General features: G+C 42.8%; 4 protein-coding genes across 4 annotated transcripts; all 4 read right to left on the bottom strand.

The window, feature by feature from the left end:
* Positions 1–40,924: 40,924 nt before the first annotated feature.
* Positions 40,925–48,874, bottom strand: LOC308164599 (ankyrin repeat and SOCS box protein 6-like). Its single transcript, XM_080538674.1, has 6 exons — positions 48,762–48,874; positions 48,363–48,538; positions 42,828–42,934; positions 42,586–42,694; positions 42,392–42,478; positions 40,925–42,072 (listed from the first exon to the last, which is right to left on the bottom strand). The coding sequence occupies exons 1-6, from the start codon at positions 48,860–48,862 to the stop codon at positions 41,336–41,338; spliced, it is 1,317 nt and encodes a 438-aa protein (XP_080394800.1). The 5' UTR covers positions 48,863–48,874; the 3' UTR covers positions 40,925–41,335.
* A 2,394-nt stretch (positions 48,875–51,268) lies between these two features.
* Positions 51,269–62,331, bottom strand: LOC308163876 (sphingomyelin phosphodiesterase 4-like; the record flags this gene model as incomplete). The annotated part of the gene is made up of 10 exons (XM_080538056.1): positions 51,269–51,574; positions 57,913–58,041; positions 58,133–58,264; positions 58,355–58,443; positions 59,151–59,298; positions 60,204–60,295; positions 60,508–60,622; positions 61,190–61,265; positions 61,614–61,750; positions 62,299–62,331. The coding sequence occupies 10 exons, from the start codon at positions 62,329–62,331 to the stop codon at positions 51,269–51,271; spliced, it is 1,257 nt and encodes a 418-aa protein (XP_080394182.1).
* A 13,954-nt stretch (positions 62,332–76,285) lies between these two features.
* Positions 76,286–77,782, bottom strand: LOC308164577 (piggyBac transposable element-derived protein 4-like). Its single transcript, XM_080538645.1, has 3 exons — positions 77,775–77,782; positions 77,038–77,258; positions 76,286–76,877 (listed from the first exon to the last, which is right to left on the bottom strand). The coding sequence occupies exons 2-3, from the start codon at positions 77,191–77,193 to the stop codon at positions 76,608–76,610; spliced, it is 426 nt and encodes a 141-aa protein (XP_080394771.1). The 5' UTR covers positions 77,194–77,258; positions 77,775–77,782; the 3' UTR covers positions 76,286–76,607.
* An 11,298-nt stretch (positions 77,783–89,080) lies between these two features.
* LOC308163875 (transcriptional repressor protein YY1-like) lies at positions 89,081–141,608 on the bottom strand (the record flags this gene model as incomplete). Its single annotated transcript, XM_080538055.1, has 5 exons — positions 89,081–89,388; positions 89,805–89,963; positions 91,472–91,532; positions 92,394–92,556; positions 141,416–141,608. 5 exons carry the CDS (start codon positions 141,606–141,608, stop codon positions 89,206–89,208), a joined length of 759 nt encoding a protein of 252 aa, XP_080394181.1. The 3' UTR covers positions 89,081–89,205.
* Positions 141,609–144,179: the final 2,571 nt, after the last annotated feature.

The raw sequence follows: 144,179 nt of genomic DNA, 5'->3' as shown, positions 1-144,179 counted from the left end.
GCGCACACACACACACACACACACACACACACACACACACACACACACACAAACAGTCAAACGGTCAAACCAGGATCAACACACACATTTGATGGCTCCATAGTTGTCGTTAAGAGTGGTTACTTTTACCATTCCTCAGTTTATTATTTTAAAAACATTGAGGGCCTTGCATTGTATCTGTCCCTAACAGCACTGTCAGTGAATGAGTGACATCCATTGAGAATGGAAGCTGTAAATTTCAGTTGGTGTTCAGAGAAGTGCATAAAGCAGGTGGATGAGATCAACCATCTCTCTATCCCTACGTGCTCTTTTGATGCACGGGTTTTCATCTCATAAAACAAAACAACAACTCCAATTGTAAAAGCCTGAATTTTAAAACTGCAAAAGTACTGGACCTCACAAACAAAGGTCTTTATTTAAACCATAATAGTATACATCCCCGCTGGCCATAGGATAGACGTCAGCTATTCCCGCGAGACCAGGGAACGGGATGTGAAACGGGACGTGAAACTAAAATGGTGGATCAATAAACGCACACAGTGCTGAGACTGAAGACAACACGAGTGATTTATTAAGTTTATAACTGTGCCAGAGGGCAAACATTACAACATGTTCACTTATTACACAAAGACTGGGAAAGCGACACTAGCTTGAACAACAACGGAGGCGCCGACCTGACGGTAGGAGTTGGAGTGATTGATGAATGAAGCAGAGAGCTGCTAGATACAATGGTCAGTTGAGAGCTGCGTTAGTGATACACGATCATTATTACATACTTATTCATTACAATCAAATACAATCATGTTCATAGATGTGGCTTTGTTTGGCTAGTTAACCAGCCAACTCTGTAACATTACCCTAGTGAATTACTCATGACATGACGTAGGCCTACTAGTTCCCTCTCGTCCGCATTTCAGACAGCAAATGTTACCAGCCCTTTATAAACAAGCACAAACACTTTCCACCACTTATCCATGGCACTTTTTGTTCAGTAAAAGATTGCATTTCATGTTCGAAAGGCGCTATGTAAATAAAGCTTTACTTACTTACTTTTACACTGCTGTACTGAAAAGGTACTGAACCGTGACTTCAAAACCACAAACTGAAATGTGTCTGTACCGTTACACCCCTATATATTTTAAATGTAACAATACAAACTTGATCTATTCAAATCTGTAATCTCTTACCTTTCATTCGCTATTTTCATTTCGTCTGCACTCTTATCCTGTGGCCTGTAAATGGTATTTGAAAATCATGGCATGATCAGCCTATTTGCTGTGTTGTCAACACAGAAAAAGCTAAACTTTTGGTTTTCCCTTGAAAAAGAGGGGGCCACATATTAAGGAGCTGTAATTCCTAGACCCTTCCTCCAATCTGGATAGGAATACCCTCAAATTAAAGAGGGTATTTAGTCTGCACTTTAAGGCCATATTCATTCTATAACTGTAACTTGAATATGTTTTGGTAAACAGCTAAAATGTCCAAAATGCATATATATATATATATATATATATATATATATATATATATGTGTATATGGACCTACATATAGCTTGGCTACTGTTTTCCACTTCTGCTAAAAAAATAACATAAAATATGTTTTGATTACATTTCTTCACTCTTGTTTTAATATTTTGATCATCTTTATTCATAGGATTCCCTGCCCTGTGAACTCCCTATCTGGGCAATGATGGATGCTTCTGCTTGTTCTGGTCATGACGACATGCGCCAGTGCTACGTCCAGTGTGGGAAGAAACTAAACATGGCGGATATTGTGAAAATACGGCAGCGAATCAGAAAAGGAGGACAACACCATTGTGGTACAACTGATCAGTAAGTCATACACATGCTGTGAATCCTGTCCACAAGTAGCCTATTGTGTTCACAGGGTTCGACAGTAACGCTTGTCCGGAGCAAGTAAAAAAATCGCCGGGTTTGTTGCTGGTCCTGGATATTTTTAACTGTGTGCAGGAAGAACAACAGACGGCATAATAATAATATCTTCATTCCACGATCATCTAGTCTGGTCTGGCGCCTGCGCCGTCTGTTGTTCTTCCTGCACACAGGTAAAAATATCCAGGATCCAGCAGCGTTGTCTGGCTCGCGCAAACAAATCCGGTGAATTTTGTATTTACTCCGGGCAAGCGTTACTGTCGAACCCTGGTTCAATAATTCACCATAGGGTGCCAGGTGTACAGTATGCTAATGGTGTAGGGCTGTCCCAAACGACTATTTTTCTAACGATTAATCTAGCGATTATTTTTCCAATTAAATTTAGCGATTAGTCTAACGATTTTTTTTTTTTACTCTTCGATTAATGTATCACTTAATTTTCCCCAAAATAATGGCTGTATTGTCTCTCTCTGTTTAACAGTGTCTTTATAAAGCACTCTGGGTAATAGCTGCTGCTCTTATAAAACAAAGCAGCGTGTGACATGCACATTACTCAGACGGCCGCCCCTTTAAATGATCAGCTGATGTATGGGGGCTGTCTGTGGGCCCGCAATTAAACACAGACACCTTTAATTCGGCGACCTGCTACTACTACTACTACTACTACTACTACTACTACTACTACTACTACTACTACTACTACTACTACTACTACTACTACTACTACTACTACTACTACTACTGTAACTGCCTCTGTCAAACAGCCCCAGACACAGGGCAGACTCACTGCTATGTTTAGCCAACTTGAATGCCAACATGGCCATCATGGTTTTTCCTGGCTCAAAATGAGGCGGAGGTGGTACCAGTGGTGTTTGACATCAGGGGGGACCCATGAAGCAGGGCTGTCTGGGGGTCCTTAAACATCAAACACTTCTTGCATTCTGGTGAATTGATATGCACCAATTTGTGCCCTTTCTGCATCAATTTATGGTGGAAATGTCATTATTTATGTAAAGGAAAACACAATATTCAGGCACCAGATGACCATTCAAAATATAATGTAATATAATGCAATATAAGGCTCTCAGGCATTCTGTACTTTCAAATATGTATTCTCCTTGAGCAGTCAACATACTATCAGCTATTTCGCTAGCAAAAACGAAAGCTAACTTATTTGCGAAACAGCGCCCCCGCCACCACGTTGGCGCAGTGCCGCAATTGCAGCTAGATTTAAAAAATATATATATTTGCGACGCACATTACGCAAGTCGACGTATTGACGTAGTCGATTACGTCGACTACGTCGACGCGTCGTCCCAGCCCTATAATGGTGGTCATTGAATTTATATGATGAATTATACTGCCAGGTGCATAACTATAATCTTAGCCAAGTCATTGTATTAGCTCAGTACATTTCAGCAGCAGCTAAACAGTTGGTAATTAAAGGGCAGAACTATAAGCACATCTAATAGATGAATGTCATGTATGATAACGCAGCAAGCTTGCTTGAAAGGGAGCTGCCAGTCAAGCGTGCAAAGTCCACGCCCATACAGGCCTCTGTCTGACCAGGAAGTTGAGCCTAACTAGAAGATTATTGTCATTTTTTCTTGGACACAAAATACAATTGGAACCGTTTAATGTCTATTTTCCAGACCCTTTAATTACAAAGAAATGCAATCAGTAATCCATAGATTATTGCATTTGCAGGACATGTCCTGTCAGTCTAGGTGGGCTTTCAGTGAACTGGTTGGCTGTCATTTATAATTGACTCTGCACTGTTTGTGCCTCCATTGTTTCTAGCTGCAGGTCCTCTTCAGCTCATGTAACCATGTATGAACCAGAGTCCACAGAGTCCCCCGGATCTGGCTGTGGTTCTCCAGCCCTGAAAATCACACAGTGGGGTCCAGAGATGGTGGCAGTGAAGCTGGAGGAAGAAGATGTAGAGGGGAATGGTGTGATGGTGAAAGAAGAAGTGGAGGAGAAGAGAGTGATGGTGAAAGAAGAAGTGGAGGAGAAGAGAGTGATGGTGAAAGAAGAAGTGGAGGAGAAGAGAGTGATGGTGAAAGAAGAAGATGGAGGTGCAGCTGTAATGCAGAAGGGTGTGATGGTGAAAGAAGAAGATGGAGGAGAAGAAATGAGGGAGGAGGGAGGGATGGTGAAAGAAGAGGACAGAGGAGAAGAAATGAGGGAGGAGGGAGTGATGGTGAAACAAGAGGTCGAAGTAGAAGTGGAGATTGAAGACACGGATGGTAAGTCTTTTGTTGTATAGTGGTGAGGGTCATTGCACTGCTGTAAAATCAATGCTGCCAGTGGCAAGGCAAGTTTATTTGTATGGCACATTTCATACAACGGGCAATTCAAAGTGCTTTACATCCATTATTTAAAAATACAGCAAGAGGAGCATAGCAAGAAAATAAAAACGACTGAATAAAAGCAAATATAAGAGGTAAATAGATAAAACATTTAATAAGACAATAGTTCATGGATAAAAGACATTGATAGAAGTCTTTAATCATAACTGCTGCAAAACATGAAGGTTTTCAGCTTAGATTTAAATATGTTTAGGGATTGGGCCTGTTGATGTCTTCAGGGAGTTTGTTCCAGGAGCATGCAGCAGCGTGACTGAAAGCTGCTGCACCGTGTTTTGTTTTTACTCTTGGAATTATTAGCTGATTAGTCTCACCTGACCTTAGGGGCCTTGCGGGAATATAGGGTGGGAGGAGATCTGATGTATTTTGGTCCAAGACCATTTTCTGTGAGAGACTGGTAGCCAGTGTAGGGATTTTAGGATTTGTGTAATGTGTTCAAACTTATTTTTTGTTAGGACCCTAGCAGTTGCATTTTGGATGAGCTGCAGCTTACGAACAGCCCCTTTAGATAGGCCTATTAGTAGACCATTACAATAATCAAGTCTACTCGAAACAAATGCATGGATGAGTTTTTTTTCAAGGTCTTATTTGGACATGAAACCTCTCATTCTTGTTATGTTTTTCAGGTGATAGTAGGCTGATTTAGTTATCGAGTTCAGTGTTTCCTCCAGGAATTTTTACATTAGTGGCGGAGAGCCCTGTCCGCGCGCATAGCGCATGAAACGCGCACGCGCGCTCAAAACAACGACCTAATTTCAACCAAAACTAGAGGGAGGATGGCAAAAAAAATAAATATATATACAGAATATAAACTTGTGATACCGGTTTCCATCCATCAGCTCTGAAGGTTTACGTTACTCACGGATCCAATGTCCTTCCAAACGAGCAGTCTGGCTCCGTCTCAAACACAACAGGAAAAGTATGTCCAACTTGGCGAAAGTTTCCGAGTATTTCCAACTTGCGCGAGTTCTTCAACTTGCGACAGTTTTTCAACTAGATGTGATGGCTATCATGTCTATCATGTCTGTCAAAATTATCAAATTAGCCATCGTCCTGGCATGCTTGGGTGTTGGTTTCAACGCACCTGTTGTTTGTCCTTCCTCCGTTTGCAACAAGAAACTCTGGACCTTTTCATGAATTAAAGTGGTCTTAAAATCCAAAGTCCAAATAAACGTAACAAACGAAAGTAATACATGTTGGTGTACATACCACAGCGCACAGTAGCTGCTGCTTGTTCTCCCGCTGTAGTTGTAGCTGGTGGTGGTGGTACCCCGCCATAAACGTTGTTAGCTGATCCACCAACTAGCTCCTTTGCTCCTGCCAGCCATGCAGTTTCGGATCGCTCATAGCCACTGCTAGCTTCAGCAATGTTTGAAGTGTCTGGGACATCTTTTTTCTTGAAAAATCCATCCATCTGTCGCTGTTTTCGTTTAATTTTTCGAAGTTATTTAACGTGATATCTTATTTGTGCACCTAGCTAGCTAGATCAGCTTTTTGTATCTTTTAGATCAGGGGTGGGGAACCTTTTTCCTGTCAAGGGCCATTTACATTTTTAGAACATCCTTCAAGGGCCATTGTTACGGCCTGGCTCTGGACCATAACAAAAAGGGACACACACACACACCATGTATAATCAGAATAACAAGAATTTAATAGAACTAAGGTATGCCAAACTGAACAATAATCCAATGGGGTATGAGAATCAGTGTATCAGTAGTGTAATTGAGTGAATGCAGGAAAGTATGGCGAGGAGGGTGTTGTACGGTGTAATATAGAATAATGGTGCTGGAGGAGAGAGAGAGAGCTTGTGGACTGGAACGCCTTTTAAGCTGTAACCAGGACACCCAGTCAGCTGTCCCGAGTCCTCCTGATTAGGCTCCAGCCACGGCCACCGGGTAGCCTACCTGCTTGGTTAGGAAACAAACAGACAGTCTTGGTTACCACAGATTTATTATTAATTAAATAATTAAAACAAATTATTGAACACATATCGGACTCACCTAATGCGATGGCTGGAACTGTTTCTCTTCGGCGAGGCGTTTGGTGTCAGCTGGTAATGATGATGATGCTACTCGCAGCTGGTTTTGCAGGTTTGGGTCAGTCAGTCTTGAGCGGAACCGAGTCTTTGCAAGAGTCAGTTTTGAAAAGAACTGCTCACAGCAGTAGGTGGTGCCAAACACTGACGCAAACCTCAGTGCATGTCTCCTCAGAATGGGAAAATCCTCAGCACGTACATGTACAGTTTGTAGAACTCCAGCAGAGGGATGTTGTTGTACCTAGCTTTGAGCTCGTCATTGCTTTGCAGCTCAATGATTTCGAGTTGTAGGTTGTCAGGCACATCAGCTGGTTCCACATTAAATGGCGTGGCAAATATGTTCAGTTCCCTTTGCTTACTTTTCACGTCCTGGAACCTCTCTCCAAATGCCTGGAGACTTTAAGACTGCCCATAAATTCTCCAAACTTGAAGAGTATATTTATATTATATATTACATTTTATGAAGAGTACACCTTTGCGACGCTGCAACCCTTCACAAATTCTCCTTCTGAATGCGGCCTCAGCTTCTTAGCGATTAGCTCACTCAACACAAAACTAGCATGCGTAACGTTGTCTCGGTCAGATTGTGGTCTTGTGAAGACTGCTTGTTGAGCACCCAAACTCCGACCGAGCGTTAACTTTATCCAAGCGTATTTGTCCTTTCAAGTTGTCCAGGTTAGCATGTTTTGAGTTGTAATGACGTTCAAGGTTCGCCTTTTTCATAACCGCGAGCGCCTCCTGACACACAAGGCATACTGGCTTGCCTTTTACCTCAACAAATAAATAATTGTTTGTCCATTTGTCTTGGAAAGCGCGACATTCTGCATCTACCTTTCTTTTCTTGACAGCCATGTTTGCATTCTGATTACTTTCTGAATTAAGCGATGACAGGAGATTATCACGCAATGACACATTACGTTACGCACGTGACCATGAACGTGACACAGACAGATAGACAGCTGTCCGTCACTGACCCTGAACGTCACGGGTATTTTATTTCATACATTTTTATTTTTTATTATAAAAACGTGTTTTATAGGAAAAATAATCGCTCGCTGGAGAATTTTTTTTGTGTTGTATTTCTAATGTTGCTTTTGTTTATTTTTATTAATTGCCTCGTAGGCCGGATCAAACGGTCTCGCGGGCCTTATACGGCCCGGAGGCCGGAGGTTCCCCACCCCTGTTTTAGATGGTTCACATTTAGACCAATCAGGAGTAGCCCTTGTGTCACGTCGTCAACTGAATGTTTAATGTCATTAATCTGATTTTGGATCAGCGGTTAGAGAGAGATGGGCGTGGATTTAGGTGCACTTTTAGTCAACATCCATTATAGCGCTGATCTAGGATCAGATATATTTTAATCAGCTAAAATGTTCAGAGGTGGATTTTTTTTATTTTTTTTATTTTTTAGTGGACTGAATCAATTAGTGGCGGAGGAAATTCATTCGTGGCGGCCCGCCACCAATACATGCATATAGAGGAAACACTGGAGTTCATGTGGCTGTTGAAGTTTAGAGTCTAGAATTACACTAATATTTCTGACCTGTTTTTTAGTTTAGAGAGAGAATCAAGTTTTGCACTGACTTTCAATCATTTGTCAGGTGCACCGAATACAATTATCTCTGTTTTGTCCTAATGAAGCGATGTAAACACTGCTATTTGAGACAAACAAAACACGCATATTCCTACACTAGTAGCAATAGCAGTGTTTCCATCTCATGGCTCTATGGTAGATACCATGTTTACATCTCAAGGCTCTATGGTAGATACCATGTTTACATCTCAAGGCTCTATGGTAGATACCATGTTTCCATCTCATGGCTCTATGGTAGAAACCATTTTTACATCTCATGGCTCTATGGTAGATACCATGTCTACATCTCATGGCTCTATGGTAGATACCATGTTTCCATCTCATGGCTCTATGGTAGAAACCATGTTTACATCTCATGGCTCTATGGTAGATCCCATGTTTCCATCTCATGGCTCTATGGTAGATACCATGTTTCCATCTCCTGACTCTATGGTAGATCACATGTCTACATCTCAAGGCTCTATGGTAGATCCCATGTTTCCATCTCATGGCTCTATGGTAGATACCATGTTTCCATCTCATGACTCTATGGTAGATCACATGTCTACATCTCAAGGCTCTATGGTAGATACCATGTTTCCATCTCATGGCTCTATGGTAGATCACATGTCTACATCTCATGGCTCTATGGTAGATACCATGTTTACATCTCCTGACTCTATGGTAGATCACATGTCTACATCTCATGGCTCTATGGTAGATACCATGTCTACATCTCATGGCTCTATGGTAGATACCATGTTTACATCTCATGGCTCTATGGTAGATACCATGTCTACATCTCATGGCTCTATGGTAGATAGCATGTTTACATCTCATGGCTCTATGAATGAATGAATGAATGGACTTTATTGTCATTGCTACAGTACAGGTACCAAACAACGAAATTTAGGAGGGGTGGCTCCCCTGGTGTTAGGAAAGGGGGGAAAAAAAATCACTTTTTAAAAAATCACAAGAAGGGAAGGAGCTGGTTTACATAAATAAAGGCTATGTACACTATCCACTGTACTATACTGTACAGATAGACGACTAGGGTTGTCATATTGCACAATAGTATTATTTCACATTTGTTTAAAGTGTCACAGTTTGCAGGCTTGAAATGTACATGTTTGTGCCTCAGCACTACACGTGATTTTTTCAGGCCAGCAGCTGCCATCAATCCGTCCAGACTGTCCAGGGCCCAGAACTTAGGTCTTTGCTGTGTTCAGGGCCTGGACGGCCCTGTGGTAGAAGCTGTTCTTCAGTCTGTTTGTCTTAGCGGCCAGGGTCCTGAACCGCCTTTTCGAGGGCAGCCTGGTAAAGTGTACGTACCCAGGGTGGGTCGGGTCCCTGGAGATCTTGGAGGCCTTCCTGAGACAGCGTGTGTTGTACAGCTCTTCCAGAGAGGGGAGGGGGGCGCCGGTGATCTTCTGTGCTGTTCTCACGACTCTCTGTAGCGCATTTCTCTCCGCTGTTGTGCAGCTGGAGAACCAGTTGCAGATGCCGTAGGTGAGGATGCTCTCCACTGCGCCGCGGTAGAAGGTCACCAGTATCTCCTGCTTGCTGTGTTCCTTCCTGAGGACTCTCAGGGTGTATAGCCGCTGTTGTGCCCTCTTGATGGTGTCTTTTGTGTTGTCCTTCCAGGTCAGGTCATCCCGCATGTGCATCCCCAGGAATCGGAGGGTTAGGGTAGTTACCATGTTTACATCTCATGGCTCTATGGTAGATACCATGTTTACATCTCCTAGCTCTATGGTAGACAGTGTTTCCCCTAGGTTTGCTGCCTTGGGGGGGTGGCATGGACCGTGGCATCGACCCCCCCCCACCCAGGGGGTAAGACCCTGCGACATACCAGCGTCATGTCCAGGGGTTGTACTAACTTGTACATTAAGTCGCCTCACGCTACGGAAACAGACCTATACTTACTTATGTGGTCTTGACTACCTGTCAACTTTCTCACCTTGTTCTTGCTCGCTCTCTCTCTCTGGTGCACCATCCTGCTCTCTCTCCTTTTCTCCCTCCCTCTCTATCCTCCTCTCTCCCTCTTTTACTGTCAACCAAAAGGCAAACATAACAACCAGAGTATTTATAATCTAATAAGAGGTATAAATTGATCCATATCAATTTATAACATAATTATAATTGAATATTGGATTGCTGTGGGTAAGGCAGTCAGATAATGTCATTTTGACTTTACTCTCTCACCTGAAAAAAATTTGTATGTCCAACTATAAAAAAACAGACATTTCCAATGCTTCAATCCACTGTCCATGTACTGTAAATATGCCAATATGGTATTACCATGAAGCCCAATTCTAGCAGAATAAGAAAGATAGTACTGTATATCTACTTTAAGTAAAATAATAAAGGGCATCCAGTTAGCTCTTTAGCTGGCATGTGTGCAGCAGACTAGCTCATCTAATCACCTCTGAGTAAGCTAGTTAGCTTGCTAGTTCTTTGACACTATTTTACATACCATGGAACTTTAATCAGACACTTTCTAGTCACAATAATAACGACCAATTTGAACCAACTTGCTCTGTTAGAACACTCAGCAATTATATTTGCTAACGTTTCAACTTGCTTACTTTCCATCTGCAGACATCTCACCCTGCAAAAACTCTCTCGCGTCGCGCGCACACTCGCGCACAATCTTGTGTGGAGATAGGTTTGGCTATGCGAGACTACTGCCGGACTAACGTTACCAACGAGCCCATGGGCTTGCTACTCGCCAGATTCGGGTTGGGTGCATTTAAAAAAAGCTGATATTTTAGCCTACTTGTCAGATGTTTGGTGTCTACGTCCGTAATAATTCCTCTTTCTTGGGGGGGCGGGGGTTCCGTTGGGGGGGCGGCCCGCCCCCCCAAGGCAATGGTAGGGGAAACACTGGTAGATACCATGTTTACATCTCATGGCTCTATGGTAGATCACATGTCTACATCTCATGGCTCTATGGTAGATCCCATGTTTACATCTCATGGCTCTATGGTAGATACCATGTCTACATCTCATGGCTCTATGGTAGATACCATGTCTACATCTCATGGCTATAGGGGTAGTGGTGGTCTAGTGGATAGTGAGTTGGACTTGGGATCGGAAGGTTGTGAGTTCAAATCCCGCCTGAAGCCACACCACTACTAGTGTGCCCTTGGGTAAGGCACTTAGCCCTCAGTTACTCCAGGGGGAATGTCCCTGTAATTCGTAATTGTAAGTCGCTTTGGATAAAAGCGTCTGCTAAATGACAAAATTAATTTTAAAATTAATTAATGGCTCTATGGTAAATACCATGTTTACATTTCATGGCTCTATGGTAGATACCATGTCTACATCTCATGGCTCTATGGTAGATACCATGTTTACATCTCATGGCTCTATGGTAGATACCATGCTGAAAGTGCGAAAGGTGAAAGGCTATTAAGAGACGTCAAAACGTAAAGTTGAAGTGAAACAGCGATGGGATCTAACGCTGGCAGGCAGTGATTCTCAGGTTTTGATGTGAGTAAAAACATTTAATTGGTTGCTGTTTTCCGAGAGTCTGCGTCTGGACAGCTTTAATAGTCCAAAATGCATCTAATGCAAGCGTCGGTATTAGCAGCATTTTTATGTTCTGCAATATTGTTATGTTACCCTCATTTAAGTATTCAGAGGGTTTAGAGAACGAATGGCACAAAGAGAGTTTTGATAAATGGAACTGTGTACTCCATCACCTCATCAACGCAATCTAGACATTATAATGTTCCAGACCTTTGCTTGAGGACATTTTCTCTAACTGGACCTTGTTGAATTTTTGCTGAATACCCCTGCTATAGTCGTTCGGTGACAGGGCTATGTATGTCATCTGCATAGTTGTGGTAGGCAATTTTGTTCTTTTTTATGATGCGTCCCAATGGAAGCATGTAGAGATTGAATAGGAGGGGGCCAAGGATTGACTTGATTGATATCATTTTAATTTGGTCGGACACAAAGTTGCCAATGGAGACATAATAGCTTCTGTCCTGTAGGTAGGATCTAAACCAGTCTAGTAGTACTAAAACAGATTTTTCTGGAGTCAGTGTTCACACGAATGTCATTAAGGACCTTCATTTGGGGTTGAGTGGACTGCACGTGTGTAGATACTCCCACGTGTATATGTTGATGCATTCCATTGGCCAAGAGACCAGAAGAATGTGGAAAAAATACACATACTACAAAATGACGTATCCGCTTTCCCGGCTTGAAAGGTAGAACAACGTAACAGCGCCCCCGGTTTAAATGGGTTAACCATTGTGTTACTCCCTCAATCCACTTGGTCATACAATTTGACCTTTTGACCCTTGTATTATGTTGGGACAAACTCACACGTATATGACGTACAGGCATCATGTTTTGCAGTATAAACTATAGTTATATATCTATTGAAAATAATATTCTTCTTTTTGACAACTTTGCTCAATGTTTTGCACAAAATGTGTTTGTAACCCTGTATATGTTCATATTCTTACAGATGAGCAGAGCTCCAACCCAGGTTCAGACAGCGAGCCCAGCTCCACCACATCAGGAAACCATAAACAACACAGGAGACACACAGGAGAGAAAACACACAACTGCTCCCAGTGTGGCAAGAGTTTCAAGCATGCAGGAGACCTGAAGAGGCACCAGAGAATACACACTGGAGAGAAACCTTACCAATGCTCCCAGTGTGAGAAATGTTTTACTCAACCAGGACACCTAACTATACACCAGAGAATACACACAGGAGAGAAACCATACCAGTGCACACAGTGTGGCAAGAGTTTCAATCAGGAACAAAACCTAAAGAGCCACCTGAGAATTCACACAGCAGAGAAGCCATACCAGTGCACACAGTGTGGGAAGAGTTTCAATCATGCAGGACACCTAAAGAGACACCAGAGAATACACACAGGAGAGAAACCATACCAGTGCACACAGTGTGGCAAGAGTTTCACTCTGGAACAAACCCTAAAGAGCCACCTGAGAATTCACACAGGAGAAAAACCATACCAGTGCACACAGTGTGGCAAGAGTTTCAATCGGGAACAAACCCTAAAGAGCCACCTGAGAATTCACACAGGAGAGAAATCATACCAGTGCACACAGTGTGGGAAGAGTTTCAAGCATGCAGGAGACCTGAAGAGGCACCAGAGAATACACACTGGAGAGACACCTTACCAATGCTCCCAGTGTGAGAAATGTTTTACTCAACCAGGACACCTAACTATACACCAGAGAATACACACAGGAGAGAAACCATACCAGTGCACACAGTGTGGCAAGAGTTTCAATCAGGAACAAAACCTAAAGAGCCACCTGAGAATTCACACAGCAGAGAAGCCATACCAGTGCACACAGTGTGGGAAGAGTTTCAATCATGCAGGACACCTAAAGACACACCAGAGAATACACACAGGAGAGAAACCATACCAGTGCACACAGTGTGGCAAGAGTTTCAATCGAGCAGGAGACCTAAAGAGACACCAGAGAATACACACAGGAGAGAAACCATACCAGTGCACACAGTGTGGCAAGAGTTTCACTCTGGAACAAACCCTAAAGAGCCACCTGAGAATTCACACAGGAGAAAAACCATACCAGTGCACACAGTGTGGCAAGAGTTTCAATCGGGAACAAAACCTAAAGAGCCACCTGAGAATTCACACAGGAGAGAAACCATACCAGTGCACACAGTGTGGGAAGAGTTTCAATCATGCAGGACACCTAAAAGTACACCAAAGAATACACAAAGGATAAAAACCATACCAGTGCTCCGAGTGTGGGAAGAGTTTCAGTCGGGCAGATACCCTAAGGACGCATCAGAGAGGAAGAATCTGCAGGAGTGTGTGATGTTCACCACACCGGATAAGTGGTTGTTGAATATTACTCCATGGTTCTTGCCACCAGAGGTAGGCATCGAGCAGTCCACCCTGCCACAGGTCATCATGGGAATTTTTGAATTTTTGTTGTTTTTTGTTTGGTTATTGGGGGGGACTATTGGGTTTTTGAGGGGGGGGATGTGGCAGCCCTCTCACTATGTGCTGTCTGCTCATACCATATATATATTGGTTGCTGCAGGTCCTGGCTGGGCATAGGCTTGATTGGGTGATCTGAGGCACCTGGTGAGTTGCCTACTTAAGCTGGCTGCTCACTCTGATTCTCCCTCTTCTCCTCCTTCCACCGGTTTGGTTGGTTTGAGCTTAGGCTCTCCTTACTTTAACACACCTTACAACATTTACACTACACCTTCCACTCATCCATACACTGCATTCACTACTGATGATACTGATTGACATATCTATTGTTATTTTGAATACTTCCAGTTAGTTTATAAATAAATACTTTTGTTCATGATTTAAAGCATGTGTGGTCTCCCCTTATTTTGTGTCAGTGTTTCCTCCAGGATTTGCGATTTTTTTTCTTCGCGTGCACGCGCATAAAACGCGCACTGGCGCTCAAAACAAAGACGTGGTTTAACCAAAAACTAGTATAGAGGGTTTGCACCCCCGGTATTTCTTCCGTAGTTCCTTCGGTAATGAGTGTTTGAAACCCTCATGTTTTGCAGTCTCTCTTAGTGCAAAGAGGGCACTTCTGGTATAAACAACTCTGGCTGAGGTTGTAACATTAGACATTATACAACAAAAAACCGACAAACATTAAAAACAGAGCAGCGAGACCTGCTGCCGCTCAGAACGGCGCAAAGGTGCCGACGTCAGCTACCACCGCATTTAATTGACCATGAACATCAGAGACATACATTACGAATGTTCATTTAAAATACTCTATACTGAGCACTGGTATAAGAACATGAACCAGAGAACAGCAGTAAATGCAATAACCCACAGACGTCGCTGATGATGTTCCGTTTTCGATTAGGATACGGGATTAAAGGCACCGGCGACGGGCTAAGAGAGAGAGAGGAGAGGGATTTCCTGAAATCCAAATGTCCCACTAAATTCGGACCAATCACAAAACTGTTTTGAAAGCGCGTCGCCTCGCGCCGCGCACCTGTTGAGAGTCTCGATTGCAGTGCGAACACAAACGACAAGGTTAATTGCAACATTGTAACATATTGTAAATAACTACCGCTAAATCGTAACGAAATGTTGGTCTGGAAGCGGCCTAAATCTAGCTTCAATCTGCTTTTTTTCTGTTCTCCGGTCATAATAACTCGCTGCCTTTCTGCGCAGCCTGAATCAAAGTGGACTGTCTGAATCATTTGGTGGCGGAGGAAATTCTTTGGTGGCGGCCCGCCATGAATAAATGCATATAGAGGAAACACTGTTGTGTGCAGTCCATTGAGCCTAGGCTGTTACAATGATTAACCTGGGTTTACCACCAATGACTCTGCAATGATTAATGTTTCTGCCATGATCTGCCAGACTGATTTGCTATGAAATGTAGACCTGCTTGCATAGGAATAGAATCAGGAAGTGAAACGTTGAACACATATAATCAACATATCCAAGATACCCACTAGAATGGGTATTGTGTTGCAAGATGTATAAGAAATGTGAAATTTAATTAATTAATTAATTTTGCCATTTAGCAGACGCTTTTAATCCAAAGCGACTTACAATTACGAATTACAGGGACATTCCCCCTGGAGTAACTGAGGGCTAAGTGCCTTACTCAAGGACACACTAGTAGTGGTGTGGTTTCAGGCTAGATTTGAACTCACAACCTTCCGATCACAAGTCCAACTCACTATCCACTAGACCACCACTACCCCTTGTCTTTTGTCATTTCACAGTTGGATTTAATCATCCACATTACCAGAGTGATTCATTGACACCGAATAGGAAATACTCCTACATTTACTGCTCACAGCCACCAGAGGGCGCTACCACTACACCATTGTGTGTCTATAAACATAATTATTTCATGTGTTTCTACCAACATGTTTTAGTAGGAGATGGCAATTAGAACGTATTAAGGCCTACATGTCTTAATAACCAGGGTTCCCTTTAAGCACACATTCAAACAGTGATGTTAGTTAGGACTATGGAGCAATTCTTTAAGGTAGTTGGGTAAACCAATAGGAGCATAGCTCCCCTATGGGGCGGAGCTCCATGAAATAGAACAGCGTAAATCACAATGTTAGAGGTCTTTTATGCTATTATGAGAAAGTAAAAGTATTTTTGGTTCGGTATGAAACTGTGGCGGAACAATAGGTAATTGATGGGAAACACTGAAAGTAGCAGTCTGGACATAAATGAGTAGTCGACTGTTCCTGAGATCTCCTTCAGCTGGCTCAGTTGTCCTCCATCTTGTTTTTCAGAAGTAGGAGGGGACAACTCCCTGTGAACTGAATCTCCTACAGGCGCTAATAGGGGGAAATAACTAAATATTAAATAAATATGAAAAGGTGTTCCTGTGGAAAGGCTATCATATATATATATATATTAAGTTACTTATATTGACCCTATAAACAATTTAGTATAGGTAAGGTTTTGCCCTCTCTGATGGTACCCATATCTGGTCTGTCCCATAGACCAGTGGTCTTCAACCAGGGGTCCGCGACCCCTAGGGGGTCCGCAGAGTTACTGCAGGGGGTCCGCCAATGTTTGTCATAATAATTGACAATTATTCACCAAATTGACAATTGTTCACCAAAATAATTTGTGAGAATAAAAAAATATAACAAAAATTATATTGAGTAAAGTACAAGCATTAATAGGCAATAATACACTACTTTTGACAAAAACAATTTACAAAATAAATGATTCCTTCCCATGATGCAGAGTCTAACATAACGTTAGCTAAAAAAACACACACACCTGTCTAGCAAGCTAGGTGTTGGCTAAAATGGTGCAGTTCGGTCTTCGTTGTGAAATTAACGTTAATCAATAACGGTAAATTATATATTTTTTATCAATCATAAACACATATAGGCTAATAACCCAGCATATAAATAATAAGGTGAATTAAGTAAATATAAACGTTATTATAGGCCTTAAAATGTGACACGTAAAAAAATAAAAAAATACATATGGGGGTCCCTGTTCTGTTTGTCTCGCGTCCAAGGGGTCCTTCGGCTGAAAAAGGTTGAAGACCCCTGCCATAGACTATCAAAGAAAACCCCCATTTCAAAGATACAGGGCCTGAACATGTTGTAATCTATGTATCTGTAATCTGTTGGTTTTCATCTCTAGCTTTTGCCCTAATCAGCAAACCTAGAGGTTACAAATGTATGGTTCTCTGAAGGAGATAAGGGAGACCCTCACAATGGGACACGCATTCTGTATCCGCTTGTTAAGTCGTGACGTATTTCCGGGGCCAACGTTGGCTGAGGCGCTGTCTTCGAGATGCCGAAATAATAATAATTAATTATATTTATATAGCGCTTTTCCGAGGCTCAAATACCCTGACAATATGGAGAAAACGGTAAAGTGCTGTGTCCCTTGTTGTATGAATATATCCGAGTCTAAAAAACGATTAAACTGTCATTCTACCGCTGTAGTTCACAGGTACTCCGGTGCGGAGAATTTCTGATTTGGACTCGGAAATGGCTAAACGTCACTTTTGACGTCAGACTTAACAAGCTGATACCTATTCACTGAAACCCTCAGAAACCCTCTTCACTCACACCTGGACAAGCTGAGGAAGCCTGCAGGCACGTAGCCCCACCTAGTGGCCAGCCTATAAAGGCTTATGCATAACTCATTTAGATAGATAGATAGATATAGCCTTTATTTATGTAAACCAGCTCTTTTCCCTTCTTGTTTTTAGTTTTTTTTTTTTTCTCCAAGCACCAGGGGAGCCCCCCCTCCCAAATTTCGTTGTATGGTACCTGTACTGTATTAATGACAATAAAGACCATTCATTCAATTACCTCGGATAGAGTCAGCTTCTTTACTGGTGAGTTCTGGGTGACCATGGCGATCATTGCGAGGTACGAGTACGGTGGTTTGGGGTAGCGCTGATAGTTCTTTTTCCTGCCACCGGTGGCATGTTTGTCGTGGTCCCAGGAGGAGTCCCGGGGGGCAGCAGATTCCTCCTTCACCGGCGCGTCTTTGTTGAGACGGGCCGGCGGGTTGGATGACCCGGGTGGTCCGTGGTGGTCTCGCTGCATCGCTGTAAGATCCGTGGGCGCCGTCGCCCTGGTGAACTGGGCCGGGGCAGCAGACCTTTCCTGCCGTGGGGGCTGTTGTTGGACTGGCACCTGGGCTGAATAGTAAGGCCAGCGTTGGGCTGGAGAGCTCCGCGTTATGCTGCTCTGGGGATGGCTCTGGGTCTGGTAGACTTTGCCGGCTAAGTCAAGTTGATGGTCGTGGTGGTGGGTTCCCAGGCTGGGAGAGTACAGGTAGGAGAGGTCGGGCGGTGCCAACAACAGGCTCTGTCCCCCCCCAGTGCTTTGTCATGCTGATCACCCAGGGGGGCAGATCGGCCAGGGGGACGGAGAGGGGGAGGGAGGGGGGGAGTCGGTCCTTAACCTCTGGCAGACTGCTGGCTCCAGGCCGACTATTTGAAGAGCAAACAATTAACAGTCTCATGTAAATCCCGCTGCGTAATCGAGGCGAGAATGGAGCGCTATCTGCGGGCAGAATGACTGATCGCCCCGGGGGGGTTGGGGAGGGTCTCTGTGTGTGAGAAAGACAGTAAATCTGTAAATAACCCCTCTCTGACATAATCCACACTTTCGGGTACACCACCTGGCTTTGGAAACGGTGCGCCATAAACTTTACGCATCTGCTGCGCATAAGAGTGCATGGGTTCCTTAAATGGACACACGTGTGTCCAACCGTTGCTATAGGCTGTGTGTTATCACGAATATCATTTGTGAGGCTTGCTTGAGTCATTTGCACTTATTTGCATTTACACCCACACAACTGCATTGTTGGAACTTGCTTACAGTAAGTACAGGTCGTTTTGTGATTTTCCAATGGCACTGTAGAATCGTCGCCAATGTCACAAGGGGGGGGGGGGGGGAGATAATCGCAGAGGAAAGTAAAAATGTTACGGTGGGGGAGGGAGGGAAATTAACAAGATGAGAGGGGGGGAAATAAACCGAGAGGGATTTTGGGTGAGGCTTTCATTCAATCAACAACTTATGGATAGCAATATACAAACAGCTAATAAACAAACGGAAGAAGATTAACACTTTTGGCCAAATGCATAGGTCACTTTCAGTGGATATTGAGATGGGCCTAATATCAATTAAATATAGGTACCCCTATATAGTTCTGATGATCAATTGTTGCTGTTGTTGATAAAGCCAAATAGTACATTGGGTGGGGTCAACTATAGCCTGATAGTTATTGCCTTGCATGGAAAAAAAAAAAAAATTATAAAAGTGTATGGACGTGCATAGATAGATACCGGTAGATAGATAGATAGATAGATAGATAGATAGATAGATAGATAGGTAGGTAGGTAGGTAGGTAGATAGATACACAAATGGACAAAAGTATGTGGACACAATTATCATCTGGGGCTGTTTTCATGGTTTGGGCTAGGCCCCTTAGTTCCAGAGAAGGGAAATCTTAATGCTACAGCATACAATGCGATTCTACAGAATTGTATGCTTCCAACTTTGTGGCAACTGTTTGGGGAAGACCCTTTCCAGTTTCAGCATGACAATGCCCCCATACACAAAGTGAGGTCCATAATGACATGGTTTGCCGAGTTTGGTCTGGGAGAACTTGACTGGCCTGCACACAGAGCTCTGACCTCAACCCCATCAAACACCTTTGGGATGAATTGGAACGTTGACTGCAAACTAGTCCTTCTCGCCCAACATCAGTGCCCGACTTTATTAATGCTCTTGTGGCTGAATGGGAGCAAATCCCCGCAACCATATTCTAAAATCTAATAGAAAGTCTTCCCAGAAGAGTGGAAGCTACAGTACAAGGGGGGGAGGGGGGGGGGGGGGAGTAGACTCTTAGGAGACACAGTATAGGCTAGATCCTCACAAGAATCAGATAATAACACACAAAATGTGATACGACGTAGCCTACGTCACGTATAGGGTCTATACTTCCTCAACATGTCTAAATGGTTTACTGCTGCTTTATTGACTGTGCGTCATTGTGCCTTGACTGTGTAGAATGACCTTGGAATATGAAATATGAAGACAAAAGCTCTAGTGTCGTATTGATTGGATCCTCTAATGAGCTCCTCAGTCTGGATGTGTTTTACCTGGAGTTGTAATTAACTAAACTATGGAGCTATTTTAGTGCCAGCAGAAATTGAATTGTATTTGACAGATTGAATTGAATATGAGCACAAATTGAATTGTATTTCACAGATCTGAATTGTATTTGACAGATTGAATTGAATCTGAGCACAAACTGAATTGTATTCGACAGATTGAATTGTATTCAATTCAGTTTTCATTATTTTCATTCAGTATTCAAATTCAGTTTCTCTAAATACAATTCAGTTTTACTCAAAATACAATTCAGTTCTCAAAATACGAGTTCAGTTTTTCTCAAAATACGAGTTCAGTTTTTCTCAAAATACGAGTTCCGTTTTAGAGGCACTCATCCGGGAACTCTGGGCTAGGTAGACTAATAGAGCACCGATTCGAACTCCCATCCCTCCCACCCGAATGACCTTTGCCCCCATTCCCGCCAATACTTCAGTTGAGACGACATTTTTGACCCCACAACATTTGTATTCACAATTTTCAAGAATTACTTCCTAACTCCTTTGCTTTGCAGCAATACATCTGACACGAATTTTACATATATCATGGCTGATATACCTTCGGATATACAAAAACTACAAAATACGCTTATTTGCACCTCTTCATTGCCAACAAAATAAGGAGTTATTATACTGTATTGTTTGTTTTTGTTGGCATATGGGATGTGTTCAGCTAGGCTCAAATCATATTTTCCAAAAGTATTGCTGCTGATATGTAGTTCCTATCTATATCCATATCTATTTGCATGTTCAAATGCATTGCCATAGTTGACATTTTGATGATGACCCTGCATGCATGCAGAATCACTTCAACTGCATTCCCAATGTCAATGTAGCTAGCTAGTTTAGCTGTACACTTACAATAACACACCAACACAGCACCGACAATGCACACTTCAACAACAGTATTGCAAGACGAGTGCATCGAGCTACAACGTTATTCCACCACCGTTCCCCACGTTGGTTTGTTTGTTGATATACGTCGACCCATGATTCATCCAGATTATTGAGAGTACATTCTCTGTCACGACACAACATGTCTACAGTGCATGTGTCGATGAGTGTCCTCTGTACACAGGTCACACGAGAGCTGAGGGAGTCAGGACGAGCCCCCTCTGAAACCTCAGGTCAGACACCAGGGGATCTATCTCAAGTTTCAAGTTTATTGTTACATCACATTACACAAGTGTAAGAGAGTAACATTCTTAGGCTTCGGTTCCTGACATTATGTTGCAGCACAAGACATAAGGCAATAGACATAATTCAAGAAAGTAACAGTAGTACAGGACATACATGGAGAAAAAAAATGGGCATAATACCAGATGAAGGTGACAATAGTACAGATAAGACAGAATACACTAGTGGTGCAACTAGTGATAATAGATAGTTCAGTAGTAAAGTGGCTAGGAGCTTAATGTTTCTGTAGTCCGTTTACATGGGGTGTGCTTGGGGAAGATAGTCAATTGTCTACTACAGTGGGCTTGATCATGAGCCTGATCGATCACATGTTTCTTTCAGCTGTCTCAGAGCTCCAGGAAGTGTCCAAAGAACACACTCCGGCCAGCAGACGGTGAGAGATGAGAAAAATAATTCAGTGAACATTATCTCTCTCTAGAAAGAGGATGAGAGCGACTGAAATATAAATTGAATATTAAATATAGATTTATTTTATTTTTTAAAGGGGGGGTTAGTAGGAGTGGCTTGACATCTATGGCCCTGTCCATAATCCCAGGTGCCATTTTTTACATTTTGTCAGGGTGTAGAGGGCAAGTAGCAACGTGTACTAACATTTTCATGTCAAAAGTCAATTCTTAGAATTGTAACTGATGGCTAATGGGTGAAGATACTCTACCTAATAATGGTGTGTGTGTGTGTGTGTGTGTGTGTGTGTGTGTGTGTGTTTATGTGTGGGGGGGCAGGTCTCCCATAGAAGAGGAGGTGGTGGTGGCTATGGAGGACATAGTGGAGGAGTGTGTCGACCTCCCTGAGAGAGAACCAGAGCTCACCCCTGAGAGCCTGCTGAGGTAAATGTCGATGGGTCCGACTGCATTTTTCACAATCAGTTAGTTGATGGATGCTAAATGTCATTTATCGATCGTGCATGCTATATTTATGCTGACTTAAATTATCTTGTTTATTCAAACTCGTATCTATGTCCACGATGTAAAATAAATAACCATTTCATAGGTCTGTGTTTGAACTGTGAAGTTAGTCATGTCAGTTTGCCTGTGTCTCAGCATCACTGGAGATCGCTGGGTGTTTTGTTTTGAAGTATTGAAGCATTACAGTTGCCAAATGGTGGTATGTGAATTTACTATTGCAAAGTTTACATTGAACAACATTATCGTGAGCAGTGGCAATAGCCCATGGCAACAACTGAGAGGGGATGAATGAACTCAGCGAGGTTGTTAAATGAATGAAAAAACACGGCCACATGCATTTTTTAATCTCACAAATACTGAGTACTTGTAATGGGTTTTTTCGATTTGTCGATGAGATATCTTTGTATTGATGCGGAAGTCCGTGATTGACTGATAGATAAATGGATCAACCTAACCCGTCCCTACCGAGCACCCTTCATCAGAGAACCACAGGTAAACCACTATCAATGCTACAATAAACACTCCTCTCTCCTCTTCTTCATCTCCCTCTCCAGAAAGGTGTCATTGGAAGAGGACTTCCACTCTCTGCTGCCCCCTGATGCAGACCGCAGTACTGCAGCTCAAATGTTCTTCCAACTGTTAGGTGAGGAGTTGAATGACTGAATTGATGATAGAGTGCCATATAATGGCGTGTTAAATTGGATTTAAATCTGAAGATTGCTCCCCATTGCTGTCAGGATTGCAGAGTCTCTCCCTATCTTCTGCCATAGACTTCATCTTTTCAGGCTACACCTTAACTGTCCCTCCTTAAACCTCTGAATCCCCCTGTTCAGTTTCTCAACTGTATATTACCAAAAAAGGTGTCCACTAAATTCCAAAAATGTAAATGGAAAGACTGACTTTACTTTCCACTTCACTTTTGGCCCTGAAAAGTGGGCTGACCTTATTTATTTTAGAATAGAACTTTGTTGTCCAACCAAAGATGGACCACTGTTTGGGGCTCAGCTCAGGCATTAGACACTTGTAGGACTACATGGGGTCGGTCTTCTGGTTCTGGTGTGTTCTGACCTGTATGCCACTGTGTTTGTCCAGAGCGGGTGACTGGCAGAGAGCTGGGTGTGTGTCAGGGGCATCCCTACGGCCCCATCACTGTCATCCCCTCCCACTCCCCCCGGACAGCCTGAGGTACAGAGTGGGACCTGGAACCCTCTCACTGACGCTACTGCTTATGTTAAGGTCACCATGGTTACGCGTCGTTGGCTTTGAATGTTTCTAACAACCGGAATTAGTTGTTTGATGATCACGTGTTTCTTTGTGTTGTTATTCTGCCAGTTGTGTATGTCTGCTGTGTGTTTCAGGCACAATTTTACCAAAACTGTTGTGAATACATAAATAATAAAATTGTATTAATTTAAAGCTATGAGAGGTTAGTAGTAGTAATTCTGTTATCTTAAATACAAGATAAAAAAGAATACAAGATACTTTCATTTTCACACAAACCAGTTGGTGGATTTAGTTTTCATGGGAGCGCCACATTCACATTCACCTTCACCTCACCATGAGAGCAGACAGTCCAGCTGAGCTGGAGGGGTGGGAGGTCAGTGTGTGTGTGTGGCTCTGGAGATGAGTGGTTGAGGGGGTCAGTGACAGTGTGTGTGTGTGTGTGTGTGTGTGTGTGTGTGTGTGTGTGTGTGTGTGTGTGTGTGTGTGTGTGTGTGTGTGAGTGTGTGTGTGGCTCTGGAGATGAGGAGTGGTTGAGGGGGTCAGTGTGTGTGTGTGTGTGTGTGTGTGTGACTGGAGATGAGGAGTGGTTGAGGAGGTCAAGAAGAGTCAGAGGGAGGATAGCCCGGCCCCAGAGGGAGAATGAATGAATTAATTAATTAATGGTCTTTATTGTCATTAATACAGTACAGGTACCATACAACGAAATTTAGGAGGGGGGGCTCCCCTGGTGCTTGGAAAAAGACTAAAAACAAGAGAGCCACGGGTAAAATAAAAAAGGGAAAAGAGCTGGTTGACATAAATAAAGGCTATGTAGTATGTACACTATCTACTATACTATACTACTATACTATACAATAAAACACTGTGCTGTACTCTATGCTATGCTATAAATATCCAAACTTTTCCTATATCTGAACCTTATGTACACAAGGGTTGTCATATTGCACATAGTATTGTTGCACATTCATTTAAAGTGTCGCAGTTAGCAGGTTTGAAATGTTCACAGTTGTATTTCAATATTGCACTTATGTTTACAATCTAGTAGCTGCCATCAAGTTGTCTAGATTGTCCAGGGCCTAGAACCTAGGTCTTTGCTGTGTTCAGGGCCTGAATGGCCCTAGGGTAGAAGCTGAGCTTCAGTCTGTTTGTCCGTGCGAAGAGGGAGAAGAGGAAGAAGAGGAAGAGGAGGAAGAGGAAGAAGAGGAAGAGGAGGAGCCCAAGGCTGGATGCTGCTTCGGTGAGTCTGCTGACGGGAGAAGGCTGTAGGGTTGATACTGCACGAACTAGCTAATCCTCAACATTACTACAAGCATCAATACACTAGGAGACACAATGTAATCCTTGAAAAACCATGAAGTCTGTGTTAAGTTAATGTCTCTCTCCCTCCCTCCCTCCCTCTCCCTCTCCTCCTCTCTCCCTCTCTCCCTCCCCTCCTCTCTCCCTCCCTCTCTCCCCCCCTCTCTCCTCCTCTCTCCCTCTCTCCTCCTCTCTCTCACTCCTCCTCTGTCTCTCTCTCCCTCTCCTCCGCTCTCTCCCTCCCTCTCCTCCTCTCTCCCCCTCTCCCTCTCCTCCTCTCTCCTCCCCTCCCTCTCTCCTCCTCTCTCTCTCTCTCCCTCTCCTCTCTCCTCCTCTTTCCCTCCCTCCCTCTCCTCATCTCCCTCCCTCTCTCCTCCTCACTCCTCCTCTCTCCCTCTCTCTCCCTCTCCTCTCTCCTCCTCTCTCCCTCTCCTCCTCCGTCTCTAGCGGCTGTCTTCAGGAGCATGGCGTCGGCAGTCGGCAAGGGGCTGTGTAAGGGGCTGTGTGAGGGGCTGTGTAAGGGGCTGTGTGAGCCCTTCAAGAAGGCCTCAAAGACCCAGAAGACACCTGAATGTCTGATTCACTAAATGTGTTTAAATTTTTTTTTTGAATTCTGTGCATTCAACCTTATGTATTCCTTGTAATTTTAATTAATTTAATTTTGCCATTTAGCAGACGCTTTTAATCCAAAGCGATTTACAATTACGAATTACAGGGACATTACAGGGACATTCCCCCTGGACACTTAGCCCTGGAGTAACTGAGGGCTAAGTGCCTTACTCAAGGACACACTAGTAGTGGTGTGGTTTTAGGCTAGATTTGAACTCACAACCTTCCGATCACAAGTCCAACTCACTATCCACTAGACCACCACTACCCCTTGTCTTTTGTCATTTCACAGTTGGATTTAATCATCCACATTACCAGAGTGATTCATTGACACCGAATAGGAAATACTCCTACATTTACTGCTCACAGCCACCAGAGGGCGCTACCACTACACCATTGTGTGTCTATAAACATAATTATTTCATGTGTTTCTACCAACATGTTTTAGTAGGAGATGGCAATTAGAACGTATTAAGGCCTACATGTCTTAATAACCAGGGTTCCCTTTAAGCACACATTCAAACAGTGATGTTAGTTATAGTCAATGGCGGGCGGTGCATTTCACACCTAGGCCTTCAGTGATGTCCTACCTGAATTATTCCACCTCTTAATACCATCATTATGACGCCATGGCTCTAGAAACTATACATTTAGACAGAAACGCAGTATAACCGGGCGTTGCCATTGTTATTATAGCGGCACCTTGTCTGGGTGTATTCAATTCATTGCATGAAAACGAAAGCGTCAGTTATTTCCCGAACTTTGCGGTCTATCGATCTCGATAGGAGAACCGTTTCGAGGTTCCATTTAAGGATGGTTATCTTCCTCGTGTTCATACGGTCACGGGGGTGTGTCGTTTTCCATGGTAGCAGCCCGGGAAGTGGTTAGAAGATCGCATTGAAGCCCCACTTACTCACACAACTGAGCCAGGCAACACAACACACATATCTATGGACCCCAGGGTCGCTCCGTATGTCTACATCTCTTGCAGAAAACATTAAATGCTTTGTACTCACCAAAACAACTGATTATTTGAACACAAAATCCATCCTCCTTTCTTTCCTCAAGAAGACTTCAATGTCTCTGTTGTACAGTTGATCAGTTCCACCAATAAGTCATTTTCTACATGGATAGCGTCGCTAACGTCGCGGTTGGTTTGTTGTTATAATATCTGCCACCAAATCTACCTCTTCTCCTCCTTCAGCCATTGTGGCTGCTTGTAGGCTCCGCCTCCCAATAGTTTGTATCCAATCAAAAGATGTGCAGGTGCTGATCAGGTGCTCCGCCATCCAGCAGGCCCCTTCGTCGGATTTGCTTGGATTTGCTCGCCAACTCGAGATCTGACTACGGCACGCCACAGTTCTTCTCTCGTTCACTTTAAATTACAATCTGTACTCGCGCCACTGTTGAATCTGCAGGCGGGCAGATGTCTTGGTACCCTGGCAACACAGGCTGAAATTATATGATTGGATAAAAGCTAAAGGCCAGCCCTCCAAATGTCTGGAAGCAGCGCAACCAAGAGGAAAGCTATGAAATGAAGAGAATAGACTACGGGAATAATGTAATACATATTTGTAGAAAAAATATATCAAAATTAAATGTATATTCTGATTATGTTTAGGCCATGCTGGCCCTGACGGCACACCACTGGTTATAGTCAGGTTCACTCAGTGGCGGCTGGTGCACAATTTTTTGGGTGGGGCACAGCAGTGTGGCGGGGGGCTCCCCTTCGGCGCGCGCAGCGCGCGCGATTTTTTTCGCGTGCACGATTTATTTTCGCGTGCACGCGCATAAAACACGCACTGGCGTTACAACCATTGTATAATTTCAACTTTCACCCTTAAAATGACCGTGTGGGCCATGGAGAAGTTACCCTGTCAACTACAGACACTGAGGTGGAAGAGTGACCAGTCTATGGACGTCGGTACGGTCCAATACCCAGTGTCAGACAAGGAGGAAGTCTAGTCCACAAGGCTAGTACAGGCCTCACAGGTCACAGCTACACTCAGGTTAATAAAGGTAGCAGATTAATATGTGTACTATGTGTCTGTGTGACATGGCTACATCAATGAGCAGAGATGAATGCTGCAGTCAGTAGTACAGTACTATCTATTTCATAGACACATGATGGATGATGATGGAGAGTGATGGTGGTCAACACATCACAGCAGGTCAACACATTCAATGATGTATCACAACCAGACCATGTCAGAAAGTTAACACAACCAGACCATGTCAGAAACACAACCAGACCATGTCTGTAACACAACCAGACCATGTCTGTAACACAACCAGACCATGTCAGAAACACAACCAGACCATGTCAGAAACACAACCAGACCATGTCAGAAACACAACCAGACCATGTCAGAAACACAACCAGACCATGTCTGTAACACAACCAGACCATGTCAGAAACACAACCAGACCATGTCAGAAACACAACCAGACCATGTCAGAAACACAACCAGACCATGTCAGAAACACAACCAGACCATGTCAGAAACACAACCAGACCATGTCTGTAACACAACCAGACCATGTCTGTAACACAACCAGACCATGTCAGAAACACAACCAGACCATGTCAGAAACACAACCAGACCATGTCAGAAACACAACCAGACCATGTCTGTAACACAACCAGCTGAGTTAAAGAAAACCAACTCTTACCTTTGATGACAGAACATGAGCCGTGTTTACCCGTACCTCCGCCTTGCCCCGCGCATATTGCTATGAATAGTTCGAAGATAGGTGCTTGCACGTTAGGTGCGAGGCTGCTTGGTTAACCCATTAGCGGGAACATTATTAGTTACACAAAATAGGCTGATTTAATTGACCATGAACATCAGAGACAGACATTACGAATGTTCATTTAAAATACTCCGGAAGCCCGAAGTCCGGAAAACCGGAAGTCGGGAGTCCTCAGCATAATGCATTGTCTGCAATACAACCGGAGATTCAGGGACGCACATTTGTGCGCCCTGGCCAAGAAATAGAGACAGCCAATTGGAGCGCTGCTACAGCTCACGTGTAAGCGAAAAGTATTCGTCCTGGCATAGACTTGCAATGACCGGCGTCCCGACTCCTCCCCCTATGTATTTTAACAGTGAGTTTTACACACACACACACAGATAAAAATGTTTATTGTATTGGAGGATTTTTAATGAATGCTGATAGGCGCCGACAGAATATCAGCCGCATTTTGTGAATAAACAATGTTTATTTAAAAAAAAAACTTTTACAAATCGCAACTAGGAAGTGAAGGTGGGGGCGGCGCCCCAGCGCCCTCTATCGGCCAGCCGCCACTGGGTTCACTATGTTTCAATTTAAACTTTCGTGGGAATTTTTTGGGGATTTGCTAATCTATACATTTTTGGAAAGGGCATTGTATGAGGAATCAGAAAATATATGTTTCCATTTGCACAGATGTCTGAAAGGCGGCCATCTTGGCATTTACAAAGAGGCCGCCATAATACACACGTTTTGTAATATCTTGGCTTCTAAATAAGCTAGAACATTGATTTTAACTGCTAAACCTACATTTTCAGGGTCAATGAATCCAATGGTTGGAGTTACAAAGCAATTTTTTGTATTCTTCTTCTTAAAAAAAAAAAGTATATGGGCACAGGCAGCCATTGCTCTGCAGGATCCATAGGCTAATTGGATCCCCTGCAAAATTGGTACTCCAAACATGAGGATGGCATGCTTAAACCAACAACCACAGACGTCCTCCCAGCCCCAAAGTCCATCATTGAGATGGTACAATGCAAATGCAAAACTGACTGTTCTTCTGGCAGATGTTCATGCAGAGCTAAGAACTTAGCCTGTACCGACATGTGCAGCAGCCAGTGCCAGAACGATGACGATTCCCAAGCTGTGACGCACGAAAGTGATGATGATGAACTAATCTAACAGCCCAGCTCACATTGGCACGCATTGGACTCGCCATTCACATATCACATCACACATAGCATAAACGCGTATACATAGTCAAGAGACACAACCCGCCTGTCATTACACATAGAGTAAATACACATGCCACAAACAGAACAACCAGCACACCATACACTCCCCACATTCCTCCCATTCATTTATTTAGTTTCATTCCCTATTTTTATCATTAAATATGATATACAGAGCTTATTCTCCATGCCGCACCCGCCTTGAAGTCCTGCCTGAGAGCGTTCCTCACTTCCTGTTTGCGCCAACTCAAGATCCCCAAAATCTGGCGAAGAGCCCTAGTTGTTGCGATCCCTAAACCGAATAAGCCTGAAGGGGACCCTAAGAGTTACCGTCCCATCTCTCTGTTATGCATCCCCTTCAAGATCCTCGAGACGGGGCCGTCTTTATAGACCTGACGGCTGCCTACGATACCGTATGGCATCGCGGCCTCACCTGCAAGCTGCTCCGCCTGCTGCCGGACAGGCACATGGTCAGAATGATCATGGAGCTCATCCGTAACCGCAGCTTTACCCTTACCACCGGTTGCGGACAGCTAAGCAGGCTTCGACGCCTTAAGAACGGCGTCCCTCAGGGATCGGTCCTGGCCCCCCTCCTCTATAATATCTACACCTATGACCTGCCCAACACACTCTCGCGGAAGTACGCCTACGCAGACGACCTCGCAGTGGTGTACTCTGCTGGAAATTGGCAGTCTGTGGAGGGGATTCTGAGCCAGGACATGCAGACACTAGTGGCATACTTCCGGAAATTTAGATTGAAGCTTAGCGAGGCAAAGACGGTGTCGGCTGCCTTCCACCTTAACAACAGGGAGGCTAAATGTGAGCTTAGAGTATACCTAGATGGAACTCCCCTGCCATGTTCCGCTGAGCCAATCTATCTCGGCGTGACATTGGACAGGACGCTCACGTTTCGCCGGCACCTCGAGTCACTGCGCAAGAAGTTAACAGCTCGTGTGGCGTTGATGAGGCGACTGGTTGGCTCAGGCTGGGGCGCCGGCGCAAAGACCTTGCACACGGCAGCCCTAGCCCTCCTTTATTCAACTAGTGAATACTGCGCCCCAGTATGGTGTCGCAGTGCCCACACCCGCCTCATCGACTCGCCTATAAACGAAGCCTTGCGGTTTGTGACAGGATGCCTGCGTCCTACCCCCGTGGACAACCTTCCCACCCTAGCAGGCATCCAGCCCGCAGGCCTCCGCCGCATGGGAGCCACAGCACGTCTCGCCTGCCGGGCCGTGGAGCTTAATAACCATCTGCTCCACGATAGGCTCACTATAACAGCGGAGCCCTCCCGGCGTCTCAAGTCGAGACACCCATTTGTGCCTGCCGCACAGGATCTCAGGCAGCAATGCAGAGATCTTAACATCAGTGCGGCAGGATGGGCGGATTATATGTGGCGCGCGGAGTGGGAGGCAAACACCTCCAAACTCCGCGACCATATCCCAGTCGCCGGCCCTGAGCCCCTCGGGATGGACTTGCCAAGGCTATCCTGGGTGAGGCTCAATCGTCGCCGGACCGGCATCGGGCGTTTCCGCTCATCAATGCACAGATGGGGCTTGGCCCCAAATGCGTCGTGCGAGTGTGGCGCAGAGGACCAAACCGCAGACCATGTTATCCTGGATTGCCTGGTGTACCACCCACCCAACGGGATGCATGTTCTGTCGGTACTAGATGACGAGACGATGACGTGGCTTCTGGAGGGGTGTCCAGAAATATAGCCCGGGTGAGCCCCTCAACCAGGTCTCGGGGTGGTAAAAGGGTAGCCCCTCGGCCCCGAGCATGGTGGAGTGGAGAGGAAAACAACTACCCATACGCCGAAAGAAGATCATTAAATATGCCATTAGGCTAAAGATTTACCTGCCTCTGTATTGCCTTACTGGTGCTGGCTGTTGCCATAACATCCAAAAATGTATAGATTAGCAAATCCCCCCCAAAAGCCAACAAAAGTTTAAATCATAACATCGAGACTATCTAATGCAGGAGGTTGTCGTGATCATACTGTGGTCTGTGGACTCACGTATGGAAGTAATAGAAAAACGACAATTTCAAAAGTATAAGTTACACATTTTTATGTGATGATATAAAAAAAAAAGAATACAAAAAATAGCTTTGTAACTACAACCATTGGATTCCTTGACCCTGAAAATGTAGGTTTAGCAGTTAAAATGTTCTAGCTTATTTAGAAGCCAAGATATTACAAAACGTGTGTATTATGGCGGCCATTTCTTAAATGCCAAGATGGCCGCCTTTCAGACATCTGTGCAAATGGAAACATATATTTTCTGATTCCTCATACAATGCCCTTTCCAAAAATGTATAGATTAGCAAATCCCCAAAAAATTCCCACGAAATTATATAACAAACCTGACTACAGGGTTGGGGTGCAACCTGGCCTCTTCATGACCCCTATTCCCTCCGACACTAACAAAGCGGGCTCCGGGGTAACCAGGCATGAAGAACCCAGCAGAAATGTAGAGAGGAGAGGCTAAAAATGCCAAGAACTCCTCAGCAGACATCCCACTTGCCCTTCAGCGTGATCATGTGCCAGATTATGACTCCAAATAAGCTGCTCAGTCAACAAATCATTTATCTCCTTCAAGAAAAGCAGGCTAAAGTGAATAAGAGAATAAAGGTTGAAGAGCAATAAATCTAGTGAAGGAGATATTTAAGCTATGAGATATATACTATACAAGAGGCAATGTAATGTGATGGCAACGAAACATCTGTTCAAAAGTGTAGGAAACAAAATAAGGTAATATTGGAAGGCAGGATACGTTCCCCTTACATTATTATGTGAGCAGTACAAAGTATTTTTCCAATGTTGAAAAATTGCATCGCCTATTCCACAAGGGAGGACATTTTGACACATGCACAACAGCGGAAGGAGCTGATGAACTTCTCATTTAGTCACATTTAAAGGAAAATCTATCAATTAACTACATGACTATGTGTCATGTCATAGAACTAGATAAAAGAGGAACTCCTAGATTAAATGTTTAATGTTTCAATCCCACCACAATCCCAGACACGGAGAGAACCAGTGACAGTAGAGGCTGAGACTCTATCAGAGAGAAACATGACTGCTCCCTCCTCTGGACCCAAGGCCTATCTGCAGGGAGATAGCATTAGCTAGGCTAACTCTTCTCTTCTCTGCGTGAGCCCCATTTACTGAATAATCACCTCCCTCATGTAGGGGCCAGTTTGTTTATAAGCCTATTCTGTTATAATAATAGATATAAATAAGTGAAAGTGTGTAATGGGTCGCATTAAACAGGCAGGCATATTGAGGCAGGATTTAATTTGCATGCCAGATTAGCTTGCTATTGGTGGGGGCAGTGCCTTAGGGCACCCTATTCATTAATAGGATCTAGTCCTCCTTAAATCCATTAAGTCAATTGAACCCATACATAATCTGATTTTGAATACACCATGAAAATGGTGAACTGGTAGCCCCTGTTCTCGGGAGGTCCTGATCATTGACCCGAGCGATATAAAAAATAATTTATCCCGGCTGCACTAAGACTGTTCAATGGCAACTAAAGTAGTAGTCGGGGTCAAGGCTCCTGAATTTGTATTTATTATTTATTTTAATCATCATCATCACTTTTTAGTATTTTAGTATTTTTTAGTATTTTAATATAATAACTATCATGATCTCACTGTTTTTTATATACTATACATGGCTGGCCCAGTATTATTGTCTGTCCTTTATGTTGTGTTGTTATGTGTTGTTTTTAGTGGAGTGGCGTGGCAAAATGAATTTCCCCACGGGGATAAATAAAGTATCATTGAATTGAATTGAATTGCCTGCGGAAAGTTGGTGAGACTGCTCATGGAGGAAGCATCCAGCCTCTCAAATAACCAGGGGAAGGGAGATTACTAGGTCAAACAAACGAAAATATAGGTTATATTCAAAATGGACGGACAATCATAACATACTATGCTGAATGAATTTAGCACTTAAGTAAAAAAAAAAAAAAATGCAACATGCAACATGCTACTGCATCATTTGGCGGGATTCAAATCCTTCAGGGTTCAAAAGAATTTCATGAACTTGGAGCACTTTTAAAAAGTGCAATTCTCTGAAGAAAAAACAACTCCACAAGGCATACACCAGTGGACTGTTAGAACCAGTGAATCAAATTCATGTTAACAAACTAACAGGGAGATGTGGGGCGTCAAGTTGACCTAAATCCTTGTTTGTGAGCTGAGCTGGCCAAGGCTGAGAGGGGAACACTGCTGGAGGCGCTCTGCGCTGTGCTCTCTCAACACAAGGCCTGACATGGCCAGGGTCATGCCTGAGTAACCCGGCTAGCCCCAGATTTATACACTGTACACACACTCACAGCTGGGCCAACTGGGGGCCAGACTACCAGAGAGAGACTCACACATACATTACACACACACACACACACACACACACACACACACTCACACACACACACACACACACACACACACACACACACACACGCACACACACACACCACCCAACTGTAGATTTGAAGAGAGGACAGGGACTCACTGTGGGGAAATCCATGCAGTTTATAATTGGGAGAGACTACAGAGAGAAGAAAAGAACCATAACAAATCTACACAAGGGTGCACTGGGCTAAACTGACTTGAATTCCTAAAAGCAGTGTAAGTGGGGAGATTTCAGTTTGAGGAGGGAATCAAAATAGCATTGTTTTGAGATTCTGTATAGTACTTTCCACATAAAACTAGGCAATTAATGAATGTTTATATCAAATGATAATCTTATGCAATATAAATATAAACGTAATCTAAAAAATATGTTACGATTTTTCATCTGATCAATTGAACATAGTTGACCCTTACGTACTGTACAGTAAATAGGCCATCTCTCCATACTATTCCAATAAAAACAAATTCAAAAGTAGGTGGTGGGCCCAATGAACACACAAATAAAACATCCATCTCCATCTGCTGCCTTCCTCCTCAATGGTGCATCATAAAAGTGCTGAGGTTGCCATACATTACTATTGTTATATATTTCTGCATATCATTAGCACTGAAAGCAGACTACAAGGAGTAGACATGTGTAAACACATTATGCAAGCAAGAACACACAGTGTTGTTCATTCATGTCATATTACAAATCTATAGTCTAGTACAACGCTGCGTCGTCTAAGTTTTGTTTTGTATGTTTCCCGGAGGATCCCTCTGTGATGCTCTAACATGCCCATCAGTAATTAATGTTTGGTCTCCGACTCCGAGACAGTTTAAAGCGGATCCATCCACCTGCCACGGCTGTCAACTGAACCACCGGCGTACACGTTCATCATCACAGCACACCGATAAGAACCAATACCTCCGCTGTTCTACGCAGCTGTAATTTAATTTGTAAAACACCTTGCACAAAAACTTCACAGTGGGAGGCAATTAGCCGGATTTCTTCTTGAGAACTTCAAGACTTCACTTATTCCTAACCTAACCAGAATGGTTCTGTCAAAGGATTTGTCCCCATCTGCTGTGAGGTCTTCCCGGCTTTTCAAAATACACAATAGGGGAAAAAAATTAAATCCTCCTCTGAAGATTTAGGCACTTATATAACTCCCAATTATTTAAAAAAAAAAAAAAAAACGTTTTTTTAGAAGCCTCACAGCCCTCGGTTCTGTTTATATGACTCACAAATATCTAATACTGAACTGTGTATAATGCCAGTATGCCCACATGACTACAGAAAAAGCTATTTTGCTTTCTGCCCCACTGAGTCAGACATAATGGGAGGCTTGAAAGGCTGCAAGCTTAAACCAGAGCAGTGTTAACAAAGCCTGGGTGGCTAGCATCCTTGGAAGTTGCCAGAAACTAATTTTCAAGAGCACTCAGCATGGTCTTTAAAACGATCTGATGGCACCGCAACAAAACCATACTTTTAAGACACTACTTCTGGGTAATTTGCTGACAATGAGGGTGGAAATGGCTGCCTGGACCAAAGTAATTGCTCTTAGTAAAATGGTCATATTTATATTTTAGATATAAAATGTGAGCCTATTCCAAAATTTGAGGGGGATACTACCATGAACCATATCTCCTTTCTGTTTCATTTTGATGATTATCATAACTACACAATATTAGAATATCTCACTAACTTGATCTTTCATCAGGATTCTGAAACTGGTGTAGTCTCTGAGCATGTGTTTCCAATTTATCAAGACAAATATTCCTGTGGAAACAAAACTGCTTGAGGGAATAGCTTATCTTTTTCATTTGGCTTACCAAACAGTTAATTAAACCAAAATGCTTAATCATGTTCTGAATTCATTCCTAATTTCTATACACACAACCCTCCGATTGAAAATATACTCTCACCGAAACCTTGGCTATAACAACAGTTCCTCATACAGGTCAGGTAAAAAGAAAAACAAATCTGATACACCTGAAGTAGCCTGTCAGGAATTTCTGTCATTTACTCAAACCTAAAGCCTTGTCCTCTTAAAAGACCAGTATAGGACAGATTTCATAATAAGCCACAGCAACAGTGAGTCATTGAGAGATCCCTAGCCCTAGCCTCTACCCCCTACCTGGCCTGGGCCCTGGCTCTGGCCCTGGCCCTCCCACTCCCCTCCTCAGGTTTCAACCCACCTTGATGTACCTGTTTAGGGGATACTGGGTGGTCTCAGAGTCGGCCATGGCTAAAACAAAACCCCTTTCCTCTCTGGAGATCCAAGTGTAGAGTAGCTGTTAATCCGATTTCAGGAAACAGCCAAAAGCTGCCCTCTAGTTTCGCGGTTTGTCTCTGCACTATATGGTATATATACGTAGGGGGTGGAAAAAGTTCGAGGGTGGGCATATGAAGGGGGGCAAGGGGCCTCAGGACCACCTAACCTGTGGCTTCCATTGCCGACCCCACAATGAGGGGGTGAGGGGAGTGGGGGGGGGGGGGAATATTACCTTTTCACCGACTGTGCTTCCCCATATACTCTGACCCCACAGAGACATTACAGTGGGCAAATATAAAGCAGGGTTTCATGAAGCCTGAGCTTATCTGGCCTCTGAAAGTATGTGAGACATGCCTGGGAACAAAAGGCCGTCTCTCAGCCCGGGAGCAGGCCGAGGGGATCTCTTTCAGCGGCCACAGATTCCCCTGTGTTTTCTTAATTGACAGGCCCTGGCCAGGCTTGATAGAAATGACATGCAGCTGGCGTGGGGCCGCGGCCTTCCAGGTAGACCACCTTTCAGCAGGAAAATTGTCCTCAATCCACTTCATAAAAAAGCCTCATGGAGGTCTCTCTCTCTCTCTACCCCTCCCCCCCTTTCAATACTTGTTGGCCGGTGGAAGGTTGATATAGTATGGTAGCTTAGGCTACATCTGCGTGGGAAAAGTTTCGTTTTTCGGCTGATGGGAATGACATTGTAACAGGTAGGCTAATGCTTTTAAAAAAAACATATACTTTAAAGATTAAAATTGGGAGATATATTGTGATAATTTGGCATTAGCATTAAGATATTTTTCAATACAAATTGAAAAAATATTTGTTTTACAAAGCAATTGTAGGGGCGCTTAGGTGGCGTAGTGGATTAAGCACTGACCATGTACCGCAGGGTTCCCGGTTCGATTCTAGCCGCGGACATATCCTGCATGTCATCCCTTCTCTCTCTCTCACCCATCCTTCCTGTCATAATCTCTACTATTATCTGTCATTAAAAATAAAAATATGAGTGGGACTGCCCCACTCAGAAAAAATAACTTAAAAACTAAAAAAATAAGCTATTGTAGATTATATACTTTTACCAAACATTTCCAACATTAATAATTCTGCATTCCGATTTTTAGCTTTGTTTTCTAAAAAGGTGTACAAAACCACAGATTTCCAATTAGTGTATTTACTCATATCACTATAATACAGTGGTATTGGGGATCTGCCAGGTCTGAGGAAAGCATGTCCTCAACTGGACAGTTACAGTAGTGCAGTAGTGCTTCTTTTTTAACTGTTTCATCCCGAGCAGGAATCATACCAGCCGTGTTAAAGAAATGCAGTATCTTTGTTTACAAACTACTGCCTTCTGCAAGTCTTTATCTGAAAACATCTTGCAGTGCACGAGTACAAAAAATATTCTCCGATTATATTTCACCCAAGGAAAAAAAACATGTTTTGCATGATGCATTGGGCCCTAAAAGTAATCCAAACCCGAAAGATTCAACATATCTTGGACGAAATGTTTTAATATTTTCCAATCAAAAGCGCTCAAGCACTGATTTTCAAGAAATTGATCAACTGTGATAGTAGCTGCAGCTGTAAAGATATAGTACCCAAACAAATTATTTTTGATCATTAAAAATGATTGTGAATGCAGAAAATGCAAATAAAGATTATTTCTCACAGATGCTCCCATCCGGTATAAAAAATATATATATACTGTCCTCAAATGCCTTTGTCACAGCCTTCATTGTCCAAAATCTCTGGTGTACATTTAGATACTTGGCATCCCAGAGGCTCCAACTCCAGTGGGAATAAAGCGGGCCATATGGCATTCATCTCTAGAGCTCCTATCGTGCGCGGTGGCCGCTCCGCTTCCTCATCCGGCCTATGAAGAAGGATGAGGAGGGGGCCACGCGGCCCAGGTCCCCTACGGACGTTAGTGGGCCAGGGCAGATAAGAGACTGGCTGGCCCATCTCAGTCAGTCAAGCAGCTCCACTCCCAGATAACAGTCAATAACAGGACCCTCACTGCTCCATCTGATGGCTCATCATCACTCTTGTACTGGCCACTGACGACCTTGATCCAACACTGTCACCCAAAGGGAATCGGGATGGCCAGTAGTGGAGAGCACAGCTCATTTGCCCTTTGGATTTGTTGATATTGGTTGATATTCAATCAACATTTGCAACATTGAAGATGTATTCATAAAAAATGTAAAGACATTTAAAAATATCTATATTTATTTCCACAGTTCCCATTTATTCTCTGAATATACATGGAAGTCGTAAAAAAATTAAAAGACAGGAATGTCATGAGCCAATTGCAAATCACTGATTACATTTTTTGTATCCAAGACAGGAAATGTGAGAAAGACTATTACAAACTGTCTTGTTTGTAATACCACCATATATGCTCAAGTCTGGAAAAGTGTCTATTGTCTCACAACATAAAACACTCAGCCAAAAAGGGCCAACAACAATAACACTCACAATTTAAGAGGTCATTTTCTCCCAAAGTCCTTAGCGCAAGAGCAGGCAGCAAACAACAAAACAATTGTGTATAATAAATAAAATACATTTAAAAAGCATATCTTCTCTCAACTGCAGAATAAATATACTAGTAACCACATCAGTTGTTTAATGGTTATTGGTTATTGGTTTAATCTTGAATATGTCACCATCAACACCAACTGATGGTTCACACGGAGTAGTACATCAGTGTTTTCTTTAAGCGATGCTTTCGCTCATTTAATATCATGCCCTCATTTCTGGCACAAAGTCAAAAACAAATCCTGTTTTACTCAGCAGTGTCTAAATCACAGATCCTAATCAAATAAGTTGTATAATTGACATAGCGTCATTCGTAAAATTACCATTTCAGTTGTTTTCACTCGGTATGATTAACAAAGAGCAGGCAATGTGACACGGTTCTCATAAGCAACAATGACGTTTATGATACACACTGTGATACACACTGTGTTCATGCCACAGTGTGTATCAAGTAATGTAAGCTAACATAAAGAGCTCCTAAAGCTAGCTCCTAACACTACCTCACTTCTTGGGATTCTGGTATGTTGGTATGTTCTGACACATCACACTCTTTACGCAGACATTTTATTTGTATTTTCTACTTAAGATTCTCATTTATTTCTAATGTTACTGTCCAATGAAAAGTGGCTTCTGTAGTATGACTTTATTGACTCTAAAGCATGACTTTATTTGGTTCCTGAGGTTGAAGTTGGCTCTTACTGTAGGTCTATACTACTGTATTTGCTGGTGACTGAGTATAGAGTGCAGGAGTAACCCTGCGTGTGTGGGGCAAAAACACAATAGCTCAGGTTCTGGGGTCTGAAACTGTACACTTTAACCCTTGTGTGATGTTCACTTTTTGGACCCTTTCGTACTGTTCGGGTCCAGTTGACCCGGGACATCATTGGGGTTTTAAAAGCACTTGTCCTGACACGGTGCTCCTAGTCCCAAGGGTGACCCGTACAAGGGGGTATACTCAGGGCGCAAGAAAGCCCCAAAATAGCCCATAATATTAAAGGGCGCCTCCTGTGGGCACAAACAGGTACTGTACCCAATAATGCACAATAGGTACTGTGTACACATTCAAAAGTGCATATCTTTTGTTCTGGTGGATCTAGGGGGCTGCCCTTTGGAGAGGCTGGAGCAGAGGATGCTAGTAACAACCCACAAAGTGTCAGACCCCTGGGAATAGGTGTACGACAGCATGATGAGTAGAAGCGTTTTTACGCACATGATGCCCCTAACTTTGAAAATGCAAAATCCACTATAATAAAGACCTGGGTGTCATAAATCATACTTATCTAGGAAAAAATGTAATGCACACACATACACAGTGTCCACACAGCAGTAGGAGGGAAATACTCTGCGTGCTTTCATTCACTGCGTGCGTATGGGACAGAGAATCCTAACACATCAGAGTTGTCTTAGCATAAACTCTCAGTAACCTTTCCACACCAGAAGCAATCAGAGCTCGTCATGTCACCCAGTCTACTAAACCAATATGTCTGCTTTCATTGGCATTGTGATCCAGTCTGGCGGGATGCAGAAGAGGTTAGAAAGTGCTGTAATGTTCTGCATACGTTTTAGCTGTGGTATAGGTTTAGGGCCTCATACAGAACAATACTCTTTAATCTCTATTTCATTGAAACTATTGTCTGCATGTTTCATTAGCACACTTTGTCCTCGGTAGGACAGACGGTCTAACCCCGCACCCAACAATTTATTATTGCATTTTGGCCATGTCATAATGCTATGTGTAGTGAGTGGGACAATTTAAATGGCTGAAACAGAAAGTGAGTTTGAAGGATTTATTAACAAAAATATAGCCAAATAAAGGTAGTAGATTTGGTATTCTTGTTGTTCTGAGTACAGTGGAATCAAACACTGATTTGTCTCATCATTGTGTTGCACTGCCATCCATTGGCCACTTGGTCACAGCACACCAGTGTAATCCCCTTTTGATTAGCTCATCATGTATACAGTACACAGAGAGAATACAGCAGGGGGTAGAAATCGGAGGCTGGTGAAGGTAGAAATCGGAGGAAGGGCTCCATATACTGCATGAAATGATATCAAACACGTTTGATACCCTTCCTCATTCCATTCCATGCATTACAATGAACCCGTCTCACGGTTTCTACCTCAACCAGCATCCCCTGAAATACAGAATATTTGAGAGTATACTGTAGTTAGTAAAGCAAAAAGCTTCATATGCACAGTGACGACTGACTGAGGCCATCAATGTCAAGAACAGATGTCAAGTGAAATATGAAATGGACCCTTTGATCTGCCTACTAAGTTTGTGTGTGATCTTTAATAGCAGCACTGCCATCTTGTGGTATTTTATTACATTTCAACACCAATCCCTCATTAAACACAGAGGAAAAACAAGTTTATTAAGACAACATCGAGGTCAGATGGCACAACCTTTTCTATGAATATTACAATAATTGAATCAGCTACACACATCCAGCGGTACAAATCATGTATGGCAGTTTTTTCTTTTTTTATCGATATCACCAAGCTTTTCATCAAGTTCAAAGATTAATAGTAAACATATTCATGACTGTATATCTCATAGGAAACATATCAACAACTCTTTTTTTTCTGTAATTTGGCACACAGACCAAAACATAATATAGCACTTCAACAACAAAAAGGCCTCTATGGCATGTTCTTGATTTAATTTACAGATTGTTGTTCTAATGTCTAGCGTCCTACTCAGGGGTGCATACTTGTACATCAAGCTGCCTCACGCTACAGAAACAGTAATAGGCCTTCTGCCCTATAGGGCTGTTCTGGTTCTGTTCCGGCACACAAGACTACTTACTTTAACTTACTGTGCTAATGTCTAAACCTCAGCATTACAAGTTACAACAGTAAACTTAATCTTCATCTAATGGTCATTTGCGGTGATGCATCGCAACATGGTCCTCAGCGTAGGGTACGCAGGGACCTGAAGCAGTCCCACCCAGGCTTGGTGCCCAGTGTGTGTTCGGGGAGCAGATAGTCTTTCAGTCTGTCAGGTAGGGGCAGGGCCTTCACCCTGTCGTCTAGGGGCCAGGGCTGCAGACGGCCTCTGATGAAGGTCCTGCAGAAGCAGCGTAGAGATGGAGGGCTGGCCACCTGCTCCACCACACGCCCATGGAGCTCCAGCAGTGCCTGGAAGTAGGGGTGAGCATCCTGGTTCGGCACAAGCAGCTCCAGTCTTGGAGGTAGGATTAGTCTGGGGGAGGACACCCGGGCAAAGTCTAGGAGCACCTCGGCCTGTTCCAGGAGCTCAGTAGCCCGCTCTGGATCAGAACACTGCCGTAGGGCTGTCTGAAGCCTCTGGAACACCAGCCTGTAACCTGTCCAGCAGGAGGCGCCGTGGCTGGGGCAGAGGAAGGAGGCGCCGCTCTGGAGTAGCAGTACTGCCAGAGGGAAGAGCAGGTCAAAGTTCTCCAGGCTGGTCTGAGTCAGAGAGGCCTCTGCGTCCTCCTCCCCCTCGCTATAGTCCAGGCAGGAGCTGGGGTCAAACCCGTGGGTCAGCAGCAGACGGGTAGCCCTAAGACAGAAGCGGCCAATCTCGGCTGCATCCTCCGCAGTGCCCCCCAGAGCCTCCTTCACCAGGAATACCAGCGAGGACACAGCCGTTTCTCCATCCAGGGTGGCAGCATGCACATCAGCACCTTAGCACCGAGGGAACAAAGATATGGACTATTAAAGCACAGCTATGTTCTTGGTGACTCTGTTTACATCTAGAATTCAATTAGAAAATCTAGCTGGTTGGCCTGAATTAATTCAGAATCTCTGCTGTGCATAAGCTGTTTGTCTGCATAAATGAATATTCCATAGATAGTTGTCATTTAAATGAGACCCTTTCCCTGAATATAAGAATGTCTAGAGATGCACTGTTTAGGCCCTTTCTGAAACCCTTCCTCTCAGCTGCAGGGTCCTATACTTAAGCACGAGAGCACCCTATATCAAGCCAATGTCACAGTCCAACACCTCTCTGAAGTAGGAGCCGGATGTTCTCTGTGTTGTGCACGGTGAGTCCATCACTGCTCGCCAAAGCGTGGAGCAAGGGTGTTTTTCCTTTGGGCATAAAAAACAAACAATCAGTCGCGACAGACTAGTCTGACAAAAATACATCAGTAACCCTTTTACTTTGTTGGGTTTTACAACAAACCAATTCAACTCACCGTTCTTATCCCTTGCATTCACGTCAGCTCCCATGTCCAGCAGGGTGTGCATGCAGGGAAGTCTCTCTGACTCTTCACTAGCCAGGTCCAAGGGGCTACTTTCATGAATCTGCATAAAATATACTATGTTACAAAGCGTATATCAGAAATGTCAAACAAGCAAAGACAGCGAGGGAAAAACTCGAGGACTCAAAACAGTACTTAATTTCTATAGCTTGCTAAGTACAACCAGTTGAGCTCACCCTGTCTCGCTTGTCAACATCAGCTCCATGTCCAACCAGCATTCTCACCATGCTAGGTCTGTTCCTCAGCACTGCGATGTGCAGTGGGTTATAGTAGGATACAGGGTCTGAAGGAGAAGAAGCGATTAAGTCAATCTGCATACAGAAATATGATCACATTGGGGCTCTTAGGTGGCGTAACGGGTTAAGCGTCGACCATGTAACCGCTGGGTTCCCGGTTCGACTCCGTCCGCGGACATCTCCTCACCTCCGCAGACTCAGGTGCCCTCAACATCCTAGTTCTACTAGACCTGAGCGCAGCCTTCGACACAGTGTCCCACTCCATCCTCCTTCAAAGGCTGCGCCAACTGGGTGTTGAGGGCACCGCCCTGGACTGGCTCACCTCCTACCTCACCAACAGACAACAGTTCATTTCCCTCTCCGGTCACACCTCCTCCTCCTCCTCTGTCACACAGGGGGTCCCACAAGGCTCAGTCCTCGGCCCCCTGCTCTTCCTCTGCTACACACTCCCCCTCGGTCACATCATCCGCCAATTCAACCTGGACTTCCACTGCTACGCCGATGACACCCAGATTTACATCACCACAGAACCCAGAACCCACCCCTCAGTCACATCGAAAACTGCATTTCAGCAATAAAAACCTGGCTCACACACAACTTCCTCAAACTCAACAGTGAAAAGACCGAAGTCATCCTCATCGGCACCAAATCCACTCTCAATAAAACCGGACCCATCACACTCACCATTGACGACACTACCATCACCCCCTCCCCCCTGGATCGCAACCTCGGCTTCATTCTGGACCCCACCCTCTCATTCGATCCCCACGTCAGTTCTATTGTCAAGACATCCTACTTCCACCTCCGAAACATTGCAAAAATCAGACACTGCCTCTCCCCGCCCGCTGCTGAATCCCTCATCCACGCCTTCATCTCCTCCCGCCTTGACTACTGCAACTCCCTACTCACCGGCATCACCTCCCGCTCCCTCCATAGACTCCAGATGGTCCAAAACTCTGCTGCACACCTCCTCTCAAACACCCGCTCCTGTGACCACATCACTCCTGTCCTCCACTCTCTCCACTGGCTCCCCATCAAAGAACGTATCCAATTCAAAGTCCTCATCCTCACATACAAAGCCCTCCATAGCCTGGCCCCCCCTTAGCTGACTGACCTTCTTCTCCCCCACCGCCCTACCCGTACCCTCCGATCTACCCGTACCCTCCGAGGCTCTCAGGCATTCTGTACTTTCAAATATGTATTCTCCTTGACCAGTCAACATCAACCATCAGCTATTTCGCTAGCAAAAACTAAAGCTAACTTATTTGCAAAACAGCGCCCCCGCCACCACGTCGGCGCAGTGCCGCAATTGCAGTTAGAAATGACAGAAATCCACCGAGTGCAACGCTTGTAGAAAACGACCGTCAGAGTTTTGTTGAGAGCTGGAGGCGGCTAGAAATATGACGGAGGCGGCCGCCTCATAATTCTCTATGCAGGAAAACCCCTGTTAAGTGTTAAATTATATTATATAATAGGTTAAAAATACGTGACATTTACGGGAAAATATACTCGTCGGGAGTGTACTGTAAGTTAACTTTACTTGAAGTTAATGTTAATTAGCTAGTGAGCTAGCTAACTAGATCATCTACACAGTAGGGATGGACGGTTTTTCGGTTATACCGAAAACCGGGGTTTATAAAAATAGAAACGTTTTTTTATCAAAACCGTCTGAAACCGGATTTTTTTTTTTTTTTTGTACAGGCCGCGTCTGGTAACTGTTTGTGGTGATGGAGAGCAGGCTACCGAGGTTTACCCAGAAGTGCTTTGTAAATGAATACATCCTAATGTAGCTGTCCGCATGTGTAAGGCGAGGTCAAGTCCACCATACTCAAGGTGTAATGGTGGGTGAGTGACTTGGCATTTGTAACAAAGTGCAAGGATGCATGAAAACTCCATGAGTCCAATATCTGTAACACAGAAGACTGCTTGTATGAATGCTTGTACAATAAGTAACCATAATAATTGACTAGGGATGTAATTAGAGATGCTCCGATCAGGGTTTTTGGTGCCGATCACTGGAATCAGTGATCTGCCGATCCGATATCATATCACCGATCACCGATCACAGCGTCGAAAATGGCAATTGAAGCATTCTATTTATTGTGTAGCATTATTTATGTTTTTAATTATTCTTAACACCATTGACATTGTATATTAAGTATTCAAATGAAATTAGGAGATGAGAAAGTATCATGAATTGACGACCATCTGTTTTATTGAATTCACAACCACCTGTAGCTTACTTCAGGAAAAACTAATAAAATGTGAAAATAAAAATCATAATAAATAAAATGTACACTGTCACATCAAATGTGCAACATTCCACTCGAATGAGAGGAACTACTAGGCTCTTAGAGAACTTGCTTATACTGTAGCTTTCCTGAGGAACAATAAACATACCCAAACTAAACTGCAACATAAACAGGCTATAGCCAAATATAAAATACTGTTTCAAGTCAGTCAGTTTCAAGTCATATTTAGGAGGAGATAAGTCAGCAATAATCAATAAAACAAAAAAACAAAACATTGCACCTAAGGAGATTTCAGACTCAAACCTTACTTCTGATTAAGCAGAATCACTGGCAGATTAGCCTTGAGAAATACAAGCATCTCAGCGTTTTTGGCACTCAGCCTGTTCCTCTTATCATCTAAAATATGTCCTGCTATGCTGAAAAGTCGCTCGCTATCTACACTTGTGCAAGGTGCACAGAGGAAGACCTAAAACTCACGCGCTAATAGTTGTTGCTATGGGCCAAGTGACTTCCTGCTCGCGGGGTCACATGACGTCGCTGAACACTACCTACACTACGCTCGTGAAGTCGCGCTGGAACTCTGACCAGCACTAGTGGAACGCCTCTCGTCCAATCAAAGCACTCGGTCCCTTTATGACGTCGAGCCCAGTGTGCGCTTCGGCGCTCTCTGAGCGAATCGACGAACCACTACCTACACTACGCTCGTGAAGTCGCGCTGGAACTCTGACCAGCACTCGTGGAACGCCTCTCGTCCAATCAAAGCACTCGGTCCCTTTATGACGTCGAGCCCAGTGTGCGCTTCGGCGCTCTCTGAGCGAATCGACGAACCACTACCTACACTACGCTCGTGAAGTCGCGCTGGAACTCTGACCAGCACTCGTGGAACGCCTCTCGTCCAATCAAAGCACTCGGTCCCTTTATGACGTCGAGCCCAGTGTGCGCTTCGGCGCTCTCTGAGCGAATCGACGAACGCAGCAAATGCCGTATGATATTCGTGGTATTGAAAGACCTTGCGTGCGTCCCTCCGCGAGGTATTTCTTTTGAGCAGACATTACAAACGGCATATTTGTTGTCTCTTTCCGACACTGTGTAATATTTCCAGACTGGCGACGCCATTTTGTAAACTGATCGGTCGTGTTTGATCGGCCGTTTTGAGAACTCCGATCAAAACCGATCAAGGCCATATCGGCCGATACCGATAGGCGCCGATCAGATCGGAGCATCACTAGATGTAATGATGTGTCGCAAGACAGTTAATACAGTCTGAATCTGCCGCGCAATGAGTGAGAGGTTTGGTCAGTTGTGAAGAATAACTGAGGATTAATATCTAATTGGGATTATATTTAAGGTAACGAATCACTCTATGGGAAAGATAGTTGCCTTCAGTTATTGGTAGATAGGAAAGTTTTTTTTACAATTACTCGCTTACATTTAATAAGATCATTTTTGCTGCTCTCTGTAAAGCGCATTGGGTCACTTTTGTGAGAAATGCGCTATAGAAATAAAATGTGATTTGATTTGATATCAATCAATCAATCAAACTTTATTTATGTTCTATAGCACAAATCATGCATTGAATGTAACTCCAAGTGCAGTATTTACTAAACCACAATATAATAAAACAAGAGCTATACGGATCAAGAGTGTTTGTGCACAGCGCCACTGTGTGTGAAGGCGCTACTGAAAGTGATGACAGAACGCATGTCTCAGAAGATACGCGGTCACTTAGTGACGCAAAGGTAGTTCTGTATTTATCTCTATCTGTATTAGTACATTTATTTTGAAAGCTCTATTTTGACAGCTCTACCATGGGCACTTTTATTTTGATGGGGCATTCTTTGTTGATTGACTTACGACAGTTCAGGACGAGTCAGTCTCGCGGCATGTGGTTTTTATGAAAAGCTTTAAGTATGTTCACTGCATAATTCTAAGTCTAATATTTCAGTGATTATTGAGCAGTATTCAAATATTTAAATACATTGAGCAGCAGCTGAAACTTTGTCTAAGAACCAAGATATTGAGAAAGCAGTTCATTCAATGAAGACGCTGTTCCAAGAGATGATCTTCCGTGCAGGCGTGCACCCTGGATCAGCGGAGCTGGTGTGTTAAGTGTTCATGTGTTTTCATGTATGGTGTAGCTTACAAAAGTCTGCCTTTCCACTTATATTTGTGAAACTAAGTAGCCTAAATGTGTTGCGACTGTGCTTACGGTGTTTTAATGGTGTTCGACATGAGTGTATTGTAGCAGTAGGGCTCAATTATTTGAAATTGGCGCTCTTTTTTTTTTTGCGGAAAACCCCGGTTTTAGTCTTTGACGGTTTTTCGGTTTCAATAATTGGAAACCGTCCATCCCTACTACACAGTGATTAGCTAGTGCTAAACCACACAACGTTGACTAAGTGACATGTTATGGGCCCCAAAAGAAGGTCTGTGAATAAATACCTTTCTTTTTAAAAAACTAGTTGTCGTCCTTTTTCTCACTCTCCTCGTTCTTTATTTTTTCTTTTCTCTTTTGAGACCCTGACTTTGCCGACATCGTCTCTCTCCTTGTCAGAATAGCGGTAACGTTCCTCTAGGCGGCCTGGTGGACTGAACCATGCAATGAAGAGGGGGGTAAATAATAAGGCTTAATTTTGTCAAACAAAGAAACAAAACTCCAGTTTGTTTCTTTTGTGACTTTTTTTAATACACACAGTCGGCTACATTAACTTCCTTATGATAATATTAATTCCAAAATTCCAAAAAAGATTCTCTTGGGCCCCTGTCAGTGCTGGGCCCTTAGAATCGTCCTAACTTACCACCCCCTAGCGGCGCCCCTGCCTACCCCTACCCATCTCCCCTAACCCTGCCACCCCCCTGATATGCATACAGCCTCCCCTACCCCTAACCACCTCCCCTGTTCCTACCACCCCCTCCCCGTTCGCTGACTCTGTTCCATGTTACTTGTTGTTTTTGTGTTTTCCGTATCTCCTATATTGTCAGCGTCTTTGAGCCTCGGAAAAGCGCTATATACATTTAATGAATTATTATTATTATTATTATTATTATTATGTCTTCCTTTCTATCTCTCTCTCCCATCCTTTCTGTCAAAATCTCTACTGTGTCTATCAATAAAAAAAGAAAAAAAGATGAGTGGGACTGCCCCACTCAGAAAAAATAACTTAAAAAAATAAAAATATGATCACACTCAAACTTTTCACAGACGACACATTAATCCCTTTACCCTCAAAGTTGAGATCAGCTCCGTAGCGCAGTAGGATTTCTGCTGGACAGACCAGTCCCCGCTCAGCCACCTTAAATAGAGAATAGCTTATACCCTCTTCAAACACAGCTGACTGGGACTCTCTCTCCAGTAGCTCCGCTAAAGACCCACACACGCCGTCCTCATCCTCAGGGAGACTGCTCTTGGCAACACAAATCCATGGAGAGGAAGAAAGAGAAAACACACACAACAATGTTTAAAACACGGCCTATGTACGTAGGCCAACTGTTGAAAGTGAAGCTTGAACCATATTGAGCTTTGTCGAAAGTCTGTGCGCTTTCACAGATTTCGGCTTTCAAATCGCATGATTATAATAGCAGACCTCAGTTCTACACATCATAAGTGAATATACGTTCTTACCTGTCGGTGCACCTTTCTTCCAGTCCAACAACATCCAGCACTGCGTCCACCAGTGGCTGATACTCATAGACGATCCTACGAAAGCCATGGAGGAAAGGCATGATGCTCCTGGCCGATGTGCTGCCACCTTCTCCTCGCTCTCGAAGAATACTGGACAAACACCCAAATGAAGAGCTTAACAAGCTGGCAAGCTGCATTCACTTACACAGCCACAGGACGTTCCGACAGTTACTATTATCAGACCGTCCTTATCAGGAGGCTTCAGGCTGTCCAGAGAATGAAGTTCTAGCTACGTTATCTAGCAAGGTTGTTGGCAGACGCCCTCAAGCAAAGAACAGACGCATGCATTAGCCTACTAGATGATCATTCTGCACAGTTATGTTAGCGTGGACGTTCACGTTTGAAATGTGGGCTATGCTAACTGGCTAGTCAACTTTAGCTAACCAGCTAGTTCATCGTTGTTGGTTGGAGCCGTGTTATTTAGCAACGCAGATTACCTCATAAGGCACTGGATTTGATATAAAGTCATCGCAACTAGCTAATAACAATATATATATAACGGCGTTGTGTACAATAGAGAGAAAAAAAAACTGATAAAGGATTTAAAAATCCTGCTGCGAAAGCACCACCCTACCTTTAGCACCGGAAACGACCACGCCCACAATGGTCCTTCGGTTTAGTTTCTCCCCCAGTAGAACGTGTACTGGTACTTTAGGTTCTCAGTTTACCACGAGTTAACCCCGTCTAAAGAGATCAGCAGCAGTATTGTTCATGTTCAGTCTAACACAATAGTCAATATTAGCGTCACCTCAATGATATGATGCCTTCGTTTGGTAGCGTTTTGGATAATAATAATAATAATAACAATAATAATAATAACGTTATTTATATAGCACTTTACGTCAAAGTGCTTTACAAGTACAATAGGTAAAAAAAACAACACATTTTAAACAATATAAAAACAGCTATTTCAATTTAAAAAACACACAATTTCGCACCACAAATATAATAGGTAAAAACAACAATTTTAAACAAATTTAAAAACAACGATTTCAATTTAACAAAAACACATAAATTACAACAGCACAAAAACAGCCTATGACATGTAGACAACGCAAAACAGGTGGGTCTTTAGCTTATTTTTAAACACTTCTACTGATTCTGCCTGTCTGATATCAAGCTGGTAGCTTGCGCTAAATCGACGGCAAAAGCGTGGCCCCCTCTAGCCATACCTGTCAACATTGGGATTTGAAAATAAGGGATATTTTCCCGAAAATAAGGGATATCCCTCCCCACCGTCCACAAACCATAGCCCTTACATTTAGACAAGGGTACACACAGTCAATCCTAACATCACCACTAGACAACCATAGGATACCCCTTACATTTAGACAAGGGGACACAGTCAATCCTAACATCACCACTAGACAACCATAGGATACCTCTTACATTTAGACAAGGGGACACACAGTCAATCCTAACATCACCACTAGACAACTATAGGATACCCCTTACATTTAGACAAGGGGACACACAGTCAATCCTAACATCACCACTAGACAACCATAGGATACCCCTTACATTTAGACAAGGGGACACACAGTCAATCCTAACATCACCACTAGACAACTATAGGATACCCCTTACATTTAGACAAGGGGACACACAATCAATCCTAACATCACCACTAGACAACCACAGGATACCCCTTACATTTAGACAAGGGGACACAGTCAATCAACCACCTGCTTCAGTGCAACAAGAATTGGGTTAACTAGTTCCTATGATTAAGTAAAAAGTGACTACAGGTGATCAGAATCAGATACCTGGTTGAAAGTCAAATACTTTGAACATCCCTGCATATATACATGAAAACACAAAAGGGCATATCAATTCAGCACATTTATTTATACATTACTTGACACCATGATGTCAATGGGAAAAGAGCGGCGCAAAGCTACCAGCGATCATTTCAAAACGGAGATAACCTAGGCTGCGTTCGTAAATACGCTCTGAGAATCTGATCACCACTCATGGAATGCCTCTTGTCCAATCAAATTACTTGGTCCCTTTATGACGTTGCACCTAGTGTGCGTTCCGGCGCTCTCAGAGCAAGATTACGAACGCAGCCCAAGAAACGAGAGGAAACAAGTAAACTCCGACATGGATATAACGATTGTGCGCATGCGACAACGTCTAACAATGAAGTGTTAAATTATATTATATTATAGGTTAAAAATACGGGAGATTTACGGGAAAATATTTAAACGGGAGCACATCGGGAAAGAAAGGTAAAATACGGGAGAATCCCGGGAAAAACGGGAGGGTTGACAGGTATGCCTCTAGCGGTTGTGGTTAAACAACCCCATCTGTTTATGTCAGCGGCCTGCTCTGTGGGCACGCACACACAGTCACACACAGTAGCCTAGTACACAGGATTTGGTCTAAAGATAGATTGAAACAGACATTTGACATATCCAGAGGAATAAGATAACATTTTAGGTTTTTTAATTGGCCATATAGACAATCATGAATAGTCCATGTAAAAAGCTTGCCAGTATGATGAGGCATGTGCTGAACAGTGGGCAAATAGAAAACAGAGACCCCAACATGAACAGCAAGAACACAATAAGTAATGTGCGATAACTGGCAAGTATGCGCATGCTAAGGCGTGGTTGCTGGTGGTGGTCCAGTCTTTGTCTTGCCACTGCACTCTTTGGAAACCTTCCTGTTGTGGAGGTGATGAGATAGTGCTGTCCCAACCTTCCTAGGATGTCCTGCCGTGAGCACAGATTGTTCATATGTCCTGCCAACTGCAGGACAATATTCTAGTCAATACATTGCTTGCCATTATGATTATTAAAATCCCATTATACTGTAGGCCATGGGTCACCAACAGGCGGCCCGCGGGCCAGATGCGGCCCACCAAAGCTTTCCATTGGGCCCGCCGAATATTCATGTTTTTACGGGGGGGTTTTACGATTGTTATTATTTATTTATTTTTCGAAAATGAGGGAAATACCGTTTAGAACATATATCATAGATTCATATAGTTCTTACAATGCAGGAGGAGTCAGACCTACCTCATTCACAAAGCTGCAGCCTTGCTTCTGGTTGGGCACTGAATAGCAGTAGCGAAGCTGAAACTAATTCCCCTCTTTTATTAAATGGAATGCGGCAGACGTAGCGCTATTCTCATGCAAGAATGAGGACAAATTCATAGCTCTCATTTAACATTTCGTTGTATTTCATTTTTTCACATAGCCTACTCATAGGCCTATTTAACATTTCGTTTTATTTTATTTTTCACTCTTTGTTGCTCTTGTTTAACATTTCGTAACATTAACAGTGACTTAAATAACTAACTTCTCGACCGTTAAATAACTAACTTCTCGACCGTAGATCAAGTCACCCTTATGACTCAAGACATCGAGGATTGCTTTTCGGCAAAAAAGAAGGCCGGGGCCGTCTTTATAGACCTGACGGCTGCCTACGATACCGTATGGCATCGCGGCCTCTCCTGCAAGCTGCTCCGCCTGCTGCCGGACAGGCACATGGTCAGAATGATCATGGAGCTCATCCGTAACCGCAGCTTTACCCTCACCACCGGTCGCGGACAGCTAAGCAGGCTTCGACGCCTTAAGAACGGCGTCCCTCAGGGATCGGTCCTGGCCCCCCTCCTCTATAATATCCACACCTATGACCTGCCCAACACACTCTCGCGGAAGTACGCCTACGCAGACGACCTCGCAGTGGTGTACTCTGCTGGAAATTGGCAGTCTGTGGAGGGGATTCTGAGCCAGGACATGCAGACACTAGTGGCATACTTCCGGAAATGGAGATTGAAGCTTAGCGAGGCAAAGACGGTGTCGGCTGCCTTCCACCTTAACAACAGGGAGGCTAAACGTGAGCTTAGAGTACACCTAGATGGAACTCCCCTGCCATGTTCCGCTGAGCCAATCTATCTCGGCGTGACATTGGACAGGACGCTCACGTTTCGCCGACACCTCGAGTCACTGCGCAAGAAGTTAACAGCTCGTGTGGCGTTGATGAGGCGACTGGTTGGCTCGGGCTGGGGCGCCGGCGCAAGGACCTTGCGCACGGCAGCCCTAGCCCTCGTTTATTCAACTAGTGAATACTGCGCCCCAGTATGGTGTCGCAGTGCCCACACCCGCCTCATCGACTCGCCTATAAACGAAGCCTTGCGCATTGTGACAGGATGCCTGCGTCCTACCCCCGTGGACAACCTTCCCATCCTAGCAGGCATCCAGCCCGCAGGCCTCCGCCGCATGGGAGCCACAGCACGTCTCGCCTGCCGGGCCGTGGAGCTTAATAACCATCTGCTCCATGATAGGCTCACTATAACAGCGGAGCCCTCCCGGCGTCTCAAGTCGAGACACCCATTTGTGCCTGCCGCACAGGATCTCAGGCAGCAATGCAGAGATCTCAACATCAGTGCGGCAGGATGGGCGGATTATATGTGGCGCGCGGAGTGGGAGGCTAACACCTCCAAACTCCGCGACCACATCCCAGTCGCCGGCGCTGAGCCCCTCGGGATGGACTTGCCAAGGCTATCCTGGGTGAGGCTCAATCGTCTCCGGACCGGCGTCGGGCGTTTCCGCTCATCAATGCACAGATGGGGCTTGGCCCCAAATGCGTCGTGCGAGTGTGGCGCAGAGGACCAAACCGCAGACCATATTATCCTGGATTGCCCGGTGTACCACCCACCCAACGGGATGCATGGTCTGTCGGTATTAGATGACGAGACGATGACGTGGCTTCTGGAGGGGTGTCCAGAAATATAGCCCGGGTGAGCCCCTCAACCAGGTCTCGGGGTGGTAAAAGGGTAGCCCCTCGGCCCCGAGCCTGGTGGAGTGGAGAGGAAAAACAACTACCCATACGCCGAAGAAGAACTAACTTCTCAGTCAGAAAATGAAAAAGATTAACATCACCTAAATAAATAAAAATATCATGGCAAATGATAGGCCTTCGTTGCCAGAAATGTTGTTTTCAAGTCGGTCAGTCAAACGTTCACCGCGGCATCCTGGTATCGCCTGGCATCTGTAGCCTATATCAAATAAAACGGTAATAACCAGGTCCTTAAATTACACTTTAACAATGAATAAACCATGCCATTTAACATAGCAACAATAAAATCATATGTCTGCAATACTCACATTTTGTTAATGAGAGAACTGACATCTCCCCTCTGACGCCAACTTCTTAAAATCAGGCTGGACAGTTGTTAGGCTTATGCGCAAGCAGTCCTCCAAATACTCGTTTGACAGGCTGTTCCTCTCATGCGTCTTGATAGCGTTCATCTTTGAGAACGCAGATTCGCACGTATAAGTTGACCCGAACATGGTGAGCACATCGTGTAGCCAACGTCTTCAGTGTGCCATAGTCTTGGGGACAAACCACCCAAAAAGTGCTCACGCTTTCAGCACTACGGAGAGCAGCTTTCATTTCGCTGGAGGCCTGGATGTCAACTAGTTCACTTTGAATTGCGGCTTCGTCCAGCAGCATCACCTCTTTCGCATTAGCTGGGCTGATCGTGAATGGGTCACGCACAAACTTGACGATATCCCTGGAAATGCCAAAGTCATCAAATCTGTGAGAGAAATTCTCCCGCAGCTGTGTGATGAAGTCCTTCATACTCTCTGTGACGTTGCTCACACCCACTGACTTCAGTGTTTTGAAGTGCAGCAACTTCCCTGATAACAAATCCGCGCGGAATAGATGCAGTTTGTTCCCAAAGGCATCAAGCCTTTCCACCATATCCAGCACGGATTTTCCTTTCCCCTGTCGTTGCAGATTTAGTGCATTTAAATGTGAAAATAATTATGTCTGCTAAAAATGCAATGTTGCCCATGTATTCTTTGTCTTGAATGATGTGCAGGTGGCCAGCTGCTCCTTGTGATTTGCTCTGCTTCAGAAAATCCACAACCTGATCCCTGAATAGAATTGAATAGAATAGAATAGAACGTTTATTTCGCCATATAGAACCAGTAGTAGGCTACGGGATTCTTGTTATCGCTTGTCCTTGGCTTATCACTTATAATTAATTCCTAATTTCAGTTCCTAGGTTCACATCTAAACAGCATAAAGTTCACAGTCTGGTAGTTTACTATACCTGAGTTCAATGAAGCGTTCCAAGGCTTTGCCCTTACTCAGCCAGCGCACGTCACTGTGGAGTAAGAGGTCCTCGTGAATGGCTTCAGATTCCAGCACAAACTTGCGGAACAGGCGATGCTGCGTACTGGAAGTTCCTCTGATGAAGTTAATTTTCATTGTTTTGTCCATAACCTCGTTCAGATCCCCACTTACTTTGGCACACAGCACGCTTTGGTGAATGAGACAGTGAAGTGCATTAATTTTGGGAGCGACATTCTTAATTCTGCTAACCAGACCCCTGTTTCTGCCGACCATGGCAGGAGCACCATCTGTGACGATTAGGTTGACTTTTTCGAATGACAAGCCATGCTTCTTAAATAGCTCCTCCAATTTTCCAAAAACTATCTCACCAGTGGTATTACCTTCCAGCGGAATCAAAGCCAAAAGTTCTTCTTTGAAATCTTTCCCATCAAAATATCTGACAAAAACGCACAACTGGGAAATGTCAGTGTTGTCAGTGGACTCGTCAATAGCCAGGGATATGTGTTGCGCTTCCTTGACCCCATCAAGTACACATCGTTCGACGTCCTCTGCCAAGACGTGGACACGGCGGGCGGTAGTTGGGGAAGACAGAGGTATTTGCTTAACAGAGGCGATTATCCTGTCCATCGATTTGTCGGTGGCAAGTTCCTCCAAAACAGTGACCATGCACTCCTTAAAAACCTCAGCATCAGTAAATGGCTTGTTATGCTTGGAGAGAACCCAGACAGCCCGGAGAGATGCACTAGTTGTCCTCTCTTGTTCAGTTGACGTTCTGCTAATAATTCCACTAGCATGTCCATATGCAGCTTTTAAGCTCGCAATCTTTCTGTGACGGGCCTCTGACTTTTCAGGGTATGACTCTCTGAAGGCTGCATGCCTTGTGTAATTGTGACGGCGAATATTGTATTCTTTTTCTACAGCTACCGTTTCATTGCAGATGAGGCATACAGGTTTTGCGTTATAAAAAGTGGGCAAGATGGATGCATACTTTTCAGTCCATTCCTCATTACGTTTCAGCTTCTTTGAGAGTGACATTTTGTCTGTCCTCACAATTGTGTTCGGAGCCGTTGGTTAGACAGATAGTTAACAGAATGAGATAGCTAACAGATAACAGAATGAAGCTCCAATTACCAAAGGCAATGAATAAGAACTGCAGGTGGAACACTAGAGTCAGAACAATCATTGAAAATTAGGTATGAAGTGAAGCCAAAATATCTCGATTGCCCCCTGGTGGCTGGTTGGATAATAGGTGTCAGGAGTCTGTTCACACTGATAATAGGCTAATAGGGGTGTAACGGATCACGGATAATCTGTGATCCGTACGGATCGCCCCCCACGGTTCGGCACGCATGTGTACCGCGGATCAATTGCAAAATGTAACCAAGTAATAATATTACTTAATATTAGTTAATATCCCTTGTAAATCACAATGTAGAGTTGCCATGAAAAGATAGACGCGACAGTTGCGTGCTTTCTTTTACTCTAAAGCGCAATGATAGGTTGATAATGGGGGAAAAAAATCCAGAACAACAAGGCTGCGTTCGTAAATTCGCTCTGGAATCTGATCAGCATTCATGGAACGCCTCTTGTCCAATCAAATTACTTGGTCCCTTTATGACGTCGGACCCAGTGTGCTCTCCGGCGCTCTCAGAGCAAATTTACGAACGCAGCCCAAGTGTTTCATGGCGAGTGCTGCTAATGTTGGCGACAGAGAAGAACTCGAAATGCCTCCCTCGTCATTTAAATCCCATGTATGGGAACACTTTGGCTTCTCTGTCAATTATAACAATGACGGACAGTGTCATTGGAAGTGTGGTTGATAAAAAAGTTACGGTGTTTAAGCGTTGTGCAACGAGAAAGTCGTACGAGCATGGCCACACATTTGACGGGAGTGTTGACGGGAGGCACGAAAAAGGCAGCTTGATAACTTCTGATAATGTAGCCAATTTTTTCATACCATGTTTAAAGTAAGGTTTCACTTTATTATATAGTTAAAAGTGGCAGAACACATGTTTATTTGTCTGCTTTAAAGAGCCCAGTGATTCACTGCTGCAACCAGGTGCCTCCTCCCTCTCTCCTACTGCATCATTTAAGTTGAATGAATGAATTAATTAATGAATGAATGGTCTTTATTGTCATTGATATAGTACAGGTACCATACAATGAAATTTGTGAGGGGGGGCTCCCCTGGTGCTAGGAAAAAAATACTAAAAACAAGAAGGGAAAAGAGCTGGTTTACATAAATAAAGGCTATATACACTATCCACTATACTATACTATACAAATAAAACACTGTGCTGTACTCTATGCTATGCTATAAATATCCTAACATTTCCTATCTCTGAACCTTATGTGCACGAGGGTTGTCATATTGCACATAGTATTATTGCACATTCACACATTGAATGTGTGTTTCTGTTTAATATGTAGCCTAATGTTTGAGTGTAGAATATGTTATGTATGTATATATACACACACATATATATATATATATATATATATATATATATATATATACCAGTTTTGACATCTTGAATGTTGTTGGGTTTTACACAGTAAAAGTGGTGTTTTTACAGAATTCGAGGAAAAAGCTTTTTATTTGTATTTGTATGTTTTGTGTTGATCCGAAAAATGATCCGATCCGTGACTCAAAAACCGTGACACGATCCGATCCGTGACTTAGGTGATCCGTTACACCCCTATAGGCTAATAATCATTAATAACATTAATTTAGTAAGAAAATGAAAATATTAAACAGTAATATGCTAATAGTACTATATACAATAGTATGCCTAAATAAAATAATTATATATATATATATATATATATATATATTAAAGTCCGGCCCCCACAGTGTATGCTTTGAAACATTCTGGCACTTGGACAAATATAGTTGGTGACCCCTGCTGTAGGCCATTGCAAAAAAGTTAATTAATCAAACTGTAAAAAGTGCAATATTGAATTGCAGGCAGAGATCGACTCCCTCCCTACTTACCCTATTATTGATTAGTTTTGCAATCCAAAACGTGAAGCGGACTAAGGCTGCATTCTCATAGCTTCTCACAGGCTGCAGCTGTGGGTCCCCTTGATACTCAATATCAAACCTGCGAAGCCCATTGATCATCTGCAATAAGAACATAATAATGTCTTGCTATCTTCTGAGATGGGGGAATTGCAAATGGTTACATTGTTGCTATTACACATGTTGTTCTCACTTGCATTCTGCCAAGATCTGTGAGGACCAGCCCATTGTCACTCTGAATGCAGTCAGGGAGCTGTCTGGATTCTTCATTGTACTCCACTGATCTCATGTTCAGTCTCATATGAGATAGATCACCTGTGTTTAGCTACACATATAACAGAATCTATGTTAGACCAAGCTCTTCAACATTTCGCAGGCTACTTCATGAACATATCATACTGTACATTAATCTCACTTTGAAAATCTGACTGAAGTAGTCTATAGCTTTATCCAGGAGCTCCACGGTCTTCCTGTCAGATGTTCTCTTGTTTTTCACCCCCTCCTCTGTGGTAGTTTTGATTAGAGTAGGTCTAATGCTGAACCAGGAACAAAGGGACTGGAGCACTGCTGCGTTGGCTTGCTGATGCAGCATACCTTTAGCTGTCTGTTGGGCTTGCATTAGCCTCTGGACCAGTTTCAGCATCTACAAAGTTTGTTTATGAAGACGTCAGTGATCACTTTTAATGTGGTCTGTGTGTGGTGTGTACTGTGACACTTTCACTTCAGAAGGTTTGTCAGTCAGTCAATCAGTCGAAAGTATCATTCTATTGATCTTGCTGAACTTACCTCATCACGTATTTCTATTCCAAACATCTGTGTGTATTGACAGGTATGCAGTTCCTGATTACCCATGTTAGGCTGAGCCTTGGAGAGGGAACCTATCTCCATGGGAGATGTCAAACTCATCAGAGTGGAAGGGAGGAGGGAACGCTGCTGACGCTGATATAATTGTTTTTTCTCTACTGAAAACAGCAACAACAACAACAACAACAAAAACGTTAAGACTTAAAACTCCACACTTTGTTGACATGGTCACTGTTCATGGGGAGCAAAAATTACTTCCTGTTTGTGAATTTTAATTTGACAGACCCATTAACTGCACAGTTCCTACATTACGGTGATGCACTTTACAATGTAATTACACTGTAATTGCACATTGTTGCACATGTCATTGTGATAACTGTGACCACCACAAGAATAATTGCGGTTACCTCTTTGAATCAACTCCGGAAGGTTGGATTGGGCAAAGACTTTTGCTATCCTGAAAACCATGGTTGCGTTGTCGCTGCTGACCAGGTCCACATGTGCAACTCTCTTCAGGAAGCAGTGAAAGATTGTGGTGTACATAAGAATGTTCTCCTGCACAAAGGAAGCCCTGATAGACAGACAGAAAGAGTATTCATCTCACTGATGTTGGTAGATAGTGACAATATTGTACATAGTAAATATCTTACCATTTCTCTGATACACTCTTGTTTTCACTGTGCTTTTGGTATCTCCATGGCTGAATATAACTAAGCCACATGTCAAACACCTGCAGTGGGGAAACACCACATAACTCACAGTTGCGTCCCATGTCATTTCCTAAACATGTCTAAATATGTAAACCAAGCCAACCGTAAATGGGTGAGATGTATAAATAGACCAAGGATGGCACTCACTCCTCTGAAGGAAGTCTCCATAGGCCAGTGGTTGAAGCAGTGCAGAAGGAGAGGGTACAGTCTCTGTTCATACTGTGGTGTGACCACTCTGGGTTCAAAAATCAAGACCAGGAGGTTATTATCATCGTTTCATCAACATCATCATCATTACCCAGCTATGGCTATAATGACGTTGTTGGAATGCTGCTGTGTAAGGACGGTGCTTACCTCTTGAAATCATCTGAGTGAAGTGTTTGTGAGTGGCCAGAGGTTAAGGGAGATGTCTGGTCTTCTCTGTGATGGTTACAGAGGCCTGCACGTTTACAGAGAAGTGTTTGTATATTTAACACAGCATCATAATGCTTGCCAAGCAACAAAAGTGAATGTTGTCTATGAAGAATCAGTCTTTGAAAGCAAGCAGCAAAGAACCCATGATGTTACCATTACCAAGGAAGAGTGAAGTTTATGGTATGTTTCCAAGGTATAATGTGGCAACCATATCTCCAAAAAGATCTGGGTGGGGAATATTGACACAATAACTATTTTGCACCTTGGTCAATGCCATTTCACATCAAACCATCCACAGTAGACACTATTGCAACCATGCTCAGTTATTCAACTCACCTGCAGCATAGTCTCTGGTCTCCAGATCTTCTGGTGTGCCATCTCAGAGCTAATGGAACACTGGTGCTTCAGCAGGCCTTTGCTAGACCCAGCTGCAGGCACACAAGAGGACCTGGGGAGCAATGCCAGATCATAACAGGCTACATCATCATCATCATCATCATCATCATCATCTCATCATCATCATCATCATCATCATCTTTCCCTTACATTTGTACTAAACAATGGGTTGCCCTTGTGCTGATCTGATTATACTGTACACTGTGTAAAATTGTATACCGGGGAAATGATGAGGATAAGGTGCCTTTGATATTTGAGGGCGAGGAACCCTCTGTTGGCAAGAAGTGCTTGAGATATGCATCCACTAAGGCAAAGTAGGCACTGTCAGAGATGTGGTTGTGCTTCCCTGAAGAGTGATTCTAAGACAAAACAAAGGGTCACAAGGTCGTACATAATAGCACTCAGGAAATGGATTATAGCATGGATGACTTGACATTAAATAAGAATGGAAGTGGTGAATACTACATACCTGTGTAATGAGGCTTGTGGCAAAGTAAATCAAGTAATATTCAAAAGCGTCTTGTGACAGTTAAGGGCAACGCATATCTTTGAAATAGAGAAACAATGTAATAACTGTAATTATTGCACTGAAACAAAAGCATATTGTGACAGACTTTCATTAATGCTGATAAATCGTAAACTAAGCATAAAGAAACAGTAAAACGTTGCAAAAGATACTGAGTGACAGTCTCTGACTCTGAGACTGTAATTTACTGTAGAAAATCCGACAATCTGCGAGATCATCCTGCATAGATACCTTCACAGGATCCTGTGAGTAATGAAAGACAAAGACATCTCAACAATCACATAATGACCACATTTACTTTCATTGTGTCAAACAAACTAAACCAATGGCCAATGCATTGCTGATATTGGAATAATGTTTACTAATGTAATAACTTGTGACATACGTATTGAATCCTTACAGGCAAAGAGGTGATTGGGATCTCAAACTTGTAGTCTTCCACTTGAAGTTTATAAACAAGTTCCATCATTGGACCACTGCAAAACATTGTATAATGTTCTATTCAAAGCCACTCAACGCAGGGTGTCATATGAGACTACAAATGGATAAATATTGAAAACGACAGTATATATAGTGGATAGTGTACATAGCCTTTATTTATGTAAACCAGCTCCTTCCCTTCTTGTGTTTTTTTTAAAGTGTTTTTAAAAAGTTTTTTTTTCTTTCCTAACACCAGGGGAGCCACCCCTCCTAAATTTCGTTGTTTGGTACCTGTACTGTAGCAATGACAATAAAGACCATTCATTCATTCATTCATTCATTCATTCATTCATATATGAATGATACTATAGTCTATGCTGATGGTTGTTTACAGACAGGTCCACCTTGGTTGAAGGAACTCCAGTGCAGTGTTGTAGTCACTGCTGTGTGCATGGAGGGAGGAAAGACTCCAGCCAACAATGATGCCATCCAAGCTGCCAACAACCTTCTCCACAAACCAGGGGAAGATTACATACAGCTCCTGTATGGAAACCCAACAGCAGGATTAATACACATTTCCCATAGTTTAGTCTGTACCGGACATTTACAGAGAATCTACACTGTCTTCCTTGTCAATATGAACTCTGACTAACCAATAGGGGGTTCTCTCTGCCTAAGAGGATCAGTTATGGTAGTTTGGAAGCATCTGCACAGGTCTAGCAGCTGTCCTTATGGCTGTCTGTCCAGACGCTCACAGTAACACATTGTCTGAAACAGCAACAGGCTGATCCTCTCTGACATCTATACTACACATGGGCACAGCTGCATCTGGTTAGGAACAGACGGCTGTGTTTCTGTTTCCTGACAGACACGCCTCTCCACTGTGTTCTTTAATATTCAATTTGACTGGTGATTTGTTGGATTGTATGTCACAACACTTTCTTTTACCATAATCTGTAGACAAGCAATATATTTCTACTCTAATGCTATATTCACATAGACAATAATGTCTTAAATAACCATTTTCTTTAGTACAGCAATATTGTGACAAAATCAATGAGAGAAAATATCAGCTGACAGTACTGCTACCTTGACAGGCATTTCATTAATTCCTGCTGTCATCTCTGCACATTGCTGAGTGAGAGACTTAATCGTCCAATCCACTTTAACCTGGAAGAACACTCAATTATCAATCCGCACATCAGCTAAGAGCCTCTTCAGAAAATCAAGATTTGACATTTAAGATGTATCTACTGTTTACTCACCAAATATGATGACATGACTGCAAATTCAATTGTTAGAATGTTTTTCTTTCTTCTGCAAAATGAATGTTGGATATAAACATCAAACAGGCATTCAGTCAAGACTGATCCAAGAACATATCCATTGCCCTTTTAGTAGAATGAATGAATGAATGAATGAATGGTCTTTATTGTTCAGAACATTTTGTCCATGTTTTGTCATTAGGCAAATCTTTAGATGCCATGGATGTACAGGCTGCAGTATGATAGCTGACTTCAGCAACAGTTGCAAGTGTACTCGTCACTCTTCCCCGTAGGTCACCCAACCCATGTCTAACTGGAGGCAACAATGACACTAGTCAAGTCAATGGCCCCCTTTTTTCTTTTTGCTCTTTGCTAGCCTATCAGGACATGACATTGACCTAATGCCTCATTAGGTGGCAGCACAGACCTACTTGTAGCAAGAACTCCTATAGCATTATCTTAATAAACTGTATGTAGATAGCCACACACACACACACACACACACACACACACACAGACACACAAAACACATAGCTCTTGCACTTTGCCTCCATGACTTTTATGTTTTTATGTGTATTCATCCATCATAAATACCCAGTGGACGTACAAGCTCTTTCCTGCAAGGGAAGGAAGAACACAGCAGTTCAATCAATGGCTGATTAATAATTCTAATTTCATCACTTTCAGGCCAAGCTTTATTTAATCACATCCCACCCAGGCATTCAATAAAGCATTGTTCACTGCAGGGTTGGCAGACTGCTCTAAATCCCACTGATGTGGCTGCAGTCTCCTGAGATTTCCCACCACAGTCAATTTACTCCCCATTTTCATGCCACGTGGTCATGAATTAGCAGCTTTGCCTCACATTTTTGCCAATTTGCCAGAGATTAGTTTCTCAGTCTTTGTGCGCACACCTGTTTAGGAGGCTGGTCTGGAATCTCTGGTGCAACAACTGATCTCACTTCCCTGTTTTCAATTAACTTATATCCTAAGCTCCATGGTGGGCCGGAACACATTGTTGCTTGTCAGACAAATATAACAGTGGGTGGTGTGACAAAAACAGTGCTTGATATCTGAGAAAAGTGTTCTGTACATCGTATTTGTGGGCCCCCTCCTGTGTCTCAGCATCAATGCAGGCGTGATAAACTGCAAATCTGTCAACATCAGCACATCATATTCACATATCAATGTCTTTCCCAAAACATTGCTGTGCCAGTAAATGGGGTCACAATAGTGCTTCCAGAAAATAGAAATCATCCTTTTATTTAATGTGAGTTGCCACAGTACATGTCTGTGGAGAATACATATCAAAACTAAAGTCTACTAAAGTATTTTTGAAGTCGATATAAACTATCTGCAAAGGTAGCGGTCATGTCACAGCCATTTAAAATTAACCTTTCTTTGGTGGTGATTGTTTCTTTTTCTCTCACCTAATTTTGGGCTGGATTGCGAGCAAAGAGCAGAGTAAGTGAAGATAACGTCAATTCCATTCCTATACCACCTACTGGTAAATTGGCCCCTTATCCCATCAATACAGAGACTGGTATCGAAATTACTTTGTTGGCCACAAATGCTTGGCAATAGATACGATTTCTCTTTAAAACAAGGCCGTCGTTTATCTGGTTCACATTTCCTCCCAGGGTGAGAGGAAACAGGACGTATTAAGACTTTTATTTGTTCCCTCAGTGATAGATGTGCCCTCCTTCAACCTCTGATTACCAGATTATCACAAGTAAACCAGGAACCCATTAGACAACCATTTAATGCTGTTGGGCCTCTTTAGGATTCTCCCTCTTTCATCAAACAAGGCTAGAGACTGGACTAGAGGCTGGAGACTTGGGAAACGAATGCATACCCAGCAAACCAACGACAGACGTTCCCAGGACATTGGGTAACAATCAGTGGCGGGCGGTGCATTTCACACCTAGGCCTTCAGTGATGTCCGACACATTCCTACCTGAATTATTGATATGATGTGTTTTTGACATTGTGCTTAGGTAAACCCTAAATACTTTAATCATTGGTGATTATCAGCAAGTTGTAATATCTAAAGTGCTGACACAGGCTGCAAACTCTCTGTCTGTAACTGGACCTGAGCCAAATATAGAGACCACAGCTAGTGGGGACCAGCATAGGACCTGGGTCAATAGGTCAGTATATTTAGAACCAGCCAGTCAGCTGACCAGGGTCAGGTAGCTGGGTTGTCAGGACAATCAGCCACTTTTGGGAGATGGGGACTTCTCGTCAACAACCCTACCTAGACTCAACGGAGCCCTGTCTTTGGGGATGATTTGCATGACAAACAGCTGGCTGCTTGATCAGCAACTTTTGCCTATATCAAGCCACTGTAAGATGTCATTCAGGGCGTGCCTCTCCTCGTTGCTTGCCGTGTGTTGAGAGGCTGCCCAGCGCTGTAATGGAATAAATCTATCTTAATTGTCTACTTGAGCAAATCTATTAATTAATTGCATCTCGGCCTGCCGCCCTTCATCTGACATTCACCTACTATCAATTGGCGTTTAACGAACAGGATCCTAGATTCAGCGAGACAGGTAAGGCAGATAAACACAGTGTGGTTGTGTGCTTAACCTGAATTGTTGTTCTAGAGGGAAAAACCTGTAATTTTTTTCCTTGAATAAAGGAAAGGGGATGAATTTGATGATGGGGGGGCCAATGATTAAATTTGACTAAATATTAAAGCTTGAGTATTGCTGTGTACATGAAGATCATTGATCCACATATAGGATAATACGTTATAAAGGACAGAGATGCTAGGTGTCACTCTGGAGGTGAGATACTGATACTGGATATTGATTAATTCATAGAAGAATTGATTAAACGGAATTGGGCATTCCGTGGGTTTTTATTTGTTTATCTGTAAGGTACAGACATATTGAGGTATTTGACAGGAAATAAGGTGAACTGCAGAAGCACGCTTGAGTCAATTGAAACTATGAAGTAGAATGTTGATTAAGATGGTTAAATGAATAAGGTATTGACACGAAAGTGGTTATGGTATGTAATTTGAAGTATGATTTAAAGAAAGTGTTTATAAGTGGTCTAGTAATGTGGATATATTATGTAGAGAAACAGGATAATGAAAGATATAGGTCAGCGGTAAAAAGACAGTTGTAGGACGATAAGAAGTTGAACGGATACGGTATTTGTGTTAATGTTAAAGCGCAACAGATTTGAGTGACAAGATTGATTTATTGAGACAGGAGAGAACAGATGAGACGTGGATTTAAATGACCTTGATGAAACGCAATACAACAGACTGAATTAAAGTATATAGTAATAAAGTAATCAACACGAATTGGGTAACTATAAAGCTCTAACGAGACAATTTAGATAAAAGAATTCCTTTTTACTAACATTGTGTGCAGTGTAATTAATCAAACATGGGGAATCAAATGTCTAGGACGGCAAATTGTGAGAAACGGATTATTAAGTACAAGTCGGTTAGGGACTTGCCACGAGGGGAAAAGAAAGCTATTAAGAAACTATTGGAAATTGATCCACACATAATTGATATTCCGATAAAATACACTGATACAGTGACACCAAAAGGATGGATTTTACTTAAATTAGGACCATTCTATGCAGAACCATTTCTAACAAAGATTGCGGAATGGAGGTGATATCTCACAGATTCTGAACTGTAAACGTAAGCCTAATGAAACAATGTCTGACTTTGTAATCAGATTCCAAAATACCTGGAGAGAAAAGGCGAATTTGGAATTAGAAGACAAACCTAACGCGTTCTTTACAAATATGATTCTAGATGGTATTGGAGACGATGCAAAGAACTTCAAATTATCAACACCAGACATTTTCTCAATGACACCAGCATTGATTGAAAAACGAATAAGGGAATTAGAAGCTTTGGGATTGTTTAATAAGCGACACCAACCACAAGTCTTGGAGCTTGCGCAATACACGGACCTAGAGGGTTGGAATGAATACTAAGCATTATGGGTAATGAAGTCTTACGTGAAGCATGTCGAGTGATAGAGTTATAGGGAAATCATTGAGTTAAGTAATAATAATCCTTGTATTGATTAACATATTGTAAACAAATGATAAAGAGTGAAATGAATAACTATTGTATTTTCAGGACAAGCTAAATAGCTTAGCACGAACAGCGAAAAGGTGGTAAGAGACACGAGTGCACTTGTGCTCCACAACGCTGCACCAGAGACGACATTCGGAACCTACACTATTAATAGAACTGCCCTTGCAAACAAGACGCAGCTCGGTGACACAGAGACACAGACACGCAGAGAACACATAGAAGTGTTAGAGATGAAAATGTAGTTGTCTCTTATTGTAATTATCATACAATTCTGCATTGACTCAGTAAACGTAACATTTGAATTTACTTAGTAAACAGAGACATGCATTGATGACTGTTGATGTTCACACAAGCAAAGAGGAAAATGTGACATTTTGATTGATGAATAATCCCGAACGGACAACACAACTCTTGCCAATTCTATCTCCTGACAGAACCAAGAAAATGGAAAGAAACTGAGCGACGGACTAAAAAAAAAAAAACGGGGGCGTTGCTGAGGGCCAATCTAACAGAAGTGGGGGCTGAAATGACAGTGAACGATTGACGGATGAGAGAAAGGGGAAACCACAAATAATTCTCTGTGTAACTGTAAATGAAAATGTTGTTTTTCTGTTTGAGAGCGGAAACATGATAATGACATGACAGACTACAGACTTTGATAAAGCAATTACACATACGAATATGACAGTACTTCACAATCAACAGTGTTAATCGGCCAACAGCTGAATGCACGAGCATTACACATTGATGCAACATTTATGATAAAGAACCATTCACACTGACTCAAGAGTGTCTCTGATAAATCTACTAAAACCAACGGGTGATTGACTGAGAAATATTTGATTATAAGAAAGGGATAGAACATTTAAATGTTCACAGCAAATTTAAATCTTAATGCAAAATAAGCTTATAGTGTACATAGACCAACGGGGAAGTATTCAAGCCATCAGTTATGATTATGATCAGAATTTTTTAACATACGGGTAGAATAGAACCTATCTACCTCATTAAAAGTATGCTTATGGGAATTGACTCAGATTGCACATTGACAGTAAATAAACTAAGTATTGAAGAACTGATTTGGATATTAAAGGGACGGTTCACGGTTTTTCACAACACAAGTCCTAGTTTGAATACCCATGGCATGAACGTCAAATGACAAATCCTTTTGTTTCCTCTAGGAGCATTGATGAAGGACGAGTTAACCATTTTGAGAGAAACTAAATGTCTGTCTACCTGTACTTAACGATTGTGCAATCCCTGTATCTAAAAATGTCTCAGCAGGCAAGTGCATAACTCACTAGATGGGGGGGACCACAGGGAGCCCAACCCACTCTCGACTCTGACGATGAGACCCAAGCAAAGGGGAAAACACGTAGTATGACAAACGATCACTGATGCCAGTACCATAATGATGACTATCTCTGCTATTAACAATTATTCTTGATGTTGTTGTGAATTAAGATTGAAACTAGGACAAGAGATACCGGACAGACGATGCGTGCCGAGAGTAACCGTGTGATCCTGGCCTCATTGTGGATAAGATGGATGGCCACAATTTTATCGGTTCTGTATACGCTCTGGGTGATAACTAACGAAACAGACTTTACTTTAACTGAAGACTCTGACACTAATCTTGTTCGCATGCGTCGTGACATCCAGGGAGTTAAACCGAATAGCGCACTAGACTCAGTTGCAGGAGTTTGCCAGTTTGTTGACAATTGTTGTACGTATTCACCACAACAGGATTAAACCTTTAAGATCAGACAATGGGGACATAGAACAATAGGGGAGAGAAAAGTAGGGGGTAAGGATTTAGAGTTTCAATAACACTGTTAAAACATTTGAGCAAGCAGCATGATGGTGAATGAAATAATTTCTACTGTGAGTCTCTCAATAACACAGCAACAATACAAGAGGACGACAAGGCGGAAAGACAACAATGGTCCATCAGCATCTCAGATAGTGCCTCATTGCGACCGGAAAAGCATGATGGTCCCTCTGTTGAAGATCGACCTAGGATATCGAAGAACCAAGAAACTGATTGACGATATCCCTATTTGTTAAAAATGTATAATTATGTAACAAACTATGGAAAAACATGTGATTTGAATTAATGATGGAAATGATACCTACTTCATTTGTAATGAGTAGTTAGACATAGTAATGAGAAACCTATTTGGATATTTTCTCCTTTAAACAACAAAAGGTTTTTATCCAAAGAAGGTAATTATTCATCAGAGTAGTTTTAACCACAAAGTGACCTTTTACTCACGCCAAGTCAATTGTGGAGTGAGATGTTTGTTCACTTTGTCAGGCCACATGACTGGGGACTTGCATTGGTCCATGGGAAAAGTCATTTAAAGGCAATTCCGGGGGGGGAATGCAAGATCTCAACCATGGGGAAGGAAAGAGAAATAATTAAAGTTACTGTCCATTAGAGAAGAAAAAAAAGAGTGGGCTGATATGATGTGTTTTTGACATTGTGCTTAGGTAAACCCTAAATACTTTAATCATTGGTGATTATCAGCAAGTTGTAATATCTAAAGTGCTGACACAGGCTGCAAACTCTCTGTCTGTAACTGGACCTGAGCCAAATATAGAGACCACAGCTAGTGGGGACCAGCATAGGACCTGGGTCAATAGGTCAGTATATTTAGAACCAGCCAGTCAGCTGACCAGGGTCAGGTAGCTGGGTTGTCAGGACAATCAGCCACTTTTGGGAGATGGGGACTTCTCGTCAACAACCCTACCTAGACTCAACGGAGCCCTGTCTTTGGGGATGATTTGCATGACAAACAGCTGGCTGCTTGATCAGCAACTTTTGCCTATATCAAGCCACTGTAAGATGTCATTCAGGGCGTGCCTCTCCTCGTTGCTTGCCGTGTGTTGAGAGGCTGCCCAGCGCTGTAATGGAATAAATCTATCTTAATTGTCTACTTGAGCAAATCTATTAATTAATTGCATCTCGGCCTGCCGCCCTTCATCTGACATTCACCTACTATCAATTATTCTACCTCTTAATACCATCGTTATGACGCCATGGCTCTAGAAACTAGACAGAAACACAGTATAACCGGGCGTTGCATCACCTTAACATAGTCAGACAAGTACAACAGAGTTATATTAATATTTCCGAAGCATTTTTAATCAATAAATCCGCATTTACAATGAAGAGTGTTAAACTAACATCTTTAAGATCGCTACATTACCCACGTCTGTCGTCTCGTCCACCATAATAGCGACAAAGGGTGCCTTTTTAATCTCCATTTTGATCTCTTCTCACATCACTTCAGCAATAGCAAAAATCAGGTCGTTTTGTATTTTGCCTGACGTCCCAGTAAACATTTTGTTTGTGGACAGGTGGTAATGTAAATCTGGGTTGTTTTCAGCCAGAAAAGAAAGAAGCTCAACGTAGTTTTCTCTGTTTGTGGACTCGGCGCTTTTATCGTGTCCCCTAAATGAAAGTTATTGTTTACCCAAAAACAGGACACAATCGATCAGTATTATCGATCAGTCAACGAAAGCTTTCGTTGTGATGCTCCGTTTCCCTGCGCACTTTCAAAAGTTTCACATCTACCGGCATATACGCATCTCAATAGTGAATATCAATAGTGCGTATCAATAGTGCGTATCAATAGTGCGTATCCAATCAAAAGACGTGCTGGGTGCTGACATCATTGAGCCTTACAGCAGGCGCCGTTGTTGCTTTTGCTCGCATCTACGTAGGTTTACTAGGTACGCCACAGGTTTTCTCGTTCCAACGTTAAGTTACAGGTCGAATCCGCGGCACCGTTTAACTTGCAGGCTGGGCAGATTTTGGAGCCCCCTAGCAACACATTTTGATTGGATAAAAGCTCTAACATAAAGGCCAGCCCTCCAAATCTCAATCGGAGACTGGAAGCAGCGCAACCAAGAGGAAAGCTATGAAATGAAGAGAATAGACTATGGGGAATCATTAATACATATTTGTGGAAAAAATATATTAAAATAAAATGTATATTCTGATGATGTTTAGGCCAGCAGAGAAGGCCTTGCTGGCCCTGACGGCACACCACTGGTAACAATGTATATAATAGGATAATATATAATAACAATCTAATTACGGTATGTTCAGCTAGGTGTCATTTTCCCCAAGAGGGTACTGAATAAGGAGTCATGAAAAAAAATATAAGAGATAATATGACAATGTAATGAATTAAATATGAGCAAAACCTTTTTGCATTAGTTATTTCTTATTTGCATTCACACATTCAACTCTTTGCTTATTCCTGTTACCGTAAAGCTGCAGACTCTGGCCAATGGAGAGATAATGGACTGCCCTTGGCAAGATGAAGGTGGTGGCAGCGAAATGATAATCAAGCGAGGGAGCGATTTAGGACAGTTTGTTCAGTGCTCTGCACTCTGAGCACTCAGATTTATCAGTCCAGTGGGTCTTTGCCTAATGTCCTTTTGTGCTGGCAGCATATAGAAGAGAATAGAATGTGGATAGAAATAATCATGGGTATGAAAGGTCAAAAGGGAAAGTTAAGTATGCCCTAAACAGGTCATGGCTCTTCCCCACTGATAAGAAATAACTGTGCATGTAAGAGAGAATGAGGAATAAAGATCACCTTGTCCCATTTGTGCTATCACAATAGCTGAACTGTCAGTCAAAATGATCGTCAGTCAGTCAAATGGCCTGAAACCCTCTTGTGGAAGTTACTTTTGATATAGAACAAGGGTTTAAAACGTAGTGGCTATATTGTCAAATGTTGCCGTTGTTTCGACATTTGTATGCAATTAAGTGAACCCCAAGGCTGCTATTGAGGGAAGGTTATGCATACTGCAGTAATTGTGCTACCATGACTCATCATCATAGCGTTGGTCCACATCAGGACTACATGCTATTCAGAGTTTATGTCATTCCAAATGCAATGTGTTATTGTGTGCTGTCATTTGGGTGTGAGTCACTTGAGCTTTTTAAAGGTTAGGCAACAGAAACACAGCATCAGAGGGGGAGCTGTGGTGTCCATTCAGTGACTTATGCTTGGCTACGGGAAGGTCACTCTACTTCTCCCCTGTGGGCATCTCCCTGGCAAACAGAGTGATGGCCCCGGTGAAGATGATAAGTAAATACAGCTTTAATGGGCTCTGAATGGGCAGTGCTAATCACAGGCTCAAGGTGTGCAGGGCACCCAGGGAGACAGGGCAGTCTGCACTGGTTATTATTAGCGCTATCATAGATCAGATAGAGGCAGAGAATGAAGTGTGATTATGAATTTGGGGCTCCTGTCTACTTCTCTGGAACTGTCAGGACAGGTAGGGTAGCCTGGCTAAGGTCATGGCGGGCACAAGAGACTTACTCACCGCATTACGCATATAGAGGGTATAATATCTGAAGGCTTGAACTGAAGGTCAAAAACTAAATTACAGCAGAAAAGTTCACTTCTGTCAACTTCTAGTTCTATACACTTTGTGTAACCTAGAGTTGTGCATAAAAGACATGTTTTCCCCAAGCATACATGATATGTGGTCCACAGAATGTTTATCTAATTTGTTGTTTCTTATCAAACCTCCCCTCTCAAACATCTCATGTTTCCTCACATCAGCCTCAATAGGACTGATGTGGTGAACATGACTATTTCTGCTGCTGCTGCTGCTGCCAATGTTAAGAATCTAACCACATGTAGAAAACGTTCTTTTAACCATGGGGCCTGAGTAATATACTTACCAGGTGTAGGACTCGAGGGACTTAAAGGTGTATTATTTGTCTTTTGAAATGACTTGCAGCTGACAATGTAATCTTATACACTGTGGCCTATGTCTGATTCATGCACAGACGTTCAGAAGCTGAATGGATCTCAGTGTAGTATTGGCTTGCAGGGATTTGACTGAGGGCCTATACAGCGGCACTGCCTTTGGACTGGCGCCAGCTTTCCTGTGAATGACACGCCAATCCACCATTACTGCTGAGAGGAAATCGACCCTTCTTGTGCAGACACATTTTCCCCACCAACTCTAATGCTTTCTGCAGCTGTTCAAGAGTGAATTTGTTTCCTTACCAGAGATTGTATTTCATACATTCAGAGGGAACCCAAACACAGGTTCCTTGTGGGAGGGATAGAATTCTGAGTGAATCTGGAAGTAATATATCATTAAAAAAAACTGTTATAGTGCATTGTACATTGAGGACAACATATTGAAATGCAGTGGTGGTACTAACTGAAATTCTAGGCTGGTCAATACAATTTCATGCAGGATCCTAGATATGGTAGCACCATCATAGATGAGTAAATGAAGAGTAAATTAACGCAGAGGATGTTTGAATGTGGCTGAATGAGATGCCCAACACGAATAGGGGTCTAATAGGTCTTGACTGACATATAACTGAAGATATTGCCCAAATTATTTTTATCTTTTGAAATGGCAGACCAGATTCGGTCTATCCTGCTGATGTAATCCACACCTGAAGTGTTGGGCATGAAAACGAGACATACAAAAAATAAAAACAAACATGAATTATGAATTCAGTTGAATTCATGAATTCATGTATGGTTCAGTTGTATGTAATTAACACCGCAGTTGATAATTCATGTCATTATGTGTGATGAAAGAATTTCAGTTTTGATTAGTGGCAATGGTATACTTCAGAGTGAATGAAGGTTAATCCCTGGGGAATTTGTCATGAATAAAATCGATGTGCTGGATGGGTTTATAATAGTCTACACCTTGAACATGTCCTTTCATATTCTGTATGTCTAGTTCTAGGAAGGTTAATGGAGGAAATCTGAAATTTGACATAGCTTTAATTCCTGTTGGACAATTTAGTTCGTTTTGAAGTATTTTGATCAACCTTATCTGAAAAAGTTAATTTACAAGAACCTACAGCAAACACGCATACGGATACATAATCCAGTAGGAATTACAGTATTGTGTTGTGCCATTCAGTTACCGTTATCTTTCATTCTAACGCCGTCCCTGCCTCCCTGCCATCACTTCTGCTATGTTTCTCATGAAACAGTCGGACAAGTGAGGCTAAATGCATTTATTAATCCACAAGAGGTCGCTGTTGTCTGTCGACCTGCATAATCTCGTGAAGCGGACAGAAGGACCCTTGACCACCGCTCATAATGTCCAACCTGTTACATGAGTCCTGAGGACTGAAGAGTTTGGGAAACCGATCGATAGTTTACTATAGTCGAGTATCAACTAAGCAGCATATCACGTCGGTCAAGTCTGAAGAAGACTAGCCTACTTTATTTAATTCGACAAAAATCACATGGTCTATATTGGTATATAGCACTATCTATATATATTGTCGGCCCTTTTACACGTTGGGCAACATCGTGATATCACATACAATACAGATACAAAGGCAGAATCAAGTGCGCTGAGGTTTATGCAACAGTCATGCGTAAAATGCAGTAAATGTTGGCACATCTCATCGGCGCAGCGTGAGCACTTACACGCCCCCTAGACCAAAATGTGCCAATCCTAGTTGACACTTCTTGGTTGTATTCACTCTTCAATGTGTACAAGGGCGGTGTGCTTTGTAGCACAAGGATGGATATTAGGGCGGAATGTCAGATTCCCCTTAATTTGAGTTCATCTGCGCAAGGCGCATGGACATTTAAGCGGAGACAATGCAATTGATGAATTCATAAATCTGTAATCAACAGCCACATGGCATGCATACGTTTTAGAAGTAAGGATCCCAAACATTCCACCTAACATCAAAAACTAATTGAACAGCCAGGTACGGTGTAAAAATGGAATCTCGTTTTTGTTCTCGCCGTACTCAATCTATGGTGGAGTTAAGCGTGCTTTGAGTCTTTCTTTTTCCACGGGGCGGACGAAGACACCTGAAGAAGGCTACTTTTGGTTTATTTCTACCACTATGTGACATCTGCAGGCTAATGTTCAGTGAGAGGGAATTCATGGGAAACATTCTGTCGGACTTTGACCAGAACGCAGCGTCAAGAAACTTCAGCAACCGGAGTCCTCATTACAGTCGACAAATAATGCGGAGGAGATAGCGATAATAAACCGATGAGAATTATTTGGAGTCATATCCTACTATAATCTCCATGTGACTTTTTTTTAGAACTATATGGTAATGAAATGTTCAGGTACTCTTGGCTGAGTGCTTTACCACGTCACGCGCAGTATCAACCAATGAAAATGCGTAGAGTGCGTCCAAGATACGCCCCTATATTTGCATACACATCTGACAATGACAAAGACAAACTATTCTATGTGAATAGATAGGTGAAAACAACATTGTATTTCGCTTTATCAGTAATGTATGCAAACATAGGGGCGTATCTTGCATGTTGTCCACGCCCCTGCGCATTTTCATTGGTTGATACTGCGCGAGACGAAAATCTCCAAGAGTGGGGTTATTGTATGTGGGCTAAGTGATCATTACATGATCTTTTGCACTCGTAAAAAGCATAAACCCAAGGCTGGCGGTCATAAAACTGTAACCACTAGATCCCTTAAATCCTATTCTAGTGAGGCCTTAAACCATAAACTGGAGAATCAAGACTGGTTAGATGAACTAAAAAGCACACAGGTTGAGGAGGCATGGCTAGGTTTCAAAACCAAATTCCTAAATATTATTGACAGTATAGCCCCCATGAGAACCACCAGGGTTAAAGCCCGATCGGAACCATGGATGAATTCGGACATTCTAAATGCTATGAAAGTCAGAGACCTAAAATGCTCTGAAGTTCAAAAATGCAAATCAAAATTAGTGAAACACTTAAACGAAGATCTCAAAAACCACTTTGAGAAAATTAAAAAACAATGCAACAAACTATGCAATCAGGTAATTACCATGACCAAATCTGCTAAGAAAAAATACCTCGATAACAAAATCGAAGAAAACTTAAACAAACCACGTGACCTTTGGAAGCTAACCCTTTTAGACCTAATTTTATATTCATATTTTCATATGTTCATATTCCGGAATATGGCATTCCGATACAAGAACATTTTTGGTGTTTTCATATTACATCACAGAGCCAAAAATGATATGACCATTTTAAAGAGAAGAGCTAGTACTTTTAAATGGTATCAATGTTTATTTTATTATTTGAGAATAACTATCCTTTATCCAGCAGATTTCACACAGCAATCTTTACAAAAATCTTCTCCGGCTGCCATACTCCATCAGAAAACTGCATTTTAAACCATTTTACTTACAAGCTTGAAGGAAAGTTAGAGGGTATGAGGCATGCACAATTCTGTTGGCAATTCAGAATAGAAGACAGGTTAGAAATATCTTATATTGTTCAAGAGTAATGACCATTCTAGTGATTAGTGACATGGAGGAAAAAGAAAATCGGAATTGGGTTTTATAGGTTTTTAGTCAAGAATAAAAGTATTTTGTAATGTTTTGGCTGTAAAAATGTCAGATAATGTCCTGTGAGTAAATGCCTTTGCTCCTTTTGTCAGGATTACTTCAGCTTTCAATATCTGACATTACTGAAATGTTTTGAGGGGAAAAAAACACAAAAACGGAATTGATTTTAGAGGGTTTTTAGTGAAATATTAAATTGACTATATACAAATAATTAAGAACAGACTATATACAAATGATTTAGAACAGACTATATACAAATAATTAAGAACAGACTATATACACAAGCTATGCCTCACAAGCAAGATCCAGGTGTTAGTCAACAAATGCCTGCGGTACATCCTCAAGCTGTGGTGGCCCATCAGAATCACAAATGAAGAGCTGTGGAGAATAACAAACCAGGACAGCATAGCTACCACCATCAAAAGGAGAAAGTGGAGCTGGATAGGGCACACCCTTAGGAAGGACTCCAACAACATCACTAGACAGGCCTTGGACTACAACCCGCAGGGGAAGAGGAAAGCTGGAAGGCCGAAAAACACCTGGAGACGTTCCACACTCCAAGACCTGAAGAACATCGGGGTGAGCTGGCAAGAAACAAAGGCCCAGGCCCAAAAGAGAGTGAGATGGAGAGCTCTGGTGGACGCCCTATGCCCCTCAACGGGGTGAAGAGGACTAACTAACTAACTATATACAGACAGGCCTACTGTACTCAGTCGTGGTACAGAGTGAAACAGTTCCTGTCGAGTTGAAGGCAGAGGCCCACACCACACTCTCTACATCTCCAAGGAGTGTTTCTTTTGCACAGAGTGCACCTCTTTCTCCCCAGGGTGGCTCTCACAGTCTTGCCCTTCCCCTGACCGTCGCTCACAGGGACAGGGAAATGGCCCTGGCTGGGGGTCCTCTCCGGCCTGCCATGCAGTGGCACTCCCAGGAGCTGGGCAGTCAGCTGCTCCTGGAAGTCCTGGCGTGTCATGTGTCCCTGAAACAAAATCAGAATCAGATTTACTCTTGCCGGGGGTTTTCACACATACATGTAATTTGCTTTGGAATGTTGGTGCATAACAATAAGTAGACAAGCATACAAAAGGTGCAAGGACAAGACAGGACAGTGCAAAATACAGAAGAGTACAATTACATACCTCCTGCTTGCTTTTACATAGCTCCTTGTGGACTATGTAGCTGTTTGTCAAACTAATGTCCACAAAGTGCTGGAACACAGTAATAGGCCACCGCCTGGTTTTGCGGTGGACAGAGTTTGTCCCCAGCATCTGGTCAGATGTATCAACACCCCCCATGTACTTATTATACTCCCCGACAGCTGTGGGCCTGGGGATGGGGACCCTCTCATTTTGTCCATCAGCTAGATAGATAGGAGAGAAAAGGAGGGTGCACATTGTCACAATGGTAATTCAATGTGTTTTGTTGTAATATGCATGTATAGTGTGTTGTAATATGCATGTATAGTGTGTTGTAACATGCATGTATAGTGTGTTGTAATATGCATGTATAGTGTGTTGTAACATGCATGTATAGTGTGTTGTAATATGCATGTATAGTGTGTTGTAATATGCATGTATAGTGTGTTGTAATATGCATGTATAGTGTGTTGTAATATGCATGTATAGTGTGTTGTAACATGCATTTATTCATCAACTGACAAAAGGTTACATTACAGCATATGTCAATACCTGTCTTCTGCCAGCGCAGTACCGTCTCGCCAGTGTAGACTGGATGGACATTGGAACTAGAGGCATGCTAAAAGTAATGTAGATAATATAACAATAATATAACTTCATCCCGAAGGAAAATATTATGCAAGTTACCCAAAAAGTTAGGCTACAAATGTGTTAGGCTATAACATACAAAAGTTACTCACGTTGATGATGAATGATGTATTACTTCCGTGTTCACTGTCGTCCTGACTCCTCGATAAATCGAGATGGAGGTTTTGACACCCTCAATGATTTCCGAGACATTTTTAATAATAATAATAATACTTGTTTACCCTCGAGAGATAGCAAAGACTATTTCATCGTTTCCAAAGCTTCAGAATAGGTTAGGGAACAATTTTTACGCTACCAAACATTTTGTAAAACCTCCTCCATTTTGTAAAACTCCGCCTCCGCCTTCACTGTGTGTAAATGGACTCTGAGAATGTCGTCACGTCACATTTTACCGTAATACCCTATATGTTGGTTGAAGTGCAACATCGCAGCTTTCAGGGACAGTTGGATTTTTTTCGATAGCACAAACCGTTTAGAAATTACGGTAATTTCAATGTTGTGTGCGGATTTGTGCCGGCGGCGTTACATTTCGGCGCAGAAGGGTTTTTAATAGCCAACTAGGTTGCAGTCAAAAACTCAAAACCAGGTCTACAAACATCAGCATAAAATCTGGAGATTCTCTCTTTACAGACAAGCTGGATGTGGCTAAGTGCTTAAACACTTTCTTTACAACCATAGCCACTAAATTAGTTAACAATCTACCACCCCACTCAGGGCGTTATGGTGTAGAGCACATCTGTGCGTTCTACAATAAACTGGGTGTACGCAAAGATGATTTTAAACTCTCCATGGTGTCAAACGATGAGGTGTTTAAAAAACTGGGCGCTCTACACTCAGAAAAGGCCACGGGCCATGACAATATTCCAGCCAGATTTCTAAAAGACTCAGCTGCCTCCATTACCCCAATCATCACCCACATAATAAACCTCTCCATCAAACAGGGACACGTCCCCCTTGACTTTAAAATAGCAAGGGTAACCCCACTGTATAAAAAAGGAAGCAAATTAGACCCAGGCAACTACCGACCTGTTTCTATTCTTAATTCCATCTCGAAACTTATGGAAAAAATAGTTTATGAACAGGTTGATAGGTACCTTACCGAAAAAAATCTGATGTATGAATTTCAATCAGGATTCAGAACATCCCATTCCACTGACACATGCCTTCTCTATTTGAACGACCACATCAACCATGAGGTGGACTCGGGCAAGTACTGCGGCATGGTCATGCTGGACCTCCAGAAGGCCTTCGACACAGTAGATCACCACATATTGTTAGATAAACTGAAAGCAATTGGGTTCGATAGAACATCGGTGAGCTGGATGCAATCCTACTTAGAGGGGATGGAACAGGTGGTTAGTGTGAACGGAACACTGTCCCCCCCGCTCCCAGTGACCTGCGGCGTTCCACAAGGAAGCATATTGGGACCTTTACTGTTCCTAATATATGTGAATGACATGTCATCAGCATGTGATTGCAATTTGTTCCTGTTCGCGGATGACTCGGCTCTGCTGGTCTCTGACAGGGACATATTGCAGGTGGAAAAAGCGCTAAGCACTGAACTGAGTAGAATCTGCATCTGGCTAGCTGACAATAAACTATCAATACACCTAGGTAAAACTGAAACCATCCTATACGGATCCCCATCTAAACTCAGAAAGGCTGTAAATTACAAAATAAAAGTGGGTAACATTACTATCACAAGAAAAGAGGATATTACATACCTGGGCTCCATCTTAGAGGCAAATCTTTCCGGAGATAAAATGGCAGCAAAAGTAATCAAAAAAGTTAACCATAGAACTAGATTCTTGTACAGGATATCCTCACTTGTCAGTAAAAACACACTGAGGACCCTATCAGGAGCTCTCATTCAATGTCACTTCGACTATGCCGTAACATCATGGTACTATAGAACCACAAAGGCCCAAAAAACAAGACTCCAGACAGCCCAAAATAAACTGGTTAGGCTTCTGCTAGGCTTCAACCCTAGGACACATCTAACCGCTGCTCATTTTTTGAGCCTTGATTGGCTACGAGTAGTTGACAGAGTGCAGCAGCTTGCACTGGGCCTGGTCTTCAAGATACGCTACACCACAAAGACACCCAAGTACCTGTCAACATACTTCCAAAAAGTGAACAACGTCCACACATACAATACCAGAGGAAGCTCCACGAACCACGTTCAACCGCGTTGCACCACAAACAAGGGGTTAAACTCGTTTGCAAACTATGCAGTAAAAATAAGGAACGCCCTTCCTATAATCTTAAAGGAGTGCAAAACACTGCCCACCTTCAAAACCACTCTCAAAAAACATTTACAGGAGGCTGCAATCCGTAACTGGACCCTCTAAATCAAAAATCAAATTAAAAGACTACACCCCCACCAGGACTACCCTCTATATATTCTTGTGGTTTTGTTGTTATGTCTCCCACCCCCCCCCCCCCCCCCCCCCCCCACCCGAAATACCCTCTGCACATACTAGTTGTTTTGTCCCACCCCCCTACCTGGTCTACACTCTGAGCAAACGCAATGTTATTATGTCGCCCCCCCCCCCTCCCTAAATCTACTGGTGTTTTTGTTCCCCCCCCCCCCCCCCATGACCACACACTGTACATACTTGTTGTTTTGTCCCCCCGCCGGAACTACCCATTGTACATATTATATGTCTGTCCCCCTGCCCGAACTACCCACTGTACATACTTTGTGTTTTGTCCCCCGCCCCCACCTGTGGTGTATGTCCCCACCTGTCCTACCCGCTGTACATACCTTATGTTTTGTTGTATTGTTCTTCCCATGTTGGATGTATGTTTATCTTGTAGATAGTACTAGTTATTTGTCTGTATTATCTTGTAGATAGTACTAGTTTTTTTGTCGGTCTTACATGTAACGATGAATTGAGAATCAAGGACCCCAATTGAAATAAGCCAGTGGCTTTCTTGGGTTTTTATCCTGTTAGTTGACCTTGTATGTAATATGTACTTTCATGTACCTACTTCTGCAAATCTTCTAATAAAGTTTTCAATCAATCAATCAATCAAGCCCTCAGCCGAGAGCAGACACTCTAATTTCCAATCATAGCATGTTAAAAAAAAAAAGAAAAAAAGGGTTAGGGCATATGAATCATAGTGGAGGTATGATATATCGCATATATATGGCATATATATATTCTTTGGTGGAAAGGCATTTTTTAAAGCCATTTTTAGTCACCACAAGTCTGTTCAAACCCAGGCAGCGAGACCAGCAGGAAAACACAACTAGATCTTCTATAATTCTAACTGGATAGTACTTCGTTTCCAGTCATAGTCAGCTAGATTGCTTACTTAGCTAGCTTACTTTTACTTATCAAATGTACATTTTGTGATATAAACGCAGTGGAGACACTCTCAGCTGTCTTGCATCGCGCATAGCCCAGAGCGTATGTCTAATTGAGTCAACTGGTATTGTGGTTATCACCAAGTTCTCCCATACAGTGCTGATGGACTAGTATAGACCATTGCCGACATGTGTGAAAGGGGACAACACGGGAATAGCTTGGGATGTCATAGACATAGTTTGGGATTCCATGGAAATTATAGGGAGAAAGAGGCTGTGAGAGAACGGGGCTATAGACTCTCTACCCGTCTGTGGTAATAACAGTGTCGCTGCTTTCATACGTCACGTGTGGTATCAACCAATGAAAATGCGTAGGGGCGTGGACAACATGCAAGATACGCCCCCATATATTTGCATACATTACTGATAAAGTGGAAAAGAAAGAATGAATGTGGAAAAGAAAGAATGAATGTGGAAAAGAAAGAATGAAAGAATGAATGTGGAAAACAATGTGGAAAAAGGAAAAGAAAGAATGAATGTGGAAAAGAAAGAATACATGTGGAACAGAATAAATACATATAGAAATGTATTGCGTTATACTGTGTGTATTCATTGATGTATTTGTTCATACATTCATTTATGTGTCTATATATTTATTGTTAATTTTGGCAGACTTGGTCCTCCGTAATATGGAGCCGATAATATGAAGCTGGAAATATTTCTGGTTCCGGTTGACGCGCTCATGCTGCTGCGCCTGCGTACAGCCACCCAGTGTAGAGACGAGAGCGAAACATGTCTTCCCCGGTGTGACATTCTTCAGAGTTTCTGAGGCAGATAGTGCGTTTGCAATTTGCAATACATACCCTCTGAGCAATAGACGTCTTTTCAACCTCGCGTCTACAATATAAACCAATATAAACCAGCTATATTACGGCTATATTTTCTACTTATCTTAAATGCATGAAAACCGTTATTAAACCCCTCTAAACTGTCAGAATACGTCCCAGACGTCATGTAGTATGAGATTCATATAGTCTAGCATAGTTATCCTAGCAGAAGTGGTGGTTTAAATTGCGTCTATACGTCGCTGTCCTTTAACCCAGATAAATGCGGTCTGTGTCTAAACCTGTTTTAGTCTAGCAGCACGTTGAGTTTAAATTAATACCCTAAACCCCTGTAGATTGTCAAAATATGTACCAGACCGTCATTTAGTCTGAGATTCCATGTAGTCTAGCATAGTTATTCATGCAGAAGAGGTGGTTTAAATTGCGTCTATACATCGCTGTCCTTTAACCCAGATAAATGCAGTCTGTGTCTAAACCTGTTTTAGTCTAGCAGCACGTTGAGTTTAAATTAATACCCTAAACGCCTGTAGATTGTCAAAATATGTACCAGACCGTCATTTAGTCTGAGATTCCATGTAGTCTAGCATAGTTATTCATGCAGAAGAGGTGGTTTAAATTGCGTCTATACATCGCTGTCCTTTAACCCAGCTAAATGCGGTCTGTGTCTAAACATATTTTCTACTTATCTTAAATGCATTAAAACCGTTATTAAACCCCTCTAAACTGTCAGAATACGTCCCAGACGAGTTGATAGTTCGTTCATTTTCGTTCATTTTCGCCCATCACTAATCGACACAGCTAGCCCTTCTTGCCATGACTCCGGCGTTTATTCAGTAGGCTATAACAGGTCAAAACAACTAGACCAAACGGCAGCAAACACAAATCAATAACAGGTCACGTCGACCTTAAATAACAGTGTACCAGTGTACAATAACTAACAGCTAACTCTTACAGTAACATGTGGCCTGTGTTTTTTGCAGTTCAATTAAAATGAGCATTATTACAAAACATTTAAAACACAGTGGACGTGATAATGGCGGATCATTTGCATTCCGTTCATAACAAATGATAAATTCCACACGATTTATGTCTAACCTGTCGAGGTCAGAATTGGTTTCATCGTCTGAGAGCAATCTGTCCGTTTCTAGTCGAACTAGTAACAGAAGTTTGCGAGTGGAAAAAAGAAGAAAGAATGAGGCTGACCCGTTCCTGTCTGCGCTGCAGTACCTCTCCCAGGGTGAGCTAGCTAGTTCAGCTATACTAACATTTATCTACTCTTTTTATCAACATTTATCAAGTCTTTCGGCTTAGCATTGGCTTGTTTGCTTTTTCTATATGTCAACATTGTGGAGTTATATAACTTCCAAGACCACTCTGTCTTCTTGTTTTTAACTAGCTAGCTATTTTTGGCTAAATATACCTACCGGCATCATCACTAAGTAGGTGGATGCGTCCAAAACAAAAGCCTTATATTTGACATGAAGACCTCTATACCCGTATAGTAAGTTAATAACCTCTATACCGGTATAGTACTATAACTAGTAACAACATTGTCAATGAGGTAATTACATGGCTATATGGAGTTTTATCAGTTTGTGTTAAGTGGTTTGTACTCTGTGAAGCGCTGTGCAGACCAGCTGTCTTCAGTGCTCACAGACATCTGATCTTCAACACAGTGGCGGATACAGAAAGTGGCTGATGGGTAGGCCTGGAAAAATCTGGGTGGGCCTGAGTGAAACTCATCACCGCACGTTTTAGACCTATGTATGAGCAGCCAGATGGATGGAACACAACCGGGCTCGCGATCATAGGCGCCAATTTATGTTTCTGCCCGTGGGTGCTCGAAACATTTGGGTACGACCAACACGCATGCACACACGCAAAATATTCGCAGGGACTGGAGGAGATCACTATGCAGACCATGAAACGAACGGAAAATAAATAAAGTACCTGTCTACCCAATGCAACGGACAGCCAAACAAGTTATTATAATACACACACGCAAGGCATTCAAGCGCACGCAATTCAATGAATTAACCAATAACCATCAACTATGGAGGACCAAGTCTGACAGAATTAACAATAAATATATAGGTACATAAATGAATGTATGAACAAATAAATGAACGAATACACACTAGGATCCTCTGTGATATTCCTTGAGCAGACAATTCCGCAGTTTCCACAAAGCCTACTGCTCGTTCTTTAATTACCCCTCCATGAATGAATCGAATACAGACAGCAACTAGCTCGCGCTTGGATAGATCTTTATACTCATCCGCAAGTATGGCATAATATGTGGATTGCTCATGCAGTTCAGACTTTATCTTTCGAATTAGCAGTGAGGCTGCAGCCTCAAGCAGCTCATCCTGAATGTGATGGCTTAGGAGCGTGGCATTTCGAGGCAGTTCCTTCAGTCTATTTTCAATTTCTGGATCATATTTTGACATGAACTTGAATAGCTCCAAGAAATTACCTTTATTGAGCGCCTCTTCCGTTTCTCTGTGACCTCTAAGTGGAATTTCCAACTTGGCACACAACATAGCAATGTCTAACACAACTTTAACGTGTTGCCGGTTTCGCTCTATGAATGAAACGGCATCACCGTGCATTTGATTTAACACTGTCCCACGGCTTTGGGGTCCATGGCTTTGCCCATCCAACTTGGTGAGGGCAACAGCATGCGGCTTGCTAGACTCGTGTTTGTCACAGGCCTGCCGGAGACGTTTCCAATTTTTGTATCCATCTCTTATAAAAGTGAACTCCGTGTGCGCCTCTGGGAAATGTCGACACACTTTACAAAAAATAGCGTCTCTTTCTTTCCATCCACTTGAACTTCTCGTACCAATTTCTACTGAAGGAGCGCGATTTCCCATCTATTACAGTGGTAGTAGGGAATGTTACCAGCTTTGGTTGAGGGGCCCACCCAGGCCCACCCATAGATCCGCGCCTGCTTCAACACACATCAAACCTGGTTAAATGCATTAGAATTTTCCACTTATGAATTCGATTCCAATTTAGAACTTTGATCTCTGTACTGTAAGCCGCCATGTTGTTGTTGATCAGGCCTGCACCGTCATCAGCTAACTTGACTTGATTAAAAAGGTGTGCACTAAAGTAGGGCTGCCACAAACGATTATTTTCATAGTCGACTAGTCACCGATTATTCTAACGATTAGTCGACTAATCGGATCATAAATTACAGCTTATCGCACAATTACTCAATCGCTCTTATTTAGCTATCATCTTCTAAATCAGCTTCTAAATTTAGCTTGACGTTGTTAGTTGTTGTTGTAGGCATGTGCTAACTAAAAATAAAGACAATTAAAGTGATTGTTCACTCAAAAATAGATATTTTAATGAACTTTGCAGATTTATTTCTGGCATCACTTGCATGTAATGTAATGTAAAGAGTAGTAGAGAGTGCAAACTGCTGAGTAAAATGAGGTAGGCTAGGCACTAGGCAACCAAAAGAATACAAAAACAAAAATAAATACTTGTACAGATTACAAAAGTTTTGCTTTGCTTCACTCATCTCTGGCATCAAACATACATTTTAAATGTATTGAATAGTGCTGCAAAATAAAATGAGGTAGGCACTAAGGCAACTAAAAAAGAGCAATTATTCACAAAAAGAAATGTTTGTAGAGAAAAGGTTTGGTCTCAATCAAATAACATAACAAAGAAAAGTGCAGGAGACTGAGCAAAGAAATTGTTTCTCTCCTGTGTGGACTATTCATTCATAGCGAGGAAAGTCAGCATTTCCACATGTTCTGGAGAGAGGCTTGCTCTCTTTTGAGAGCAGATGTTCCCTGCTGCAGAGAAGATCCTCTCGGATGGGGTGGAGGTTGCAGGGATGCACAGAAAAGATTTTGCCAGCTTAGATAGTGTGGGGAAACGCCCCTAATGTGCGTTATTTTGGCAGGCGAGATGTCAAACTTTTCTACCACCTCCTCCTACAGCACATAACGTAAAATAATGTAAGAAGGCTTTTAACGTAACGATATCGTTAGCCAATAACAAGCTAACTAGCTTACCGAGACGAGCCATCGTCTTCCTCGTCATCTGCCACAACGTGCTTCCTTTTTAGATGCTCGCGCATCATAGACGTGCTGCCATGATAAGCGAGTTCAGCTTTGCAAATTGTATATTTTACATTCTTTTTACATGCGACGACGTCGATTACCAAATATGTCGGCGACGATTTTGGTAATCGACGTCGTCGCGACTAGTCGACTAATCGTGGCAGCCCTACACTAAAGGTTTGTTGTCTATAGCAACGGCTTCAACTCTACTATCCATACACGGGGGTCTAGGGTGGGTGGTAGCATACTACAGATTATTTTGTGGCGAGTGTCAAACATTTGCTCACTATAGGAACAAGAGCTACAGGGCACCAGACATTCAAGCATATTACATTTTCTTTGGCACATAGTAGGCAATCCACAATTTATCTGGCTCTTTACTCTTGCTTTTTAAAGTTTTAAATGGGATTCTTCTGTGAAAATAACTTTTCTTTTGCTTTATTTAATTACAGAAGCTGTCATGAACCTAAAAAAGGTCACAGAGGTGGAGGCAAGGGCGAGCATTGGAGATCACCTGAAGCAGGCCCCAGGCAGAACGGGCGGTGCTGGCTACAGACAGAATAACCCAACCTAAATGTTGTCTCCATAACTGTCAATAAATACTAATATGTTGTTAAATGTTCCTATTTCATTGTTATTATGTTATTAAATGTTGTTAAATATGTTGTTATTATGTTGTTAAATGTTCCACAACAATCAACATTGTTAATATTTAATATTCTTTTTTCCTTATTTTTATTTCGTATTTACTAGTTCCCTAAATAAATACATGTTCCTATTCATATTTCCTTATTTATATTTACTTATTACTCATGAAAATGTTATTTGTCTACTTATACTAAGTGTTTAAACGTCTAGGCTATAACAAAGCTAAATTGATGTGAAATTGGAAATTGAAACGTCTGTTTAAACTGCATTTCAACAGCTATATATAGTCTGCCGTTGAAATGCCTATAGAAACAGTCGTTTCCATTTCACCTCCATTTGGCTTTGTTTTAGCCTAGACGTTTAAACACCGGTGTTTCAATGTCTAGGTTATAATTAAGCTAAATTTAGGCTAAATTGGAAATTGAAACAACGTCTATGTTTAGACGTTGAAATGCCGTTGAAACATAGAAAGGGAAACAACGTCTATGTTTCAACGGCATTTCAACGTCTAAACATAGACGTTTTTTAAATATCCAAAATGGCCGATATTTAGCCTCGATTTGGCCTAGACGTCTACGGGCCATTTAGACGTTGTTTAGACGTCTAATCAACGTAAAATTGCTCACTGGGATGTTCGACAAAAGTTCGGAGAGGAGGGCAAAGGTCTACGAGTTACAACACAACGAATCTCATAAGTCACCTTAAGATTCACCATTGCAAGCACGCTGTATGGAAGGAATATGATTTTGGCATTGAATATACAGCGATGAGGGAACGAAAACAGTTAACAGAAACGCGTGTCGCAGAAATGCTTCACGCGTGTCGTATATGCACATAATATGCGCACAATGCATATATGGGCTACACCACTCGCATACGAGAGCCCAGCCCTTTTCAGTTGCTTTATTAAGCATACTAGTGTAGCCTACTATGTGCCTTGTGTCATTCTGTTTATCTGCAGACTAAGCAGCCATTTGGCACTAGTTTCTGTAAAAGTTCTATAAAACTTTTGGTTCTTTAAAAGTCTTTATTTTTGTATTGACTGATGCACTTTATTTATTTATTTTATATTTTATATATGCATTTTCAATTTACAGGGATAGACAAGATGCACTTTATTTTTGACACTTTTTTGATCTAATTACTCTTAGGTGAGCCTTTTTTGTTTTCATAAAAGGAGGCCAGATCTTGGCTAAAAAAAGCATTGTGCACTGTCTATAACAGATTCTGTTTGTTAGAGGAAATAATAAATGAACATTTGAAGAGTCAGAAGTGTTCTCTTTGTTGTGTTAACAATAGTGATGTAAGTTAGATTTGGTGAGATCACTATGGAATATTAAATCATCAATCTTTGCTCACTACATAGCCTTTCTTACCTTCAGGTGTGCATGAACTACAGGTTATCAACTGTGAAATTATATCTGTTCTCATATCGGTTATCGGCCACGAGAAGCGGGTAAACATCGGTATCGGTATCGGTTGTGAAAAAATGCATATCGTGCATCCCTAATGCTGATATCCACTATCCTCTTTATTAATTTTCACCATAGTAGTTGTACCCCTATCCAATCCCTTCAGATCTATGCAAGTGCTTGAATTTAGGGCCAATATGGAATTAGGCTTGTAAAAAAAGGGCAAGTACGGTATTCCATATATCTAATGATTTAATAAAACCATCACCGAATAATTCAACACATATCTAAAATGCGTGTAACACCACCACTGAATTGTAATACAAATAATGACAGTAGATGTAATAAACAGATTCAGGATGACCCTTTTATTGTGGGCCATTGAAATACATGGGTGTAAATATTAACATAGGAAGTTCATGGTTGACGCCTGTACAATACATTCTAACAAAGAAACTGATGGTCAGTCGATTTCACGTGTGTCGAGTACTCCAACAGACAGGCTCAAAGTGAGTCAACGTTTCACGTTTCTCCGTTCATAGGACAATCCATAAAAAAAGAATGCAACTCATGACTAAAAGTTAAATTGGTTAACACTTTAAACCACACCTCTATCAATGTCTACATAACTTCAATACAGTCATACAATACAGGTATACAAGATTATTTCAGGTTTAGAGCAGTACAACCAAAGTAGGGATGAAAATGCAAACAAAACAGAACTTTTTACATAAAACACGTATGAAGCATGTGATACAGTAACTCATGTCATATCTCAAACGGTGAGCAGATCTGAATACTCAGGAAATAATTGTCTTACTCAACATATACCAAAAGCAGTGTACAATATGCACACTTGGAAAAATAGAAAATTAAAAGCTATGCAGCAATGCAGACCAGTGAAATTAATTGAAAACAGATTGCCCCATCTTTCAACCCTGTGGTAAAAAGAATAGACTCTGATGCTTGTCCATGAGTTCCATCTTTCCGGCAACAACATGCCACTGCGACAGCTAGAGAGAGAGGGGGGGGGGGGGGGGGGGTGTAACACAGTGCCACTGTATTCTTCAGCCAATACAACAGGGGAAGGACTGGTAGAATTTCAGTACCTTTTGAATTTCTTTGAATTTTCTGTCTTCTCAGTTTTTATTAAAAAGTTTCTTGTGTGTTGCTAAGATGCTGCTGTGGGGGTTGGGGACTTTGAGCTAGTAGGAGGGTCCTCATTGGTTGTTTTTGGCTTTGGCGTGTGTAAGGATGTGGGACTTGAGGTTGGTTGACTGGGCAAACTTCTTTTTGCAGCCGTCGAAGGGACAGACGTACGGCCTGTCTCCGGTGTGGATCCGCACGTGTGTGCGCAGGTTAAAGTCCAGCGAAAACCTCTTCCCACAGCCCTCAAAAGTACACTGCTCATAGGTTGCAAGGAGAGAAAGGAGACTTGTGTTAGAACATAGAAATTGTGTAATTATGTGTGTTAACGAGGGGAGGGGAGTGTACTTTCAAGTGCTTCTCCCCTGTGTGAGAGTTAACTACTTGTACTGTATTATATTATACTTCATCTTACATCTTACATCGTACTTTGCACAGCATTTTTGCACTATTGAATCCACTGCAGTACGATTGGCTACTACCATCACTTTATTACTTTATAATTAATTATTTACTTTACTGTTGTAATTTTGTATCTTGATACTGCAATGTAAATGTTGAGGAACCAAAGCCAATGGAATGTTACTCTTGTGTACTTGTACATTGAGATGTAATAAAAGCGATTCAGAGTTTCTAACAGAGTGTGTCTGTGTGTGTGAGTGTAGGTACATACTTGGAAGGGCTGCTCCCCTGTGTGAACGAGTTGATGGCGTTTGAGTTTGGAGCTCTCTACAAAGGCTTTGCCACACTCCGTGCAGACGTGCACACGGGGTCCATGGGTGTGAAGGTGCTTCCTCATCGCTGAGTTATCCCTGAACATCTTAGTGCAGCCCTGAGAACAACAGAGACCATGATAGGGTTAACACATCCACTTGGTCTTTCACATATCAATACACAAGGGATCAAACTAGACAAGTATCATAGAAATAGAATGGGTGGGACAAAGAATAAATCCATATGATTTGTGTTACTAGTATACATCTGGCATCAGGGTTTCCGTTAACCGGTAATTACCGGTCTTTGTCCGGTAAAATATGTTGAAGTCCGACATATTTAAACCTCTTCGGTCATAATGTCCGGTGAAAACATTTTGAATACAATTCGCTAAAGTTTAATTGTCACATTCTGATTCCTTCTATATTAAAAAAGACGAATATATAGGCTATGTTGTGTCTTGTTGTTCTCTAACTTACAAGATACACTTTATATTAATAATACTCTGGTCTCTGGAGCAACGTTCAACGAGCGTCTTTATTCAGCATCCCAACGACAACTAGACCACACTAGTCGATCGATGATAACATTGTCAAGATGTAATGCTACGGAGGCAATAGCAATCAATCCCAGATCTATGCTAAACATAGCAATATACTACAGGCTATATATTTATTTTATTATTATATGATTTGACGCCGGCATGATGATGACTCCGCGAAACAGCGGTAATAGCCTGCCTAGCGTTTAGATGGGGAAGGAAAAATGTTCTGCTCACCGTGCAAAAAATCGGGGAGGAATAACGGATTCACGAGAGGAGCAACGAATATGAGAATGTTGCACTTTTCAATAAAATGTTATAAATCTAGACATTGTGGTATTTCTTTATATACGTATCCCAGCCTGCCTATCAATTGTTTCTCAATAAACAGTTATGTTCTCCTCATTGTCATACTCCCGAGTCCGATTAAGTATGATTTGACAGGCAGCTAAACTAAATGCCTTCCCAACCAGCGAGACCTGGTTATAGAAATGACGTTGTTTTATTGATAAAAAAGGGTAAAACTGGAAAGAGAAAATCGAAAACTCACATTAATCCCAAACAATTTAACAGACTTCAGTTAACGTAATGTGGAGTCCGTTCATTGATCGATGCAGTCTGTTCAGTTCCCAGTGTGGCGCGCGTTCAGCGCTGGACATAATGGCATAGCGCGCATGCGAATCATGAAAACCTATATTATTATATTTATTATATAGCTCGCATCTAATCGTATCGGATGAGAAATAGACATTAAATGGCATATATAGGCTACACAACAGTAATCACTGCGACAAACAGCTATATTATATTTTAATATGATGACCGGAATATCTCACGTTTGTCCGGTAAATTGAAATCTTCCCGGACACGTTGACCGGCGCCAATTTTTTCTAACGGAAACCCTGTCTGGCATATTGCTTTAAATTATAAAATCATTTCTGCTAATCATATATTCTATGCAAATTAACCAGGCAGTAACAATGTGTTTAGATAGGGGGAAGAAATCGCACCAGGCCAGCTGAACAGTCCTGTCAGTTGGGTGATCTATACTTCCCACAGGCTCTCGATAAAGTGGTGAGACTTACTTTATGAGGGCAGGCTATCGTCCTTGGTGCGTCGTCTTCCTTGATTTTCCTCGGCTTCATCCTGTGAAAACAAATCGGATATCGTCACCTTCTTAAAATAGTGGCATACGTCATATTTTATATATATATATATTATATTTTATTATTAAAGTCATATTTTAAAGTTTTGAGAAAAACAGAATACACTGAACCAAAATGTGTAGGTTTTTTGGGGGTAAATGTTTGTATTTTGTAAAATAATATAGAAAACATAATTTTCCTCAAAAGTGACGTAAGCCATTATTTTAAGAAGGTGACGATATGGAGTGTGAGCTTTTATCGGCCACATCTACAGAGAATCAAACACCACATGACGTCCTATGATCTCATTAATGAGGTTTTAGTGTACACACACACACACACGTTAACCGTAAAGTGTCAATAAACTAACACCCATGCAAGTTGTTCTGTGAGGCTTACTTATTCCCTCTGTGTCCAAGTGCTCTGTCTGTGTGAGTGTTAACGATGGGGAACCCTGATATATGTGTTCATGGAGGTATGAAAGCCTGCTCCTGTAGGAGCTGACTAGAACTTACCGAACTGGGCTCTGACCAAAGCGACCCTCACTGTTACTGAAGCTGAAGGGGCTAAGAACACAACATCGACATGGGACAGTCAGCTTACGCTTGGGCCTGACTTTCACTACCGTGACAAGTTGTTTACCTCTGACATTATACTGCTACAAAGTCTGCTCAATGAAAGCAGGTCTTTGAGAAAACTACAGATAAAAACTAGCCCTAGTGTCCTCTAAAACATCACATGAAAGTGTGGTTTTCGGATGTATTTCTGCATGTATACTAATTGTATGGTCATTCATTTTTCTGTGTGTGTATTTATTGTAGCCTACCTCCATCTGGCTGGTGGGTTTAGGTGGCGCACTCACCTAGCGAACTCTGCCAGCTGTTTGGGGTCTGAGAGGTCTATCCTTGGGATGCCACCAGGGGGCCGCTTCTTCCCAGTCATGTATTCAGAGTAGTCTGGTGGGGAGTTCTCTCCAATGATCTGCTCCTCCACAACCGACTCATGGTCAATGTCTTTTTTATGATCTAGAACACAATGTAGGGACTCAACCGATAATATAAACACAACACTGGGAATACATGAGGATGAAAATTGTATTTTAATAACATGCAGTTATCATAATGTATTACGGTAGTTGAATGACTAAAGAGGTTGGATGTTGATGTTTGCGATTTCGAGAAACATGCATGCTTCATTCGCCCGACTGTGTCCCCTGCCCTTACCAACACCGTCTGTTTATCAGCGAATTTCTCAACTGAATTTTTGCATTTCTCCTACCAACCTCGTCTCACATACCCAGCAGAGCATAGCCCGAGTTAGAGATCAGCTAACCAGCCATATCCCTACAGACATGTTGTTGCTAGCCTCAAATATATCTATTTACGCTACTAGACCACCCTGACAAGCAGTCAAAAACGGACTTGACAGTAAGTTATATAGACTAGGGATGCACGATATTATCGGCACCGATATTTATCGGCCCGATAATGGGAAATTAATGTTATTAAATATTTATCGGTTTTATTACATTTTAGCCGATATAGAGCCGATAATATGAAGCCGGAAATATTTCTGGTTCCGGTTGACGCGCTCATGCTGCTGCGCCTGCGTACAGCCACCCAGTGTAGAGACGAGAGCGAAACATGTCTTCCCCGGTGTGACATTCTTCAGAGTTTCTGAGGCAGATAGTGCGTTTGCAATTTGCAATACATGTTCGACAAAAGTTCGGAGAGGAGGGCAAAGGTCTACGAGTTACAACACAACGAATCTCATAAGTCACCTTAAGATTCACCATTGCAAGCACGCTGTATGGAAGGAATATGATTTTGGCATTGAATACAGCGATGAGGGAACGAAAACAGTTAACAGAAACGCGTCAGTGTTTCCTCCAGGATTTTTTACAATGGTGGCGGGTGGCCGTGACCGCGCACGCAGCGCGCGCGATTTTTTCGCGTGCACGCGCATGAAACGCGCACGCGCGCTCAAAACAACGTTTTTTTTTTTTTTTTTTTTTTCTAATCACAGCCAAAACTAGAGGATGGCCCAAAAAAAAAAAAAAGGAATATACAGAATATAAACTTGTGACTGACAGTCACATACAAACACACAAAGATCATCAGCTATAATATAATACGAAGTAGGCCTACATGAGCACAAAAGCGGCTAACGTTACTGATTAACTGTTTACTGTAGTGCAGAGAGATGGTAGTCGTAGGCGGCGTATCAAATGACAAAGCTAAACGTTTAATGAAGGACATGAACGATTGTCAACAACACACTCAAGCAGTAAATAGAACAGTCTTAACAACTTGGGTACTACGGACGGAACAATAGTCTCAGACTCTCAACCTATAGTTCCGTGCGTGAATTATGTCAACCCACCACATTACAGAAGTAAAATCACAGTCAGATGGAGCATTCGGTAAACAGCTGAGTATCAGCTGAGTTAAAGAAAACAAACTCTTACCTTTGATGAGACCCACATGAGCCCTGTTTTCCCGTACTTCTCCCGTGTGTCTCTTATTGTCCAAATGTTCCCTGAATTTTAGCTGCATGTTTTTCCAGCATGTAATTCCGTTGTCAATAAAAAAATCGTCTCCCCTTCTTTTCCCCTTGACAATACTGTGTCGTTGCTAAAGTGACGGCACATAAGAATCGTTTTTTGACTTGCTAATGTCTGCTAACGTAGCACTTGAAACTGGCGCCGTTCTCTGGACTGCAGCTGCTCCCGCGTTAGCATTAGCATCCATCTTTTCTTCTCCCTTCTCACCGTCACGAGCTCAAATGACACTTGTCGGCCGATCTAACTCTTAACACTCACTTACAGGACTTCTGACACCATGTCGTGTTATTCTATTAAACATACACGTGAGTCCTTCTGTATTTCAATGTAAGTGTCTTTATTTTAACTCGCTCTGTAAGCTCTACAATACCGGTCTCTTGTTGTCTCGTCGTAACCTGCCCACCTGACCTGGGGGGTATTCCATCAACGTCGCTAAAGGAAAATCCTGGCTTATTTTTGATAACTCTCGCGAGACCTATCAGAATATGCCTGGATATTTGTAAGAACTCTCGCGAGATTCATCAGACTAAACCTGGATTTTCCCTTAAGCGATGTTGATGGAATACCCCCCGGATGTCACTACGGTGGCCTGTACACAATAACAATAATACCACAGTTCACATTTAGACCAATCAGGAGCCCTTGTGTCACGTCGTCAACTGAATGTCATTAATCTGATTTTGGATCAGCGGTTAGAGAGAGATGGGCGTGGATTTAGGTGCACTTTTAGTCAACATCCATTATAGCGCTGATCTAGGATCAGATATATTTTAATCAGCTAAAATGTTCATTTTTTTTTTTTTGGAGATTTTTTTTTTTTTTTTTTTTTGTGGACTGAATCAATTCGTGGCGGAGGAAATTCCATCGTGGCGGCCCGCCACCAATAAATGCATGTAGAGGAAACACTGCGCGTGTCGCAGAAATGCTTCACGCGTGTCGTATATGCACATAATATGCGCACAATGCATATATGGGCTACACCACTCGCATACGAGAGCCCAGCCCTTTTCAGTTGCTTTATTAAGCATACTAGTGTAGCCTACTATGTGCCTTGTGTCATTCTGTTTATCTGCAGACTAAGCAGCCATTTGGCACTAGTTTCTGTAAAACTTCTATAAAACTTTTGGTTCTTTAAAAGTCTTTATTTTTGTATTGACTGATGCACTTTATTTATTTATTTTTTGATATTTTATATATGCATTTTCAATTTACAGGGATAGACAAGATACACTTTTTTGATCTAATTACTCTTAGGTGAGCCTTTTTTGTTTTCATAAAAGGAGGCCAGATCTTGGCTAAAAAAAGCATTGTGCACTGTCTATAACAGATTCTGTTTGTTAGAGGAAATAATAAATGAACATTTGAAGAGTCAGAAGTGTTCTCTTTGTTGTGTTAACAATAGTGATGTAAGTTAGATTTGGTGAGATCACTATGGAATATTAAATCATCAATCTTTGCTCACTACATAGCCTTTCTTACCTTCAGGTGTGCATGAACTACAGGTTATCAACTGTGAAATTATATCTGTTCTCATATCGGTTATCGGCCACGAGAAGCGGGTAAACATCGGTATCGGTATCGGTTGGGAAAAAATGCATATCGTGCATCCCTAAATAAAATGTTATAAATCTAGACATTGTGGTATTTCGTTATATACGTATCCCAGCCTGCCTATCAATTGTTTCTCAATAAACAGTTATGTTCTCCTCATTGTCATACTCGCAAGTCCGATTAAGTATGATTTGACAGGCAGCTAAACTAAAATGCCTTCCCAACCAGCGAGACCTGGTTATAGAAGTGACGTTGTTTTATTGATAAAAAAGGGTAAAACTGGAAAGAGAAAATAGAAAACTCACATTAATCCCAAACAATTTAACAAACTTCAGTTAACGTAATGTGGAGTCCGTTCATTGATCGATGCAGTCTGTTCAGTTCCCAGTGTGGCGCGCGTTCAGCGCTGGACATATGGCATAGCGCGCATGCGAATCATGAAAGCCTATTATTATATTTATTATATAGCTCGCATCTAATCGTATCGGATGAGAAATAGACATTAAACGGCATATACTGTATAGGCTACACAACAGTAATCACCGCGACAAACAGCTATATTACATTTTAATATGATGACCGGAATATCTCACGTTTGTCCGGTAAATTGAAATCTTCCCGGACACGTTGACCGGCACAATTTTTTTCTAACGGAAACCCTGGTGTGTGTGTGTATAGTAGGTAGAAGCTGTCTGTGTGTGTGTGTGTGTGTGTGTGTGTGTGTAGTAGGTAGAAGCTGTCTGTGTGTGTGTGTGTGTGTGTAGTAGGTAGAAGCTGTCTGTGTGTGTGTGTGTGTGTGTGTAGTAGGTAGAAGCTGTCTGTGTGTGTGTGTGTGTGTGTGTAGTAGGTAGAAGCTGTCTGTGTGTGTGTGTGTGTGTGTGTAGTAGGTAGAAGCTGTCTGTGTGTGTGTGTGTGTGTGTAGTAGGTAGAAGCTGTCTGTGTGTGTGTGTGTGTGTGTGTGTGTGTGTGTGTAGTAGGTAGAAGCTGTCTGTGTGTGTATGTGTGTAGTCGGTAGAAGCTGTCTGTGTGTGTGTGTGTGTGTGTGTGTGTGTGTGTGTGTAGTAGGTAGAAGCTGTCTGTGTGTGTGTGTGTGTGTGTGTGTGTGTGTGTGTAGTAGGTAGAAGCTGTCTCAGACCCTGTTGGCTCTCCATGATGCATCTATAGGACTTGGTGAGGATCTGAGGGTCGGCTGGTAGAGCATGGTGCTAACAACGCTTAGATTGTGGGTTTGAATCCCGATGGGACCATATACAGCATGGATCACCAACAGGCGGCCCGCGGGCCAGATGCGTCCCACCAAAGCTTCCCATTGGGCCCGTGGAATATTTGTGGTTTTTTAATATTAATGAATTCAGAAAATGTGAGGACGGAAATACCGTTTAGAACATATAGACCGCATTCGTAAATTCGTCGGAGCGCACACTGGATTCAACGTCATCATGGAACCAAGTAATTTGATTGGACTAGAGGCAGTCACGTGGACGCTCTGACTCTCTCAGAGAGAGTTTACGAACGCGTCCATAGCATAGATTCATATGGTTCTACCAACTCATTTACAAATCTCCAACCTTGCATCTAAATAGCCGTATAGTAGTATAGTATACTAGTATATAATAGTATCAGTGTTTCCCCTGCCATTGCCTTGGGGGGGCGGGCCGCCAACGGAACCCCCCGCCCCCCCAAGAAAGAGGAACTATTACAGACGAATACACCAAACATCTGACAAGTAGGCTAAAATATCAGCTTTTTTTTAAATGCACCCAATCCGAATCTGGCGAGTGGCAAGCCCATGGGCTCGTTGGTAACGTTAGTCCGCCAGTAGTCTCGCATAGCCAAACCTATCTCTCCACACTTCGCTTCGCGCTGGACACACTTGCACACTCGCGTACAAGATTGTGCGCGAATGTGTGCGCGCGACGCGAGAGAGTTTTTGCAGGGTGAGATGTCTGCAAATGAAAGTAAGCAAGTTGAAACGTTAGCAAATATAATTGCTGAGTGTTCTAACAGAACAAGTTGGTTCAAATTGGTCGTTATTATTATGACTAGAAAGTGTCTGATTAAAGTTCCATGGTATGTAAAATAGTGTCAAAGAACTAGCAAGCTAACTATCTAGTTCAGAGGTGATTAGATGGGCTAGTCTGCTGCACACTTGCCAGCTAAAGAGCTAACTGGATGCACTTTATTATTTTACTTAAAGTAGATATACTATCTTTCTTATTCTGCTAGAATTGGGCTTTATGGTAATACCATAATGGCATATTTACAGTACATGGACAGTGGATTGAAGCATTGGAAATTTCTGTTTTTTATAGTTGGACATACGATTTTTTTTTCAAAATGACATTATATGACTGCATTGCCCACAGCAATCCAATGTTCAATTATAATTATGTTATAAATTGATATGGATCAATTTATACCTCTTATTAGATTATAAATACTCTGGTTGTTAGGTTTGCCTTTTGGTTGACAGCAAAAGAGAGAGAGGAGGATAGAGAGGGAGAGAAGGAGAGAGAGCAGGATGGTGCACCAGAGAGAGAGAGAGAGAGAGAGAGAGAGCAAGAACCAGGTGAGAAAGTGGACAGGTAGTCAAGACCACATAAGTAAGTAGCCTTAAGAACCGATGGTTCTCCAGCCTAATGGCCCATAGGGCAGGAGCCTATCTCCTGTTTCAGTAGCGTGAGGCGGCTTGGTTTTCACCAACATCTTCAACCAGTCCCTGTCCCAGGCCACCATCCCACCCTGCCTGAAAACCTCAACTATCATCCCAGTCCCGAAGAAAAGCACGGTGAGCTGCCTAAACGACTACCGCCCGGTGGCACTCACACCAATCATCATGAAGTGCTTCGAGAAACTTGTCCGGGCCCACATATGGCCCTTTTCCACTACAGCGCCAAAGCAGGCCAAAGCAAGCCAGCCCGATTCGGTCTGCTTCTTTTCCCCTTTTCCATTGTCGTCCCAGGTCGGTTCGGGTCGCTTCTTTAGCTCCACATCGAGAGCAGGTACTACATTTTAACATCCGGATCTTTTTGCCAGGCTGCGTGTGACGTGTGACGCTGCACACCGTTGATTGGTCAATGGAAATCGTCATCCCATGTCCATATATTTCTTCACTAACCGCCATCTTGAAATACCACATTCGCTCTAGGAAAATGTCACTAGAGTTTCTGAATAGCTTATTAATAAAGATTAGAAAAATTATGCTGACCATCATATTATCTTAGTTTAATGTCATTTCAATGAATCATAGAACTTTTATTTACAACAAGCACAACACAAAAATCGCTATTATGCACCGTCTTTGTCCGTGAATAACACCGGCTGTGGAGGTGGTACAAACACAAAACTCCTTTGCTAACTTCACCATCGGTATACGGTCATTTTGAGCCCTTAACCACCGCGCTGACACCCCGAGAAGTTATGCTTTTACCCGTAAACTCGATGAACCGGGAGTTCACCCGGCCGCTGCTGCTCGCAGCACCGCTTGCTGCTGGTTGAAAGTCGTGTTGACAGCGGGGGCAGAGAATATTTCTACCCGGGAATTCCATTCAAATGCCCGCGTCAGTCAGCCTTTTCCGTAGAAATACATCGCTCTGTTATATATATATAACGTTACATGTTTTAAGGCTGATCTGTGCATGATAGTGCTGCATTATGTTGATCTATTTATATCGATCTATTCTTGCCAATTCCTTATTACCAGTGGAAAGGGGGAAGGCTAAAACACTTTGAATGGAATAGATAGGACTTTCCATTCAATGAAGCATTGATACTCACTAGAGTTTCTGTAATAGCTTATTAATAAAGATTCGAAAAATTATGCTGACCATCGTATTATCTTAGTTTAATGTCATTTCAATGCATCATAGAACTTTTAATTACAACAACCATAACACAAAAATCCCTATTATGCACTGTCTTTGTCCGTGAATAACACCGGCTGTGGAGGTGGTACAAACACAATACTCCTTTGCTAACTTCACCATCGGTATACGGTCATTTTGAGCCCTTAACCACCGCGCTGACACCCCGAGAAGTTATGCTTTTAACCGTAAACTCGATGACTGCTGCTGCTGTGCCGTCCAGCCATTTTCGCCGTTCACTCATGAGTCAAATGCCGGTAGATTCGCGTCTTGTCGGCGTTTCCCGATGATGATACTACAGTTCATAAAGCAGACAAGTGAAGGCAGTGGTTTTAAGGGTTCAAAAAACATGACTTTATTATGTGTACATAGCTTCCTCTCTCTCTTTCTCTTTCTCTCCCAAAAAATCACGGCTGTTGTTGCTGTGTACACCCGGAAGCTTTTTGCCAGGCTGCGTGTGACGCGTAACTCCGCCTACTATCGTCTACTCCTCCTACTAGTCCGGGTCGGTTTGTGTATAATGGAAAACCAGAACTGATCTAAAGCGGGCTGAAGTGACCCGACCCGACCTGACACGAACCGACCTGGGCTGCTGATGGAAAAGCCCCAATAGTCACATGCCTCCCGCCCAACCTGGATCCATACCAGTTCGCCTACAGAGCCCACAGGTCCACAGAGGACGCCATCGCGACGACTCTCCACTCCACTCTATCCCACCTGGAGAGGGGGAACAGCTACGCGAGACTGCTCTTTGTGGACTTCAGCTCTGCCTTCAACACCATCCTTCCAGACAGGCTAGTGACCAAACTACTAGACCTGGGACTATCACACTCTATCTGTGCATGGATCAAGGACTTCCTGTCTGACCGCCCCCAGAGGGTGCGGGTGGGCTCCCACACCTCCACAGCCCTCAGACTCAGCACTGGGTCCCCCCAGGGCTGCGTGCTAAGCCCCATCCTCTACAACCTCTACACCTACGACTTCACCCCCGTCCACCCCAGCAACTCCATCGTAAAGTTTGCAGACGACACCACCGTGGTTAACAACCTGCTGCTGAACCAGTCAAAGACGCAGGAAATCATCGTGGACTTCAGGAGGAAAAAATCTGAGGTCCAGCCCCTGCTCGTCGATGGAGGGAGCGTGGAGAGAGTCTCAACCCTCCGATTCCTGGGGGTGCACATACAGGATGACCTGTCCTGGAAGACCAACACAGCAGCCATCATCAAGAAGGCACAACAGCGGCTCTACTTCCTGAGAGTCCTCAGGAAATACCACCTCAGACAGGAGCTGCTTGTGACCTTCTACCGCTGCACAGTGGAGAGCATCCTCACCTACTGCATCTGCGTGTGGTTCTCCAGCTGCACAGCCGCAGAGAGGAAAGCGCTACAGAGAGTCGTGAGATCGGCCCAGAAGATCACTGGCGCCCCCCTCCCCTCTCTGGAAGAGCTGTACAACACACGCTGCCTCAGGAAGGCCTCCAAGATCTCCAGAGACCCATCCCACCCTGGGAACGAACACTTTGTTCGGCTGCCCTCGGGCAGGCGGTTCAGGACCATGTCCGCAAGGACAGATAGACTGAAGCTCAGCTTCTACCTCAGGGCCATTCAGGCCCTGAACACAGCAAAGACCTAGGTTCTAGGCCCTGGACAATCTAGACAATTTGATGGCAGCTACTAGATTGTAATCAAGTGCAATACTGAAACACAACTGTGAACATTTCAAAACAGCAAACTGCGACACTTTAAATTAATGTGCAATAACACTATGTGCAATATGACAACCCTCGGGTACACAAGGTTCAGAGATAGGAAATGTTAGGATATGTATAGCATAGCATAGAGTACAGCACAGTGTTTTATTTGTATAGTATAGTATAGTGGATAGTGACCATAGCCTTTATTTATGTAAACCAGCTCTTTTCCCTTCTTGTTTTTAGTTTTTTTTTCCTAGCACCAGGGGAGCCCCACCTCCCAAATTTCGTTGTATGGTACCTGTACTATATCAATGACAATAAAGACCATTCATTCATTCATTCATTAATGTACAAGTTAGTACACCCCTGGACATGACGCTGGTATGTCGCAGGGTCTTACCCCCTGGGGGGGGGGGGTGTCCATGCCACGGCCCATGCCACCCCCCCAAGGCAGCAAACCTAGGGGAAACACTGAGTATAGTATAGTAGCAAAGCTGAAACTAATTCCTGTCTTTTAAATGGAATGCGGCAGAAGTAGCGCCTATTCGCATGCAAGAATGGGGACAAACTCATAGCTCTCATTTAACATTTCGTGTTTTTTCGTGTTTTTTCCCACATGCTCTTGTTTAACATTTCGTGTTATAGGCTATTTTTTCACATGCACATTACAGTGACTTAAATAACAACTAACTTCTCAGTCAAAACATGAATGAGGTAAATGGCTTGTTATGCTTGTAGAACCCAGACAGCCCGGAGAGATGCACTATTTGCCCTCTCGTTCAGATAACGTTCTGCTAATAATTCCACTGGCATGTCCATATTCTGGATTCTGCAATTATTCTGCGATGGGTCTCAGGATATGACTTCTCATGGTATGATTCTCTGAAAGCTGCATGCCTTGTATAATTGTAACGGCGAAGATTGTATTGTTTTTCATCAGCTACTGTTTCAGTGCAGATGAGGCATACAGGTTTTGCGTTACTAAATGTTGGCAAAATGAATGCGTACTTGCGTTTTTCCACGTAAATTTTACGCTTCAGGTTTTCTCTTTGAGAGTGACACTTTGCTTGATTGATAACTGAAAATTATTACAATGAAGTGAAGCCAAAATATCTTGATCGCCCCCTGGTGGCTGGCTGCAGTATAGGTGTCAGGAGTCTGTTAACACTGATAAGCCATTAATAACATACATTTTGTAAGAAAGTGAAAATATTAAACAATAATATGCTAATTATGCCGAAATAAAATAAATATATATAAGTCCGGCCCCGACAGTGTATGCTTCGAAAAATTCTGGCCCTTGGACAAATGTAGTTGGTGACCCCTGATATACAGTATAACTGAACAACGCTTAGATTGTGGGTTTGAATCCCGATGGGACAATATACAGTATAACTGAACAACGCTTAGATTGTGGGTTTGAATCCTGATGGGACCATATACAGCAGGGGTCCCCAAACTACGGCCTTAGGGTACACGGCCCACCCCCACACTTGGACCGGCCCTTTGAACAATGTCGCCCCCACACACTCTCAACAATGCCAGAAACATATTTTGAAAATTAAACTTTAAATATATGTTTTAATCATATCATATCTGTATTTGATATTAAAGGTTGGCTTTCAAATTAAAATTTCCCTTAGTTATAAACTATTTTCATTAATAACATTATTAGTTAGTTTCACCCGCCCACAGAATGCGGATCTATAGCAGGTGCACGCGAGCTAGAACGAAAATTCAGAGAGATGAAAAATGGCCAAACGGTTGGTAAAGAGAAAAGTTGATTCAGAATGCAGGGTTTTTAACCAACAGTGCACAAGTGATTATTATTGTTAAAGGCAAAGAAGTTTGTCAATAAATGTATGAATGTGATCGCGGAGGAGGTGTGTCCCGCAGTGAGTCTGTCCGCAAGTAGGCACCAGATGAATTGAAACAATGGGGGATTAGAGAATGTAGATGCCCAGCTGCAGGAGAAAACGAAATAATTTGTTCATGATCTGTGTCAAGCAGGGTTTTTCCTGCATAGAGAATTATGAGGCGGCCGGCTCCGTCATATTTTAGCCGCCTCCAGCTCTCAACAAAACTCTGACGGTCGTATTTTCTACGGTTGATTTCTGTCATTTCTAACTGCAATTGCGGCATTGCGCCGACGTGGTGGCGGGGGCGCTGTTTCGCAAATAAGTTAGCTTTCGTTTTTGCTAGCGAAATAGCTGATAGTATGTTGACTGCTCAAGGAGAATACATATTTGAAAGTACAGAATGCCTGAGAGCCTTATATTGCATTATATTACACTATATTTTGATCATCTGGTGCCTGAATATTGTGTTTTCCTTTACATAAATAATGACATTTCCACCATGATGCAGAAAGGTCACAAATTGGTGCATATCAATTCACCAGAATGCAAGAAATTAAGTGTTTGATGCTCGTTTAAGGACCCCCAGACAGCCCTGCTTCATGGGTCCCCCCGTGTATGATGAGGGTCCTCCCTCGTGTATCAGACTGTAAAACTGATTATATTTCATTGACATATCACTATAGGTATAAATTCCATCCAAATTCAACTGTTTAGACTTTGTTTGCATCCACCAGTGCTCTCCTGCGCGCAATTGCTTTGCGCAACCGCCTCCATTTCACTCCGTTCCATATTATTTTATGTTAGAGACCGACCCAGGCCCCCCATCACAGAAAGGAAAAATTATGTGGCCCTCACAGAAAAAAGTTTGGGGACCCCTGATATACAGTAGAACTGAACAAAAATATAAACGCAACACTTTTGTTTTTGCTCCAATTTTTCACAAGTTCAAATCAAAGACCTAACACTTTAGTACACAAAAGGCTTATTTATCTCAAATTGTGTCACAAATATGTTTAAATCTGTTAGTGAGCACTTCTCCTTTGCCATGTCAGCAGCTGTAACATATTTACTAGTTTTTGCACTTCTAGTGGATACAGAAAAGTACATTTCTCAGAAGCGATAAGAGCCAATATTTTCTTAGAGACTATACAAAGGTCTTTGTAGGTGATTTATACATCCTATTGAAAGGTTATATAAAATGTTCGATCACACATTCTGCAACAAAGCATTAAGTCCGTGCACGCACGTGAGCGCATAGCAGTAATTGTCCCTCACACCCCCAAACATAATAGAGGGACTGCATAGCCATCTGGAGACAGACTTGACTGAGCAGAAGTCACCTGACTTGATACCTGAAGTCTGCTGTCATGTTGACTTAGAGCAGTGGTGTCAAACTCAACTTCATCCCAGGCCACATCAGCATTATGGTTAACCTCAAAGGGCCGGTTGTAACTGTATGACTATTCATAGCTTTCAGTCACGTGGTTTCTTCCCTAGCAACCACCAACCTGACGGGCAAAAAGTATCATAGCAACATCGCTCAACATGGCTGCCTACTATTTAGACCACCTCACTCATGAAGAACTATCAAGATACACGACGGTGATAGGAGTGGAGGATTGACACCATTCAAATAGTGTTGGATTCCCTGTCTTCTACTCTATCCGGACACGTTGGAATTATTTTCCTAATCCCCGGAGAATCAAAGTTATTGACCTGCAAAGGGTGCCTCCTTGACCGGCTTTTCCCGTGAATAACACCGGTTATGGAGGTGGTACAAACATAAGACTATTATTGCTAGTGATGCTCCGATCTGATCGGCGCCGATCGGTATCGGCCGATATGGCCTTGATCGGTTTTGATCGGAGTTCTCAAAACGGCCGATCAAACATGACCGATCAGTTTACAAAATGGCGTCGCCAGTCTGGAAATATTACACAGTGTCGGAAAGAGACAACAAATATGCCGTTTGTAATGTCTGCTCAAAAGAAATACCTCGGGGAGGAACGCACGCAAGGTCTTTCAATACCACGAATATCATACGGCATTTGCTGCGTTCGTCGATTCGCTCAGAGAGCGCCGAAGCGCACACTGGGCTCGACGTCATAAAGGGACCGAGTGCTTTGATTGGACGAGAGGCGTTCCACGAGTGCTGGTCAGAGTTCCAGCGCGACTTCACGAGCGTAGTGTAGGTAGTGTTCACCGACGTCATGTGACCCCGCGAGCAGGAAGTCACTTGGCCCATAGCAACAACAACTATTAGCGCGTGAGTTTTAGGTCTTCCTCTGTGCACCTTGCACAAGTGTAGATAGCGAGCGACATTTCAGCAGCAGGACATATTTTAGATGATAAGAGGAACAGGCTGAGTGCCAAAAACGCTGAGATGCTTGTATTTCTCAAGGCTAATCTGCCAGTGATGCTGCTTAATCAGAAGTAAGGTTTGAGTCTGAAATCTCCTTAGGTGCAATGTTTTGTTTTTTTGTTTTATTGATTATTGCTGACTTGCTGTCTTATCTCCTCCTAAATATGACTTGAAACTGACTGACTTGAAACAGTATTTTATATTTGGCTATAGCCTGTTTATGTTGCAGTTTAGTTTGGGTATGTTTATTGTTCCTCAGGAAAGCTACAGTTACAGTATAAGCTCCAAGTTCTCTAAGAGCCCCTAGTTCCTCTCATTCGAGTGGAATGTTGCACATTTGATGTGACAGTGTACATTTTATTTATTATGATTTTTATTTTCACATTTTGTTTGTTTTTCCTGAAGTAAGCTACAGGTGGTTGTGAATTCAATAAAACAGATGGTCGTCAATTCATGATACTTTCTCATCTCCTAATTTCATTTAAATACTTAATATACAATGTCAATGGTGTTAAGAATAATTTAAAACATAAATAATGCTACACAATAAATAGAATGCTTCAATTGCCATTTTCAACGCTGTGATCGGTGATCGGTGATATCGGATCGGCAGATCACTGATTCCAGTGATCGGTGATCGGCACCAAAAACCCTGATCGGAGCATCTCTAATTATTGCTAAATTCACCATCAGTATACGGTCATTTTGAGCCCTTAACCACCGCGCTGACACCCCGAGAAGATATACTTTTAATATGAAACTCGATCAACCGGGCGTTCACCGGCTGCTGGACGAAACTCCCAACTCCCGCTGTCAGCGAGGCGAGGGAATATTTATATCCGGGAATTCGCTCCTTGCTGTGTCCACGGTGATAGGAGTGGAGGATCGACTCCATTCAAATAGTGTTGGATTCCCTGTCTTCTACTCTATCCGGACACGTTGGAATTATTTTCCTAACCCACAGGAAATCAAAGTTATTAACCCGCAAAAAGTGGGTTTTGCCCGTGGGTTTTGCCCGCAAAAAGTGCCTTTTGCCCGTCAGGTGGGCGTTTCCACTATGCTGTGACGTCACATGAAAGCTATGAATAGAAATGTGGTAGTGGTGGTCTAGTGGATAGTGAGTTGGACTTGGGATCGGAAGGTTGTGAGTTCAAATCCCGCCTGAAGCCACACCACTACTAGTGTGCCCTTGGGTAAGGCACTTAGCCCTCAGTTACTCCAGGGGGAATGTCCCTGTAATTCGTAATTGTAAGTCGCTTTGGATAAAAGCGTCTGCTAAATGGCAAAATTAAATTAAATTATAAATGTATCTACTCTTTATCATATTACACAATTGTCTCTGCATTTGATTATTATTGGTTTAGTAATAATGTAATTAATAACAGGCTCTGAAAGCAGATGTCTAGGAAAAAATTATGTCAAGCAGACATTTAAGTGTCCAACTATTGTACAATTTATTTAAAAAAAGAGTTCAGTAACAAAAACACATGCTTGTATGTTGATATAAATCCCTCAAAAAAAGTTTGGAAACATTATTTCAGTCGATTCTTCCTCCCCTTTAATAATACCAATTGGTATTGTATTTTATATCGTTGGAAAGCCTGATTAGTCACCTTTACAACGAGGCACAACTTGTAAGGATCATGCATTCGTGGAATGAGTAACACAGCTAAACGTGTGGGTAGCAGCCCAAAAAAATGTGCCAAAAATGTAAAAAATTTACATAAACACTTTCAAATGTGACGTGTTGTGGATTGGAACTAGAGATCATAAGCTTTCAAATGACGTGTCATACATTGAAATTCGAAAAAAGATGACGAAGTTAGTCATTTGAATGTTGTTAGACCTCAGGCACATATAGGGTTAAACTTTGTCATGAAACCGGAAGCAAACGCTGCTAACAGCTAGCGGCTAACAAAACACAGCGCTACGAACGTCTAAATTGTATTTTAATAACATAACATGCTGATAGAACATCAACATGCTAAAAACACATAACTACACATAATTAGATGATCACACAGTCCTTGCTTTTGAGCATGTCCTAAAATTAAAGTATATTTACAAGCCATGTATCACTTACCGTTAGCCTCAAACAATAACAATGAACCTATTCCACAAAGTATACATATAGCCGTTTCACGCGAGTGGTTTACGGTTTCACCAGCTGGCGTCAAGCCATTATGCGCATTTTAAGCGCATATAGGACAGGCGTGAAGCATTTCTGCGACACGCGTTTCTGTTCACTGTTTTCATTCCCTCATCGCTTATACACATAAGATTGACTGCGCATGACAGTACTTCAGCAGTCTTTTAGTCGCACTGGTGCTATTGAATGTATTTCAATAGTCGCACAGAAATATATTCACTCGCAAATGCGACCAAAACAGTCGCACTGTCGAGCCCTGTCGTGTATTTTCTATGTCCTCGGTTCAGATTTGAGTGTGTATGTTTCTGCTCAAAAGATGGGTTTAGTCTCGTAACGCTTTACATTGCCGCTTTTAATAATCGCCATGGTCTCCAAACATATCAGACATACAGGGTTTGAACTGAACTGCCCGTGGGAAGAATGAACATGTGAGAGTCTGTCCATTCTTCATTAAACAAGGACAAAACAGAGATAATTGTATTCGGTAAACCTGACAAAAGATCGAAAGTCAGTGCAAAACTTGATTCTCTCTCTAAACTAAAAAACTGGTCAGAAATCTTATTGTAATTCTAGACTCTAAACTTCAACAGCCACATGAACTCGATAACTAAATCAGCCTACTATCACCTGAAAAACATAACAAGAATGAGAGGTTTCATGTCCAAATAAGACCTTGAAAAAAAACTCATCCATGCATTTGTTTAGAGTAGACTTGATTATTGTAATGGTCTACTAACAGGCCTATCTAAAGGGTCTGTTCGTAAGCTGCAGCTCATCCAAAATGCAACTGCTAGGGTCCTAACAAAAATGAATACATTTGAACACATTACACAAATCCTGAGATCCCTACACTGGCTACCAGTCTCTCACAGAAAATGGTCTTGGACCAAAATACATATCAGATCTCCTCCCACCCTATATTCCCGCAAGGCCCCTAAGGTCAGCTGAGACTAATCAGCTAATAATTCCAAGAGTAAAAACAAAACACGGTGCAGCAGCTTTCAGTCACGCTGCTGCATGCTCCTGGAACAAACTCCCTGAAGAAATCAACAGGCGCAAACCCTAAACATATTTAAATCTAAGCTGAAAACCTTCATGTTTTGCAGCAGTTATGATTAAACACTTCTATCAATGTCTTTTATCCATGAACTATTGTCTTATTAAATGTTTTATCTATTTACCTCTTATATTTGCTTTTCTTCAGTCGTTTTTAGTTTCTTGCTATGCTCCTCTTGCTGTATTTTTAAATAATGTATGTAAAGCACTTTGAATTGCCCCTGTTGTATGAAATGTGCCATACAAATAAACTTGCCTTGCCACTGGCAGCATTGATTTTACAGCAGTGCAATGACCCTCACCACTATACAACAAAGACTTACCATCCGTGTCTTCAATCTCCACTTCTACTTCGACCTCTTGTTTCACCATCACTCCCTCCTCCCTCATTTCTTCTCCTCCATCTTCTTCTTTCACCATCAAACCTTTTTGCATTACAGCTGCACCTCCATCTTCTTCTTTCACCATCACTCTCTTCTCCTCCACTTCTTCTTTCACCATCACTCTCTTCTCCTCCACTTCTTCTTTCACCATCACACCATTCCCCTCTACATCTTCTTCCTCCAGCTTCACTGCCACCATCTCTGCTGGACCCCACCATGTAATTTTCAGGGCTGGAGAACCACAGCCAGATCCGGGGGACTCTGTGGACTCTGGTTCATACATGGTTACATGAGCTGAAGAGGACCTGCATCTAGAAACAGTGGAGGCACAAACAGTGCAGGGTCAATTGACAGCCAACCAGTTCAATTAAAGCCCATCTAGACTAAAAATGCAATAATCTATGGATTACTGATTGCATTTCTTTGTAATTAAAGGGTCTGGAAAGTAGACATTAAATGGTTCCAATTGTATTTTGTGTCCAAGAAAAAATTACAATAAACTTCTAGTTAGGCTCAACTTCCTGGTCAGACAGAGGGCTGTGTGGGCGTGGACTTTGCACGCTTGACTGCCCTTTAATTACCAACTGTTTAGCTGCTGCTGAAATGTGTAAATACTGAGCTAATACAATGACTTGGCTAAGATTATAGTTATGCACCTGGCAGTATAATTCATCATATCAATTCAATGACCACCATTAGCATACTGTACACCTGGCACCCTATGGTGAATTATTGAACACAATAGGCTACTTGTGGACAGGATTCACAGCATGTGTATGACTTACTGATCAGTTGTTCCACAATGGTGTTGTCCTCCTTTTCTAATTTGCTGCCGTATTTTCACAATATCCTCCATGTTTAGTTGCTTCCCACACTGGACGTAGCACTGGCGCATGTCGTCATCACGATAGCGCTCTTCGACCTCTTGACCTCTAGTCTTGACCGCTGAACTGGCGTTACTGTCACTATCCATTTCATTACTGTCACTATCCATGTCATTACTGTCACTATCCATGTCATTCGGTGCTTCAGAGAGTCGATGCCTCTCTTTAAGAGCATGTGCATCTTGCCCTGAGGCATTTGTGCTGAGCATCTCATCTTTGGCCTTTTGGTTTTTGATGTAGTGCCGTAAAAACATATCCCACGGTGTGTCGTACTCTTCTTTAATGTTGGGAGAGTGATGGTTCCTACTGTGGGTGGGAGGTGGTGGTAGTGGTGGTGGCTGGAGCCTAATAAGATTGTCCTTCCGGTGGTTCTGTCCTTCTGTCTCTGCATCAGGGGACCCAAGGTGTGTCCTCTGGCTCTCTGACACTGAATAAGCAGAAGCATCCATCATTGCCCAGATGGGGAGTTCGCAGTGCAGGGAATCCTACGAATGAAGATGATCAAAATATTAAAACAAGAGTGAAGAAATGTAATTTGTAATCATCAGAAGTGGAAAACAGTAGCCAAGCTACAGTTAGGTCCATATATTGGACTCTGTCAGAATTGTTGTTATTTAAGCTGTTTAGTAAAACATACAGATTTCAAAACTTACAGTTATAGAATGAATATGGCCTTAAGTGCAGACTCAAATACCCTCTTTAATTTGAGGGTATTAATATCCAAATTGGAGGAAGGGTGTAGAAATTACAGCTCTTTAATATGTAGCCCCCTCTTTTTCAAGAGACCAAAAGGAAAATACCCTACGCTTCGTGCTTTGAATTACGGTAATGAGAACAATGTGTGTAAAATGCATGGCCGTTTTTATTAAGGCGTTTATTTTATATAAAACGATTTATGACAGTTTTATAGTGGTATTGACAAAAACCGTTGCTATTTTCAAAAACCGGAGTTTACGGTACAACCGTCAAATCGCCCAACCCTAGTATCTGTGAGATCTACCCAGTGTTTCCTATATTCCCGATGCTGAGCTGCACTTTTCCCTCTTTGTGTATTCCGGTAAGCTGTCTCCAGTTAAAAGGCAGGGCTCTACGCTAACCTTTTTCACTAGGAGCACATGTGCTCCTAAATGAAAAATGTTAGGGGCACACAAAGAAATTTAGGAGCACAGTGAAAAATGTAATTATAACACATTTTTATTAGTGATTTTGCAATTTTTGCACCCAAATCACACATTGGCCCATGCCTACAGCCCTACTAGACGCAGAGTTGATGGCATTGTATTATGGTAACTAGCTGTGTCAAGTTCTCCTGGTTAGCAGCATGTTCATTCATTCATCCATGTCATGCCTGTCAGCTAGCAGCTAGCAGCCCAGCCAGGCTTTAGGGCTAGGTCTGTCAGCTAGCAGCCCAGCCAGGCCATGCAGAGGTCTGTCTCCATGCTGCCCACCTCCCTGCTGCTGGGTCAGGCTACATCAGTCACACACGGTGGCCAGACAACTCCACATCTAGGGGTATTAAACTACCCCACATCCAGATGACCAGTCCCCAGCCCCATGCTGCCCGGGGTGGTGACATGTGGAGGTGGCCAGCCCAGCACGGTGCCTCTGCGGCGGCTAGCTGTTAGCACACCACCATCCCCGGGGGTCCCACCTCTCTGCCACACTCAAGTACAACATGTTGCATTTTCATGCCATTAGGCAACTTGCTTCCTAGGGTTTCCTAGGATTAGAGATGCATTTGGACTTCTGGAGTACCTCCACTACTTTCAATGGGTTCTGAAGGTCTGAGAGCTTTCTACTTAACCCTGGTTGTAACCTTGGGTTCAAATCTGGAGTGTGTGGGACCAAATCTGTAGATGTGGTGAGCTAATGAAGCTAATGAAGCTTGAGATGAGAAAAGGGCGCTTGTCTCTTTAAGGCCCAAAAGGGAGTTAGCGATTAGCGATGTTAGCTTAGCGCCAGTTTAACAGAAGTAACTTCACTTTTAACATGACTTCCCGTGGTCGTAGCGGGCTGGCTGACGGCTTAAAATGTGGCCACACGGTTCGCGCAGATTTATTTTTAGAATAAATTTTTTTTTTTTTTTTTTTTTTTTTAATAAATTCTGTACTCGCACGTGTGCTCGTGAATTTATTTCTCTAGTCGCACAGATGTATTTTTAGTCGCAAATGCGAGTGAAATGGTCGCACTGTAGAGCCCTGAAAGGTAGAAACCCATGTGTAACAGAGTTGGGAATGTATGTTTAGTTGTGGTGAATGTAGATGAGTTTCGCCGTGCTTTGAGCAGCCCTGGTTGTTGTTGGAGCCCCCCTTTGGAGTTTGGGTGTACTGCAGGTCTGCACGTTCTTTTGTCCTTCTCTTGTTGCCGTACTTGCGGTGGTGCGTCAGAACATGGCCGCCACCTTAATGGGTATGTGCGTGATGTGAAATGCTCCTCGTGTTTTGTTGTTTGTATGGAGAATCTTGTAATGTAGGGTGAAGGTGTTGGTGTAGTACTGTGCTGTTTGTTTTTACATGTATTGTGATGATGTGATGTATTGTGATGATGTGAAACAGAACATTTATTGTATGTTGTTTTGAACGTGCAGATTCACAAGCAGACCAGAGAAGAATTGTGTTCTATATGTCTTCTCTGCAGGTATGTCGCTCCACATGTTGTTTGTAATTGTTATTTGTAATGTTTGAGGGAAGTTTGTGTTCTTTCTGTGAACAAATTGTCCTGATGTGAAATGTACATAGACGGTGGTGGGAGAACATGGCCGCCACCTTAATGGATTCACAAGCAGACCAGAGAAGAATTGTGTTCTATATGTCTTCTCTGCAGGCCAAATAAAAGAATTGATTGAAAGAAGTTTGGCTGTTTGACCATCGTTACACTGGTGCCGTGACACGTCGATCTCAAGATCAGCTGAACGCCGATCTCCGTGGATGCTGCGTGGATGCCAGGTCTTAGTGTGATAGATCAAGTGTGGTCAGAGTATTATAGTAAATGGTCATTCAGTCTGAGGTCTGTGATTACATCAGTTTAAAAAGTGCTTTGATTGTTTTGGTTTTTATGTCCTGCTGTAACTCTATATTTTTTTTTGAACATTATCATTATTATTATTTTTTCATTCAGTAATATTACACAACGCAAGTCTGTACCACTATGGCTCAGAGGCCAGGTTTTAATGATGAGATTTTTGCCAGCCCAGTGTTGCCTATGGGGAGGGGTGCATGGGGGGCATGTCAGAGCAGAGCAGACAGTGCTGTCATCGATGGGTTGAATAGTAGGGAGGTGGGGTGTTCCCAGTTGTTTACTGACAGTGGTAGAGGCATAGGGTCAGGTCAGGACCCAGGTTGTGCTGCTGTCGGACAGTTTACAGGGGAGGCTCCTCCCACATCCACACCCAGTGTTAATGACACTGAAGCTCTTCATCACCTTTCAGACATGATGGGTCAGCTAGGTGCTCAGATTGGCGAGTCCATTGTAACCAAGTTCATTTCAGCTGGTGTAGTTCACTCAAGTAGTATGAGCAGTGCACACCTCAACTGCACATCGCCTCCAGATCCTGTAACTGATCCTAATGTTGTTAGACAGGAGGTTCCGTGCGTTACTGTGAATGTAACATCAGACAGGGAACCACCAATGTTCCGAGGTGATAGTTCTGATAAGTGTTCAGTCCAGGACTGGATTGACATGTCTAAAGCTTATCTGAGAAAGCAGAAATGTCCAATGCATGAACAGGCTGAGGAGATACTGGCAAGGCTGATGGGTAAGGCAAAGGATGTTGTGAGGGTTGGTTTGCGAAGCGATCAGACACTTGATGTGAAGCAGAACCCTGATCTCATCTATGATATCCTTCTCAAGTACTTCAGTGATGTGTCATCATGCCTCCCGTTGTCAGATTTCTATGCCACTCTACCCAGACCCAATGAGAACCCTGTAGACTACTGGTTGAGGATCAACAAAGCAGCTGATGTAGCTGGTGAGGGCCTTCGCAGACAAGGTAGGAGGATGGAGAACGTGGGTGAAGAGGTAGCACGGATGTTTGTCAGGCATTGCCCGGACTCTGGACTATCCCGTATTCTGGAATGCAAGGCTATTGAGGAGTGGAGCTCACGAGACATACAGTTGAAGATTGATAATTATCAGAGAGAGCTGAGAGCCTCTGGCAGGACCGGTAGTTCTGTGCCATTGAAGAGCCATGCCACCGCCCTCCACACTGTGCAGTCTCATCCAGAGCCTTCGATTCAGTCTGTGTCTGAGCAGTGTTCCACCCAGTACCCCCCTGCTCCTGCCCATAGTCCAGTGTACCACACACAGTGTCCGCCTTCTACCCTCATTCCTTCCCAGGACCATGCTTTAGGCCAGCTTCCGTACCACTCCTCCGCGACTGCTGTGGCCCAGAACACTCAGCAATCTGAAGACAGGATTCTTGCTCGCATTATGGAGAGGCTGGAGCAGATGATGGGGAAAGTGCAGCAGCGTGACAGTGCTCCTCGTGGCGGAAGATACCAGGGTGGCGCCCGTGAGAAGGCCTGCCGAGTCTGTGATGACAGTAGACACACTACCATCTCACACTGCATGTCAGAGAGGCTGTGCTTTGTCTGTTTAGCCCCAGGTCACACAAAAGTTGAGTGTCCCACCAGGTCGTCCCGAGCACCTCAGCCTCAGGGAAACTAGGTGGCCTGTATTCAGAGGGAGAAAGTATAGGTCGCCAAGTAAACTCCCATTGTGAGGACGAATCTAGTGCTGAGACAGTGTATATAGCTCTCAAAAGCTCAAGTGATAACTCTGAAGATATTGTTTATCAGAATACGCATACAATTAGTGGTAGTGACAGCCTTTTCTACACACCTGTGACAGTTGGTAATACAGTGACTCTAAATGCTATGCTAGACAGTGGGTCTATGGCTTGTACAATGAGTAAGACGGCAGAGGGAAAGCTTAGAGAGGTTGGAGTTGCTACAGAGCATAACCAGTTCAGTTCAAATGTGGTGCTTGTTGGCTGTGGTGGTCGCCGTGTCAAGCCTGAGTCAGCTTTCAACGTGGAAATGGAGGTGTATGGCTGTAGGATTATGGTTCCCACTCTGGTAGTTGAAGGCCAGCATGATGAGTTGATACTAGGCACCAATGTTATTAAATATATCCTCCGGCAGTATAAGCAATGTGATGGCTACTGGAAGGCTGTGTCTACGCCCTGTCCTGCTGGCGATCCAGAATCTGAACAGTTTCTCTCGATGCTCGCTGGTCTGAACCGTTGGCGAGGTGACGTCATACCTGACAAGATAGGCACAGTCAGGTGCAACTCAGCCGTGTGTCTTGAGCCTGGTCGGGAGTACCTGATGTGGGGCAAGCTACCCAAGTCCACTATTGTGTCTCCTGGTAGCGCTGTGATGACAGAGCCCACATCGTGTCGCTCAGCTCCAAGAGGGGTTCTGGTGGCCAGAGTTGTTACTCCTTTGTGGGGAGACGGATGGGTTCCATTGAAGCTGATCAACTCGTCCGACAGGCCCGTCTTGGTAAGACGCAATGCTAAATTGGCCGACGTCTTCTCCTGCATTGCGCTCGAGGACATGGATGAGACCGGACCTGCTGAGGTCCCACTACTCAGTTGCTGTCAAGTAACCCCGTCAAGTGAAAATGCGGCCCGCACTGTTGATGAGGAACTGAAGTACATGGGATTGAGTGGGCTCGACATACACTCCTGTGACGTGTCTGAACAGTGTAGAAGCAAGATGGCTGACCTGGTTGTGCGCTACAAGGACATCTTCTCACGCCATCACCTGGATTGTGGAGAGGCAAAGGGCTTCATACATCGCATTCACCTCTCAGATCACAGGCCATTCCGGCTCCCATTCAGACGAGTGCCCCCCAGTCAGTATCAGAAGTTGCGCCAAGTACTGAGTGAGATGGAGGAGAAAGATATAATCAGGAAGTCAACCAGTGAATATGCATCTCCGTTGGTTCTTGTATGGAAAAAGAACGGAGATCTCCGTATCTGTACAGACTTTCGCTGGCTGAACAAGAGGACCCTGAAGGATGCTCACCCTCTCCCTCACCAGGCCGACTGTTTAGCTGCACTTGGAGGTAACTCCTTGTTTAGTACTATGGATCTAACCTCAGGGTTTTATAACATGCCACTACACGAGGATGACAGAAAGTACTCTGCCTTTACAACACCTATGGGCTTGTATGAGTATAATCGCCTCCCGCAGGGCCTCTGTAATAGTCCTGGGAGCTTCATGCGTATGATGACTAGCATTTTCGGAGACCAGAACTATCTGAGCTTACTGGTTTATCTGGATGATTTATTGGTGTACGCCCCTGATGAGAGGACAGCTCTGGAACGCTTGGAGATGGTGTTCAGTAGACTGCGTGGTCATAACCTGAAATTGGCCCCCAAGAAGTGTTTTTTTCTCCGGAAATCTGTCAAATTCCTCGGCCACATAATTAATGACAACGGTGTGTTGACTGATCCCAGCAAAGTTGAGAGCATCGCAAAGATGACAAGTGCTGACCTGATGGAAGCGGACGGTGTAACCCCCTCACAGAAACGAATCAGATCTTTCTTGGGGATGATCAATTATTACCAGCACTTTGTGCCTAGCTTCTCCGCTATTGCAAAGCCTCTCTTCTCTCTGTTGACGGGCCAGAAGAGAAAAGGGAAGGTGAAACAGTCCAAACAAAGGTCACAAAGCAGGAAGTTGAAGGTTACTGACTGGACCCCCGAAACGGAGCAGGCTTTCCAGAAGCTGAAAACGGCGCTGGTTGAGACGGCTGTCCTGGCTCACCCTGATTTCAGCCGTCCCTTCATGCTGTCAACGGACGCGTCCCTTGATGGCATCGGTGCTGTCCTGTCGCAGATCCAAGAGGGTGAAGACCGAGCGAGGCCAATCGCATTCGCCAGCAAGTCCCTCTCTCAGTCTCAGAGAAACTACCCAGCCCATCGGTTGGAATTCCTAGCCTTGAAGTGGAGTGTCTGTGACAAGTTCAGCCATTGGTTGAAGGGGCATGATTTCACTGTTTGGACGGACAATAATCCATTGACTCATATCATGACGAAGCCCAAGCTGGACTGCTGCGAGCAACGATGGGTGGCTAAGTTAGCGAGCTATAACTTCGACATCAAGTATGTGCCAGGCCCACAGAATGTTGTCGCTGATGCCTTGAGTCGTGTGCCTTTCGTCAAGCAGAGAGTCGGTCACAGATTACTTGAAGAGCCCTACAAGAATCTCCTCTCCGAAGTCCAGGATGTGTCAAGTGCTTCTGTACAGGACGCCTTCCGGTCGTCCAATGATAGTGGTGACACTCCACGCCAGGCAGAGAGTTACGCTCAAAGTGTCCCATCACCTCTGCATGTCCACGCTCAGTCTATGGAGATGGATGAAGTGTCTGTTGTTCTACAGTCATATGACGATCTGTGGGAGGTCGGAGCAAGAACGCGCGCTGTAGCAGTCTTGCACCATTTGCCTCAGTTAGTCCCAGGTGGTCAGGATTCACTTCCTGCTTACAGTGAGAAGGAACTCCGGGATGAACAGCTCAGAGACAGGACTCTCTCTCGAGTCTTGTACTATGTGGAGAGACATCGGAGACCCTCCAGGAGAGAGAGAGATAAGGAATCAGTCACAGTCATGAGGTACCTGAAGCACTGGGAGAAACTTGTTGTGAGCAATGGGATACTCTACAGAGTCTCGAGGGATCAAGTCGTGAAGTCAAAACGCCGCCAGTATGTGGTTCCTGAGTCTAAGAAAGTTGAAGTTCTGAGAGGTGTTCATGACCATGCTGGCCATCAAGGTCAGTTCAGGAGTCTTGGCTTGGCCAGACAGAGGTTCTTCTGGCTCAACCTCGACAGAGACGTAAGAGACTACGTCCGTAACTGCCAGCGGTGTATTGTCAGTAAGACTGTTGAACCTGCTGCGAGGGCGCCTTTGCAGAGTATCACATCAACCAGGCCACTTCAGCTGGTTTGCATTGATTTCTGGTCAGCGGAGGACTCAAGGAACAAGTCAGTTGATGTGTTAGTTGTTACTGACCATTTTACAAGAATGGCCCAGGCATTCCCCTGCAAAGATCAGTCAGCCAAACAGGTGGCGAGAGTTCTATTGGACAAGTTCTTCTGCGTCTTTGGGTTCCCAGAACGTATCCACAGCGACCAGGGAGCTAGCTTCGAGAGTCAACTAGTGAGTGAGCTGCTCAGAGTCTCCGGTGTCAGAAAGTCGCACACAACCCCGTATCACCCGATGGGTAACGGTAGTGTGGAACGTTTCAATAGAACTCTCTGTAACATGATCCGAGCGCTTGAACCAGAGGCAAAAATCAACTGGCCGAGGCGTTTGCAAACTCTGACGTTCATGTACAATAGCACAGCGCATGAGTCAACTGGCTATGCACCTTTCTATCTGATGTTTGGGCGTACTCCTCGTCTCCCTGTCGATATACTCTTCCGGACAGTCCTGAATGATCCAGCTGTGGTCAGCTACGACAAGTATGTGATGTCTCTCACGAAGGATCTGAGAGAAGCTATGGTCATAGCCCAGGAACATGTCATAAAAGAACAGCACCGTCACACAGAGCTCTACAACAGACGAGTGAAAGGGCCCACCATTGACGTCGGAGACCGTGTGCTGTTGGCGAACAAGAGAGAGAGAGGAAAGAGAAAGGTGGCTGACCGTTGGGAGTCTACTGTATATACTGTGGTGGATAGGAACTCTGAGACTCACACATATAGGATACAAGACACTGTCACTGGACGAGAGAAGGTAGTCCACCGTAATCTATTGTTGTTGGTGAACTTTCTGCCGGTGTATGATACGAGTGTGATCTCTGACCCAGTTTCATCCCTGTCTGCTGTTCATACATCAAATGAGCCAAGTGACATGTCCGTGTCGGAAGTGGAACAGGATTCCTTGCCTGGGGAAGTGAGTAGAGGAACCGCGTTCGAGTCGGAGAGAGTGGATTCCTGTCCTGGGAGTGAGGGAGGGGAGGTTGAAGACATGGAGTATGGGGGAAGAGCTGTTCGGGAGAGGGATGTTCCCTTGACTGTTCCAGAGCCCAAGGATCCCAAGGGAAGAACCCTGGAGTGGGTCACCCAGTTACCATTCCCTGACCACTCACGGACAGAGGCTACTAACACTGTAGTGTCTTCAGTCTCGTTTGCCCCTCAGAGGGTTCCCGAGCAGATGGCTGAGGAGCAAATTGTAGATCAGTCCATTAACTCTGATTCTAGATTTGTGGTTAGCGCTGATGATTGTACTGATGTTTCTGGTAACACAAATCAGACAGATGATGCTAGTGACACACAGCGTACTGACACTTTAGCTTCTGTCACACAGTGTGAACATCCTAGTACAGTCACACAGGTCAAGTCCAAGTTTGGTCGCCTTATCAAACCAGTTGACAGATTGATTTATACTATGTCAGGACAAGACATTATCCAAGACACTAAGTCAAACATTCGAGCTGTTTGCAGGTCAGTGTTCCAGGCTTCCCACAGTTAGATAAGCCGAAGCTCAGTTCAGTGCATGTATACACTGTGCACACTGACATCCTATGACATATAGGTTTGTTCGTTATTCTGATTGTTTCATAAGAGGTTGTGGCCTCTTGAAGGCTAGTAATACACAGTGAAAAAAGGGTCTTGTGGGGTGTAGAACGCATCCTACCGCCAGTAGTTGGTTGGAGAGATAGTTTACCTCTCTTTCCACTTCATCCTTATAGGATACTTTTCAAGTTGGCTGTCCTGTCCTTTGGCGGCCCTATGTAATAGTGTAAAAAGTAAAAAGTAGTATTTAAATGTATAGTTGCTGCTCAAGGTTGGCGAAATTCAGGGGAGGTGGGTGTAACAGAGTTGGGAATGTATGTTTAGTTGTGGTGAATGTAGATGAGTTTCGCCGTGCTTTGAGCAGCCCTGGTTGTTGTTGGAGCCCCCCTTTGGAGTTTGGGTGTACTGCAGGTCTGCACGTTCTTTTGTCCTTCTCTTGTTGCCGTACTTGCGGTGGTGCGTCAGAACATGGCCGCCACCTTAATGGGTATGTGCGTGATGTGAAATGCTCCTCGTGTTTTGTTGTTTGTATGGAGAATCTTGTAATGTAGGGTGAAGGTGTTGGTGTAGTACTGTGTTGTTTGTTTTTACATGTATTGTGATGATGTGATGTATTGTGATGATGTGAAACAGAACATTTATTGTATGTTGTTTTGAACGTGCAGATTCACAAGCAGACCAGAGAAGAATTGTGTTCTATATGTCTTCTCTGCAGGTATGTCGCTCCACATGTTGTTTGTAATTGTTATTTGTAATGTTTGAGGGAAGTTTGTGTTCTTTCTGTGAACAAATTGTCCTGATGTGAAATGTACATAGACGGTGGTGGGAGAACATGGCCGCCACCTTAATGGATTCACAAGCAGACCAGAGAAGAATTGTGTTCTATATGTCTTCTCTGCAGGCCAAATAAAAGAATTGATTGAAAGAAGTTTGGCTGTTTGACCATCGTTACACATGCTACTTTACTGAGCTCTCTGAATTAATTCAGGAAGAAACCACGCTTGTCCTGATGCCAGATGTACTGATAGACTATCCTTCAGCTCAGAAATAGATGTACTGCCATGATTATAAAGTCTAAATCAAGTTACTATTTAAACACCATCTCTGATTCTGGCGGTGATCCAACTACATATTGGAAAGCAGTTAAATCACAATAAATAGTTCCTCTCGCTGTCAACGTCATCAACTTTTATCCAAGTCTAACATCATATGGATACAAACAGAATAAGTGACGCTTTCCACCAGCATTTTATCAATCACTCCAACTCCTACCGTCAGGTCGGCGCCTCCGTTGTTGTTCAAGCTAGTGTCGCTTTCCCAGTCTTTGTGTAATACGTGAACTTGTTGTAATGTTCTTCTTCTTCTTCTTCTTTGTTTCAATTGGCGGTTGACAACCACTTGTTGTAATGTTTGCCCTCTAGCACAGTTATAAACTTAATAAATGACTCGTGTTGTCTTCAGTCTCAGCACTGTGTGCGTTTATTGATCCGCCATCTTAGTTCCACATCCCGTTCCTTGGTCTCGCGAGAATAACTGACGTCTGAAGCGAACAGAACGTCCCAACGAACAGAATGTGGAACTAAGATGGCGGATCAACAAGCGCACACAGTGCTGAGACTGAAGACAACACGAGTCATTTATTAAGTTTATAACTGTGCTAGAGGGCAAACATTACAACAAGTTCACTTATTACACAAAGACTGGGAAAGCGACACTAGCTTGAACAACAACGGAGGCGCCGACCTGACGGTAGGAGTTGGAGTGATTGATGAATGAAGCAGAGAGCTGCTAGATACAATGGTCAGTACAGAGCTGCGTTAGTGATACACGATCATTATTACATACTTATTCATTACAATCAAATACAATCATGTTCATAGATGTGGCTTTGTTTGGCTAGTTAACCAGCCAACTCTGTAACATTACCCTAGTGAATTACTCATGACATGACGTAGGCCTACTAGTTCCCTCTCGTCCGCATTTCAGACAGCAAATGTTACCAGCCCTTTATAAACAAGCACAAACACTTTCCACCACTTATCCATGGCACTTTTTGTTCAGTAAAAGATTGCATTTCATGTTCGAAAGGCGCTATGTAAATAAAGTTTTACTTACTTACTTACTTACTTACTTACTTTTACACTGCTGTACTGAAAAGGTACTGAACCGTGACTTCAAAACCACAAACTGAAATGTGTCTGTACCGTTACACCCCTATATATTTTAAATGTAACAATACAAACTTGATCTATTCAAATCTGTAATCTCTTACCTTTCATTCGCTATTTTCATTTCGTCTGCACTCTTATCCTGTGGCCTGTAAATGGTATTTGAAAATCATGGCATGATCAGCCTATTTGCTGTGTTGTCAACACAGAAAAAGCTAAACTTTTGGTTTTCCCTTGAAAAAGAGGGGGCCACATATTAAAGAGCTGTAATTCCTAGACCCTTCCTCCAATCTGGATAGGAATACCCTCAAATTAAAGAGGGTATTTAGTCTGCACTTTAAGGCCATATGCATTCTATAACTGCAACTTGAATATGTTTTGGTAAACAGCTAAAATAACAACAATTCTCTCAGTGTCAAAAATGCATATGGACCTACATATAGCTTGGCTACTGTTTTCCACTTCTGGTAAACAAATAATTTATTACATTTCTTCACTCTTGTTTTAATATTTTGATCATCTTTATTCGTAGGATTCCCTGCCCTGTGAACTCCCTATCTGGGCAATGATGGATGCTTCTGCTTGTTCTGGTCATGACGACATGCGCCAGTGCTACGTCCAGTGTGGGGAGAAACTAAACATGGCGGATATTGTGAAAATACGGCAGCGAATCAGAAAAGGAGGACAACACCATTGTGGTACAACTGATCAGTAAGTCATACACATGCTGTGAATCCTGTCCACAAGTAGCCTATTGTGTTCACAGGGTTAGACAGTAACGCTTGTCCGGAGCAAGTTAAAAAATCGCCGGGTTTGTTGCTGGTCCTGGATATTTTTAACTGTGTGCAGGAAGAACAACAGACAGCATAATAATAATATCTTAATTCCACGATCATCTAGTCTGGTCTGGCGCCTGCGCCGTCTGTTGTTCTTCCTGCACACAGGTAAAAAATATCCAGGATCCAGCAGCGTTGTCTGGCTCGCGCAAACAAATCCGGTGAATTATTTACTCCGGGCAAGCGTTACTGTCTAACCCTGGTTCAATAATTCACCATAGGGTGCCAGGTGTACAGTATGCTAATGGTGTAGGGCTGTCCCAAACGACTATTTTTCTAACGATTAATCTAGCGATTATTTTTTCGATTAGTCTAACGACTAATTTAACGATTAGTCTAACGATTTTTTTTTTTACTCTTCGATTAATGTATCACTTAATTTTCCCCAAAATAATGGCTGTATTGTCTCTCTCTGTTTAACAGTGTCTTTATAAAGCACTCTGGGTAATAGCTGCTGCTCTTATAAAACAAAGCAGCGTGTGACATGCACATTACTCAGACGGCCGCCCCTTTAAATGATCAGCTGATGTATGGGGGCTGTCTGTGGGCCCGCAATTAAACACAGACACCTTTAATTCGGCGACCTGCTACTACTACTACTATTACTACTACTGTAACTGCCTCTGTCAAACAGCCCCAGACACAGGGCAGACTCACTGCTATGTTTAGCCAACTTGAATGCCAACATGGCCATCAGGGTTTTTCCTGGCTCAAAATGAGGCGGAGGTGGTACCAGTGGTGTTTGACATCGGGGGGGACCCATGAAGCAGGGCTGTCTGGGGGTCCTTAAACATCAAACACTTCTTGCATTCTGGTGAATTGATATGCACCAATTTGTGCCCTTTCTGCATCAATTTATGGTGGAAATGTCATTATTTATGTAAAGGAAAACACAATATTCAGGCACCAGATGACCATTCAAAATATAATGTAATATAATGCAATATAAGGCTCTCAGGCATTCTGTACTTTCAAATATGTATTCTCCTTGAGCAGTCAACATACTATCAGCTATTTCGCTAGCAAAAACGAAAGCTAACTTATTTGCGAAACAGCGCCCCCGCCACCACGTCGGCGCAGGGCCGCAATTGCAACTAGATTTAAAAATATATATATAATTGCGACGCACATTACGCAAGTCGACGTATACGTCGACGCGTCGTCCCAGCCCTATAATGGTGGTCATTGAATTTATATGATGAATTATACTGCCAGGTGCATAACTATAATCTTAGCCAAGTCATTGTATTAGCTCAGTACATTTCAGCAGCAGCTAAACAGTTGGTAATTAAAGGGCAGAACTATAAGCACATCTAATAGATGAATGTCATGTATGATAACGCAGCAAGCTTGCTTGAAAGGGAGCTGCCAGTCAAGCGTGCAAAGTCCACGCCCATACAGCCCTCTGTCTGACCAGGAAGTTGAGCCTAACTAGAAGATTATTGTCATTTTTTATTGGACACAAAATACAATTGGAACCGTTTAATGTCTATTTTCCAGACCCTTTAATTACAAAGAAATGCAATCAGTAATCCATAGATTATTGCATTTGCAGGACATGTCCTGTCAGTCTAGGTGGGCTTTCAGTGAACTGGTTGGCTGTCATTTATAATTGACTCTGCACTGTTTGTGCCTCCATTGTTTCTAGCTGCAGGTCCTCTTCAGCTCATGTAACCATGTATGAACCAGAGTCCACAGAGTCCCCCGGATCTAGCTGTGGTTCTCCAGCCCTGAAAATCACACAGTGGGGTCCAGAGATGGTGGCAGTGAAGCTGGAGGAAGAAGATGTAGAGGGGAATGGTGTGATGGTGAAAGAAGAAGTGGAGGAGAAGAGAGTGATGGTGAAAGAAGAAGTGGAGGAGAAGAGAGTGATGGTGAAAGAAGAAGATGGAGGTGCAGCTGTAATGCAAAAAGGTTGGATGGTGAAAGAAGAAGATGGAGGAGAAGAAATGAGGGAGGAGGGAGTGATGGTGAAAGAAGAGGACAGAGGAGAAGTGGAGATGGAAGACAGTGAGATAGTTGGTAAGTCTTTGTTGTATAGTGGTGAGGGTCATTGCTCTGCTGTAAAATCAATGCTGCCAGTGGCAAGGCAAGTTTATTTGTATGGCACATTTCATACAACAGGGGCAATTCAAAGTGCTTTACATCCATTATTTAAAAATACAGCAAGAGGAGCATAGCAAGAAAATAAAAACGACTGAATAAAAGCAAATATAAGAGGTAAATAGATAAAACATTTAATAAGACAATAGTTCATGGATAAAAGACATTGATAGAAGTGTTTAATCATAACTGCTGCAAAACATGAAGGTTTTCAGCCTAGATTTAAATATGTTTAGGGTTTGCGCCTGTTGATTTCTTCAGGGAGTTTGTTCCAGGAGCATGCAGCAGCGTGACTGAAAGCTGCTGCACCGTGTTTTGTTTTTACTCTTGGAATTATTAGCTGATTAGTCTCAGCTGACCTTAGGGGCCTTGCGGGAATATAGGGTGGGAGGAGATCTGATATGTATTTTGGTCCAAGACCATTTTCTGTGAGAGACTGGTAGCCAGTGTAGGGATCTCAGGATTTGTGTTATGTGTTCAAACGTATTCATTTTTGTTAGGACCCTAGCAGTTGCGTTTTGGATGAGCTGCAGCTTACGAACAGCCCCTTTAGATAGGCCTGTTAGTAGACCATTACAATAATCAAGTCTACTCGAAACAAATGCATGGATGATTCTTGTTATGTTTTTCAGGTGATAGTAGGCTGATTTAGTTATCGAGTTCATGTGGCTGTTGAAGTTTAGAGTCTAGAATTACACAAAGATTTCTGACCTGTTTTTTAGTTTAGAGAGAGAATCAAGTTTTGCACTGACTTTCGATCTTTTGTCAGGTTTACCGAATACAATTATCTCTGTTTTGTCCTTGTTTAATGAAGAATGGACAGACTCTCACATGTTCATTCTTCCCACGGGCAGTTCAGTTCAAACCCTGTATGTCTGATATGTTTGGAGACCATGGCGATTATTAAAAGCGGCAATGTAAAGCGTTACGAGACTAAACACATCTTTTGAGCAGAAACATACACACTCAAATCTGAACCGAGGACAGAGAAAATACACGATACAGAGCCCAATATGATCGATCCACCAGAATTCAAACACATTCATTCACTGCCCAACAACGTGTTAATGAATGTTCCCTTAAAGTTGCTTGCATTTTGCGTCAACATAAAACACATTTACTGACGGTCAAGGAGTACATGAGTGGTAGCTGAAACCTTCCTTGAGGGGAAACAAAAATAAGAGTTTTGTGAAAAGATCAAGCAGATACCGATGTACCTATTTTAAAAAAAAAATATTTAACCTTTATTTATACAGGTAAAAAACACATTGAGCCCCAAGGCCTCATTTTCAAGTGTGACCTGTTCACAGGCATACAACAACAACATCCACCACAAACAAATACAATACAAAACCTGGCCTACATAGTCTAAAACTAAACTAAAACTACATGGTCTAAAACTAAAACGAGTCTAAAACAGTCTAAGATAATCTAAAACTAAACTAAAACTACAAAACCTAAAACTAGACAGCTAAAGAGCTAGGGACAGGGATGGGTCAGTAATGGGCAAAAGGGAGGGTCAACTTAATTGCAGTGTGGGCACTGCAACACCATATTGGGGCGCAGTATTCACTAGTTGAATAAACGAGGGCTAGGGCTGCCGTGCGCAAGGTCCTTGGGTCCTTGGGATTTGTAAATGAAAATATACCAGTGAAGGGTTCGGCGGATAGAGAGAGATGACCAGTTAACCAGAGAGTATAGCACACAGTGATGCATAAGGCGTTTACAGCCTTTATCTGTACTCCTATGTACCTACAGATACCTACGTCAGCATCATCAGCCACAAGGGAAACCGAAATATTAACCCAGGACATGCTAGCAAGACAGAAGAGAAAGGGAGACTCAAGCAGCACTTTATTTTTAAGACGCACATTTTTCAAAAGCTCTGTTATGTATCTTTACATTTAAATGCAGCCCTTATTTTACATGAGAAAAGAACATTTATTAGTACTTAAAAAGTCCACTCTCCGTATCCCGGCTCGCCAGATCCAGATATGGCCGAGGCACACGGGAAGCGGCATATTGGCCGGCCGCTTCCGAGGGGGGTATAGGAGTATTTCTGGACTAGGATCCGTCGCGCAACACCGCCCCCTGGGTGCCGGAATAACGGTACTGGGCTCGAGGAGCCAGTCAGCCTAGTCTGCCTGGCGCCCTCCTCTGGGACTGCCGGCCACGGGGTCGTGCGGCGGATCCCATGCAATAGGCAGGGGATAATTGGATGCTAAGTTGGGTTAAATTGGCTACCAAATTGGGTGAAAAAGGGATAAAAAAAAGGGATAAAAAAATTTAAAAAAAAAAAAAAAAAAATCCACTCTCCACTTCAAAGTGAAAATCTACAATATTGTTGAAATATTATTGAATTGTACTTTAATATGTATATGTACTATATATGTTACGGTACATGTGGGAATATGGTACATGTGGGAAAACTAGGGTTAGGGTTAGGTGCTACGTCGACTTGGTACATGCTAGCATGTCTAACCCTAACCCTAATCCTAACCCTAACCCTAACCGCAGCACCCTAGCACCTAACCCTAACCCTAGTTTTCCCACATGTACCGTATTCCCACATGTACCGTAACATATATAAACCCCTCAAAAAAAGTTCGGAAACTTTATTTTGGTTGATTAATCCTCCCCTTTAATAATACCAATTGGTATTGTATTTTATATAGGTGGGAAGCCTGATTAGTCACCTGTACAACGAGGTACAACTTGTAGGGATCATGCATTCATGGAATGAACAACACAGCTAAACATGTGGGTAGCGGCCCAAAAATATTTGCCAAAATCCCCTATATTCTTCTGTTGGTATTCACTCTCGTTTTGAGTTGCTTGGTGGATTGGATGATTGCACTCTCCCACAGTAATAAGGAAAAAACAACACATATTGGCAATTTTTACACTTTATTCATTTTACACTGTCAGGGACCTCAGTAGCGTGTGGAAGATCCATACGCAGTCACAACAGCTTGGCACCTCCTCCTCATGCTGGTCACCAGCCTGGTCACACACTGCTGTGGGACGGCATCCCATTCCTTTATTTGTCTGTATTATCTTGTAGATAGTACTAGTTTTTTTTGTCTGTCTTACATGTAACGATGAATTGAGAATCAAGGACCCCAATTGAAATAAGCCAGTGGCTTTCTTGGGTTTTTATCCTTTTAGTTGACCTTGTATGTAATATGTACTTTCATGTACCTACTTCTGCAAATCTTCTAATAAAGTTTTCAATCAATCAATCAAACTCAACCAGGATTTGCCGCAAGTCAGCCAACATGGTTGCGTTGGTCACTCTGGGACGTACAGCACGCCCAAGCTGATCCCACAAGTGTTCAATTGGGTTGAGGTCTGGGGCCTCATTTATAAAGCTTTTGTACGCACACTAGGGTAATTTTGGGATTTATAAAAACTGTGCGCACCTCTAGGCTACGCACACTGTGGTCCATGCGTACGCATAGAAACTCGAGAAATGTCAACTGCGACTCCGCTGGCAGAAGGATGAAACAGGAGAAACGCTTTGAAATGGATACAATTTCCACCAACATAAATCTAAATATTACCTCACATATTATGTGATTGCACACAAAGAATATACGTGCACACTGCACATATCTTATTCTCCCTTGTCCTGTACCCATCACAATGTAACCTACATATATCTTTGTTCGTATATAGATATTCATGCAAATATATTAACTTTTTATATTCATATTCATTGCACATAGCGCGAGGCTGGACAAGTTGAGCACCGTTCCTGATTCACTGTTCCCGAGTGCTCAGTGGGTAACGTCCCGATAAGTCCAATGATCGCAATATCCATACATTGAAGAACATGAACAAGCCCACTAGACAATTGACTATCATCCACAAGCACACCCCATCTATACGGACTACGAACATTTTAAGCGCACAGACACTTTATTACTGAGCTATCTATTATTACTAATTGCACCACCAGTGTATCTTGTCTTACTTAATCTGTAATTATTAAACAATACTTGGATGTTATGACATGTATTATCATGAATAGTCAGGTGAACAGTAGGAGGAATCACGTTTAAACTGACTCCGTTGTTGAAGCAGTCTGGAACATAGATATTATATAGACGAGAGAAGAGAGTTTTGTCGTACGCAAAGCAAGAACATTTGGATTCTGATTTATAAAAGGCGCACCGCACGCGCACGCACGCAAGTGGAATTTGCAGGCCACTCTTCCCACACCTGCTTCCCTTTATCCCAATCAACCCTAATTAAATGTTGCGCACGGGAACGAGCGTCTCGCCCCACCCTTTTTAACACCCATGCTTTGCCTATTATTGGTCAGTTAAATGCCCGTCAGAAGGCGAAAAAGAATTCACCCACTCAATTTCTGCGCAGTAGTTCCGCTTAACGAACACATGAAACTCTCGTAGCCTATAATATCTATGTTCCAGACTGTATCGACAACGTGTTCACCTTATTATTTATGATAATACATTTCATAACATTCAAGTATTGTTTAATAATTACAGATTCAATTAAATATGATTCCCGATTAAACTGTACAACATATCTCCCTTTGTATTTATTATGTTAAATCATGTTTTTTCTTTTAGATTAGATTCAATCTTATTGTCATTGACAAGTACCAAGGTTGTCACAAGGAAATGCAGTTCGTCATCTAACCTGCATTGTAGAAAAGCCAAGCATGTTTCAAGTGTATTGTTACGTTACATTAAGAGAGTAAAATTCGTACGGGAGGGAGGGAACGGGGTTGGAGGGAGGAAAATATGGATGGAAAGAGGCTGGGTGGTAAATACATGGTGATTCCCTGTCGTCCCTCTGAACTGTTCCAGATGGTTCTGAGCAGAAGCCGAGGAGAGAGGAGAGGCTTCAGGCAGAGGACGGACAGAGAGATTTAGCCAATGATTGACTCTTGTTTCCTGGTTGTAGTGATGCTGGCCCCGCCCCCTGAGGTGCAGCAGGTGAGAGAGCCTCGGAGGAGCCAGAGGAGGAGGAGACAGGAGGACGTCCCTGAGAAAGGTAGAGCACGATAGGACAACCCACCTGTCACTCAAAATGTACATACGCATGTACGTACGCAAGTCACAGAATCAATCAATCAGATTCTAACCTCTCCATCATGGGCAAGACCAAAAAGTTGTATAAGGACGTCAGGGACAATATTGTAGACCTGCACAAGGCTGGAATGGGCTACAAGACCATCAGCAAGCAGCTTGTTGAGAAGAAGACAACTGTTGTGCGATTATTTGAAAATGACAGAAAGACAAAATAACCATCAATCGCCCTCGGTCTGGGGCGACGATCATGAAATGCATCTGCGTTTCCTTGTCTTAGTACTTCTCAATGACAATAAGGTTGAATCTAATCTAATCTAAAAGAGAAATGATTTAGTATAATAACAACAAAGCGAGGTATCTGTTTTTGCAAAACAACCTCTCAAATGTTGTAGTTTAATCGGGAATCATATTTAATTGGATCTGTAATTATTATACATATTATACCAATACTTGGATGTTATGACATTATCATAAATAATAAGGTAAACAGTAGGACGAATCACGTTTAAACTGATTCCGTTGTCGATGCAGTCTGGAACATATATATGGTCTGGCGAGAACGTTCGTTGCGCGGAAATTGACTGATTGGGTGAAAAGTATTTTTTTCTGCGTTCTGTCGGGCGTTTGGCTGACCATTTATATGCAACGTTTGCAGGAAAAGTGCTATAGAAATAAAAAGTTATTATTATCATAGGCAACTATGGGCGTCAAAAAGGGTGGGACAAGACGCTCGTTCACGTGTGCAACAGAGTTGATTGGAAGCAGGCGTGGAACTTGCAAATTCCACTGGCGTGCGCACCGTTTTATAAATCCGAATGTTGGTGACGGAAATGTTCTTGCTTTTCAAAGGTGCGTAGGTACGCAAAGCGTAGGTACGCAACGCTTTATAAATGAGGCCCCTGGACTCACGGCAGGCCATTCCACCCTCTCCACTCCCAAATTCTGGAGGTGCTCTGTGATGATCCTGGCTCTGTGGGGGCGAGCGTTGTCATCCTGGAGGATGGAGTTAGGTCCCAGAATCTGGAGATATGGGATCGCCACTGTCAATTAGGTGCCATTCAGGTGCCAGTCACACACCTGTGACTGACATACACCTGCCAGCACTTGAAGCTCAAAACGAGAGTGAATACCAACAGAAGAATATTGCAGGGGATTTTGTCAAAAAATGTTGGCCCGCTACCCACACGTTTAGCTGTGTTACTCATTCCACGAATGCATGATCCTTACAAGTTGTACCTCGTTGTAAAGGTGTCTAATAAGGCTTTCCAACGATATAAAATACATTACCCATTGGTATTATTAAAGGGGAGGAAGAATCGACTGAAATAACGTTTCCAAACTTTTTTTGAGGAGATTATATACAGTATATGGCACTGAATCATAACGCAATCTAGACATTATAATGTTCCAGACCTTTGCTTGAGGACATTTTCTCTAACTGGACCTTGTTGAATTTTTGCTGAATACCCCTGCTATAGTCGTTTGGTGAGAGGGCTATGTATGTCATCTGCATATTTGTGGTAGGCATTTTTATGATGTGTCCCAATGGAAGCATATAGAGATTGAATAGGAGGGGGGATTGACCCTTGGGGAACCCCACATGTCATTTTAATTTGGTCGCACACAAAGTTGCCAATGGAGACATAATAGCTTCTGTCCTGTAGGTAGGATCTAAACCAGTCTAGTAGTACTAAAACTGAGATTTTTCTGGAATCAGTGTTCACACGAATGTCATTAAGGACCTTCATTTGGGGTTGAGTGGTTTGGGGAGTTGGGGGAAGGGAGTGAGGGTGGGGGGAGAGAACAGGGGGCTGCACTGTCGCTTTAGTGGCTCAACAAGTTGGCTAACGATCTGTCTTGCCATGGCAACTGAAGATCGCAGTTCAGCCAGCTGTGATGAGTTTGGAGGGCCCTTTACTGTAGGCTGTCGAGGCTGACGAGACGCGGTTGAAACGCCTCCTAGGATTACGGTGCTAGTTGTCCGTCTTCCATTCCGTTTCAAAGCCTTCTAAATCATCCGAATCAGTTATAACATTGTCATAATAATAATAGTAATAACTTTTATTTGTATAGCGCTTTTCCTGCAAACGTTGCAGCTCATCATCAATATCACTCCCTTCAGAACTAACTTCAGAAACTTCTCCGCTGTTGCCAAGATATCGTGAAAAAAAACAAACACGTGTGTAGATACTCCCACGTGTATATGTTGATGCATTTCATTGGCCAAGAGACCATGTGGAAAAAATACATATACTACAAAATGACGTATCCGCTTTCCCGGCTTGAAAGGTACAACAACGCAACAGCGCCCCCGGTTTAAATGGGTTAACCATTGTGTTATTCCCCCAATCCACTTGGTCATACAATTTGACCTTTTGACCCTTGTATTATGTTGGGACAAACTCACACGTACAGGCATGTTTATATTATTTTACGTTATTACACCTTTTCTTTAACAATATATTTGAGAAACCAGAGAGATATACTGTTTATACTGTTTTGCAGTATAAACTTTAGTTATATATCTATTTAAAATAATATTCTTCTTTTTGACAACTTTGCTCAATGTTTTGTAAAAAATGTGTTTGTAACCCTGTATATGTTCATATTCTTACAGATGAGCAGAGCTCCAACCCAGGTTCAGACAGCGAGCCCAGCTCCACCACATCAGGAAACCATAAACAACACAGACACTCAGGAGAAAAAACACACCACTGCTCCCAGTGTGGCAAGAGTTTCAAGCATGCAGGACACCTAAAGACACACCAGAGAATACACAAAGGAGAGAAACCATACCAGTGCACACAGTGTGGCAAGAGTTTCAATCAGGAACAAAACCTAAAGAGCCACCTGAGAATTCACACAGGAGAGAAACCATACCAGTGCTCCCTGTGTGGGAGGAGTTTCGATCGTGCAGGAAACCTAAATACACACCAGAGAATACACACAGGAGAGAAACCATACCAGTGCACACAGTGTGGCAAGAGTTTCAATCAGGAACAAAACCTAAAGAGGCACTGGAGAATTCACACAGGAGAGAAACCATACCAGTGCACACAGTGTGGCAAGAGTTTCAATCAGGAACAAAACCTAAAGATACACCAGAGAATACACACAGGAGAGAAACCATACCAGTGCTCCGAGTGTGGCAAGAGTTTCAATCAAGCAGGAGACCTAAAGATACACCAGACAATACACACAGGAGAGAAACCATACCAGTGCACACAGTGTGGCAAGAGTTTCAATCGGGAACAACACCTAAGAAACCACCGGAGAATACACACAGGCAGGAGAGAAACCATACAGGGCTTAAAGTTCTCCGGCACGGTGGAACTCCTATAATAGTGAAGTATATATGCATCTACCATACATTTGTATCCATGTCACATGAATAATGCAACCCTATGTTTCTTTGAACTTTCTACAATACTATAGAATTATAATTTTGTATACTATCAAGATAACCGAGACTACTAACATCTGTTGAATTAGATTTTTTTGTAAAAATGTTTATAAGAGTTTAATTGTTTTTGGTTCAATTTGGTTCTACCTTTATCGATAGATATTGTTTGAAAGAAGATTAAATATTGATATGTCTATATTTCTTTAAAAATTACTTAATATTTCATGTTGTGTCCTATTTTTTTCACATTACTGTCGGCTCTAATTATAAGTCCATGCAGGTATCAGTGAACAACCTCAATGATTGTCTCTGGGTGTGTTCACTAGGCAACTTTGAGAACATCTTGACATTTCTGAAAGAAGAATGAACACTCCTTTGTTGTCTAATGTCAATTACATTACCCAACCGTATTAGGATGAGCAAATAATTGGGTTTGCTGAAAATAGCCAGGCGCTGGCAGTGTAACCCTTGATGGTGCAGCTGATAGGCCAGGGAGAGACCAATGGGTTGATTTTATGCTTTTGCTTGCATTACTACTGCTAGGGCTGGTTTCCTGGGTGCAGATTTAGGCACCCCCTCGTCTAAATAACATTTTTTATTGAAAATATCCATTTAAGATGCATGTAACATGTTAGTCTAGAACTAGGTTTAATCTGTCGATCCCAGGAAACCAGCCTCTATGGTGTTTTATTTAAATCATTTAATTTTTTGTACATAACAAACATAAGAGTTAAAAGACACAATAAGTTCTAAGACACACAATCGGACAACATTGTGTAATACAATAGACAGTGACAGCCATAGAAACTACCTAACATGGAACAATAATAATAGAGACAGGTGATGGCTACACGTGTGGTGACAGACTAAGGCCCAATCCCATTTAAAATGTTTACCCCTACCCCTCGTTTTGGAGTGCCACTCGCTTTTCTACATGGAATATGTCAAAATGCGGGACTGTCATGCACAAATCAGCCTTAAAACAATGTTGTAACGTTAGCTATCTAGTTAGAGACATCAACATACTAGCACATTTTTTTGTTAGGCTTACTATAAAGAAAAGATCTATAATATATTGAAAGGACATTCAACTAAGATAATACAATGGTTATCATAAAAAAATCTTTATTAACTAAGAAAATAATGTGGTTAATCCGATGATTCGCAAGGCATTCTGGGAGATTCCTTAACACTCGATTTTGAGTGTGCCTCTGAAAACCCTCCGTTTTGAGGGCCATGTTGCCTTACCACTTCGCCCCTACCCCTCTATCCCAACAAGAATCCTGACACCCTTCCCTCATGCGTGAATGCGCGAAACAGAGGGATAGGGCTAAGTGATGGGAGCATTGGGATTGGGCCTAAAATTAATATAGGCCATTTCATAAAGATTTGTTTTGTGTGAAAATGTAGCACTAGAAAATGTGGTACTTTCATGAAGCAGTGCAGCTGTGTGTCTCTCTGAAGCAGGGCTGGACTGGCCATCTGGCATACCATCGAACGGCCATCGAACGGCCCATAAATCGAAAGCTACCATTGAACGGCCCATAAATCAGGGACAGCGGCCCATTGGTCAATTTTCTATACAGGCACTGGGCTGGCCCAATCAACAGAGAGAAGGGGGGGGGGGGGGTCAGGGGTCACGCACGCACGCAGCACCAGACCTCCGTCTCAGTTTCGCGGTAGTTTTGGGCCAAGCCGGCCGGCAAAATAAATTTAGTTAGCCTGGATAGTTACTAGATAGATACTGAGAGAGATGGAGCGCAAAAGCACACTAAAACGGAAGGGAGGCTGGGAAAAACTTAGGGAGAAAAACAAGAAGAAACTCGAGGCAGATGCTGCCAAATGTGTAAACATTAGGGACATGTTTGCTGCACCCTCAAGTTTACCACAGCAGCAACAGCAACAGGTTGAAGAGGAGGCTAGCAGGGAGGAGCGGGAGCAGGGTACAGATACAGAGGATAGAGAGGATACAGAAGAAGCGGGGCAGAGTCAGCCTGTAACCGTTGACCCGGTAAGGAAAATATAGGTAGCTGTGTAGGGGTGTAACGGATCGCCCCCCACGGTTCGGCACGCATGTGTACCGCGGATCAATTGCAAAATGTAACCAAGTAATAATATTACTTAATATTAGTTAATATCCCTTGTAAATCACAATGTAGAGTTGCCATGAAAAGATAGACGCGACAGTTGCGTGCTTTGTTTTACTCTAAAGCGCAATGATAGGTTGATAATGGGAAAAAAAATCTAGAACAACAAGGCTGCGTTCGTAAATTCGCTCTGGAATCTGATCACTGAGTACACTGGTCTACTTGCACTGGTACCATTGCTTACTGTATGTAGTCGTCTTTGTAGTGGTTTGGGGGAATACTACAGTTTGTCATATGACTGTACAGCACAGTATATAAGACGAGTATATAAGGCAAGTATTTTTGTGCTGGTGGGTGTGGTCCGACCGATTGGGGTGGGCCTGTCTGGGCCAAAAATGCCAGGGCCTAATTTTTGTCCCAGTCCAGCCCTGGCTGGTGGGCGTGGCTACTGCCAGCTCTGTGGAAATGAGCCCAGAGGATTTAAAACGCAAAAGGCAGCTCACCACAAAAGCCTTGCTAGACAAAATAGACACTTTGCAAACAAAAAGAAAATGTCATTTGAACAAAGCAAACAAACTAAAGGAGACTATTAATAAACTGATGTCTAACAGCAACAAGGATTGTAAAGAACCAGTGAAATGCGAGTTTGACAAGTTTAAACTGATGTGCCATGACGCACAAAATGCACACACAACTCTATTACCTTTGCTGCCAGCCGATGAAGCTGACAAGCATGAAGTGTGGTATAAAGCCAAAATGTTGAGTGTCAATGAATTTACAGATGTGGTTACAAAATGGTTGGAATGTGAAATGGATAATGAATCGACTGGTGCAGTTACAAAATGGTTGGAAAGCAATAATGATGTTGATGGAGCTGTCAATCACTACAAAATTGACGACGAAGATGAGGTGCATCCTTATGACAGTGTTTCTAATGTGGGAACGCAGGTTTCAAGTAAACGATCACAGAAGAGCCGTGGCAGCTCAAGGAGTGGCCGATCTTCTACAGTCTCATTAAAATGCATTGAAGCTGCAGCCGAGAAAGCTGCACTAGAAACGCGCGCTGCTGCTTTGCGTGACAAACATGTATTGCAGGAGCAGGCTGAGCAGCTTCGGAGGAAACAGGAACAGCTTGAACTTAACACCGAGATTGCAGTGTCCTCTGCTAAACCAGCAGTGTTTATGAAATCTGATGGAGGGAGTTCAATTAAAGAATCGTACACAAAGAAAGGTGCAAAGACAAAGGAAAGGAAAACACCTCTCAATCCTGGGGCCAATGAATTCAATCCATTTCCAAGCACTGTTATGAAAAACATGCATGTGCAGCCAAAGCAAAATATAGGCCTACAGTCTCATTCACAATCCAACCAGAAGGCATCAAGGTTAAAGAGACATGGAACAACAAACCAAATGATGGATTCTGGACAGGTCATGGAATCTTCCCACATTCTGGATGCTGCACAGGTCATAAAATCTCCTCACATGCAGATTTCACACAGTCAGGATTCTGAAAATGCCGTTCAATCTTCTCACGGTCAGGCTAACCGTGGTATTGTACCTTCTCCTAACACCCAGGACGGCAATATTTACAGTCTACTTCAATCACAAAATCAAATAACGGCGCTCTTGGTGCAACAGCAAAACATGAATTCCCTTCCAATAAGAGAAATTCCAGTGTTTTATGGAGATCCTCTGTCATACAGGATTTCGTCCGAGCATTTCAACACTGTGTGGTAAATAAGACCAACAACAAAGGTGATTGTTTGTACTTCCTACAGCAGTACACAAGAGGGCAGCCTCAGGAGCTAGTCCGCAGTTGTCAACTTATGCCTCCCGACAGAGGTTATGAAAGAGCAATGGAACTGCTGCAGGAGCATTTTGGGGATGAGTTGAAAATTACCGCTGCATATGTGGACAAGGTGCTTGGCTGGCCATTGGTGAAGGCTGAGGATGTCAAAGGACTGCAAGCATATTCACTCCTTTTGCGTGAGTGCTGTAACGCAATGGAAGAATTGAAATACATCAATGAACTTGACATGCCAGCTAACATGCGAGCCGTGATTCAGAAACTCCCCTACAAGTTGAAAGAAAAATGGAGAACAAAGGCGTGTGAGCTTTGGGAGCGCCATCAGCGCAGAGCTCAGTTTTTAGATATTGTTCTTTTTGTTGAGCGCCAAGTGAGAATTGCATCCGAACCTATTTTTGGAGATTTACAGTACAGTAGCTATGAAAAAACAACTAAGCCTGTAGAGAAGAAACCATTTGGTGACAGGAACAGATCACCATCAAGGATCAAGGGAAATGCCTATGCTACAACTATTGTAAACACTGAACAGAGTGATGTTGCAGAGTCTACAAGTAATGACAGAAGCAAGAGACAAAGTGTACAGTACAAGACTACAAAATCAAATCTGTGTCTGTGTTGCTCCCTTGAGCATGGGTTGGAGCAATGCCCACAATTGGAAAAGAAAGCACACACACAGAAGATAAGTTTCCTGAAGGAGAAAGGCGTTTGTTTTGCTTGTTTGCAAACTGGACATATGAGCAAACACTGTGAAAGGCGCATGCGTTGCAAGGTGTGTGGTCAGAAACATCCAAGTGTTCTCCACATAAACAAGGAAAAGGAAATTGACACAGACGGGCTACAGGAAAAATCAAGTGACCGCACACACGTCTCTGCCTGGGTCAGTCTGACCCTAACCCTACCACTGCCTGGGTCAGCTCCATCTGACCCTAATCCTATCACCGCTTGGGTCAGTCTGTGGGTGTGATTCAAGGAGAGATGGACAAATTAAACTCTCACTATGGTGACTCTTCCGTCTTGAGCGTCTGAGTTGTTTATGGTTTCCTGATGTGGTGGAGCTGGGCTTACTGTCTGAGCCTGGGTTGGAGCTCTCTCCTGTAAGAAAAGGAACATTTACAGAACATTTACAGGGGGGGGGGGGTACTGAGAGTCAATATGAGAGCAATAAGTTGTGTTTCCATAGGCTGAGCAGTGCCAGAAGTAACAACATCTCTGGGGTCTGTAGAATACAATGACTGAACAGAGTTCAAGAGAGACTTATCAATGCCACAATGGAAGAGACCAAAGAGGCACTGTCAGACTATGTTTTGACTGTTCCATTAGTACACTATTAACACCATAGAGCATTGACTAGTAGTTGTACAATAACTAATATTTTAACATTAGCCAAATTGAACCACATTAGCCACATGAACTTACCATACAAATTCTCTATTTCCTCTCCTCCTCCCTTTTCTTTCTCCACCATGTCTTCTCCTCCTTCCTCCTCCTCTTCCATATTATGTTCCAGTGTTTGACTGCAGTCCTCCAGATTCACTGCCACCATCTCTGGACCCTGCTGTGTGCTTGTCTGGGCTGGAGAACCACAGTCAGAACCCAGGGACTCTGTGGACTTGTGTTCAGACATGGTAGCTGGGCTGTGAGGTGGATCTGTGTCATGTAAACAAAGGAAGAGGCACACATAGTGGAGAGTTAATTTCTGATTGATTGATGAATCTCTTTCTCTCTCTCTCTCTCTCTCTCTCTCTCTCTCTCTCTCTCTCTCTCTCTCTCTCTCTCTCTCTCTCTCTCGCTCTGTGTCACTGTTTGATAGGCTTCTCAGTGATTTTGGATTGTGTTTGTTTCTTTGTAAGCAGTAACATTTGGAAGATAAGTTTGGGTATTGTTTTGTTAATGCTGTGGGCATCTTAGTTACCTTTCTGTTGTGGTTTGTGCCAACAATTATTGGTATTGTTTGTTTGTGTGCTGGGCAGGAGAGTCAGGACTACATACTGTCATTCCCCCGACAATATGCACTACTATGAATTGTTGTGGTAAACCGTCTTCCACATTGACTGGACTGCGACAGGATTCGTAAACAAGTGCACCCTTCCGCCAGACGGTAGACAAACAAACCAGGAGAATACAGGACACTGAGTAGTGTTACAAACTAGCACAGTCTAGGGGCTTTGCTGTTTGGTCGTCTAAACAGTCTAAACAGTAGTCCTAACCCTAACCGTCTAAACGTCTAAACAGTAGTCCTAACCTGAGTGTAGCATTGGGGAAAAGACGAGGAAAGAACAGAAAAGGTGGTCTGGTTTTCTAAGAAGAATGAGAAATAACAGTATGGGGTTAGCTTACCAAAAGGGTACACCTTACGATCAGTGCCTGGGCCAGCTCCATCTGACCCTAACCCGATCACTGCCTGGGTTAGTCTGACCCTAACCCTACCACTGCCTGGGTCAGCTCCATCTGACCCTAATCCTACCACTGCCTGGGTCAGCTCCATCTGACCCTAACCCTATCACTGCCTGGGTCAGCTCCATCTGACCCTAATCCTACCACTGCCTGGGTCAGTCTGACCCTAACCCTATCACTGCCTGGGTTAGCTCCATCTGACCCTAATCCTACCACTGCCTGGGTCAGCTCCATCTGACCCTAATCCTACCACTGCCTGGGTCAGTCTGACCCTAACCCTATCACTGCCTGGGTCAGTCTGACCCTAACCCTATCACTGCCTGGGTCAGTCTGACCCTAACCCTATCACTGCCTGGGTCAGTCTGACCCTAACCCTACCACTGCCTGGGTCAGCTCCATCTGACCCTAATCCTACCACTGCCTGGGTCAGTCTGACCCTAACCCTACCACTGCCTGGGTCAGTCTGACCCTAACCCTACCACTGCCTGGGTCAGTCTGACCCTAACCCTATCACTGCCTGGGTCAGTCTGACCCTAACCCTATCACTGCCTGGGTCAGTCTGACCCTAACCCTATCACTGCCTGGGTTAGTCTGACCCTAACCCTACCACTGCCTGGGTCAGCTCCATCTGACACTAACCCTAGCACTGCCTGGGTCAGTCTGACCCTAACCCTACCACTGCCTGGGTTAGTCTGACCCTAACCCTATCACTGCCTGGGTCAGCTCCATCTGACCCTAACCCTAGCACTGCCTGGGTCAGCTCCATCTGAGCGCCCTTGAGTGGCGTGACCGGGCTGCGGTCCATATGATAGTTTGTTCAAGTTTTGTGGTTTTTGGTTGGTTGGTCCGGTAACAGAAACAAAACTGGTTTTCTAACAAAGAGTCCATGGGTTTTCCTGATGTGTGGATTACTGTAGCGGCATTGGCATTCCACGTGTCCTTCAACTTTTACCTGTTCGACGGTCCGGTAATTACCGGTTAACGGAAACCCTGTTCTTCATTACACTATATTTGGTATATCATAAAATCATAATAATACAACAATTAGCCTACAGGTTACATTCACATACAACACAGCCTACAAACACAGTCACTCCCAACAACTCTTTTATCCTATGTATTGCAGAGGTCCATGTTTGAATTGTCCTTTCTTTAGCTCCATGTATTCTGGCTATAGATTGTTCCATGTATAGTATGTCCAGGAACAACAAATTCAAGGACCCAACACGGCATAGTTTGAGACAGATCTAGATGAGAATGTATATAGGCTAATAGGAACTATCCGCTCACAGACAACAATTAAAAAGAGAGGCTTTAATGTGTGAACACTAGATGGTCTCTTGCCTTCTCTACCACAGCACAGAAAAACAATATATTGTGAAATATGTGTAAAGTTAAGCAATACAGAGACTACTAGGTGACGAGCTAAGTAAAACATGTTTTATATAATATAATTTCATTTTAATTTTATTTTAAATTAGAGAGAGGGGGGGGGGGGGGGGGGGGAGAATTCAAGCACTTTCAATGACCCATGTCTATTTTCCAAACCTTTAAGACCTTGATTTTTTTTTTCTCTCCAATTGACAAACTTTCAAGGATTTCAAGGACCCGTGGGAACCCTGAGTGTGCCTCTGAAACAACTCAGTTTGGAGGGCCATGTAGCCCTATTCACCCTACCCCTATATCCTAACAAGAACCGGGACACCCTACCCCTACGCGTGAACACGCAAAATTGAGGGGTAGGGCTAAATTGTAGGAGCAAGGGATGTGTTGGGATTGGGCCTTACCATCTGCGATCTAGAACAGCTACATTAAAGTCAGTGTGTCTAGCTACAGCTACATTACAAGGTTGCTCACTTTATATAATAATACAAAGTTTCTCACATGATATAATAATAGCTATTGAAACGCCTCGTTACAGTTGTAAAGTAAAACGTAGTTCGCTAGCTACTTAGCACTCTCCATAGCTTGACATTGAGAGCTAGCTAGCTAGCATATCCATGGTGTTTCCATGTTCTAACGGGTTGAGGCTAGCATCCCATTAACCTCAGTCATCAAGATAACTTGGTCTTCACATTAAAACGGAGTAGCAGCTAGTTGCAGCCTTGAGTGTAGTACTGTAATAAAAACGAACCTGTTCTATGGAGCTTTATCTCCGGTTGAAAACGGATGCTTAGCAACGTCCGTAGACGGTGGTTCTCCTCCTTGCAACGGGAGACTTCTCCTTGGTACTCTGACATCGTTCTTTCCACCGCCCCGAATATCTCAAAAGCTGCCCCTGTTAATCGCTCGGAGATAAACACTTTCAACAGCTGTATCTCTGCCATTTTGAGATCCTAAAAGTCGAAAAGCGATCTGGTCAAGTATATTCCAAGTATATCCAGCTGCGTCTGACACGAGCTTCACCCGGGCGCATGTCGAACCATATTTGGTTCGGACTACGTCATCATACCGCGCCTACACACGGACGCGAATTTGCGAAACCTAGGATGGTATGGGGAATACCGCTACCTGATTGGTTGGCGAAAAACATGTTTATTGACTGGGCAACACAGTGTAAATACAGAGTTCAAGTTTAAACAACGAATTCCGACGTGACATTGGGGTAGCTCGTTCTCTGTTATGTGCGCCTGTCGGGGCTTCTCTCAGGATTATTCCATTTTGAATTGCACTTGCATTAGTTAGGCCACATTTAGGGTTAGGGTTAGGGTTAGGGTTATGGTTAAGGTTAGGGTTAGGGTTAGGGTTAGGGTTAAGGTTAGGGTTAAGGTTAGGGTTAGGGTTAGGGTTAAGGTTAGGGTTAAGGTCAGGGTTAGGGTTAAGGTTAAGGTTAGGGTTAGGGTTAAGGTTAGGGTTAGGGTTAGACTGTCCCTGTAATCTCTATGTGTGATGTGTGAGACCAGGCTGTTTATTCTGATAATAGTAATAAAATTTGTCACATTGTATACCCACAAATACATTTCTGAACTTTAGGAGTTGTTTAAACTTGAACTCTGTATTTACACTGTGTTGCCCAGTCAATAAACATGTTTTTCGCCAACCAATCAGGTAGCGGTATTGCCCTGCCTTCCCCATATCATCCTAGGTTTCGCAAATTCGCCACCCGGATGCATGTCGACCCATATTTGGTTCGGACTACGTCACCGCCTTACTATGGTGGCAGAGGAAGATTTCAAGTTCGTATTTCAAGTATGAGATAGATGCATTTTTGTATTTCAAGTACTTATGGATATGACCGATCGTATTTATGGATATTTTGATATGAGATAGATCATTTATGAGATAGATAATTTTCGTATTTCAAGTATTTATGGATATGACAGATACTTTTCGTCCTATTCACTTAATGCGTAGTTTTTCAAACAAACCAAATAAACACATTTCCAGCAATGGATTCTACAGTTAGGCCTATATATATTTGGTCACAGACAGAATTTGTGTTATTTTAGCTGTTTACCAAAACATCTTAGTTACAGTCATACACAAGTTACAGTCATATAATGAATATGAATGAATGAATGAATATTTATTTCGAACATGATTTAAAAATAAAAATAAAAAATAACTAATAACTAATATGTAGAGTACAGTCCTATCAATTGTTCGAAAAGGAGTAGGAATAAGCCTAGGCTTATCCTGTCCTACCCTTGTTTATACTTAACAATTATGCTTACATTATATAATCCAATTAATTAATACATATATTTCAGTATCATCCGTTCTAATACTTTTTCATTCTTAATATTGATACAACACAAAATAAATAAATAAACATTATTTTCCATTCTTAATACTGAAACAAGTAAATAATACACTAAATAAATAAATAACAAACATCAGTATCCACAATGTAAAAAAGACAGAAAACCACACCTTAGTTTCCAGAAGATTAACAACCTTCCCTTTCCTCATTTTGGTATTTAACAAAAAATATTTTTCTTTTAAAAATAGAGCAATATTTCTGCTTTCCTTCATATTTTCCTCTAGCCCATTCCATATGGTAACTCCGTAGAATGATATGCACCTGCTCCTGAGATGGGTGTGAGCATAACCCTTGTTAAAGTTGTGGTTACCTCTCAAATGATATCCCTTATCCCACAAGACTCCAGACAGCCCAAAATAAACTGGTTAGGCTTCTGCTAGGCCTCAACCCTAGGACACATCTAACCACTGCTCATTTTTTAGCCTTGATTGGCTACGAGTAGTTGACAGAGTGCAGCAGCTTGCACTGGGCCTGGTCTTCAAGATACGCTACACCACAAAGACACCCAAGTACCTGTCAACATACTTCCAAAAAGTGAACAACGTCCACACATACAACACCAGAGGAAGCTCTACGAACCACGTTCAACCGCGTTGCACCACAAACAAGGGGTTAAACTCGTTTGCAAACTATGCAGTAAAAATGTGGAACGCCCTTCCTATAATCTTAAAGGAGTGCAAAACACTGCCCACCTTCAAAACCACTCTCAAAAAACATTTACAGGAGGCTGCAATCCGTAACTGGACCCTCTAAATCAAAAATCAGATTAAAAGACCCGAACTACCCACTGTACATACTTTGTGTTTTGTCCCCCGCCCCCACCTGTGGTGTATGTCCCCACCTGTCCTACCCGCTGTACATACCTGATGTTTTGTTGTATTGTATATCTAGTATTGTTCTTCCCATGATGGATGTATTTTTATCTTGTAGATAGTAATTGTTATGATGTGTTTTCATAGTGTGCATAGATAATGTGTAGACATTAAACATGAACTCACTAGGCAGCTCTCTTGTGTGAAACTGCTGGCTAGGCTAACATATCTGGGTCACGAAAGTAGGTCAAATAGCCAGCAAGGGAGAGTGGGTCAAGAGGTCAATATATTTAGGGAAAGACAGGAATCGTATGACCAGAGTT

The sequence above is a fragment of the Nansenia antarctica genome (assembly GCF_963989245.1).
Source record: "Nansenia antarctica genome assembly, chromosome: 8".
NCBI lineage: Eukaryota > Metazoa > Chordata > Actinopteri > Argentiniformes > Microstomatidae > Nansenia > Nansenia antarctica.
Note: the sequence above shows the minus strand (reverse complement) of the source record. Positions and strands in the feature narration are given on the sequence as shown.

Bases quoted from the DNA above. Each gene is read 5' to 3' on its own strand.
- LOC308164577 (XM_080538645.1), bottom strand. From the start codon at position 77,193: ATGGGGGGTGTTGATACATCTGACCAGATGCTGGGGACAAACTCTGTC. The intron at 76,878-77,037 runs GTATGTAATTGT...ATTTTGTTTCAG, and splicing joins TATGTAAAAGCAAGCAGGAG to GGACACATGACACGCCAGGA.
- LOC308164599 (XM_080538674.1), bottom strand. From the start codon at position 48,862: ATGCCTTTCCTCCATGGCTTTCGTAGGATCGTCTATGAGTATCAGCCA. The intron at 48,539-48,761 runs GTAAGAACGTAT...TGCCAAGAGCAG, and splicing joins GAAGAAAGGTGCACCGACAG to TCTCCCTGAGGATGAGGACG. The intron at 42,073-42,391 runs GTGTTGGACTGT...CTCGGTGCTAAG, and splicing joins CCGGCTCCTACTTCAGAGAG to GTGCTGATGTGCATGCTGCC.